This window comes from Xyrauchen texanus, chromosome 17 (assembly GCF_025860055.1).
Source record: "Xyrauchen texanus isolate HMW12.3.18 chromosome 17, RBS_HiC_50CHRs, whole genome shotgun sequence".
NCBI classification, from domain to species: domain Eukaryota; kingdom Metazoa; phylum Chordata; class Actinopteri; order Cypriniformes; family Catostomidae; genus Xyrauchen; species Xyrauchen texanus.
In genome coordinates this window covers 33373381-33512041 of record NC_068292.1, presented here as the reverse complement: position 1 = coordinate 33512041, position 138661 = coordinate 33373381, and the positions used below count along the sequence as shown (strand labels likewise).

Below are 138661 nucleotides of genomic sequence, written 5' to 3'. Positions count from 1 at the left end.
AGAATTCCCCGACAACCACAAAAATGTCAGACTTCCCAGAGTTCCATGATTTAATTTCATTTCGTTGATGCAAATGTAAAACCAACATGTAATCAATGTCATTGCTGTTAAAAACATTAAATCATTCCTTTGTTCTCTGCAGTGATGAGGGTAAAACTTTAAATATGCATAATTTTACTTTTTCAAAAAGTAATGAGCATTACTTTTTTTTTTTCTGTCTTTCCTCAATCGCTTTGGCTCAATTCTCAAATAAGAATATATATATATATATATATATATATATATATATATATAATTTTATTTTTTATTTTTTTAAACAATAAGTTCAAATCACTGAACAATTAATTTTTTGTTCACACCAGATTTGAATTTCTCATTAATTTAAGCAAATTGCACGTGTTTTGGCATGTGTTCAAAAGAGTAAATACAATTGTCTACAATTTGCACAATAAATAAATGCACATGGCTTGCTGATCAAAACTGATGAGTTGATTCTCAGTGAAATTGTTATACCCTTTACAACTTCTAAGTATTATTATTATTAACACTAAATCCCAATTTGGAATGCCCAATTTCCAATACACTCTAAGTCCTTATGGAGGTGTTGTGACTCAATCTGGGTGGCGGAGAACGAATCTCAGTTGCCTTTGCGTCTGTAAGACCGTCAGTCTGCGCGTCTTATCACATGGCTTGCTGAGCACATTACCACGGAGACGTAGCATGTGTGGAGGCTTCATTCTATTCTCTGCGGCATCCACGTACAACTAACCATATAATAAACCACTCATTATAGCAACCATGAGGAGGTTAACCCAACGTGACTCTACCCACCCTAGCAACCAGGCCAATTCGGTTGCTTGAGAGACCTGGCTGGAGTCAATCAGCACACCCTGGATTCAAACTTGCGACTCCATACGTGGTAGTCAGCATCAGTACTCGCTGAGCTACCCAGGCCCCACTTCTAAACATTCTTTCATTATGTGAGCCATCATATGCAAAATGATCCTTTCAGTTGTCAAAATCTGTCAGACATACATATATATTCCATAACAATCTATGACATGGAATGTTTGTGATGTCTGCTAAATCTCTGGCCAGAACAACAAGAGTGACAGGATGTCCACCAAGAAGATGGGAACTTGTAGTGTTACTGTGGCAGGGCGGAGGGCGGGGCCAGGTTGTGATTATACACCCGGTCCCTTATCAGGCTAATTAAGCCTCCGAGAGGGATAAAGGCCGATGGCAGATAGTGGTGCGACGAGAAAAAGATTGTTTACGGACATGTCTGTCATGTGTGTGTTTTGTCTTTTGTTTCAGTTTACCAATTAAACTATTTATATTATCAAGCCGGTTCTCGACTCCTCCTTTCCATCTAAATTACGTTACAGTTACGTACTGTTATGAATCAGACGAGGGCAGACGAGGAGTGAGGATAGAAATGCAGTTCTTTTTAATGAAGGAACAAACGGTGAACAGGACAACTAAAAATAAACAACACAGGGAACAAACAAAACATCCACGAGGGGAAAACAAAGTATAACATGAAAAACATCCACGGAGGGCATGGGCAGGAACACAATCAAGTACAACCAAACATTCAACGAATGAACAAAAAACAGGGCTTGTTTTTTGCTAAAATACACAGGGATGATGATTAAATTACAAACAGGTCAGAACAATGACACTGGCAGTGATGAGGGCAGAGGATTATGGGAAGTGTAGTTCAGGACAGGTGACAGGGGAGAATCACTGAGCAGACAACGGGGAATCGTGACATAACCCCCCTCAAAGGAGCGGATTCCAGACGCTCCTAAAAAAAATGAAAAAACCCACAAAAACAAAAAACAAAATCGTCCAAGGAGTGAAAGGGGGGCAGGCAGACCAAGGAGGGCACAAGGGGCAAACAGACAGTCCAAGGGGGGCACAAGGGGCAAACAGACAGTCCAAGGGGGGCACAAGGGGCAAACAGGCAGTCCAAGTGGGCCACAAGATGGGGACTGGGTCAGGAGGCCTGGGAGGCGGCCACAGGACAGGGACTGGGTCAGGAGGCCTGGGAGGCGGCCACAGGACAGGGACTGGGTCAGGAGGCCTGGGAGGCGGCCACAGGACAGGGACTGGGTCAGGAGGCCTGGGAGGCGGCCACAGGACAGGGACTGGGTCAGGAGGCCTGGGAGGCGCCACAGGACAGGGACTGGGTCAGGAGGCCTGGGCGGCGGCCACAGGACAGGGACTGGGTCAGGAGGCCTGGGCGGCGGCCACAGGACAGGGACTGGGTCAGGAGGCCTGGGCGGTGGCCACAGGACAGGGACTGGGTCAGGAGGCCTGGGAGGCGGCCACAGGACAGGGACTGGGTCAGGAGGCCTGGGAGGCGGCCACAGGACAGGGACTGAGTCAGGAGGCCCGGGAGGTGGCCACAGGGCCACAGCCATGGAGAACTCCGAGGGTGGAGCCGTAGAAGGCGGAGCCATGGAAGATTCAGGTGGTGGAGCCATGGAGGGCGGAGCCGTGGGAGGTTCTGAAGGCGGAGACTTGGAAGGCTCGGGAGTTGGAGCCGTGGAAGGCGGAGTCATGGAAGGCTCAGAAGGCGGAACTGTAGAAGGCTCTGTAGACGGAGTCGTGGAAGGCAGAGCCGTGGGAGGTTCTGAAGGCGGAGCCTTGGAAGGATCAGGAGGCAGAGCCGTGGAAGGCTCAGGAGGCAGAGCTGTGGGAGGTTCTGAAGGCGGAGCCTTGGAAGGTTCCGGAGACAGGGCCGTGGTAGGCGGAGTCATGGAGAACTCTGGGGGCAGAGCCCTGGAAGGCGGAGTCAAGGAAGGCTCAGGAGGTGGAACCGTAGAAGGCTCTGAAGGCGGAGCCCGGGAGGCTCGAGAGGTGGAGCTCTGGGACGGTCGAGGCTACAGGCGCTGGCTCTGGGACGGTCGAGGCTACAGGCGTGGCAGGCAGAGACTGGCTCTGGCTCGCTGACCGTGGCAGGCAGAGACTGGGGAGCAGAAGCCTTTCCTCTTCTCCTCCTCCTCCTCCGGGCGGACGAAGCTGGCAATGCTGGCTCTGGGACGGACGAGGCTGGCAACGCTGGCTCTGGAATGGATGAGACTTCCAGTGCGTCGGCCGTGGCAGGCGTGGGCGTTGGCTCGTTGGCCGTGGCAGGCGTGAAGGGACGAGCCATGGAAGGCTGGGGGGGTGACCACTGTGGGAGGTGAGGTAAAGCCTTCTTCCACAACACCCACAGTGAACAACGAGCCGCTAACTCGCAGGGTCTCCACCACGAAGTCGAGGAGCGTCCAGCGACGAGTCGCGGGGGCAACAGCTCCCTTAGCGACTTATTGAGGTTTCCCCTGAAGAACACCACCAAGTAATACTCAGGGAAGTCCACCACATTTGCCAGCTCCAGAAACTCACGAATGTGATCCTCCACTGGGCGGTCCTCCTGCTTGAGGCAGAGAAGCCTGTAGTTTGCCTGGTGAACTGCTAGATCCATAACGTGGGTCGGTCGTTCTGTTTCGAAGGCAGGCGAGGGCAGACGAGGAGTGAGGATCAAAATGCAGTTCTTTTTAATGAAGGAACAAACGGAACAGGACAACTAAAAATAAAACACAGGGAACAAACAAAACATCCACGAGGGGAAAGCAAAGTATAAACATGAAAAACATCCACAGAGAGCATGGGCAGGAACACAATCAAGGACAACCATAATATTCAACGACCGACAACGAATGGACAAAAAACAGGGCTTAAATACACAGGGATGATGATTAAATTACAAACAGGTGAGAACAATGACACTGGCAGTGATGAGGGCAGAGGATTATGGGAAGTGTAGTTCGGGACAGGTGACAGAAGAGAAACACTGAGCAGACAACTGGGAATCGTAACACGTACTGTGAGGAGGTACAATTTATTTTATTACTATTTTATTTTACAGAACAACCACAGGTTTTTTCATTGTTATGGGTTTTAAATTTTTTTGCATGGATGTCATTTTGTGGCAATTTTCTATAAAGGACTTTACATGTAAGAAACGTGTATAAAAATGGACACGCAAATGTGAATTTTCTGTTTACATGTAACACATTGCTACAGAAATACATTTACTGTATAAATACAAATGTGCATATCCTTTTTCTGTGTTCTACATTATTGTACAGTATTGACTTTTCCCAGTGAACTTTTACCTACTGTTGCAATTGGCAAAGGCGGAAATCGCGGTTGGGGGGTCAGGACCCCCCCTATCTGAGGGTTGTCCCCCCCTAAAATATCATTAAAATATGTGTATTGTAAATAATATAATGATATATTCTTAAAATAATTGTTTAAGAAATAAAATAATACAAATGCAAATGGGGCAACAACAAAAAAAACCTTGGTGTCCCCTTCAAAAATTGCTCTTGAGAATTGTTATGTTTATTGTCCACCCCCCAACATTTTGATGAAATTTTCGCCCCTGGCAATTGGTATCTAAAAAGCTCAGTGTTAAACACAATAGCACTCAGCTAGATGAAACTGACATTCTTGTATTGTACCGTAAGCAGTCAGTGTCAACTAAAATGAAATTTGTATATAACAAACATTTCCAGGGTTGACTGCCATGGAGAAAAAAAATATCTCAACATTTTGACTAGTAGGGCTCACACGATGACAAAATAAAAATTTTGGTGGCATTGGCCAATTTACAGACACATTAACTAGGTTTTGAACCATGAATGACATGTTTTGGGTGAGTTACTACACTTTACAGACATGCAATAGAGTTATGATGTCCGATAAAATAGTTGTGACAATTGCACTTACAGTTTACTATAGAGAATGTTAAGACTGTTTAAAAAAATGAGCCAAAGCGATTGAGAAAAACTGCAATTTGTCAAACAGTCAAATACAATTGAAAACATCTGACACCATATGTTGGAAGAAGGTGCATGTGCATTGTGGGATATATACGTAGTATGTGTCAGCATGATGGGTGTTGTAGTTTTGGATTATACACCCTGAGTTTTATGATTTACTGTAAAATACTGCTGGTAAATGAAATAAATAAACTACAGAATAGCAGAACTTGGGTGTTGAATTGGAGGGTAGATTTGCTCAAAGGTGGATCTGATAAAGCTTGAACAAGCCTCAGTTCTGCACTTCTTATCATTAAGAAAATTGGCATAAAAGTACACTATTTTATCAGTATCCTCCCTCTAATAATGCATTACATTTAAAAATACAATTGCTCAACACTGGCCCTTAGCTCAAGTCTCAGCTACACTGTCTGACAAATATGTTGGTTTTAGAGCTCAAACAGCTGCTAACTTTCAGCAACACAGAGAATTGGGACAGAAATGTGGAGGATAATGACATCAAAATTATTATTGCCAAAGTCAATAAGGAAATTATAACTTAAGTAGAAGCGAGAGATAATGGTCAGAAACTTTGGCAAGCATTTTTAAACAAACTCGAGAGGCTGTTTCTGCACACACTTAACAAATGAAAAGTTACTTTTCTCAACTTTTACACATAATAGGCTTTGTTTGGAGTCTATTTTCAAGAATCAAGTTAGGTCAAGTTTCCATTCTGTATAAGACATGACAATGGACACATCTTTGACTACTTGCTAAGTAATTCTGTCCATCCTACTCAATGTTGATTTTGATTCCCTACGCAGAACAAGTAGGAAAAAGCGGGACCTCAAAGGAAATTGCATCTAATCTGTATTCTGCTCCTCTTTTCTGAGGCTTAATAAATGGATTTTTCAAATAAAACCACAGAGGACAGAGATATATGGAACCCATCTCCATTTCAGCTGTTCTACAAGAAAAATAAATATATTTTCAACACAACTCTGTCATTGAGGTGATACTCAACTCCAGGATGTCCAAATATGTTTTCTTTACAGGCTTTTGTGCATTAGGAACAACAACTTTTCAAACCTTTGGATGAAAGAAACAACTCAGCTGAGCACCACTGAGTGAATATCTCATTTTTGTGGGGCCCATGTTTAAGCGTAAGAGGAAAAGGGGATCTAAGACATTATGTGCATAAGGAAGTAATTAAACCGCGAAGAGAGAGCTGACAGATTGAAAGATGCCAGAGGCTGTGACACATTTCACTGAGGCAAATCTTTGTGCTTTCATTTGTTACTCATGTTTCCTGCCTTATAACCTTGTATTTCTTCAAACGAAAATTTCTGTCATCATTTACTCACCCTCATGTCGTTCCAAACTCCTTTGCTGTTCTCTCTTCCTTGGACACAAAAGGAGATGTAATGAAGGAAGTTTAGTAAAGTTCCTGCTTTTTTTCCATAACGTGAATGTAAATGGAGACCAAGGTCTGCCAATCTCCAAAAAATTGTAGTTTTATTTTAGTAATTGTGAGAGGAACAAACCAAAATTGGAAAAGTTGGAAAATCTTCCCCTTCGCTGTAGCTTGGAGTAAGTACTGCACAAGTCATATGGACACATTTTCACTTTTAATGTTCACTTTCATTGAATGGTAAAGAGCACTGTCAACATTCTGCTAAACTTCTCCTTTTGTGTTTCTTGAAACAAAGGTTTGGAATAAGGGTAAGTAAGTGATAACAGAATTTTCATTTTTGGGTGAAATACTCTGATAATACTTTGATATATTTGGACAATATTAATATTATGAAAAAACTAAATGGTTTTAACACTTTACATTGCTAGTGTTTGGTGGCATGTGTCTTCTTTACCAGGGTTACTTTTCTCAATATTCAAATTCAGAACACATCCCAAGAAAAACACAGAGCTTGGATGTTCTCTTCTCATCACAATTTTTATGTATTAGGCCTACATGTTGACTATGTGCATAACACACCTGCAAATGTTTATTATACAGTAATGTAAACAATCTTCCATAGTATGATCAAGCACAGAGCACATGATCGTGAGCACCTGGTCTAACTGGAACTTTAGATGTGCAATGGCTAATATTTCGCTGTAGTGCGAATTCACATCTGCTTTTGCAGGTGGTATTTCAACTCAAAAACCACCCACAATCTAGTTTTAAGCAGGTGCAATCAGCTATAAAATAGCTTTGCATCTTGAGTATTTAAATCAAGTCATTACCATTCCTTTCCACACAAACGTATTATTTCCATTCCAGTTTAATTAACATTTCATTAGCATTCCTAAATTCATATGAGGGTCAATCTCATACCCAGTTAACATCCTAAAATCTTAAGAAAATGTAATATTTTATTATAAAATTTAGAATCACATTGTACTGTGTAAAGGGGTGCATTTAGGTAACGTACGTTCCTAGGGCTGACCGTTCTGCTGGGCCCCTGCAGCCGTCCAACAGAAGCAGAATTGCACAAATAGTAAGAGTAGTATGGTAGCATGCGATTCCAAACACGGCCGATGATGAATGACTATGTTCAGAATGGAACACTAACTTAACACTACTTAATGAGTACTGCTACTTACTTGCTACAGATCAAATAATGAGTCAAGAAAGGGAAATTGTGTTACAAATATACATTATTCTGCAGAGTAAGCTATGTTAAAAGCAGATCATTTTAGTAAATGTAGTAGGTCATATTCTATACAGAAAATTGCAATACTGTGCACAGTGTTCATACTGCACGTACTGCAGCAAAAGCAAGTGTAGTATGGTAGGCTATAGTATGCTATTGAGAGCCCTTGTCCACCTCTTCTTTCTTGGCACCGCTCTGCTTGTATCCATGTGTCTCTGTTCGAACATTAGTTCATTGTGGATTTATAGCCCTCCTGTTCCCCATGTATTGGATTTGTATTGTTTGATGTACTTGAGTTCTAAACTTGAACTCGCCAGAGCATCTGTTAAAGGGAATTACTGAACCACTTATTTTATGAAACGGAAATGATGTTATGAGTCTCTTTATTCTGTCTGTGTGGGGCGATCTTTCGTACATAGCAAAAGCGTTTTTCACGCTTCTCATTCGGCGATGCTTCTTTGTTTGAGAAATTCCACTGTGTAGGTTATGGGTGAATGTGACCAAGCCCTATTATCACATTATTAATCATAAGTAGGCCTAGCTATGCTTTCTGATAAATAATTTATTGATTGTTGGTATGCAAGTATGATCCCATTGTATAAGTTCTACAAACGTCTACGCTTTCTTTAATTAGACAGTTACATCAAACATCTGTGTAACACACACACACGCACGCACACACACACACACACGCACGCACGCGCGTGCGCACACACACAGGGCTTTATCCACATTTTAATCATTTATTTTTAAACATTGAAAACGTTTTTTTTCCTACCGCAACCCAAGCCAGCATGCAGTGCACATCTGTAGCGATCACTACAGTTTCATTATAGTCTACTATTTGCATGAAAACCTAATCAGAGATTGCCTTCATGAAAATAACATGCATTAATGCACACTGAAAATGCGGAGGACAATGTATATAGAATTTCTAATCCATTTCCCACTTTTTTATCTTTAAGATATCACAAATAGCAAAACTAAATCTTATAAAAGTTAATTTGTGATAAGCGACCCTTCACAAAAACAAGAGATTTGCGTATTTCCATAATAATCTAGTTTCATGCATCTGCATGCGAGAATAACTGATCTGTTGTTAAAATAAAGAAGCGCGTGTACTTACATCTGCTGGAGCGAGAGACAAGAAGAATCCCACTGCACGAGCGCCTTTTGATCAGAGCCCTCCTCTGTGCCCGCCTCAATCTTGACTCTCTCTTCGCGCATTTACATCCAACAAATTCCTGAATGTATTTTCAAGCATCAACACTGCTTTTTGACGTCCACTGTTATAAAGTCTACCAAGTGATATGCAACTTCTGTAAAACTATGATGTCTATTTAGTTTTACAGCTATTTAGTTGTTATTAACTATACTGTAAAAAAAAAAAAAAAAGTAAGAAAAATATTAAAATGTAAACAACTTTACAGAACAACCTGTGCATTTTACGGTTTAAAACTGTTGTAATTTACATGACCACATTGGCGCTGTAAAAATAAATAAAAATAAAAAACATCAGGATAACACATTTGAAGTTTAAATAATGAAGTAAACATTAACTTAACTACATTAAATATAAAACAGAACACACCAGTGTATGTAATTGATATAAAACATAAGAAGAAACATAACTATTCCCATGAAATATAATGACATTTGATGGGTCATGCATTGTGGGAACGCCCAATGATTTTTTTTACAGTGTTTTTAACAAGCATTTACTGTATAAAGTGCATGAACTCTCTTGTTAAACATAATTTAAACTTTTACCATTAACTATACAGACCAATCATACTTTTACATCTAAAAATTTGAATTTTTAAACATTTTATTTTTAAAAACTACTGTGTTGTCTTAAAATATATAAATACATGTACTTTATATTTTACAGTTAATACTCGTTAATCATTTAACATTTTATTTCTGTAGCATTGTTATAGTCCTTTAAAAAAACAGACACTTCTTACAGTGTATTTTCACAGCACACTTTTAGTAGAAGAAACCATTTTAATATATTATGATTTTTATGATTTATTTAAATTTTTATAAAAGTTAAAGAGGCGTAGAAAACAAGGTATTTTCCTGTTATGAGAATGTAAATGTGGGGAGTATCAAAGCTATCTAGGGTACGTGTTGTACTGTTTGCTCAGATCCAGCTGCAGTTTAGTGCACAATTAGAGAGCAAAATACTTGAATTTTATTGCAGTGAAAAACAATAAGAGTGTGATCTCTTAACAATACTTAACCCTTAAATGCTTCGACAAATATGATTACATTCCTTTAGACTTTAGTGACCCAACACATGTATATCTATCACAAATGGTTCTATAAAATGCCTAGATTTTCAAAAGAAATTCAAGACAATAAGAAAATAATAGAGCAGAATATATTCATATATTTTTATGTTTTATCTATCATTTATCAAAGAGACGATACAACAAATAATAGAACAGGATGCATTACTGTCATTCTGAAATATTATGAGATGCAACTGGCTGTCAAACACAAATTGAGCTACACATAAAGTACACATATGTATTTTCTCAGGCATTTATTATCCTAATCCAAACTTACAGAATTTCAATTATACACATAACTGTCAATAGCCATGTTATACTGTTTGTGTGTTTTACTAGTTATAGTTTTCTCCCATGTTGTCTCTTCATCAAATTGCAATGTCAAATGTAAACCAAGTCAATGACTGAAACATCAGCATCACCTTGAGTAACAAATGTCATGTATGATAAGTATACATACACATGTGTGGGATTCTGATAATTCGCCATCGTTTCACAGAAAATAAATATGATATGGTTAGTCATCTAATAGATATCCTGTAAAAGCTAACTTGTATTGATATAAAACAATCATAAAAATATGATATATGTAAGTGTAAATGTATATTGTACACAATTTATTTTCTTTCTTTTTTCTCTTTTTTTGCATTTTCATCTTGTTACACTATTCAAAAGAAAAAGGTTGAGGGATACTAAAGGGTGTGGGGAGGTAAAGGGGGTAGAATAATGCCCCAGGGTCACTAAAGACACGAGGTATGCATATAAAGGTTAAACACATTTCATTATATTCCTTCTACTTTTTTCCTCTGCATATTTTAGAAGTTAATTAGATGTTGTTGTTAACTGATAAACTTTATCTAGTATAGTTTTACAGAAAATTGAGAAAATAGAAATGTTTGCCATAATATAATGGCATTTATGCATAAATAACACATTCACAGGTTGTATTGCTTCTTTCAGACAAAAATTAACATGGCAGTGTATTATGGAAAGGGCAAAAAAGGTGCTCAGTGCTCACTTTCTGACTGACAACAGTGAGGATGAGCTGGGCATTAGTGACAGTAAAAATGCTGTAATCAATATTATTGAACAAATATTGCACCATTTTTCCATTCTGGTACAGAGTTGCCGTATGGCAACATTTCTTACATTTATAACAATAATAATAATAATTATTATTATGTTCTTCAATATTTTATGTCAGAGAATTGAACGGGAAAGAATTAGATCATTATAATGTGTAAAGGGAAGGATAACTGTAAAGATAATGCTCTTGACATGTGGTTTTCTTGTATGTTACATGTTACCATCCTAAACTGTTTGTTAGAAGATGTAAATAATGAACACAATATCACGATGACACAATAATGAATGGATGGGTTTGCCACCAGGGAGTACATTTTAGTAAAATGAGAACATTCAGTCTTTGTCTATCACTTTCACACCCGCTAAATTTGAGGCGTATAACTTTTGGCAACAATCCCAAACATCCACTTTTCACCTCAAGCTAGGCTGAATTCACTCAACTGCCCAACCCGTCCATGGATGTTATCTTTGAGCAAAGTAGAGTCAGTCTAGAACACTTATGTACAATTGGCCTGGAACCATAAAGATGTTTAATGAAGTAAAGATAAATATGCATGCAACTGACCTTTACAGTAACTGACACGTATGACATACATGTTCAAGGATTTAAACAAAAGTTTTATACATGGGTTTCCATTGAATCTGTACTTATCTGTAAGAGTGTGCAAAGTGAAATTCACATGTTCCAGCTCATGAGTCTCACTGGACACGTCGCACAAGCAAAGTGTGCTTGCATATTCAAACAAACTGTATAAACTTTATCCAGAAAAGAAAAAGTACAGCATAATTACACCAACTTCAGTGCTCTGTTTAATTGCCCAAAAGGTCCTCCTTCATTGTAGTTTGCACTTTTGTTTAATTTAAGTGTCAAGAGATACATATCATAATAAAAGTATAGACCAAGTGAGACAAGTGTTGACATTCAATATGAGTGTAGAGCTATTAAATGAATGTGGAAACATCACCCAGATCATAAACGTATCAGACAAATACTCTCTGCATCTGCATGCATGTTTGAATCAAACAGATTTGAGACAGCCTGCGCTGGTCCAGTCTTACATGTTATACTGTACTGATCAGATATGTAAGAATCATGTCACATAAAACCTGTGTTACGTCCAAGGACGTATTCATTTATTTATTTATTCATTTACTTATAGTAATATAAGTATCTTCTTCTGAACCTTTGATTTACTTTATTTCTGAAAGTGGGGGCTCGTCTCTTCGTTTAAACTAATTTGGAAAGAAACTCATCTATGTGGGGTAAGTCTTCTTTTTTGTGCTGTTTGGCAGTTTTTTGGTGGGTAAGGAAACTGTGGTAGATGGAGTTTGATTTGATTGCATTTACTCTCCAGCCTACCACAGAGGCTTTTGAACGTTGTAGAAAAGTCGATTTATTGTTGATAGCTGACTTTTTTAACATTAGTGTCCCTAGGGAGGCAGCGAAAAGAATTATTAAGCAAGAGTTGCGTGATAGGCTTATGGAAACTGGGATTTTACCAGAAGACGCTGCTATGGAGGAGGTTTCGCCTGACGTAGCATTGGGAGCTTTGTCGGACGAGGGCCCTCCTGCAGTAGCTTCTTTCGATCCGGTAGTGGCAATTAAAATGAAAGAGTTAGATCTCCGTATCAAGCAAGAGGAGCGCGAAACGTTACTCATTAAACTGCGTGTCATAGAAGCAGAGACTGATCGCGATTTAAAACTACGTCAGTTAGAAGTAGAAGGTCCGGAACTGAAGGATAGACCTATTCCTTTGCCTCGGTCGCGAACTTCTTCTAGTAGCTCGTCATCTGCTGGCCCTCAGAGTTTGCATGCAGCTGAAGCTAATGCGAACTTTGATGTCAGTAGGTATCTCAAGCTTGTTCCACCGTTTAGAGAGAGCGAAGCGGACGCATACTTTGTCACGTTTGAACGGATAGCCACAAAATTGAGTTGGCCAAAAGATATCTGGGCCCTGTTTTTGCAGTGCAGTCTCTCTGGGAAAGCCCAGGAAGTCTCCTCTGCTTTACCACTTGAACAGTCTCTTGACTATGACACCGTCAAAGCCGCTGTTTTGAGGGCTTATGAGTTAGTGCCAGAGGCGTACAGACAGAAATTCCGCTCCCATGCTAAAAGACACTTTTTGAATAGTGGTGTTTTTCTAGTCGAATTGCTACTCTTGAACATCTTCAGGAGTTAATTTTACTTGAGGAGTTCAAGAATTGTGTACCTGAAAGTGTAGAGGTACATTTAAATGACCAAAAAGTGACGTCTCTTATTGATGCGGCCGTGTTAGCTGACGAATTTGCACTAACGCATAGGAATGTGTTCACCACGGTGAGACGTAATCTAGTGCCTTTACCTGATGACAGTTTAGCTCGAGAGAAGAGTCGTGTCTTTTCTCGTGCTAAGCCTGAGACTCCATCTAACTCACTTCGTAAGAAAGGTATTGATAAACGAGTCTGTTTTTTTTGCCTTGACCCAAATCACCTAATTTCCGATTGTAGGGCTTGGAAACAAAAAGTTGCTGCGTCACGTCCAAAAAGTGCAGCTTTGGTGCACACGTTAGGTGACGGCGATAATTCCACCACTGTTACTTGTGGGTATCAACCATTTCTACTGGATGGCACAGTGTCTCAGTCATTTCACTCTGAAGGGAAGTCAGTAAAGATTTTGAGAGACACTGGGTCAGCCCAGTCTCTTATTCGTGAAGGACTATTGCCTTCGCTGTCTAATTATCGCGGTGCCGACGTTTTGATATGAGGGATCGGAATGCAATGTCTCAGCCTCCCCCTACATGACCTGTACTTAAAGTCAGATTTGGTTACAGGTCCTGTAAGACTTGGGGTTTGTTCACGGTTACCCGTCGACGGAGTGGATCTTATCTTGGGAAACGATCTTGCTGGTGGAGATGTTTTCCCGCGGCCGGTGGTAATTAGTGAACCGAATCCAAGTAATTGTTCAAAAGTAGCACAATGCTATTCCGTTGTATTTCCTGCATGCGCAGTGATGCGTGCCCAGGCACGAAAATTCAGAGACATACTTGACCTCTCTGAAACCTTTTTGAACAGTTCTAATGATCATGACTTAACATCAGAAAAGGTTGATGTGGACTGAAAACCGTAAGGTAGACACTGAGCCAGAAATTAATCCTGTCTTAGGGGTAGGCAGAGATCGGTTAGCGGCTGCTCAGAAAACAGACCCCTCGTTAACCAGGTGCATTGAGTCTATCGTAGATCTCAAAAAGAAATCCAATGGTAAGGTAGTGTATTTCTGGGACAATCAAGTTTTAATGCGGAGATGGAGGCCAAAAGCCCATACTGCCCTTAACGAGGTTTTCCAGATTATTCTGCCTCAACCGTATAGGGAGCAGGTTTTGAAAATTGCTCATGAGCATGTGCTCTCTGGCCATTTGGGTGTCACAAAGACATTTCGACGTGTGTCTCGCTACTTTTGCTGGCCTGGGTTAAAATCGGCCGTGTGTAATTTCTGCCGCTCGTGCGTTGCTTGCCAGTTAGCTGGTAAGCCAAACCAGAAGCTTCCCATTGCTCCTTTACACCCCATACCTGTTATGCGAGAACCATTTGAACGTTTGTTGATCGACTGTGTAGGTCCGCTACCCAAGTCAAAATCGGGACATGAGTACATTCTAACCATTATGTGTACAGCCACAAGATTCCCGAAGCTATCCCCTGCGCTCTATCAAGGCTCCTGTAATTATCCGCGAACTGATCAAGTTCTGTACCACCTTTGGTTTGCCTAGAGTCTTGCAAACTGATCAGGGCACAAATTTTACATCAAGACTATTCACTCAGACTTCAGCTCAGCTGGGAATTAAGCATGTACTCTCAAACGCATATCACCCACAATCACAAGGCGCTGTGGAAAGATTCCATCAGACGCTCAAAACAATGTTGCGTACCTACTGTCTCTCAAGTGGGAAAGACTGGGCTGAGGCTTTGCCATTTTTAATGTTTGCTATTAGAGAAGCGGAGCAGGAGTCACTTGGTTTTAGTCCGGCAGATCTTGTATTCGGACACACGGTGCGTGGGCCTCTAAAAGTGTTAAATGAACAATTACTAGCAAAGGATGCTGTGCCAGTGACGATCCTTGAGTATGTTAGTTCATTTCGGGAGCGGTTGCACCAGGCACGCAATCTTGCTCTGGAACATTTGATGGTAACTCAGTCAAAGATGAAGAAACGCTATGATAAGAGAAGTGTCTCTCGTAGTTTCCAACCAAATGCTGAAGTTCTTGTACTTCTGCCTGAACCTGGTTCAGCTTTACAAGCCAAATTTGCATGCCCATATCAGGTGAAAGAGAAACTCAGTGATACAGACTATGTGATCAGTACCCCTGACAGGAGAAGGAAGACTAGAGTATGTCACATTAATATGTTGAAAAGATTTGTGTGTAACTCAAAGCCTGTTTCTCCACCTAGCCCTGCGCTACCTGTGACAGTGACGGGTAATATGTCAGATGTAGAAGAGACCATGCAAGCCAGAGTACAAACTGGTGGAAGATTGCAAAACTCTGATGTGTTGAAAGATTTGCCTTCTTTTCTTGCCCATCTAAACCCTGAGCAGATCACGCAAGTTATTAGGTTGATGCATCATTACCCATCCCTGTTCTCCGATGTCCCAGGCAGAACTTCAGTTCTGGAACATGACATTGATGTTGGGCAAGCTAAACCCATTAAACAGCATCCTTACCGGGTTAATCCAACCAAGCGTAACTTAATGAAAACAGAAGTTGAATACATGCTACGGCATGACCTGGCCCAACATAGCCAAAGTCCGTGGAGTTCTCCCTGTTTACTGGTCCCAAAGGCCGATGGCACTTTTCGTTTCTGCACAGATTTCCGCAAAGTCAACGCAGTAACAAAACCGGACTCTTTTCCACTCCCCCGTATGGAGGATTGCGTGGATAGAGTGGGGTCAGCTACATTTGTTTCAAAGCTGGACCTGCTGAAAGGCTACTGGCAAGTGCCCCTGACCGCCCGTGCCTCAGAAATCTCTGCTTTTGCCACAACAGACTATTTCCTACAATATTCCGTCCTCGCTTTTGGGATGCGAAATGCCCCAGCCACATTTCAGAGGCTGATGCAAATTGTGCTTGGAGATGTTCCTAACTGTGATGTATATATTGATGACATTGTGGTCTATAACAAAACATGGGAAGACCACGTTGGAACATTGAAGATGGTCTTTGACAGACTAGCACGTGCTTCACTAACCTTGAACCTTGTAAAATGTGAGGTAGGAAAAGCCACGGTGACCTACCTGGGGAAGAAGGTGGGCCATGGTTTTGTCAAACCAGTGGAAGCTAAGGTCGAAGCCATTCTAAGCTTTTCTAAACCCTGCAACAAACGTGAACTTCGACGATTCTTGGGGATGTCAGGATACTACCGGGGCTTCTGCAAGAACTTTTCATCAGTAGTTGCTCCCCTCACAGACTTGCTAAGTACCTCAAGAGTTTTTAAATGGAATTGTGAATGTGACAGAGCTTTTGAAGCAGCAAAAGATCTCCTATGTAATGCTCCTGTACTGACGGCACCTAACTTTGAACTACCTTTTAAGCTGCAAGTGGATGCCAGCGCTTCTGGTGCTGGAGCTGTGCTGATCCAGGAGGATGCTCACTGTGTTGAACACCCTGTGTCCTACTTCTCCCGAAAGTTCTTGAAACATCAGAAATCATACAGCACCATTGAGAAGGAAGCCTTGGCCTTATTGTGGGCCCTGCAGCATTTCGAAGTGTATCTTGGGAGCAGTGCATTTCCAATAACGGTGTATACAGACCATAACCCTTTGACCTTTCTCTCTAACATGTCCTCTTCTAACCAGCGTTTGCTGCGCTGGGCCCTCAAGTTACAGGACTATAATTTCCATATTCAGCATATCAAGGGCACTGATAACATTGTGGCTGATGCCCTTTCCAGAACTGGGGAGATGGAGATTTAGGGGGTGTGTGGTTTTAAGTCTAAAAGCTTGAAAGTATATGTAAGTAGATACTACTGTGGTTCCTGGTCTGTATTCTTAATGGTGGGGGTGTTACGTCCAAGGACGTATTCATTTATTCATTTACTTATAGTAATATAAGTATCTTCTTCTGAACCTTTGATTTACTTTATTTCTGAAAGTGTGGGCGTGGTTGTGTGCCCTGTGTTTGTTTTGCTTGCTGTCTCTCCTTCTCTCTCTACTCGCTCTCAGGCCTAATCATCAGCACCTGTCACTCGTTTGTGAGTGTGCCTGAGACGGTGAGTATTAGGTTGCCGTCCAGTGTTTGCAGAGGGAGACGCACTTCTCCGCTGCTCTAGATTGAACACTGGTGTTAAATTGGGCTAGTTTCTGATTTAGACACTGTAGTTGAGAGTTAGCTGTGGCTAACTGAGAGTCACTGACTTGTGTTAATGAGATCCTGAGCTCATTTCAGCTAAATACTAGGCAGAAGTTAAAGTTATTGTGTGATTGCTAACCTGTTTAGTAGTTATTGTTGTGAGGGGAGCTGTAGGGGTGAGTGCCTTTTCTTTGAACTCTGTTTGTCCTTGTTTCTGCATAGCAAGGGAGTTGAGGGAAGTTTTGTGTTGTTTATTTCTTTTTGGTTAACCTTTCTTAGGTTAGTTAGGACTCCTCCCAAACTTAGTCAGTGGGTTGTTTTCTTTGTTATGTTAGGCCTTGCTCACCCCTGAGCCATTGCTCCCTGACAATGTATGTTCTGTCCTTATTTTCTTTTTTTTTTTGTAAATAAAATCCTTTCGTTGATATCCTCTGGTGTTGTCTTCACTCTGGGACAGAGGTTTGAAGTGTGTTCTCGCCTTTCTTTTTTCTGTCTCTTCGTTACCTCTCCTTTCGACCCCTAGACGGATAGGGGAACGTAACACCTGTTATAATTATCACATTATTATACAGTATGTGAATGTCTGTTTGTTTGCATGAGTTCTTCTGAAGTCAAAAAGCATTTATACACTACAAGTCAAAAGTTTTGAAACACTTGACTGAAATGTTTCTTGTGATATTAAAAATCATTTGATCTGAAGGTATATGCTTAAATGTTTGAAATTAGTTGTGTAGACAAAAATATAATTGTGCCACCATATTACGTTATTTCATTATAAAACTAAAATTTAATTTAAAAGTTTTTGAAATTGATGACTTGGCCAAATAATAAAGAAATGTAGCCAATAAGTGCCCAATATAGATGGGAACTCCTTCAATACTGTTTAAAAAGAAGTGATACCTCAAGAAGTTGGTTGAGAAAAGTAAAATACTTCAAATACTAGGCAAAAGGTCACTACTTTGAAGATGCTCAAATATAAAATTATTTTGAATTGTTTGTCACAACATTATTCCCAAAGTTCCATTTATGCTATTTCATAGTTTTGATGACTTTACTATTATTCTAAAATGTGAGAACAAAATTATAATAAAGAATAAGTGTTTCAAATCTTTTGACCTGTAGTGTAGAGCATAGAATTTTACCATGATCTTGTTTATTCTCTGTGCATGTCTTTACTCAGCATGTGTCTGTTGCCATCTTGCAGAAAGAGCACATCCCACACACACATCATCCACATACAAATACATGTGGTTTCAGGCAAACCAATTACTATTTTTTGGCAATAAGAATGAGGTTTCTTGCTCAATATTCAAGAGAAATTCTTATGCAATTTTAAGTTCCTCAGAAATTCTGTAAAACTAGCAGGGTCCCTGGCTGACGGAGTGTTTGGCTGATATTATGTTTCCACAGCAAGACATAGGCCTAAACAATATGGGGCTGATTCACTAAACAGTTGCGCCACTTTTGTGCGTGGTATTTCAGCGCAAAAACTTTTGTCATCTTACTATTGACTTGCGCTGCGTCTTGAGTATTTAAATGAAGCCATCGTCTTTCTATGCATATAGGCTCATTGTAGATTGCGCTCCATTCACTAAAGCTATCAGGCGCAATTTAGATCGTGCTATTAATGCCAAATGAAAGTAGGCGGTAAAATGAATGTTATTTAAAAGAGACGTTTATGAACATTTTCAACCGAACATTTCAGCAGTAAATAATCAAATAATTATCAAATGATGCAGAACAGCAATATAACCTGGCATATAACCTGTCCAGAAGCGCTGTGCCATCAAGCGCACGTTCACGTTCTGCATGTTTAAGAGAAGATTCAGGTGTCTGGGTCAAAGCGATGCTGTTGAGTCGGGGCAGGGTGTGTTAAATACGGTGGTCTGCAGCATCCTCCGCTATACTGCGCTCAGAATTAGACCGCAAGATCAGAATTGCGCCTGTAAATATCGCTCGGCAGCGATTTTGATGGAACGTTTTCGCTGCTGGCTGATCTGCATAAGATCTGCTCAACTGGTATTGAACCCGGGAAATTATTAAAAAAAAAAAAATGATTACAAATTATTTAAAAAAAAAAAAATCGTTCACTCGAATATAAAAATTCTGGAGATGTTTGGCAGAATGTAATCCTCAGTTATTCACTATTGCATGTAAAAAAAAAAAAAGATGCAATGAAAGAAAATTAGTATTATTTATATTATTTGGTGGAGGAAAATGCTACTAGTGTGGATGAGGGATGTAAACATAGCTAAATTAATATGTTATCAAATAAAAATGTATTTGTGTTGACACGGCCTCAGATAACAGTGCTTTTAGGAAACTTGCCATGGAAATATAGCACTTCTTATGTAAAGCTATCATTATACTTAGCATTCTGGGTAACCCAGCTTAGGTCTACAACAGAATATTATGAAATATATGAAATTTTACAAATATTATATGTTAAAAAAATAACATTTTGCCTATACATTTTAAAATGTGAGATATTTGGATCTTTAAACTGGGCAAGTTTATGAAAGTCATCAACAGTATCTCACTCTACAGTAAAGACAAATAGATTTAGTTCCAAGTCTCTTACAAATATCGTGTGATTTACTAGACATTCATGCCCCATGATTTTTCCCCCTCCACACAAACTCTAAAACTCCACCCCTTTCCTCAGAAGTGTTTGGAGTAAACAATTTCCTGGGGTTACTGGTTAAGGCCATCCAGGGTCAACATTGATGCTTTTATGTCTGTAGTGCTGACTGTAGAATAAGTGCATGTACTTCACTGCCCTCTGAAATGTGTGAGGCAGTCCTTTGCAATTTTTGGCAGTCCTGTAACATGCGGACCCAAACATTGGTCATGTGTGAGTGGTATAGCTGGCCCTGAAGGATTTGTTTATGTCAAGTTGATTGCATGATGTCTCTGGATGGGCACCTGGCTCTTGTCTCACCACAAAGTACATTTACTGCAATACTGTAGTGTAAACAATTTGATTAGAAGAAAATGTGACAGCCAGACCACCAGCTGAGAATGTCCGTATGCTTATGTGCATAAACCTTAACTTTGATGCAGAATGAAGTTGGGAAGACCTCGCTAATGAGTTTATGATCAGTCTAAGTTCTATTTCAGTTCTCTTCAGTGTTATGGCTGAGCCATTAAACTCAGCAGTAATTGCTCAGTTTTTATTTAGCACTTGTGAACCGAAAACTGTACAGTACTTCCAGTTGTCACTTGCACGAGAGTGCTGTATATCTGCAAGCTGCTGAGTGATTTGGCCAAATACCTAATGCTGGACAGATGTTTGGATGGATGGATGTATGGATGGATGGACAGACAGCAGACACACAGACATACATTTACATTTATGCATTTGGCAGACGCTTTTATCCAAAGCGACTTTCAGTGCTCTTATTACAGGGACAATCCCCCCGGAGCAACCTGGAGTTAAGTGCCTTGCTCAAGGACACAATGGTGGTGGCTGTGGTGATCGAACCAGCAACCTTCTGATTAACAGCTATGTGCTTTATACCACATAGCTGACCACTACACCACCACCACATACAGATAGGTTCCTATCGTTGGCATAACTGTGGGCTGTTTAAAGGGAATATTTCACAAAATAAAATATAGCTTATCATTTACAAACCCTCATGCCATCCCAGATGTGTATGATATTCTTCTGAACACAAATTATGATTTTTAGAAGAATATCCCAGCTCTGTAGGTCCATACAATACAAGTGAATGGTGACCAGAACTTTGAATTTCCAAAAAGCACATAAAGACAACATAAAAGTAATCCATACGACTCCAGTAGTGAAATCCATATCTTCAGAAGAGATAGGATAAGTGTGAGTGAGAAAAAAAAATTTAAGTCCTTTTTTTTACTATAAATCTTCACCTTTGGCCAGCCCCGACCAGTAGGTGGCGATATGCACAAAGAATGCAATTAGCCAAAAAACAAAAGAAGAAGAAAGTGGACGTTAAAGTGGAGATTAATGGTAAAAATTGGTTCAAATATATCTGTTTCAGATCCACACCTATCATGTCACTTCAGAAGATATGGATTTACAATTACCACTGATTATCATGGATAACTTTTCTGCTGGCTTTTTGTGATTTTGGCCAAGCAACATAACACAACTTCAACTTATGTGTGGCGACAGGTGTTTGTGTGTGAGTGCGTGCGTGTGTGTGTGTGTGTGTGTGTGTTTATTTGTGTGTGTGTGTGTGTGTGTGTGTGTGTGTGTGTGTTGGCTATTTTACAGTGACTTTGAACATGGCTTCTCCAATCAGAATTTAGAGTCAAAAATTTAAATACAAAAGGTTGTATTTAAATCTTGAGACATGACATCATAGACAAAAAATACAGAGGTTGTGTCTGGCAGCATTTTTTTTATTTGTCATGTTTAAAAACTTCACACTTAAAAGTGTGAAGTGAAGCATATTTGTTGGCCTCCTTAAAATCATTGTTTCCTTGATTTATAGTTTTTTTTTTATTTGTTTTTGGTTTTTATTATAGTGTGGGGAAAACCCTCTGGACATCCTTGTTTACAATTTTGTTAAACTGTGTTTACTGGACAGTTTTTCCACCAATATATGTTTCAAGCTCAGTTGATCATGGTTTACATGGTTTAAATATGTTTTTGATGTAATTTTATATTGTAAAAAATCACATCAAACAAGGCTGGTGTAAATATATGTACACCAATTGGCTTAAAGCTCATTTACTCAACCTCAAGCTGTTCCAAGCCCATATGATTTTCTCAGTCACCATTCACTTTCTTTGTATGGATACTTTATGGAAGGCTGTAAATCAGTTTTAGTCTCTGACTGAGTTCTGGGAAATGTTTCTTCTTTAGCTCTAAATGTTAATTAAATTACTGCAGTCTCAATGATTATGTCTAATGGCAACTGTTTTACAGCCTTCTGCTATGAAACTCATAAACACATCACTCATTTGTGTCTTCATAGATTTGTAGTATGTGTTTTTGTCAATGTGCCGCATATCATTTTTCTCTTCTAGCAAGTCTGGCTGAAGCTGTAAAGAGTCAGAACGGATAAGATCTTATAATAATGACAACCATTTCTATGAGGTTTAATTACAGAACTGTGCTCAGTATTCTTTTTGCTTTACTCCTCTTCCATTGTTTCTGTTTCCTGTCATTAGTTTTGTCCTCCTCTTAAGCAGTGCTTGCTGTGTAAACTCACTTATCAAACTACAAAGTCCTGAATCCAGGCAAGGCGAAAATTTGGCTCACTATCTCGTCTAACTTCTTGTTTTTCTTCTTTGCTCCAGCCCTTAATCTATAGATTATCGTTAGCACAACTTAATGACTTCATTCTATAGTTTTAGTGTCTGCAGAACTAGACTGCTTATTGCTTAAATTTTGGCATTGAGAAGTTCCCTTTAATGTTGCCAAAATATACTGTACTTGCAACATTTGGATGACTCCTTTCTAAAACCTTTAGATAGAATGTGCTTTTATTTACTCTACTTGTCCAACACAGAGCAAAAATCCTTTTCACACTGTTCTTTGGCTTAAAGTGAGATACTGTTAAAGGGATAGTTCACATAAACTATAGTTAGTTCATGAAAACTGTGATAATTTCTCACTCTCATGTTGTTCCAAACCCATATGACTTCCTTCCTTCTGTGAAACACAATAGGAGTTGTTCCAAGAAACCAATTTGAATTTCTATGCTGTTTCAGGCTGTTTAGGCTTATTAGTGCTGGCCTGGTGCTAGTTTAGCTGGTGGACCAGTAAGTCTATCAGGTAAAGATAGATAAGAAGCCTAATTGAGACACCATAATATAAACTTGCTGGGTGATTCCATTTGTATTGGTTATTGAAGATAAATGTTATGTTACTGTAAGCTAATTCAAATCTATGTCTGTTTTTATACAAAAGGGGCAGACAGGAGCCTCTGTCCAGAGAGAAAATTCAGGGTCTGGAAGTTTTGAAGAGAAAGCAGACAGTTTCAAGGTCTTGATTTGAGATTGTACAGTTTCTATTTTTAGTTTAGCTGTTATTTAGCTGTCCTTTTATTTCTAAAATCAGCTTTTATTGTTTCCCTTGTAACATATTGTGCCATTGAGGAATAATTTTTTGACCTTTAAAGGCATAGCTCTAACCCAAAAATTATATCATTATTTACTCACCCTCATGTTGTTCCAAACTCATATGACTTTCCTTTTCCATGAAACACAAAAGGGGATGTTAGGCAGAATGTTAGGGACAGACAACCTCAGCCACAAGGGATGTGCAGCAAAGCCATTATCTGTATCTGTTACTATGACAAAATTGTATCTGTATTTGTATTCAGATGCAACTGGATGTGGCTGTGGCATAAAGAGGAAGTGCATCAAACTAATTTTAAAATATAACTATCTTAAATTAAGGATATAGCTTCTGTATATAAAGTATACCTCAGATAAGCCTATTTAAGTCAAGTCATCAAGTCATTTTTATTTGTATAGCGCTTTTCACAACACACATAGTTTCAAGGCAGCTTTACAGAAAATAATGCATTAAAAGAAAATGAAACTGTAATATCTATAAAGTTTTAGAGTCATAATTTTTATATTGTAAATTGAGTATAAAAATAAATAATGAAATAATTTTTGAGTAGTCTATGGGCAATATAAACATTATATATTATTGAAAAACATTGTTTTTGGAAATAGTAAATTATTAGTTTGTGGTATGCCTCTTTTGAAAAAAATGCATCCACCAAAATTTTTAAATTGGCTCCTTTGTGAAAAAAGTTTTAAAACTGTTGCATAATAATACATAACATAAATTATGTATTTTACCAATCATTTTATTTATTTTACATGAAAACAATAGTTAACTATTAGCTAAGAAATTGAGAAATCAAATAGATCTGCATGATAGTAATTATTATAATAATATGTACTGTATATTTATAAATATTATAATAATAATTCACTTGCTGCTCCCAGTAATGCACAGATGATGAGAAGTGAAATAAACATATTTAGAACAGAAACAAAATCCCTCGAAAGGCAATAATAACTTTTTGAATTATTTTATTTAAAATAGTAAAGGTAAATATGCTGTTGTGTGATCAATTAAGAACCATGTGTCATAAACATTCTTTGTTACATAGAAGAATAAAATGGTGTTCTTTCATAATTTTCCGTTTACCTGCCACTGTACATCTTGTAAAAGTGAACAAACTGTGGTTGCTCGCTTTACATAACCATCAGACAATCTCTTATCCAAGTGAGCTGTATTAAGCTCTCAGTAGATAACAGTAATTCACTATTTTAGTTTGTGATCTCCCATTACAAAAGAAGAATACAACGCTGCCTGATTCTTATCAGCAGACAGAAATATGCTGCCATATCGTCAGATGTTTTGGCGGTAAAAGTTTGGCTTCTACGCAATGAGGAAGGCTATTAGTTATAATCTGACCAACATGATGTAGATTGGTCATGCTACATCACTACTTGCTGGAAAAAGTAGTTTGCTAAAAAACAAATAATAGGTCTCATGGTGTCTGCGTCCATGGTGATCCCTTTGGGCCTGCTCCATATGAGACCGTTTCAGCTGTGGCTGAAAGCCAGGGGATTTCATCCAAGGGCCAGTCCCCTAGGGCTAATAAGGGTTAAGCGCCGCGTGCTACGTTCCCTTGCTATGTGGTTCAGACCCCGGTTTCTTACCTTGGGTCCCACTCCCTGACGGACTGGGTAGCGGTCTTAAGTGGTTGTCCAGCTCAAGGGGATGGGAGGGTTGTCAGCTCGGTTGTCACAGTAACTGTCTCGAGTTGATGGCGGTATTTCTGGCCCTTAAATACTTCCTCCAGAGGCTACCATGTCTTGGTGCGGGTGGGCAATAAAGTGGTAGTCTCTTACATAAACCATCAAGGAGGTCCACGTTCACGTCAGCTAAATTTCTGGCACGTCGGATTCTCCTTGGGGCCCAGGGCAAGCCCCTGTCACTCAGGGCAGTTTATATCCCTGGATGCCCATATGTGGTAGATTTACTGTCCAGACAGAAAATACCGACGGGTGAGTGGAAACTCCACCCCTAGGTAGTGGAACAAATCTGGGTGAGATTTTACAGGGTAGAAGAAGACCTCTTCGCCTCTATGAACAGCGCAATGTCTCCTCTACTTGTCCCTGAGTCACCCAGCCCCCCCGTGTCTAGACGTGATGGCGCATATATGGCCCTGAATGCGTCTGTATGCGTTTTTCCCCGGTTTCTCTGCTCCCGGGAGTCTTGGCCAGGGTTTGCCAGCGAGGGTCTTGCCTCTTACTGATAGCGCCGACTGGCCGAACAGGGTATGGTTCTCGGAGCTAATATCTCTCCTCGACGGCTCACCTTGGGCGATTCCGGACAGGAGGGACATTCTGTCTCCCCTCGGCCCGAATTGTGGAAACTTCATGTTTGGCCCCTGAAGGGTACCAACTGAGGGACACAGGGCTGTCACCTGAGGTTATCGAGAACATTCTTAGTGCTAGTGCTCCCTCTACTGGAAGAATCTACTCCAATAAATGGGGTGTCTTCGAAAAGTGGTGCAGTTCACATGGTGCAGATCCAGTTAACTGACAAATTGTTTCAGAACTGGACTTTCTGCAGGAAAAACTGTCAGCAGGCATATGCCCCGCTACTCCATTTCGGCTTGCCTTGATGGACGGGGTGCCTTTGGGAGGCATCCTCTACTCGCTCGCTTCATTCATGGAGCCATGTGACTGAGGCCTCATGTTAGGACCAGAACTCCTTCATGGGACTTAGCAATAGTCCTGGAGGGTCTGGTTGAGACCCCCTTTGAACCTCTAGAGTCAGCGTCTGACAGACTTCTGACTCTCAAGATGGTCTTTCTTATGGCGATTACCTCTCTTAAGAGGATTGGGGATCTACAGGCTCTGTCTGTTTTGCCGGCCTGTTTAGAATTTGCCCCAGGTATGGCCAAAGCTATTCTGCATCCTCATCCTGACTACCTTCCTAAGGTGCCTTTTTCGACACTACATCCTGTCACTCTGGAAGCCTTCTGCTCCCTGCCATTTTTAACGCCGGAGCAGGAAAGACTTCATGGACTCTGCCCAGTCTGTGCCCTTCAGACTTATGTCCACCACACTAGCCAGTGGTGTAAGTCAGGGCAATTATTTGTCTGCTATGGGGGCCGCAACAGGGGGGCGGCCGCTACCAAGCAGACTATGTCACATTGGGTGAGGGATGCTATTGCCCTGGCCTATGAGGCGCGCGAACATCAAGCTTCGCCAGTAGGTGACAGGGCTCACTCCACCAGAGGGGTCCCTCTGCAGTAGGTTTGTGATGCTGGTCCTCTCCGCACACATTCATAAGATTTTATAGTTTGGATTTTCATGCTACTCCGAGCTCTTACGTCCTTGTGTCAACATCTCAAGCTCATGCCTTAACAAGTTCGTGATGCGGTAGGCTGGTCCTCTCCGCACACGTTCATCGATCTTAATGGGTTAGATGTTTTTGCTACTCCGGACTCTTACGTCCTTGAGTCGACATCTCAAGCTCACGTCTGAACAAGTTTGTGATGTGGCAGGCTGGTCCTCTCCGCACACATTCGTCAAATTTTATGGTTTAGATGTGTATGCTACTCCGGGCTCTTACGTCCTTGAGTCGACATCTCAAGCTCATGTCTGAGACCTCTCGCTTTCTTGTGAGCGCACTTCACAACCATAGGGGTCCGGACAGCCCCAGTGCGGCAGCGTGGGTATTGCGTTCCCAAAAGCGCTTAGCAAAGCTTTTTGTAAAGGGAATGTCTTGGGTTACATGTGTAACCCTTGTTCCCTGAAAAAAGTGGAACGAGATGCTGTGCTTCTTTGCCGCTAGCCTTTTATTTATAGCCTGGCCACAGGTGGCTCTAATGAGCTCACCAGCCGAGGCTATTAATACCGGTCATTGTTCATTGACGTGTTACACACATATTCACAGCTGGTCACAATGCAGGATTGTTCCCAAAAGCACTTAGCAAAGGGCAGCATTTCGTTCCGCTTTTTTCAGGGAACAAGGGTTACACATGTAACACGAGACGTTTCTTTTGGTATTTTGGACATTAATATCTGCTGAAACAAATTCTTTTTTTTTTATCTCTGTGTAGTGTTTAAGAAAATGTTATTCTGGAGGCATGAGGTGTCAAGCAAGTGTAAAATGTCAAGCACACATTTTGCAGCAAATATTAAATTAAATACAAATATTAAAATAAATGAGAATACATTAATATAGCCTACAAACTGAAAGCACTGTAAATCTCTATCAGAAAATTTGATGATACACAAGTCAAGAATACAGCCATCCAATGTGAACTTGAAATCACCATGCACATTTTCATTCATAAGGTTTACAATGTAGTAATATTGGCTTCACAGACACATCATTGCTTTATAATTTTATATATGTTAATTTAAATATCACTTAAATATCACTTCGCCCAGCATGTGGCGTCCGCCATCCCATTTTCCCCTATCCATGTTCAGAGGAGGAGAGTGTATAAAAGCTTCCCAAGCAGCTGTATTAGAAACCTCATCACAGTGGAAGTAACTCAAATAAATTTTTTTTTTAGAAATCTCTACTTAATAATGAAAAAAAATCAAATATAAAAAAGTTTGTTAGATTTACACTGCGAAATAAGGAGCGAAAGCATCTTCAGCCTGTGAAAAGTGTCCATTAAAATGTGCAGTCAAAAATGTGCTGTACGTCCTGTACACTCACTGAGCACTTTATTAAGAACACTATATGAACACTGGGTTGTGGCTCCCTTTGCTCTCAAAACAGCCTCAATTCTTCATAGTATGGATTACACAAGATGTTGGAAACATTGCTTTGAGATTGTGGTCCATGTTGACATGATTGCATTACACAATTTCTGCAGATTTGTCAGCTGCACATTCATGCTACAAATCTCCCATTCTCCCACATCCCAAATGTGTTCTATTGGATTCAGATCCAGTGACTGGGAAGGCCAATGAAGAACAGTGAACAAATTGTCATGTTCATGGAACCAGTTTGAAATGCCTTTTGTTTTGTGACATGGTGCATTATCGATGATTGATTGGTATTAACTAGGCCCAAAGTGTGCCAAGAAAACTTTCCCTACATCATTACACCACAGCCCCCAGCCTGGACAGTTGACATAAGGCAGGGGTGTGGTCCATGGATTTCTGCCCATGGAATAATTCTTAACTAACCATTAGCAATAATCCCAAGATTTAATCCAATATAAGGTACAACAAAAATCTAAAAGTATGGTTCCAATTACAACCAGTAATGTTTCTACAGCCTGTTTCTGCCTACAGAAGACATTTTAAGGTTCATTATTGGTGCTTTAAAGAACCCAGAAACGAAAATGCACATTTTAAGAACATTAAGATTGTGCATAGTACAGGTACAGAGCCAATGAAATGCAGTTGCTTTCACATATCACAACTAATCTTGGGTCAGAGCACAAGGTCAGCCATGAAACAGCATCCCTGGAGCAGATAGGGTCAAGGGCCTTGCTCAAGGGCCCAACGGTGGTATCTTGGCGTGCTGGGGCTTGAACCCCCGACCTTTCGGTCAGTAACCCAGAGCTTTAACCGCTGAGGTGCCTGAGGTGTTGCAACTAAGCATTAAACAACTTTTATTTTGAAAGAGTGTAAGTCTGGTGAGAAAAGGTTGTGGTAATTTTAGGACTAGGAACAGTTTAAGTTCTTTGATTAAGATTGCTTAATCACAGTAATCATCCACTGCTGAAATTGGTTTCCTTTGTTTACCCCCAAACTCAAGGAATAAACACTGTAAAGAGGAAACGTCCCCTTATTTATATTTCAGGTTTGCAACAGAATGTTGATGAAGATGTTTTCTGTCTAACGTTCAAAGACGATTTCAAATCCATTGGGTTTCAGAGCTTGAATAAAAGTGGTGTTAATAAAAAAAGAAATCATAATCTTGAAACCTGACTCTCTTTCTGAAATTAACCAAGTCTTAAAACTTAATATAAGCATTTAATCCTTTTCAAAGTCACAACAAAATCTCTATTTAAAAGCCATTATTTTACTGTTGCATATTCTCTGATTACAGCGGCTGTTTAGCTTGGCTTTGGTTTTTGGAAAAAACTTTTTCAGTTTTAAAATGAGATGACTGATGCATGTGTTGAAATTAAACCCAAGTGAACTTGGTGTTACCTGAACTTTAGATTATAAAATGTACTGGCTATCACTTTGATCGGTCCTTTTTGTATTTCAAATAGTTTTCATCTCAGGGGTTGGGTGATAGGCATTGATGTATCTCAGTATTTACTGTGTTCTCCATTCTTGACACTGACCTCTGAACTTGTCAAAAAGGAGAATGAAGAACAGGCTTAAAACAATAACAAATTATTTCAGCATGGGAGTATTTTCTGTTACACACAATAACTTGGACATGGAAAACCTATGCAAACCTATTGGGCAAGCTCTGTGAATATGGAACAACCTTTTTATTACTACATTTTATATTCATGATATAGTGAAATACTTTAACTCTTTTTGTAACATCTATCTTGGCAAATAGTTTAGAAGCTTTAGCTGCCAGAAAAACTCTTGATATATTAATGATGTTAAAGAAAACAACAAACAAATGCAGCATTACCATTAATCAACCTTTAAGTGAACTTTTTTATGTGGAGGGGGGCCCTTGGAGATACCTGCCCCAGGGCCTTTGCAAGTCAAAATCCGTCCCTGCCTTTAAGGACATATTCACTTGATGCAATTGCAGCAATCCCACTGGAATTTAGATAATGGAATCATAAAGGTCTTGCAGAGAGAACAATGTTTCTATGTAATTACTTTTCAAAAGAAAGTAAAATATGGCAAATAATACTGTCTATAACAGAATTCCTCTCAAGTAAATGTCTATACATCTGAGTGAGCTAAAAGACATATTTGTATAATTATTTATTATAAATGTAAAATAAATGTAAACAAAATGAACAAATAAAAAACAAATATATTTATTTATTTGATTGTATCTTTGTTGACATTTGTTTGTGTATTATTGTATAACAGTCGCTGCATGTCTGGCAGACATCTCGGCCTGGATGAAGGAACACCACCTGCAACTCAACCCAGCCAAGACCGAACTCCTTGTCTTTCCAGCCAACCCTGCTGTTGAACACAACATCACTGTGCAGCTGGGTTCAGCTACAGTATCGCCTTCCAAAACGGTCAGAAATCTAGGGGTAACCATCGATAACAAGCTAAATTTCACAGACCACATCTCAAGATGCAAGATCATGTAGATTTACACTCAATATCAGGAAAATAAGACATTTCCTCTCTGAACATGCCACACAACTGCTCGTTCAGTCACTTGTCATAACTAGACTGGACTACTGTAACGCTCTCATTGCAGGCCTTCCTGCATGTGCAATTAGACATCTGCAAATGATCCAGAATGCAGCAGCACGTCTGGTCTTTAATGAATCTAAGAGAGCACATGTTACACCACTCTTTGTCTCTCTCCACTGGCTGCCGGTTGATGCACATATTAAATTCAAGGCTCTGATGCTGGCATACAAAACAGTCACTGGGTCTGCTCCAGCATACCTAAAATCAATTATGCAGATCTACACTCCCGCCAGAAGCCTGTGGTCGGCTAAGGAACGTCGCCTTGTTGTGCCAACACAAAAAGGCCCAAAACACTTTTCCGGACTCTCAGTTTCATCATACCACGTTGGTGGAATGACCTTCCCTACTCCATCCGTGAAGCTGACTCACTCTCTGTCTTCAAAAAACGGCTAAAATCTTTTCCAAGAGCACTTAACCAGTCACTAAAAAAAAAAAACATTGTTGCACTTAAATCTGTTTTGAATGCTATTCTGATGCTAGCAGAACTTTGTAGTATGACACTTTTCGTACAAATGTCTCCTTAAGATGATACACTTATGTTTTCCTTTTTTGTAAGTCCCTTTGGATAAAAGTGTCTGCCAAATGAATAAATGTAAATGTATAATAAATCCTATGACTCTGTATGGGCATTTTAAAGGAATATTCAGGTTTCAATTCAAGATAAGCTCAAGCAACAGCATTTGTGGCATAATGTTGATTACCATAGAAAGTTTAGACTCGTGCCTCCTTTTCTTTAAAAAAAAAAAAAGCACAAATCTGGGTTACAGTGTGGCACTTATACTGGAAGTGAATGGGGCCAATCTGTAAATGTTAAAATACTCACTGTTTCAAAATTAAAGCCAATAGATATAAACAACATGCGTGTTAACAGGATTTTGGTGTGATAAAATCCTTTGCTAACCTTTTCTGTGCAAAGTTACAGCCAATTTTACAACTTCATGCCATGAGGATGTAATGTCAACAAACCCTAAAACCATGATGTTAGCCAGAGGGGAACTTGCCCCTGTCTGGTTTCTCCCAAGGTTATGTTTCTCCATTAATCAACATCTTATGGAGTTTTGTGTTCCTTGCCGCAGTCGCCTTCAGCTTGCTCACTGGGGTTATTAATACAATTATTATTTAGTTACTTATTTTTAAACACGATTAACAATCGTATTTTATCTAATTACACAATGATGATTCATCGACATTATAGACATTACAGTTTTATCGTCTGTTAATGCAGATCTTCTGTAAAGCTACTTTGAAATGATATGTGTTGTGAAAGGCGCTATTGACTTGACTTAAAACCCCAAACAACTATAAAAATTATGATTGAAATAACTTTACAGCTCAAATAATACATGAGTTTTAATTAAAGAATTAATGTAAGTGTTTTTATAAAATTATAAGCTTCTATCTGTTCTAAGTGGCTCACTATAACCTCAATTTCTAAAAAGGAAGGACGAATTGATATACGTTTATGTGGTAATCGACATTATGCCACAAATGCTGTCGATTGAGCTTAACTTGTATTGAACCCAGAATATTCTGTTAAGGTTTAGGAGAACTTGGACTATTTTCCCCCTTTTTATATTCATCCTTGTGACCATGGTGAAATGTATGATATTATCTGTAATTTGAGACTTTCAAGTACTTTATTAAGGCCACCCAGAGAGTGAATGTATACTGGATTGGACCAGGCTGTCAACCATATGGTCTTTAAACTGTTCTAGATTAGGGGAGGCACTGACAGGAGATTTCCTTCTTTCTGAGGCTTTCTAGTCACACTCAATAACCTTTTCCATCTCTTTTATTTATGAGAGAAAAAAAATACTTTATATTACAATTATATTACATAATATATATTTATATTACAAAAGTAACCCAGGTCACACATGCATTTTCATGCCTCTCTAGCACAGCTAGGTTTATGTGGAGTACATTAATTCAATTATTCAGATTATATCACCACCTTAAATTAGTGTAGAGCAGATAACATAGCATGAAGGCAGCTAAAAGATTTTATGTACAGTATGCTGAGTGCCAATAGCAATCCTTGTAGACTGGACTGGCTAAATTGTATCTTCAGCAAAACTAAATGGTTACTCCATATCCTTTCCATTATTGCTGTTTTTGTGTATATAGCTCATCACAAATTTGCTTTGTACAAAAAATGGAGAGAACTCAATGTTTTGACATATTTAAAACATGTCAGATAATTGTCTATTAAGTCAGAGGAAAAATGTATACACATTTCTTCCCAGTGATGTGTTTAAAGTCTTAAGACTCTATTTACAGCATGTCTGCATTCAGTGCCTTTATAGACTTTGATGTCAGCCCTAAGAGTCTTCTAATGTCCCATCTGAAACAGGACATCGGGAAATTAAAGGCTATGTGGGTCTGTACTATGAGGGCATGTATTACAAGAAAATCAGACACTTAACCATTTATTTCACTTAATTGAATTGTTATTACTAAATTTAAGTGTTGTTCTCTGTGATGTCTATTGCTAAGCATAGAAAATACTTATTTTAATGTAACATATGTTGCACTGAAATATTTATTTGTTGTAGCGATTGAAGTTGAGACAGTCACAATGTCGGGGAAAAACTGCTTTATTAAATAAAAGCAGGCAACAGTACAAAACAAGGGCAAATCCAGTGAAGAGTAGTCAAGGGGAGCGTGAGGTCGAAGCCGGGGAATCGGAGAATATAAAAGGGGCAAATCCAAAGAGAGAGGTCGTGGAAAGCGTAGGGTCAAAGCCGGGGTAATCAGAAACAGCGAGACGGGACTAGAGGGAGCAAAAGACAGGGGAACAAGGGGAGCTGGCAAGCTAAAAGGTAAACGAGAGGAGTTTCAGAACTAGACGAGACTAGCGGGGGGCAAAGACACGGGAAACTAAATACAATAACCAACACCCGTGAAACGGATGTGCTGTGGTATTTATAGGGGAAGGTGCAGGTGTAAACAATTAAAGGTGATGAGACGAGTGCAGGTGAAACGATTAAAGGGGTGATTGAGACGAGTGCAGGTGGTCATAATGTTCTGGCCATAGGAGCGTGCATGTGAGCCCGAGGAGAGAGACCTGCTAACGAGCTGGAGATCTCGAAGGAGCAAAACGAGCGTGAGCTCGAGGGGGGCGGAACGAGCGTGTGAGCTCGAGGGGGCGGAATGAGCGTGCGAGCTTGAGGAGTGAGTGTGTGTGCGACGAAGCGGGGATGGGACAGAGGAGCGGGGTTTGTGACATTTGTGCGACCTATGTCATGGCCAGTAAGCAGTACTTCAATCTCAAGAGATAAGTGTTAAGGTTATATGGAAACTGGTATCTTTTGGCTCTTTACTGTCTATAATAATCAAAGTAAGAAATAAAGAAGAGAAAAAAATCTCAACCTTCTGTAGTTCTTCTTTCTTACAAACAAGCTTATCAGATGAAACCATCTGGATCGTGATGAAATATCTTCAAAAGAAAGAAAAAACAAGTCCAGACAGACTTGATGAACATTTTTCCTAACACTAGGTGTCAGTCAGGCTGCCTTTAAAATGTAATTTTATGGCCTTGAAAGTACACTGCCTGGCCAAAAAACAAAAAAGGTCACTGTTTGGATTAAATAAGCAGATACTTAAGAGCCTATGACTGGATCGTTAATGCAGTGATTAATATGTTTCAGCTGGCAATAATTATTTTAACCATAACAGTTGGAGTGTGTAGCTTTTCATTTCGGATGATGTATCCCATGTCGGAAGACGTATCCCATGGTCATGGAAAAGATGTTACTGTGTTTCAGAAGGGGCAAACTATTGGGCTGTATCAAGCATAGAAAACAGCTAAGGAGGTTGCTGAACTCACTGGAATTGTGTTAAGAACTGTCCAACACATTATTAAAACCTGGAAGGATAGTGGTGAACTATCGTAGAAGAAATGTGGTCAGAAACATATCCTGAATGATTGGAATCAGTGTTTTTGTAGGCTATAGAATATTTGGTCCATTTAAATCCATTAATCTCCAAGACTGTTTTATCTAAAAACGACAAGCCAACTGCCAAGTACTCTAAATATTATTCCCTCTATTGCTCAGGGCTTATTTTTGGGAGTTTTTCTTTGACCAGTAGTTTTTAAATAAAATATTTAATCCATGTTTTTAATTTGAATATTTGGTCACTTTAAAGAAACCAAATAGCCTATTTAAAAACTCCCAAATAAAGGTTCCCCCCAAAAATAAACCTTGTGCAATATGGAATAATAAAATGGGTAATTTGCAGTTTGTTTAACATCTTTAGGTAAAACAGTCTTGGGAGTTTAATGGTTAAAGGGGCCAAATATTCTATTTATAAACAGGGATTAAATATTATTTTTAAAAACTCTCAAATAAAAATTCCCCCCAAAATAAGCCTTGTGCAACAGGGAATAATAAACTGAGTAATTTGCAGTTGATTTGACATCGTTAGGTCAAGTGGTCTTGAAGTTTAATGTGTATGAACCCGAATATCTAACGAATGTCAAACATAAAACTAACTTTACAACAGTGTTGGTACTGCAGAAACACTGGTATCGTTACATCTATTTGATTTTAGTACTGACTTCGTACCAAAGTATCGGTACTTTTGACAGCAATAATTCAAGTATATAGGCCATGTTCAGTCAAAGAGTGTTTTGTTAAGTGTTGAAAGTATCATCTGGGAAAAGAATGTTATCAGATTTCAGTTTTATTCACTTTAATTTGGCTATTAATTAAACTGAATTTTAGGAACTGCAACAGCAGCTGAACATAAGTAGGCCTGTAATATTTCCACATGACCAACATTTATGACTGCAGTGCTCGGCTTATTACTAGTTAATTACTGGAAGAGGACAGCATCACATCCCATCTCTGTAAATTCTGCTTTGCATAATGCTCAAGGGGGAAGTTTTCAGAATTTCTATAATTATTTGAACGCATTGCACATTCATAGGTGAAAGCGGTGGATTTTCCCAAATGAAGTTCTGCTACGCGCCATTGGCTCCGTAAATGACGCGTCATGACGACATGGGGCACGCCCACCTGATCCGGAAGTACAGCGGGCTCGCGGGTTTGTTTTGATGTCATTAAAACGCGCTATGGCGTGTCGGGCTCGCGCCTTATTTATTTAAACCAAGTTGTCAGCCCCCTATTAATTAGTCTTTTTCGGTCATGCTTCATTTTATTTCGGCGATAGACCCCGAGAAGTACACGTAACAATAATAACTCAAGAAAGAAGCGCACATTTTCGAAGCAGAAGAAGCCTATAATGAAGAATAGACCAACATTTTTAGCCATACACCCGACAAGCTGAATTCAATGATCAGTCGTTAAACATCAATTATGGATTTTACAGCTCTTGAACTCGATGCTGTTAAATTTGCCAAATCAGCTGTACTGCACGACCAGCAGGGAAAATACAATGAAGCCGTTTTTTTCTACAAGGTAAGATGTATCAAAGTTTATGGCATGAGAGCTAAAGATAATCTTGTTTTGTTAACCTTCCTAAAAAAATGCTCTCTGATGTAACTACAGTACACGAGTTTTTTTTAATTCGGCTACCATAAAAATAAATCATTATCCACTTTCATATTGTACATACATTTATATTTTGTCATACTCTGTGTCTTTTGGTTCTTTTTAGGAGGCTGCCCAAGCTCTCATCTATGCAGGTATGGCTGGATCCAAACTAGAGAACATTCAAGACAAGGTGAACGAGTACCTGGACAGAGTACAGACTCTACTCAGCGCTGGTCAGTATGACATCAACGTCAGAAAGCTGTTTTCATCTGTTGTTACTCTGTATCAGATTCACACCCTTTTGAGATTCAACCAGTTGTCATTAATTTGATTCACAAGGTTTGAAATTTTGTCCACCACTCTTCTTCTCTGTGGTCAGAGAAGGTGAAACCTCCTCCTCCTCCCTGTTGTAGAAGGAAAGAGGGAGAAATTACACTCATATTTTCCACAGCCCAAACTTTAGAAATGCTTAGGCCTACATAGATCAGATCATATTTGAAAGTGGTATAACTACTTCAGTATTAGTTAATTGCAAATAAAAGGAATAGTTCAACCAAAAATGAAATTTCTCTCATCATTTACCCTCATGCCATCGCAGATGTGTTTGACTTTTTTTCTTCTGCAGAACACAAACGACTATTATTAGAAGAACATTTCAGCTCTGTAGGTCCTCACAATGCAAGTGACTGGGTACTAAAAATGTTCAGCTCCAAAAGTATTTAAAGGCAGTATAAAAGTAATCCATAAGACTCCAGTGGTTAAATCAATATCTTCTGAAGCGATATGATAGGTGTGGGTGAGAATCAGATCAATATTTAAGTCCTTTTTTATTATCAATCTCCAATTTCACATTGTTCTTTTGTTTTTGGCAACTCATATTCTTTGTGCATATCCCCACCTACTGGGCGTGGAGGAGAATTTATAGTAAAAAAGGAATTAAATATTGATGTTTCTCTCACAAACACCTATAATATTACTTCTGAAGACCTGGATTAAACCACTGGAGTTTTATGGATGACTTTTATGCTGCCTTTATGTGCTTTTGGAGCTTCAAAAATGTGGTACCCTTTCATTTGCATTATGTGTATTTTACAGTGCTGTAAATATTCTTCTAAAAATCTTTGTGTTCAGCAAAAGTAAGAAAGCATACACATATGGGATGGCATGATGGGTAGTAAATGATGAGAGAATTTTCATTTTTGGGTGAACTATTCCTTTAATGCGGTTAGACAACAGATTTAAAAAAAATTATAATTTTGCCCTTCACCTGCCATTCCCTACTAAATGTAGACTAATCTTCTTCCTCCTACCTCATTCTATTGTATACTGCAATTTGACAGCCATGACAACAAAAGCCATTTTTCTTCTGTGGCCCTAAAAGATTCAAGTTCATGGTCATCATTTACTCACCCACTTGTTTGCAAATTGGTATGACTTTCTTCTGTGGAACACAAAAAAGATGTCAGGCAGAATGTTAGACTCAGTCACCATTCACTTTGATTGCATCTTTTCTTTTTCATGCAATTAAAGTGAATGGTGACTGAGGCTAACATTCTGCCTAACATCTCCTTTTGTGTTCCACTGAAGAAAGTTATATAGATTTGGAACATGAGGGTGAGTACATATTGACAGAATTTTCATTTTTGGGTGAGCTATCCCTTTAAGGTTCTGTTGATCACTGTATATCACTGATCTATAAATTTATTAATCAGTGCTGGATACACATACTGTAAGCCAAAACCATCAGCCCACTGATTGACTTCTCTCTTATCAGTTCAAGCACAGAGCAGTGACCCTCTGAAGAGCAAGCATCAGTTGGATCTCGAGAGGTCATACTTCCTGGTGACACAGGCTTTTGAAGAGGATGAGAAGGAAAACACTGATGAAGCTATTGAGCTCTACACTCAGGCTGTGGAGTTGTGTATTCAAGCAGTGAGTCTTTACATAAAGGGCAAAGTCGGACATTAGAACTTTATATAACTACATGATTATATAACTAACTATATAATTGCATTGAATTGACTATACTGTATTAACTCGAACAGTAATGTAATTACTGTAATTAATGTAATAGTTGCCAGTCTTTGCCACATGTGGTGGTGTTTATCTGGTTGTTTGGTCTGGTTTTAGATCTCTGACTGACAGTTATATGGGCTCCTCTGGTAATCAGAAACGGAGCCACAACTGAAAACTAGTAACTCTTACTCTCTTCCACACAGACCAATGAGACGTCAGATCAAGCACTACAGGGCAAACTGAAGCAGCTTGCTCGGCAGGCACTGGACAGGTGCTTCTCTGTTTATTATACTAAGTTGTAAAAAGCAGGCATAAATGAAACCACTTAAGGGGAAGTGTTTTATTTTATGTTTAATGTCAAAAATACTTTTATCCCAAATAATGCATTGAAAGGGATATTTTGCTTAAAATAAATCTTGTCATCATGTACTCACCCTAATTTTATTCCATACTTCTATGACTTTCTTTCTTCTGTGGAATACAAAATGAGATGTTAGGCAGAATGATATTCTCAATCACCATTCACTTTCATTGTATGGAAAAATGATTCAATGTAAGTGAAAGGAAACACTGTGAAGAAATTCCACACTTCATCTTTCAGTTACTTCTCTAACATATACTAATATCTTCTACATTTTATCCTGTTATTCAGTCTTCTCTGCACTCTCATCATCAATATGATGCACATTTTACCCATTATCCTTTGTAATTAATTTACTTTTCCTCATTCAGGGCAGAGGGATTGAAAGATTCTCTTAGTAAACCTGCAAACCAGGACAAGCCCATTTCATCCGCACCCAAAGTCCCTGATCAAGTGAGGCAGTTCCTGCCACTAGGCCCAGACTTCTCCCTGCATGACAAAGCTCAGTCGATTCGAGCAGTGCAGTCCTGTGAACCGCAGGGGCAACGCTACACAACGGAGGAGATAGAGGTGCTCAGGTAGGCTCAGAGGAGTGAAACTTTCAGCAGGTGCAAAAGAGGCATAAAGCACCAAAAAATGTAAATTCTGTCATTTACTCCCCCTCATGTTTTTCCAAACCTGTATAATTTTCTTTCTTCCATGGAACACAGGAGATGTTAGATACATTGTTATGGACAGACAGTCTCAGCCACCATTCACTTTCTCCATGTTAAAAAAGTGAATGGTAACTGAGACTGTCTGTCCATCTCAATGGTAACTGAGAATACAAAGTCTGCCTTACATCTCCTTTTGAGTTCCACAGAAGAAAATATGTCACAATATGAGAGTGAGTAAATGATGACAGAATGTAAATTTTTGTGTGAACTATCCCTTTAAAGGAAATGGGATTATGTCTACAAAGAAAACAGTGCAAGACAGGGAAAAGATCAGTAAAATCAACATGATATATTTGCTAAAGGCAATTTGGTTGATTTACTGAAATGTAATATGTTTCCCCCCATGGTTAATTAATTATAACATTTTTGTGTTTATAAGGAAAACCTCCAAGATAAATGGAATTGAATATGTTCCATTCATGAGTGTTGACCTGAGGGAACGTTTCGCTTTTCCTGTTCCGTTCTCGTGAGTTTTTATTACATTTTTTTCTATTTTCTATTTATACTGCACATATGCAGCTGTTGATTTGTAAATTCCCTCAGCTGTATTTTGTTTTCACTCATCTGAAAACTGTAGTCCTGTAACACTCTTTGAAATGTTGCAATGCATCATGGAAAGGTCTGTGACATAGTGATGTTTATACATAGCGACAAATGTGGAAAACTGGCTCTGTCGCCGAAGCAGAAAGCCATATTCTCACGCTGGGTTCGGCCAAATGACATCTGCAATAACCCCACCATGATCTTCACTGTGTCCAGCTTCAGCATCAAGCAGGTCACATTTCATGCATCTCTATACTAAGTGCACCGCTCAAAAACTTTAAGCTATGGAAATCAGTTAAAGCTGAAGTGTAGCTTCTCTGCCAAGAAATACAAAAATAATAATTGTTTTATTACTAGTTTCTCAAACCTCCCCCAATCTCCCACTGGTTGGACAAACAGAGAGTCTCACCCCAAACTCAGGCTATTCGTTTAGCCATTGTTGCTGTGTTGAGCAATGTTTTGAAAGTGACAAAGAGCCACAGTGTTTATATTTTAGGGGGAATCAACCTACAAATGGCTCAGTTGTCTCTGCATATTAAGCTGGGATAAGATAAATTATTTGAACATCGAAAAAATAACACTCAGCTTTAGCAGAGAAAGGTCAGACTTTACTAGTAAATATTGCTTATTGTTCAGAGCAGTTTTGACTGCGGTTTTTCCATACATTAAGCTCAGTGTTACTCTGTCAGCTTACGTAAATGTTCTTTTGTATATTTGTTTTTGCAGACGGTTGTGTCAGACTGTTCCTTCGTTGCCTCATTGGCCATTAGCGCAGCATATGAGAGACGCTACAACAAAAAGTTAATCACAAGGTACGGCGGGTGTGCCAGACCCCCATGTTTACTCAGCCAGTTTGACTCATGTTTTAAACTAACCCTTGGGTCATCTATCCACCTGCTGGGTTCCTCATCAGTGAATCAGTTTACGATTGTTTAATATCTTGTGTCATTTGTACTGGGGCAAAAATGTTCTAAAAAATGTTATAAATTCCTGAAGCAGTGGGTTACAGATGAGTTGAAGATGCAGTATTGTTTGTAAACCTCAACACTTATGAGTCATTAATGTGGAAAAAAAAACATGTATTCAAAACTGCTAATAAGTAATAGTTGTAACAAGAACAATAGAAGTCAATGGGATATCCCCACCATTATATAATAACAAACATGTGTATGGGTTTTTGTCTAGTATCATCTACCCACAGAACAGGAAAGGAGAGCCAGAATATAACCCCTGTGGGAAGTACATGGTGAAGCTACACATTAATGGCGTCCAAAGGAAGGTAATCAACGTTTTATCTGTTGCTTTCATCATAGTTTGCAGATAAATTGGTTTTCCAGACTGTATTGTTATAGTTAAGGTGTTTGTGTCCCTTGTCAGGTGATCATTGATGATTTCCTCCCGGTGGATCGTAACGGCGAGCTGCTGTGCTCTTACTCCAGTAATCGCAATGAACTTTGGGTATCACTTATCGAGAAGGCATACATGAAGGTCATGGGAGGATATGACTTTCCTGGCTCCAACTCTGTAAGTGGCTCCTCAAGCCAGATGTGCGTGGTACTTTTATGTATTTACAGAGTCATAGTGTATATTGACCACCATTTGTTGTTAATTTGCAGAATATTGATTTGCACGCACTCACAGGCTGGATCCCAGAACGTATCGCCATGCACTCAGACAATCAGTCCTTTAACAAAGACGACACTTTCCGCATGCTTTTCCAGAGGTAAGCATGCAGAATATTTCAGCTCTCTGGGTCCAAGCAATGCAAGTGAATGGTGCCGAAATTTTGATGACCTAAAATGCACATAAACACAGCATAAATGTAGTCCATACTACTCCAGTAGTTAAATCTATGTCTTCAGAAGCGATATGATAAGTATGGGTGAGAAACAGATCAAAAGGATCAAGTAATTTTTTACTAAAACTCTCCACTTTCACTTTCTTTTACATACTTCTTTGTTTTTGTTGATTTGTATTCTTGCATATCACCGTCTACTGTCAGGGAGGAGAATTTATGGTAAAAATGGTGAATTAAATATTGATCTGAATTAACCTCACCTGTCATATAACTTCAGAATGACATGGATTTAACCACTGGAGTATTATGGATTACTTTTAGGCTGACTTTATGTCATTGGAGCTTAAAAATATTGGCACCCATTTACTTGCATAATAAGGAACCCTCAGAGATGAGATATTCTTCTCAAAATCTTTTTGTGTTCAGCAGAAGAAAGAAAGTCAGACACACCTGGGATGGTATGGGGGTTAATGAGTTAATGATGAGAGAGTTTTCATTTTTGGGTGAACTATCCCTTTAATATGGCTTTTGACAGTTTGCCTGCCTTACTTTTGGGCATTGATAGTCTGTATGTTTGTTTTGTTATGCATTGTCACAGGTTTCACAGAGGAGATGTTCTCATCACCACAGCAACAGGGGTCATGACTGAGGAGGAGGGGGAGAGGTGGGGCTTAGTGCCCACACATGCATATGCTGTCCTAGACATCAGAGAACACAAGGTAAAATTTGTAACCCACTTCCATGATGCACAGTATTGTTCAGTTACACATTTTCACAATAAATTAAGCTCACACATGTACTGCATTCTGATTGTACCTCATTTTTATACACCGCAGTAAAGTCTACCTTCAAAAGTGGGCCAGTTTCTAAAGCCACTACAGTCTTATTAGGATTATTTAGGATTTATTATTTCTTACATTTGCAAGGTATTATGGCTACCAAATTTACAATGCAAATTCCTGCTATTCACATTAGAGGTCAACCGATAGTGGATTTTGCCGATACCAATAATTAAGGTGGTGGAAAGGTCGATTACCGATTAATCGGGCGGTAGTTTTTAAAATGTATTTATAGAATGTAAAAAAAAAAATCGTATTCTCTCTTTACTATGCCTGGCTCAGACAAAGATTACTATATAAATATAAAATCCAATATGCAGTTTATTGTTTAAACAAAATTCCCAAAATAACCAGGGAAAAAAAAAGATTTGGTGCATTACGCAGGACTTTTAAATATAAACAAGAGTATTCTTATTTTGAAATCACAAACTTATGAAAAGAATATCGGCAACTATTGCCATAGATTTTTGCAGATAACGATGGTTCCTAAAAGCAACTATCGCCACCGATTAATTGGTAAAACCGATATATCGGTCTACCTCTAATTCACATTGCTTAATTCATTAATTTCATATCCATACAAAATATTGGCTCCTGAAACTGTAATGATTGTTGGGACATTTGCTGGAATATAAATTTAGAGGCTTCTTGGAACTTTAATTGTATAATGGTATCTTGATTGTTCTTGCAACGTCATCTGCTCCTCGTTCTCTCAGGGTAAACGCTTCCTCCAACTGAAGAACCCGTGGAGTCATCTCAGATGGAAAGGTCGCTATAGTGAACGTGACGAAAAGAACTGGACACCAGATCTTCTGAAATACCTCAATTTTGACCCTAAAACAGCACAGAAGTTTGACAACGGTAAGCAAACGCTAAACTACATTGAACACGACAAACCGGCAAACAAGAAGAAAAGTGCTTATTCACCTTGTGTTTTTCTTTAAGGGGTATTTTGGATCATCTGGGAAGACCTGTGCCAGTATTATGATGTCATCTACCTGAGCTGGAATCCAACTCTGTTCAAAGAATCCTCATGTATCCACAGGTCCGTCTCATAGTTATTACATCATCTTGTATATAGTGTCTATTTTTATCTCTCTGTCATGCCTGATGGTCTTCTCATCAGATAATAAGAAATTGGTCATGTGCTACGGTTTGTTATTGCAGTAGCTGGGATGGGAAACAAGGACCAGTGAAGGATGTCTACAGCTTAGCCAATAATCCTCAGTACAAACTGGAGGTGAACTGTCCTCAAGGGGGCACTGCTGTATGGGTGCTACTCACAAGACATATCACTGACAAGGTATGGCAGCAAATTAGTGTGGTGTAATTCTCGCAGTGCACTACAATCAGATTGAGGGTACTTATTTACTAGTTTGTAATAAGCAATTTAGATATAAAAAAAAACAATGAAAATTGAATCTATTAATTAATTAGTTTTCTCATTCACTCTCAAGGATGACTTTGCTCAAAACCGGGAGTTTATCACTTTAGTCGTTTACAAGACTGATGGAAAGAAAGTGTATTATCCAGGTAAATAACCACAAATTCTGGTGTGTCTTTGAGGCATTAAAGTTGTCAAATATATTACATCAATTTTATTTGACTTCTTATAATTCATTATTATTATTTTTGCTTTTGGTTTGTTTGTAGCTGAGCCTCCACCCTACATTGATGGCATCAGGATCAACAGCCCTCACTACCTGACCAAAATCAAACTGGCAAGTCCTGGAACTCACACTTTTACACTGGTTGTCTCTCAGTATGAAAAACAAAACACCATCAACTACACACTAAGGGTAAGATTACAATCAATGTTTGTGTCCATACAAGTGAGTGCTTGTGTTTAGGTCTCATTCTGGTATATTTTAGATTTTTTATCTTTATTATGATGCTAATATTTACATGTGAATGAATAGTCCTTATTCATATTATTTGTTGTCCTGTGACTATATCCTTTCCAGGTCTACTCAGTGTGCAAGTTAAATTTCTCCAAAATTCCAACGCCCTTCATCCACACCAAAAGAGTGAGTCCACATCTTTACACTTACATTGTTATTGGTGGTTATTATTATTATTACAGCTATTTCCAGAGGGATAAACATCTCCCTCTTTGCTATTTGCCTGTGTGTAGATAAATGGCCAGTGGAAGGGTGCCAGTGCCGGGGGTTGTGGAAATTATAGAGATACCTACAAGAACAACCCCATATACCAGTTTAACCTGGAGAAATCAGGCCCTCTGCTCATTGAACTTCGTGGCTCAAGGTCAGACTGATAGTTATTTTACTCCACACAACCAGAGGGCACATTTCACTCATGTTCCATCAATGTTGAAACGTTTCAAAGGTTGCTTCTTGTTTTGCAAAAAGTCTTCATATGCAACATAATACTCCCTACCCCAAACTCTAGCCTTGAGGTGTATCATATAGTTAAGAAAATGTGGTGTAATATTTTCAAACCTTTGTAAGATGTCAATTTTATTTTCATTAATAACACATTGTCATGGAATAACAGTTTAAGATGATTTATTATTTTTTTTAGTGCAGCAGAAACCATTATTCTACTAAACAAAGTTCACAAAGTCAGCCAGTGTCAAGGGAACTTAACTTCTCTTTTTCTAAATATAGTCTAGGGGTTTTCAAATTGGGGTTCTGGGACACCCAGGGGGCCGCAAGAGGTTGCAATAAATTTAAGAGAAAGAAAAAAAAAAGTGTACAAATTTTGACATTAACATTTAATTCTGAATTTATTAGATTCATTACAAATATTTTATTGTATTGACAGCCAAAGCAAGAAATAAAACCAGAAATAAAAATAATGTATTATATTATTCGTTAAGAGTTGTAATTCATTATTCTCTGTAAAGCTGTTTTTAATCGGTATTTTCGTTTTTGGTATACTTTTAAAAATGTATTTATATAGGGCTTTTCACAATTAATATAATTATTTTAAATGTATTATTTTCTATTATTTGGATTAAATTCATTTAAATATTTCTCTTCAGGTTTATACATCTAACATTACTCAAACATAAGAAAGATACACTTTCAATTTAAGGAGTAACTATTTAAATTTATTTTGGCTTTATTACAGTAACGATATAAAAGCTAATTATTTAACTTTGCAAACAAGTCTTTATAATATCATATTTACTAATTTTATCACACAGGGGGTCCCTGGCAAGGGGATCATCAAATTTGGGGATCCTTAACATGAAAATGTTTTAAGACCCCTGAAACAGTCATTATTATACACTATTCCAATGCCAGCAATTTCTTATAATATATTTGTTATAGTTTGTCTGGATATTGCATTGCCTATGACATTTTCTTTATGGTTTTGTGCCTAAAATAATAAATGCATACCCTTTCAAAAATTGATATTAATATATGATTTGAAGGTTTTTAAGAGAATAGGGTTTTATGATATCAACACTGAGAGCATGAAATTCTACAAAGATTAGCTAAGCTTCGGTGTAGTATCTAGTATAGAGTATGCTTGACTAGGTAATTGGTTAGCTTGCCAACCCTGTGAAAGACATACAGTATGTTTAATTTGACCTTTTGTTGCTTCAGTAATATAATGTGATGTGTTTGCTTTTCAGACATTTATTGATGTAGTTTGCTGGTTAAGACTTCAGAACACCCTCACATAGGTTCTTTCTTTGGGCAAACTGAATCGTTTAGGTGTCACAAGTTTTGAAAAGGCTTAGAATTTCATTTCACACCAGGAATAACATGGACAGGGCAATCCTGTGTAACCATTCCACCTCGGAAGAAACACCTCCACACTCTTTCTGCTGAAGTGTGTGGGAGTGTATACTCTGTGATGAAAGGATGTCTGATGCAGCGTGTTTTCTGCGAATATGAATGAGTTTGTCTTTCTCTCTGCAGGCAGTACAGTGTGGGCTTTGAGGTGGTGACCGTATCTACAGCGGGGGATCCTGGATCCTCAGGTTCTCAAAAGAGAGGCAGCGGAGATTACAGGTAAAGCAAATATGATCTATGTGATCAAGAAAACCAGAGATAACAGAAGCTGACCTTTAAAGCAGAGCTCAACACAAATATAGTTGCATAAATTGTTCATCACAGTGTGTGTCTGTTATTTAAAGATGAAAGTGTTTTTACAAAATACTCCATTCAAAAGATTGAGGTATTGTACTGTCACATAACTACATTTTCTCTGCACTTAGATGTGGTTTCTGTTATATGGAGGTGGAGTTCCTCCCTGCTGGCATTTACAATGTCATCCCCACCACCTTCCTGCCCAAACAGGAAGGCCCGTTTTTCCTGGACATCAGCAGTGTAACTCCACTGCGGGTATCTCAGCTACAATAAGGACACGATCCTACTGAAAAATTGCCTGTATCAGCAGCCAACAAGTTTAAGAGCCGCCCTCCTGAGGATGCTTTAGCACTCATCTCTCCCTAAGGCATGGACATGCTTGTTTACAAAAACAAATGTGCACGACCCACAGATGGTACCTGACAGTGCCATATGCCATATTTTTCATGACTGCTCTGACTCCTGTGCTGTTGCAGTGCCATGCTTGGAGGAAGTGTGTTCAATCAGCCAAAAGCACACTCCTCTAAGACCTGCGGTCCAAAGTTACAATCAGAGAGGATGGTGAGAGTACACTAAACCTTTTACTCAGGAGACTGCAATACAAAAGGGACTTCACATCATTGTATGTTAATGATGTCTACTGGAAGAGTAGCAAAAGATCAGAGGAGTCTGTGTTGTGCACAGATTTCTCTGTCACCATACTAAGGGCTCTTCTTCTGGTCTGTCAAGTGATGTCAAGGTAGAATGAATTTTAGAGGGCTTCTCTCTTCTGTGGGCACCGAATCAGTGTGCTTTTATCGAAGAATGTATACACATCCATCTGGTGCACCCATAAGCATGTTGGTCAAATTATATTCTGCTATAGAAATGTTATTGGGTTTTTTTTTTTTTTTTCATTATGTGTAACAAAATAAAAGCCCAAATTGTTTGTCACTATCTACCAGCACAGTACTGTATGTCTTCAGATGATGGTGATGAACTGGAAGTTTGCACATTGTAAATGGACACGTGATTGTTGAGGATGTTCCTTTTTGGGGCTTGTGCAAATGATTGTTGAAGTTCTTCCTCTTCACATGCTTTTTGGTTGTCATTCATATGCTAAAATATATTTATTGAGATTAAAATATAGGTGTATGTGTTATCAGGCATTTTCCCACCACAATTACCTCATTAGGAGTCATAGGGCTGAGCAGCATTATACTGAAAATTCACACGTTACATGTAACACGTTATACTGAAATTCCTGATGTCATAACTAAAATTTGTAAACATGACAATGTGGCAAGCTGATTCGCTCTTATGCATTGTTTAGTGACATCATGGCTGGAGAGTCACTATTAATCGGCACTCATAAAGTGTTCATTTTAAATCAAATTCAGAACCCAAAGAGACTCATTTATTGTATTTCATACATCATATAACCATGTAATTAAAAGAGAGAAGCGAGGAGAGAAGGGTGATCTGAGATCTTAAAGAAATAGTCCAGGTTAAATACAAGTTTAGCTAAAACAAAACATGTGTACACAAAAAAAGTAGTGTGTGTACACTGAAATGCACTTACAATAGAAGTCTATGGAACCCATTATGGAACAAATTATTTTCTGTGGTAATCGACAGCATGCCACAGATGTTATTGATAGAGCTTTATTATTTAAAAAAATTGATAGAGCTTTATTATTTAAAAAAATATTCCGGGTTCAATACATCTCAAGATCAGTCAAACAATGCTTGTGGCATAATGTTAATTACCATGAAAAATAATGTTGATTTGGGCCTTCTAGGTTACAGTGAGGCACTTAAAATTGAAGTGAATGGGGACAATGTTTGGAGAGTTTAAATGCAGAAATGTGAAACTTATAATTTTATATAAGCAACTACATTAATTCTTCTGTCAAATCTCATGCATCATTTGAGCATTAAAGTAATTTTTACAATCGTTTTAGGGTTTGTTGACATTACATTGTCATGACAACGAAGTTGTAAAATTGTTTATATCTTTACACCGAAAAGGTTAACAAGTGATTTTATCACACTAAAATCATATTTACACACATTGTTTACATCTTGTGTCTATACTTTTAAAACAGCCAGTATTTTAACCATTATGGATTGGCCCCATTCACTTCCATTGTAAGTGCTTCACTGCAATCCAGATTATATTATTTTTATTTCTTTTAAGAAAAGGAGGGATGTCAAACTTAATTTTTGTGGTAATCAATATTATGCCACAAATGCTGTCAAATGAGCTTAACTAGTACTTAACCCTGGATATTCTTTAAACCAAAAATATACATTTTAATTTGTAAGTCTTTTTTTAATAAAATTGTCTGCTAAATGTAAATGTAAGATAGTCACTGCTAAAAGTGATTATTACACTTGACAATCAATAATGCAGAAGATATCATTTTATTGAAGTCTGAAAACAATTACACAAGCTCTGTAAAACAACAAAAGACTAAATGCCATAAATCACTTAAAATACTGGTATAGGATTTATTTTCTTATCCTCAGCTCTCAAAATAGCAACAGACCAAAGACAGAACAATCTGGAAAAGGAGGTGAAGAACATTTGAGAAGGCAAGAAAAAAGATAAGACACAAGGTCATATACAAACACCATATTGTCTATCTACTGACTAGAACTAAGGCTGTGCTGTTCATCTCTAAATCCAGCAGCAACTACTGTACATAGAAGCTTGATGGAACTTTCAATAAGTGTCCTTCTCATCAGTGCACCAGTCCACCACTTAGACCAGCCAAATCTGTGGTTCCCCATAAAACTGAATCCAACGAGCTAATTATGCTCCTTTCCGAACCACTCCATGTTCCATTTTATTTAAAGTGCACAGACGGTGTGAATCTGCATCTATTGCTCTTTTTCAATGCATATATTAAAAACAATTGAAGATGGTCTTAACATGGAGATAAAAATGGGGTGGCATGCACACTGTCCAGCCATGTAGGAAAGCTCACGCATTTGGCTTGCGGAGGGACAAAAATAAAAAGCTGAAAACAGCCGGTATGGATGGGGCAGCCCCTCGCTAAATCTGCAGCGGTCACAGTTGAGGATGTAACCTGTTATGCAGGTGGTTGGCTTCACTTCCCCATAACTCACTGTTGCAGCAAATAAAAGCTGAAGTTTTAAGTTCCTTAAAAAATCCTTTTTGAAGGTGGATACTTCTTTTTGTCTGTAATGGGCATGCCGACGTGTCTGAGCTCCAGGCTAAAGCGAGAGCATGCACAGGTGTCCTAGCTATACAGTAACTCAAACTGTTGTAACATTATACCGCCACACAAATGTCTCTGTACACAGTATATTTACCGGTCTATGACACTGTTACAACAGACTCTGATGACAACGAGTGGCATAAATCTATAGTATTTCTGATCTGTTGTTTTTATGTGTTTCATAAAGCTCTCACAAACAAAGACAAGTGCCTCTTGCTCAAGTGCTTAAAACTTTTGTGACCTCCAAACTCCTTTCACACCTCCAACATATTGTCTCTTCACACTATATCACATCGGGAATGTGTGGGGATGTTATGATGGTCTTGAAACTCACGATACGTAGTGATTTTTGTCTCTGCAGCACATCGTGTCACAGTGCTTTTCAAACACCCATCAGATCAGGTGACAGATCAATCCAAAAGTTGGCAGAACATTCTAGACAGTGAGAGGAATGGACTGAGATGATTCTGGTGAAGGAGAGTATGGGTGGTGGCCAAGGCCTCTCGCTAACGCACATGGCATGTGGATGAATGCATCAATGTCATGTAGCAGCTACTTTTGTCACATCCCGTCGAGCACCAGTGTGCTTGGGAGGGGTGCTGAGCCAGACTGAGAGGGTCTCAGTCAGCGTTTTTTCTGCTTTCCGTCCGGCTGAGTTTTAGAGCTAGTAGACGGAAACGGCTATCCAGCCTAAAGGTTGTTTTGGTGCTGCTGATGCTGTTATTATTGAGAACGTTGTCTAGTTCAGACTCTGCTCCTTCTGCTCGGTCACCTGTGTGAGAAAACAAGTATAAAACAGCTAAGTAGAATTTTTTTTTTCATATTATTTATTTATTTATTTTTTATATTAGATGGACTGTGATAAAAGCTTTAAAGGAACAGTTCACTCAAAAGACAGAAATTCTGTCATTATTTAACCCTCATGTTGTTCCAAACCTGTATGCTGCTATTTTTCAATTAAATACAAAAGGAGAACTCTTTTGTATTCAACAACAGTTCATTGTGACCATGTCTATCAAGCTCCAGAAAGGACAAAAAAACATTAAAATTATCATAAAATCGTACCTTGTACAACTAATGTGCTATATTCCAAGTCTTCTGAATTCATATGATAGTTTGTTATGAGAAACAGATGAAAATTAAAGTTGTTATTCTCTGTTGTGTCCGGTTTGACATGATGCTTGGTCATCAATATTATGGAATCAACAGTAATAGTTTAAAAAAAAATACAATGCAATTAATGTATAAAGTTTTGGAGCAAAATTGGAATTTTCATTTATTGGTGAACTATTTCTTTAAGATGGAATGTATAAGGCATACTTCAGTACAAAACAAACCACAGAACCGAAAAAAAGAGAAAAAATCAAACCAAACCATTAAAACAAATCAAACCAAAACACAACAACAAATATACAGTATGCCTTAATTTCTGTAATCAAATGTACACCGTGAAAAGTCTTAAATACAATGAATTCCACCAAAGAATCATTTGTCTTGTTTTTATTTTTGTTCTGGCAGAGCCACCCAGCTATCCATCACTGAGATTAATGCACCCACCCAGAGGGCACAGGTGCAAGCAGGAAGGAAACTAAGAAAAATGACATTGTCTCACAGCAGAAACGAGAGCAAGAGCCTGAATGCAATCTCTCACCCGCACATGCAGCCTTATTTGGGTTCCATCCATCAACACAAATGCATCCAAGAATATCTCACCTCTCTCTAGATCGCACTCTGGGGAGGAGGCCCCGCTGCATTCACTACGGGGGCCCAGGATGGGAGACATCAGGCTGAAGTCAGACAATGAGACAGTGCTGGGCAGATCCAGACTGCAGGGACGAGAGGAAGGGGTGGGGGAATAGGAGGATGGAGAGGAAGAGGAAGATGAAGAGAAGGGGCAGGCAAAGTCCAGAGGACTGTTTTGTCCAGAACTGAAGCTACTGGTAGAATGAGTCTCAGAGTCTTCCTCAGACATGGCACTGGTGCTGCAGTTTTCATCCTCATATGAGCCAGACACCACTACAGGAAGACAAAGAGAAAAAAAATCAGCTTAGAAAATAAGTTCTGTGCCACCGCTGTCACCACAAGAAATTGCAAAAATAATGTTTTTTGTACTGAATTAAACATGCTAATATTAAGTCACATCACATGACAAACTTAGTCATGTGTAAGCAGTTTGCTAGTATTCCAGTCCAAACATATTTCATGAACTATGAAACATGCAGTTTACCAAGTTCGCATGATTCTGGTCAACTGCCATAGTACCATCACAATGGCCAGAACAGCAAGCTTGTTTACGCCATAATGATTTGGACAAAAACAGGTGCCATTTAGAACATATATACAGTATATCTGATCTATTCTATATGATGAGTGAGCTTTTGTGACATTTTAAGTTAATGTTCAGCTCTAACAAGTCTGCATTTAAAAGCATCCCATTGGCTGCCCTTTAATTGACGCTGGGCTCATAAATGCTGATCAGATACAGAACAGGCTCTTATCGGTTTCTGCTCTTTACTGCTCAATCCACCCTTTACAAATCACACGCATCTGCCCACCCATCTGCGGGGGGCAATTAGCATTGCAGTGAAAAACATCAAAATATCCAGTGTCTCAAACAAAACAAAAAAGTAATCATTTAATCACCCTCATGCTGTTCCAAACTCGTATTACTGTCTTATACAGAACACTAACGATACATTTATGTTCCTGCCACAGCTGTATTGAAAAGTTGCACCAGTATTTTCATTTCAAATTCTCCTTATTCCAAGAAAGAAATTCATTTCAAATTCTCCATGCTCTCAGTGTTTTTTTTAAGTGTGATTTGTTTTCCTAATAAAAAAGAATGTTGGTGTTTAGTTGTGTCAACGTGCTTTCAACAACCAACCGCCTTCAAAAACGTAAAATGTTAAGTTGTCATTGTTTCAACTTGTTTTTCAGTAATATCAGTTGAATCAACTACATTCAGTGTCACGTAACTACGCCTCATTTACAGTGAGATCTTTCACAAATGTTGTCCTAACAAGCTTAACAAAGTTGTCTAAACAAACAGGTTATTGTTTTGCTGTTTGCTGACTATATCTACAGTATGTTGTTGTTTTTGTCATCATTGTTAGTTGTTGTTTGTGTGGTGATGTTATGAGCTTAGCTTTTTACTTGAGGTTTGATAATGAGCTAGTAGCTAGCAGCTAGCGGTCGTGTTATTGTTTCTGGTCAGTAATGTTTGTGTTTAAGATGATGTCATGGCAGTAGAGGTGGTGCAACTATGACGATCAGCCTATAATCCCACCCATGCTGATGAGGCACTAAACTGCAGTGGAAAAGCAAGCTCAGAAAAGTAAAGCGAGTAGAGTTGAGGCGTGTCGAACTGTAACGTGCAGTGGAAAAGTGCCATATTGCACATTCTGGCTTTGCATATCAAGACAGTCTCCTCTACAATATATAACTCACTGGGATTTCTAGACGTATAACTCAAGTTCACAAAATATTAATAGTGATAGTATAAAAGGTTTACATTTATAATGCTTGAAAAAAATCAAACAGAAGTGATCTTTTTGTAACTTCATTTACTTTAAAGGTGCTGTAAGCAGTTTTTTCATGGAAAAGTATTCAAAATTGTTCCTACTCCCTTAAAGATAAATAAGATGAAATAAGTGTCCTGAGATATCTCACCGGTCTCTGTGACAGCTGTAGACTTTGTAAACAGCAAACAAAAATGTGTTTGTGGACCGCGGACATTGATGCTCTTCACCTGTCAATCATTTTGCTCGTTCTCATAGTGTTGTATTTGAAGCAGATCATTGAGGCTATTATTCATAATGCTTGTCAGTTGAGGGTGCTATTGTGCCACTGTTGAATTTGACAGCCACAGGAACAAATAATGCTGCTCTTTTGCTCGGTTTTGGTCTCAAAATTATATTTGGAGAGTGGGGTTTTGGAATGAGGGGGCGTGGCTATTCAATTGCTCGGTCACGTGAAAGCTTTAGAATGCTTAAATCGCTTACAACACCTTTTAAGTTGACTCAATTATTTATATATATATATATATATATATATTTTTAAACAGTGTGTTTTGATCAAAAATCACTTAAAAAATAAAAATAAAAAAAAATCTATGGAAGAACATCTAACTAGGGTGCCGTTTTAAGAAACAGCCAAAGGAGTGACAGTCAGTATTAACTGCTGTGCAGAATCCTCCACATCACTCAGCTTAAGAGATCTATGAAAACCACTTTTCACACTCAGTGTCTCTGCAGTACGCTGAGAGAGAAAAGATAAAGCGGTTCTCTCTTCATACAACACTGCCATGCATTTGCGGTACTAGAAGTGTCTGGATAGCATCCAAACTTGATTGTTCCATTTAATGGATCTATTCTGTTCCACTATTTAATCCAATTCTAGTGAGGTCAAGAGTCTTAAGGCTGATTTAATGACAAAAACATCCTTTTATCTCTACTGAAACACCAGCTTGATGCTAATCAAATTGCCTCTTTGTGTTAAATCTTATTTAGAGTCACCAAAGGCGGATTCATAATATAGCTAATACAGCTTAAAAGCTGTTCAAGTGATGACTACATGCAATTCATTAGAAAGGGGGCCTAGAACACTTAGAACACTTGTTTTTACTTGAATGAACAATAGCAACATGGCCCACACACTAAAAATGTTTACTGCACATTGGACAATTTTGAACACTTGCTTAATCGCAATCAATTAATTCAATGTTTTTCATTCACAGAGACATGCTACAGATTACCGCTTGGTTAAGAGAACTCTGACTCAGCAAAACAATGAACCAACATAATGATAATGTCCCTATCATAGCATCCTAAACTCGGAAACTCACAAGTGACAGATTCAATCTACATAAGCAAGAATTCGATTAACAGAGTGGGACTCCACAACAGCGCTCCTAACATGAAGCACACAACAGACTCGACAATCAGATGATTCCAATCGAGTCTGACAGTTTGTTGCTAAGTGTACCAGACCATTTAATTAAATGGAACTGGTTTTATCAATGCTGTCCAGTACTTTTTCGAACAAACTTTGGACGGATGTATGAGGCTGACACTGATAACCTGAACTCACTCTCATCACAACCCATCTTGAATCCAGTGAGGTCTTCACCAACGATGCCATCACCCTCAGAACCCACACCTCTCTCCCGCCGACCTATGCCTAAGGAACGTCTGCGCTCATGGATCTCATCGGAGATCATCTCCAGGTTCCTCAGTGCTGCTTTGTATTCCCCTTTAGCCCGTGTAAGCTTGGTCTGAAGGTCATCCACGTTCTTCTTGAGTTGCTTAAGAGAAACAGACAGAGAACCTTAAGCTGACATGAAACGAAAAGAAAAACATAGACATGTCTAAAAATAGACAGCAAGAAAAGGACAAACAAGCACAGAAAATGGTCATTAATTTATTAATATAAAAAAGCAAAAATCTGGGTTACAATAAGGCACACAATGGAAGTGAATGGGCTAATCTGTAAGCATTAAAATACTCACTGTTTCAAAAGTATAACCACAAGACATAAGAATTATGCATGTTAAAATGTTTTAAGGGTCATAAAATTGCTTACTATCCTTTTCTGTGTAAAGTTATCCAATATTAAACTTCGTTACCATAAAGATGTTATTCTGTAATCCCTAAAATGACCATAAAACAAAGATTTTACAGTTTAAATAATACATAAGCTTTAAAAGAAGAAGTTATGTAAGTCCTTTTGTATATGTGTGTATATATATATGAATAAGCTTCAAATTTCTGCTTTTAAACCCTCAAAAAATTGTACATTGTAAGTGCCTCACTGTAACCCAAATTTTTGCTTTTTATAAAGAAAAGGAGGGAACAGTAAAAATTATGCTACAAATGCTGTCAATTGAGCTTAACTTGTGTTAAACCCACAATATTAATATAAGGTCCAAATAAAGCCAAAATGTTGCACTGCAACAGTTTTTGCATTTCCTAAATCAGTATTTAAAAAAAAATTACAAATTTTTTAAGTAAAATATTTAAACATCCTTAAAACAAGATCAATTTGCTTGAGAAACAAAATTGCATAAGATATAAAGACTGGAGAATATATCTTGAATTAATTTATTTTTCTTACCCTATTTGCAAATTAGTTTCTTGATTTAAGCACATACCTCAATATTTAGCTGAATTTATGCATTAAATTTTTTTTTTTACAAATACCAGTAGGTTAATACAAATTAACTACATTCTTTTTTTTCTCAGAAAAGTCTCAATATCTTTCACAATTTTACTACAAACGATTATGTCTTGTTTTAAGTATGTTTTTTTTTTTACTGGAAAACATAAAATAATGATTAGGTTCCATTAACATCCAGTAGAAAACTTGTAAGACATTTTAAAAATACAGCAGCACTACATATGTTTACATAATCTATTTGCAAAAGTACCTCAAGCTGGAAGTAATACTTTGCCTTCATTTCAAAGTAGGGCCTGGAAAAGAGAGAGTGAGAAAAACGGATTAAATCCACTGTAAAAGCCTATAAATAGCATTGTACATATTGCTATGGCAACCGTTCTCCATATGCTGACACACGAGGCAAATGCTGAGTGAGAGGATTAGAGGGGTTCGATGACAGAGAGCTGAGCCCCCAGTGAGCGTGTTAAGTCACAATCATTCAGAGCCCCAGTGTGAGAAACCCATCCTCAGCTAAAGCTCGCCTCTGATATTAGAGCAGCATCCCTCAAATGGGAAAGATGTAAAGAAGAACCTGTGTGAACACTGTGACAGAAATCATGCGTCACATTTTTTCTAAATTTAGAATAACATTTACAACCGACTCCAACCACACGTACAAAAATCACAGGCACGTACACACTCAGATATTTTTGGTTGGAAAAATAGCTTTCAATTTCCTAACATCATTGTTCTCAATATGTTGTCCTAGAGTGTTTTCGAAAGTCTCCATTTTTGATGGAGGAAAATGCGTTTCAATGTGAATAAGAAGGCGTAAACATAGAAAAATCAATGAGTTTTAGTGTGAATGTGGCAAAAGACTACTGCTGGCCTTAGTATATACTGATATGGAATGTATAAGCGTAATTTTTCTGTCTAAACATTGGCATTATATCAATGTCAGGTCGCATGTCGATTTCTTACCGGCAAAGGCATACAACTGTTCATATTCAAAAATCAAAGCTATGCACTAAGGAATAAGGTAACTGAAATGCTTAATTTGTTTCTAATGGATTATTCGGTGCATACTTAGACTTGTTGATGTTGCGTTTGAGCTTTTTCTCTAGCTGTTTCATACGGCCCATGGCTTCATTGTACTTGGCTGCTGTGTCCTTATGCAGTAGCTCACTGCGTGTTTTTATCTGCTCTGCCTCCATCACCTACAAACCAAAACAAGCATTTCTGAGTATTTCCAAAGCCATGTCATTAGTTCAACTGGATAGTTCAACCAAAAATGTAAATTCTGTCACTATTTCTTTATTTAACCTCATGTCGTACCATGTGGTACCAAATCTGTATGATTTTTTCTTCTTCTGTGAAACAAAAGGTGAATTAAAAAATATATATATCTTTGCCCAGTGGATAAGGACTAACATCCTGCATACACTGGGTGCATCCGTTGACACGCCACTATGCTCCGCAATGGCTTGAGGCTGTCTGCACTGGACGTGTCGACACGAACGTTCTAAACCAATTAATTCGCGTAGCATCACCAGCACGTGGAGGGCAAAATGGAATGGGACACCTGTTTATTGTTGGCATGACAGATGCCCCACAACGGACACTTCCAGTGTAGACCGCATCATTGATTATAATGGTATAATGGGGTTCTGTTACTTTTAAACGCAATGCGCCACTCATGTCCAGTGTAGACAGGGTGTAAAGCTGTCACGCTCCAAAACAAAAAAATAAACCACCATAAAGGATATATAAGTGGTCCATCTGACTTATTATATGTGTTATATTCCTTTTGAAGCCACATTCGTTTTTTGTATTTTTTTTTAGTGTAGCTTTCTGTGAGGAAAAGACCAAATTTCAATTAATAGTATCTCCTTGGCACACTTTAGAGAAGTAGAGATGTCCGACTCATGAACAAATCATTATTTTGAATCCAATCTTTTCAATGAATTGGCTGATCCAGTTCCCAATGAATGATTCATAAATCGGACTGATTTGGTCCTCGAGTTCAACTCTGACTGAATGATACGGATGGATCTCATCGGAGATCATCTCCAGATTCCTCAGCACTGATTTATATTCACCTTTAGCCTTCAGTTGCTTAAGAGCAATCAATCTGCGACAAGGCTAACTTTTGGCTTCTGAAGCATTAGAAAATAGCACACAAGTCATATGTATCACTTTAATTATACTTTTATGGTGCTTTTTGTCATTGCAGAGCCTGTGTTTTATGTTTTGTGTTCTACGGGAGAACAAAAGTGGTTTGGAACTACATACTGTAAGAGTGAGTAAATGTTAGAATTTTCTTTTTTGGGTGAATTATTGCCTTCAAATCCAATCAGAGCAGATCTCTGCTTCACTCACTCGCTGTGTAGCATGGTTAAGCATCTCCTGCCAGGCTGAGTCAAACTGCCGTTTGTCGTCTTCCAGCAGCCTCTCTTCAGCCAAGGCAATGGTCTCTTTGGCCGCCCGTAGAACCTCTGTGGCCCTCTGGAAGTCCTGCGTGGATCTCTGTGCTTCCAGCTGAGCCTGAGGAGCAAGTAGAGGGTAGGAGCGTCAGCCATGCGTACCTGATGCCTGGGCTGTCAGCCAGCACACTGTCACGATTAAACATTCAGCGCAACAATTCTGGCAGATTCTAAACCCCCTGCTCAGAGGTCCAGCTGGCTGGAGACAATGAATCTCAGCTCACTGCCTGACCCCGTCCATCAAACACAATGTCATCACGGGGGAGTATAATAAGAAAACCTTTGTAGTAAATCATTGTTAAAGGTAGGGATGGGCAATATTGTGCAATGGAAGAAATGTGTCAACCAGTAAAGTTTATTTTGCAGCATATTCACGGTTCGATAAAACAAATTATAATCAAACACCAACCACATAACTATAGCCTATCTCAGATAAGTTACACAGCCAATGATATTTCAGTTTGAAATATACATTAGCTCACACAAACTCACTGAATCAAATCAAGAGAGGTAACGGAATTAACTGATTCACTTAATGAAATTCTTTTAGTCACGTCTCATTCTAAACGAAGCTAGAGTTATTTTGTGAAACTTGAATCATTATAGTTCTGACTGGTTGCTCACATTATATGACAATGTGTAGTTAAACGATAAAACATTTGCAACACTGCTTTTATGTTATATTTAAATGTAATAAAAAAACTACGCATATACCAACACAAGCAATTTCACGACGGCTCCAAACATGGCTCATCCAATCATATGATGTATTAATGTTTTGAGTTTGTTGTTTTTAACTGTAAATGTCATATAATATAAAGCTGATTTTTTTAACTGCCACCAGACTTATCCATTTTTTGTTATGAAAAATCTTGTCTTTTGCTTCAAGTCTATCAAGTTCCACAACAAATAGTCAAATAAGATGGTCCCTTTTCAACAGTGCTGGGTATTGATGCAGATTTTCCCTCAGATTTTGATTCCAATTCACACGCTCACAAAGCGATACAGATTTCGATTCACTATTGATTCATATGGGTATATTTAAGTTATGATTTCTCTATTTTTCACCCAGCTAAAGCTGTTAACAATACAGGGGACCTTCTAACAAGGTACATTAGGAAAATATTAATTTTACTATATATATTTTATTAATATTTCATAATTTTGATCACATTTTGGCTATTTAAAAATGGACAAACACATGTATTCAATCAATAAATAAGATATTATATTTCATGAATATTTTTGTTACATTTGTATTGTTTAATTGCCTAATTTGTACTATTTACAAGTATTTACATTAATTTGTTAAAAACAAGCTTAAACCGGTACCGTCTCTTTAACAAAACTGGCATTTCTATAAAGAGCGTCTGCAAATGAGCGCATGTTAATGAGACTCGAACGACTTTAGAATGTGTGATTAGAATTAAAAGTTTATTTTTTGCTGTTTTTGATCAACAACTGAGAGTAGAGAACAGAACGGGTTTTTAAAAGGGGGGTTATTCACTGACAAATGGGTTGCTTGGATCTCGTCTTTGGACACGCTCTACATGGAACAACTTTTACTCTCAACACGCAATGAAAAGATTTTGAGGCTGAATACTCCAACAATATACTACACAAATACAGGTGAATGAAATGTAAACGTTTACCAGCCAGTTGACAAATATATACGTAGTTGCATAGCTCAAAATTTGGTTGCAAATACAAGTGATTTTCTCTCATTTTAGTACAGGGCTCCACATTGAGTAAAAACATTGATCTTGGGATTTAAGATTCGATATTGAGATCATTTAAATGAAGATTGTGATGCATCGAGAAATCTATATTTTTACCCACCCGTACTTTTCAAGTATTTAAGTCACTAAGAGCATAAAAAATATACATTTCTAAATGGTTAAGTAACATTTTGTAAACAATTTGGTGTTGAATTTCCAACAACAATTATTATATACTATACATACCATTAACATGATATGAAATTATTCATACGGTTTCATGTCAACCCACCCAGGGTATATTAATGTCATAATAATAGCCTACCAATTTGATCAAAATTATATGTAAACAATTCCCATTTGTTCAGAACCACAGTACAATGCAAGGGTAAGCAACATATTGGAAAATCTATCTGAAGCAACTAGAAACTTAACCAGAAAGATGCTTGTTGAGCACTTCCTGTGTGGTGACATATTAAGCCAAACTTGCTAAAGCCATGCAAACATAATACTTTCCGATTCCTTCAATTTTGAACTCTAATCTCCATGTCATTCCTACTGACAGACAGCCTGCAGAAACCTATTACCAACTCGACCTATTTATCCCCCAAAAAAGACAAGTTTTTACACTCTGAAGTGATATAAATTGCTGTTTTATAAAGAGAACATAATGCATTATTTAAGAAATTCATACAAGGCAGATGTTTTGCATCAATCAGGCAGGGAATATTACACTATTTAGCTTCTCTGAATTAACAAATGGTGCCTTTTGAAACAGCAATACAAAATAAAATCATTGTTCATCTCTCCAATTTGCAAAAGCATTACTTAATCTTCCATCTAAGACATTAAAACTCAGGCAATTTCCCCTACTGTATTTTTAAATCCACTCAAATTTTATAGCAGCTGAAGTAGCTTTTTAGTGCATCTTAAACCATCCACACAGCTCTAATAGAAACTGACATTTTAATGTGCATGGATTTCATTATGCCAAACTGAATCAGTTCATTTACTTTCAAGGATTGGAAGAGTTCGAAGTTTGGCCCGGAGATATATCACAATATATTACTTATATTCTGTTGGCCAGTCAAAAGCACAAATGTCTTAAATGGATAGTTTACGCAAAAATGTAGTCATGTTGTTCCAAACCTGGTGTCTTTCTTCTGTGAAACAGAAAAGGATCCCAAGCCACCGTTCTCTTTCATTGCATCTTTTTCATCCTTATAGTCAAAGTGAATGGGGACTGAGGTTACCATTAACTAATATTCTCCCTGACATATTTTGAGTTCCATAGAAGAAAGTCAGTTAGGTTTATCCAAATGTGACTGTCAATAAACGATGACAGAACTTTCTTTTCTTTTTTGGATCTGTCTATCAGTAAATGTATCTTCATCCACACTCCTCATACAGGTCACAAAACCTGAATACTAAATATCTACATTATCAAAATGACAGATGCATGATATCTAATTATGCCAAAGAAAATCGTCTTATCCATTTTACTCCCCTACATTCCTGACAGATCAATCCATTTCCTTCTTCATTCCATCCTACATCCAATCCTCACTCTCACACAGGCTATTTTTAGCTCAGGCACATTTGATGTGATGCTGCCGCATTGGCACAGATAGCTGACAGCAGGGGATCACTGCAGCGAGATGCCAGGACAAACCTCCCGTCCACCCAGGAAAGGACACAGGATGATGAAAGAGCTGGCATACTAAGGAGCTAAATGCATTTTGGTGTCCGCACTGCTATTCCGTTGTTTTTCTAACATGTGCTAGATGGATGTCTTTGACCATTATGCCACATATCGCGTTTTTTTAACATCTCGTGCAGGGGCGTCCCGTTTTGACAGCACATCAAGTTAAAAAACTTTTAAACTTTAATATTTTTTAAACCGTGTTGATTCTACTCTGAGGGTGAAACTCATTTTCTGAGGGGTTACATGATAAAATAAACAACTTCAAAAAAGACGTTGCAAAGTGAGATAAAATAATGTCTAATCTTTAACAAGCAGCACAATGAGGACTTTATTGTGTCAGGTTTTGGTGTGACTTCAGTTTATGTACAAAATGTACACATTTTTACAAATTTACCTCAAATCAAATTCTGACAAACATATCGCAGAATAGGCATTTTATGTAAACTTATAATGAGGTGTTCTGGTCAATGACCTAGTTGACATTCTGTTTTGATCTTATTTGTCCATTGTCCTGGCTCTGAGATTTCATTTCATTTATGGTGCTTTTTGGACATCTGTCTTGACTTGAGATAGAAATAATGTCAGTTGTGATGCTTTTGAGAACGCATCCCGATTCCTGACCACAGGGACTGAAATGTGAGATTTCTATGATGACTCTCTGATCAAATGTTTCTGTAGCAGAAGATAAATCCACTGCTTTTGTCCAGATATAATGATTGGCCAAAAATTGCCTTCTATTTGGTGGGGTTCAAAAGTCCACTTGAGAAAGAGTTTCTATTTAGCATTTGTCAAATTTCTTAATTTTTTTCCCATTACAAATTAAACAGTCAGCATGGCAATTGATTGAGAAGTTTGACTGAATTGACAAACAAAGGAGTTACATTTTACATTTATGCATTTGGCAGACGCTTTTATCCAAAGTGACTTACAGTGCACTTATTACAGGGACAATCCCCCCAGAGCAACCTGGAGTTAAGTGCCTTGCTCAAGGACACAATGGTGGTGGCTGTGGGGATCAAACCAGTGACCTTCTGATTAACAGTTATTTGGTTTAGCCCACTTCCCACAGTTAAGAGTTAACTTGGTCAATGTCACAAATTTGGAGTGCATACTCCAGGTAGGGAATGAGGTTTTGCCCCAAGTGAAGGAGTTCAAGTACCTCGGGGTCTTGTTCACGAGTGAGGGGAAAATGGAGCGGGAGGTTGGCCGGAGAATCGGGGCAGCAGGGGCGGTATTGCACTCGCTCTATCGCACCGTTGTCACGAAAAGAGAGCTGAGCCGAAAGGCAAAGCTCTCGATCTACCGGTCAATTTTTGTTCCTACCCTCACCTATGGTCATGAAGGTTGGGTCATGACCGAAAGAACTAGGTCGCGAGTACAAGCGGCCGAAATGGGCTTCCTCAGAAGGGTGGCGGGCTTCTCCCTTAGAGATAGGGTGAGGAGCTCAGTCATCCGTGAGGAGCTCAGAGTAGAGCCGCTGCTCCTTTGCGTTGAAAGGAGTCAGTTGAGGTGGTTTGGGCATCTGGTAAGGATGCCCCCTTGCCGCCTCCCTAGGGAGGTGTTTCAGGCACGTCCAGCTGGGAGGAGGCCTCGGAGAAGACCCAGGACTAGGTGGAGAGACTACATCTCCACACTGGCCTGGGAACGCCTCGGGGTCGCCCAGTCAGAGCTGGTTAATGTGGCTCGGGATAGGGAAGTTTGGGGCCCCCTGCTGGAGCAGCTGCCCCCGCGACCTGACTTCGGATAAGCGGTTGAAGATGGATGGATGGATGTCACAAATTTGATTGTTGACCTAGAAATAGTGCAGAATTTGAGATATTTCTTAATCAGTTTACACCATACATTTTCTTCATTGTAAGTCAATTAAAAAGATCCATTTCAATTAAATGAAACATTAAAATTTGAATTCTAGATTTTTAGACTCAGACTTTTGAGCTCCACTATTTTTTTAAATATGTTTTCCTACTAACAAAGGGTTGTTTAGGGCTGGGTATTGATACACATTTCACGATTCGATTCGGATTCACAAGCTCTCGATTCAATTCAATTCCGATTCGATATCAATTCAATAGGTATATTTCAGTTATGATGTCCTTTTTGTTTACATATGAAAGAACTTTTCTGCCAGCTAATGTTGTTAATCATACAGGTGACCTTCTTACTAGGTACTTTAGGATAATATACATTTTACTAATATTATTTTATTAGTTTTTCATTATTTTGATCACATTTTGGCATTTTAAAAATGAACAAATCCATGTATTCAATCAATAAGATATTTTATTTCATATATTATTTTTGTTAAATTTTTATTGTTTAACTCTGTAAAAAAAAAAAATCACATTACACTGTTTAAATACCACAAGACAAACTATACTCTTTTTTTTTTAAGTATCATATTTATTATATTAGGTTTTAAAGGTCATTATCCTCCAGAAGACCAGCAATTAATTTTTGTTTAGGGCATTTGTTATTTAAGTTTTTCTTAGCCCCTTTTGGCGAGGTAATTAAGGCCTTGTCTACAGGTTAATGTACACAGGGCACCACTTCGAGTCAAGTCCCAGCAAGGTGGAGGAGGGATACTGATATGGGCTGCTATCATTAAGGATGAGGTAGTTGGACCTTTTCAAGCTGAAGATGGACTGAAACTCAACTACAGCCAGTTTCTGGAAAGTACTTTATTCAAGCAGTGGTACAGGAAGAAGTCCTCAGCATTCAAGATCTTTATGCAAGACAATGCTCCATCACATGCATCAAAGTACTCCACTGCATGGCTAGCCAGCAAGGGCCTCAAAGATGCCCAAATAATGACTTGGGCCCCTTCCTCACCTGACTTGACTCACACTGAGAACTTGTGGGCCCTTCTCAAGCATGAGATTTACAGTGAGGGAAGACAATACACCTCTTTGAACAGCATTTGGGAGGCTGTGGTTGCTGCTTCAGCAAAAGTTGATTGTGAACAGACCAAGAAACTAACAGACTTCATAGATAGAAGGCTCATAGCAGTTATTGAAAAGAAGGGTGGCTATATTGGTCACTGAATATTTTTGAAAGGCCAAAAAGTGTAATTGTCGTTTTGTGTTACTTATTTGTACCTTTGCACCTACTCTAAAATTGAGAATAAACAATTGAGTTGGGTGCACTTCTTTTTGTAATTTAGTTATAATTAGCCTAATAATTGTGCACAATAATTTTAATAATTATAAAAATTAAATTATAAATTTTGCACACTTATATATTCGCCTGAGAAAGACAAAACTCACTTTTTCTTTGTTAAAGAGCATTGTGTTTGTTCAACAATAAAAAGAATCCTAAAGAATACAACTTGCCTAATAATTTGGGCACACAGTGTGGATCAGGTGGGGTTTATTCTGGGCCATAGCTCTTTTGATAACATTAGGCATTTCATCAATATCATGTGGTCAGTGGCGAATGATCAGACTCCAATCGCTGCCGTCTCACTTGTTGCAGAAAAGTGTTTGATATGGTAGAATGGGATTAACTTTTTTTTAAGATTTTGGAAATGTATGGATTTGGGAATACTTATAATGGATGTATCAGGGTGGGGGTAATAGTGGGGGTTAAATGTTGATTCTATGAATATATATTTTGCTTTTCTTTGTCAATTTTGTGAATCAATAAAAAGTGTTAATCAGAAAAAGAGAATGCTTGAGTGCCAAAATCATGTAATCAAGATGACGAATACACTTTCCTTCGCTTCGCACAAGCCAAAAAACTTAAAGCCATAAATGGGACACAGAATCAGAGTAGGTTTCAGTTTCTGCCAGCTTATACCCAAGCTACATATATTTTATGAGAAAGGAAAAATGCTGCACTGGCACACTGTTCCTATCCTATGATCAAGTATGTTTTTAGTTTTATCACATTAACAGGTGTAAAATAAAATAAAAAGAAAGAAAAGCCACATGGTTGTGCATTACAGCGATTTTACCATGGGTAAGGAGCATTCTTGATTTATAATGTGAAGTGGATCTCCTTACATGTGTTAAAATGACTAACAAACTGCATATCAAGTGGCCTATGGTGCGTTTAGTCATTTTACCACAGCTTTATCAAGTGTCAGAATATCCATTCTATACATCATGTTTCAAGGCTTTAGAACAATAACTGTGTTGAAGGCATCATGAATTCATCATGGTAGAAGTATTCTATACAAGCATACTATAAGAGCAGTTAAGTGCCTTAGCATTTTAGACGGTTTAAGGCTCTCATTCGCGGATACATCGCCACAAATCACACTGTGGTCATAGATCCCCATATTCCAAGAACTTTTCATCATATTTCCTACTTTTGGCTTTCTTTCCTTTTGACTCTGTTTCTGTTAGACGCTTTTTAATGTCAGCGCCAGTTAGAAATCGTTCCATGACTAATCTGCTGACCAACTAAGATGACTACAAATAAACTCAGCAAAAAAAGAAATGTCTTCTCACTTTCAACTGCTTTAATTTTCAACCAAAATAACATGTGTAAATATATGTATGAACATAAAAAGATTCAACAACTAAGACATAAACTGAACAAGTTTCACAGACATATGACTAATAGAAATTGAACAATGTGTCCCTGAACAAGGAGGGGGCCAAAAAGTAACAGTCAGTATCTGGTGTGGCTTCCAGCTGCATTAAGTACTTCAGTGCATGTCCTCCTAATGGACTCACCAGATTTGCCAGTTCTTGCTGTGAGACGTGTGAGACAAAACCGCAACTCGTCAGTGAAGAGCACTTTTTGCCAGTCCTGTCTGGTCCAGCGAAGGTGGGTTTGTGCCCATATGCGACATTGTTGCCAGGGATGTCTGGTAAGGACCTGCCTTGCAACAGGCCTACAAGCCCTCAGTCCAGCCTCTCTCAGCCTATTCCATACAGTCTGTGCACTGATGGAGGGATTGTGCGTTCCTTGTGTAACTCGGGCAGTTATTGTTGACACCCTGTACCTGTCCCACAGGTGTGATATTTGGATGTACCAATCCTGTGCAGGTGTTGTTACACGTGGTCTGCCACTGCAAGGATGATCAGTTGTCCTTCCAGTCTCCCTGTAGTGCTGTCTTAGGTGTCTCACAGTAGGAGCATTGCAATTTATTGCCCTGGCCACATCTGCAGTCCTCATGCCTCCATGCAGCATGCCTAAGACGTGTTCACACAGATGAGCAGGAACCCTGGGCATCTTTCTTTTGGTGTTTTTCAGTGTCAGTAGAAAGGTATCTTTAGAGTCAGAAGTTTTTATAACTGTGATCTTAATTGCCAACCATCTGTAAGCTGTTAATATCTTAACGACCGTTCCACAGGTGCATGTTCATTAATTGTTTATTGTTCATTGAACAAGCATGGAAAACATTGTTTAAACCCTTAAAGTTATTTGGATTTTTACAAAATTATCTTTCAAATACAGTGTCCTGAAAAGTGATGTTTATATGAATGACTACATATTTACTAATAAGCAGTAATTCGTTTATATCACGTCATTGGTAGGTGGTACCATGATGCTTTTTATAGGCATGTCATGTTTGTGCATCTATGTATGTGTCCATTTATTGTTCAGAATAATTCTTGATGAGAAATGTGTACTGCATTATTCATATCAGAAATCCCTAAAGTCATCACACTTCTAATACATACATCTAAATGTTCCATCGTTCATTCATTATGCATATCATTCACTTAAATGAGTCTTCAACTGCATCTTAAACTGAAATCTACACAGAACCATGACAGGATCCTTGTGAACTGTTAATTATTTTCAAAAGCATTGTGATGGACTAATGATTGTATGAGAGTGACTGTAAAGCCGGCTTTTATAGTGTGTCATTCTAAACGAATTAAAATGTTGATAAGAGATTTGGTATCTTCACTCTCCGGCTCTCCACTCTCCTGCTGCAGAATAATTTAAGGTCCTGGCATACATAACAGACAGCTAGGTTACTTATAATGTTAGTCAATGTTTTTTTTGCACCAGATACAGTTTTTGTGTGTAATACGAGCCAGTTGGTGACGTAAAGTGAATCCGTTAGTCATTGTTTACATAGAACAGCGCTCTGTGAGTTTCTACATTGGATACATAGTGTTTATAATGGCAGAGGACATTGCGGTTTCTATAGTGAATGACATTTGCGCACCGGCTACCCCGAAATAGAGAGGAATACCCTGCTTGGACGTCTATATTCCACTGAGAAATCTGACCCTCAGAAAGCTGTAAGCATCTCTGATTGGGTGTGGCAACAGGTGATCGCACAGCCCCCCCCCCCCCTCACTCTTGCTTGGGTGATATTGCTTAAATATATATATAGCTGGGCTATTTGTGGCTGCTGTCCCATTAGGAATCTTATAAATGCCCTTTTTGCATGTAATATAACCAGCAGCACTAAGCTACATTAACTAATAGGCTGCAGGTTTACTGTAAGGCTCAACATATGACTAATAAATAAATGTCTGCTCTGTACCATTTTTCAACAACAATCTCTTTGAAAGCCTGAATTACACTGTGACAGATTCATAAAATAATCCAAACTCTAATGTGTCACACAAAAGGCTAAGATTAGACTGACATGATCAGGGAACTTGTTAAAAATATACTTCAGCCAGTCTCTCTTAATGTTACAATCTTAGAAAGGATACACTTATTGTAAGTTACAGTATACACTATCTGAAATAATAGTATTTTTAAATCCTGAATTTTAAGCATGTCATGTTTTAACATGTGTTAACCTGGGCGATTATGCATTAATGTCTGATATCAGAACGTTGCGATAGTTTGTAGTGAGCCATTTTTCTAGCTTAGTTTCAAATCATGTTTTTTTTTTAACATGGGAGGAAGATTTGAGATTTGAAAAGTTTCAGTTTTTAAAGTACATCAAACTGTTACTTTCATAAGATCAAAGCAAATTTGAAATTTCATGATATGATCCCTTTAATACAGATCCAAGGCTTTTGTTTTTAAAGTCTTTGGAATATGTCTATGAGTCTAAAACGGCCACCTACATCTCTGAATACAGCACAGAGCAAAGTCTGAGACTGAAAGAGAACACTGTTTATTACAGAAGTGAAATCAAAGAGTGCATGGCCAACAAGAAGCACAGGAGGAAAATGAGCTCCAATTAAGTTTACATTTTCACTGATGTTTGTTGCAAAAACTGACATCAGACGTCATTAGTGGTTGTGTGAAATGTTGCTCCTTATATAGAGAAATCAGGGGTAGAAAGTCACATAGAGTCTGTGTAGGAGTGGAAAGAGAGACACAAAAAACTGTAGAGATGGGCAACAAATAAAGCTCCACTTATTGCAGTCAAATGCTCACTGCAGAGAGACAGCACAGAGAAAAGAGAGGCAGAATGGAAAGTCAGTGAATAGATATACCTTATATGTATAAAACATATTTATACATTCTTAAACCAATTTTAATAAATAATCAAATTGAACATAAGCGCACAACTTGTCCTGCATTGTTTGTGAATCATACCTCAAAGTGTGGGGCTTGCTGAGGAAACATGTGCTATTACATTTCGAAGTGAATTACGTTTTCCACCCAGCTGACAAAAAAGACAAATTACATTTCTTGGGACCAGGATATCACAGAGACTTTGAGGGTGCGCTCCATTGACTTGGGCCAGTAAGCCACCACCTAGCAACACCCGAGCTATCACATAATGCCCTGGCAACCACCAACAATATTCTATGATGACACAGTTCTGACGACAAATCCAGTATCCTTTACATACAAGTTACATCATATATAGATATATGACAAATCGTTTTCTACTTCATTGTGATGTAACACTGTGGTAGACATTTGCATCTGACCGCCTCCACAAAAACACATCAATGCTTACTTTACCTTATCAATTCCATAACCTGCACAGTAGTGATGAGCAGTGAGATGGCAAGGAGAGAGCAGGTCAGTCAAGAGCAGAGAGCCAATCATAACAGTGGGCATTTACTGTCAAGTTTTATAGAAGCAGAACCAAAACCGAAAGTATCTGACAGATGGTCAGAATGAGAGTGGAAAATGTTTTAGAAATGTATGAAATATACAGTATGTATAAAAAATGTTTTTATTGTAAGTGAACTTCAAAGAACATATTAAAATACTAAAATAAAATGCACGTCAAGACCCTTGTTTGTGGTGTTTTGAGTTAATTTATTCCCCAACGGCAGCAGTAGAGCAATTCTGAGAACAATGGTTTGGATTGGGTTTGGCTGGCGTGAAAGTGATAAGAGTTTGGTTTTCTAATCTGATTCAGGAATTGAGCCTGTCACAGCACTTTTCATCAAACAATACCAGAACGTGGTCCGTCATTAGCTTCCTGTTTGCCAATTTGGCTCTTCTGCTTGGCTATTACATAATACAACAAGCCTTTTGAGCATCACAGCACAAATGAGAGCATCCATTTATCTGAGCTGAGTGGCACTAACTCCATCATTCTGTGATACAACGTAAATGTAAAAAATCTTCCTGACCCACTAGACTACAACTATACCAATGAAGAGTAACATATGGCAAAACATTTGCTAAGAAACTCATGCTCCTTGGTCTTTCAATTTGGAAAAAATATTTGTCAGTATAACATTTGCCAAAAGACAGACACATTCTTGAGAGAATATATACAGTCTGGAACTAATAATCATGTCTGCCATGATTTTCTTTATGTTTTTTTCCCAAATAAGGACTATGTCTGTTTGTCCCTGAGAAAATAAATATCACAATCTCTTTTCTCCACCATGGATAGAAAAATCAGTGCTTTGTCAGAGAAATTAAATAGGACACTTACAGTTCTTCCTCAATAGAGCGAAAAACAATGAACACTCGAAGTACCTTGCCCCAGTTTCAGAGCAGGTCAACACTCCTACTGTAACTGATTCAGTCCACTAAGTTTACTATGTGTTGTATAAAATCCAAGGAACTTTGCTCTTAAAAGAAGTCAAAGCAATCACTGCAAAAATTTATTTTTAATCAGTTTTATGCCTTTCCAGTAAAAATAGCTAAACATCCTTAAAACAAGATTAATTTACTTACAAAAACAAGACAACTTTATTTACTACAAAACTGGCGTACTATGAATTCAATTTTCCTTACCCTTATCTTGTTTTAAGGATATTAAGAGGCCTTCACTGCAAAATGACAAAAATACTAAGAGGAAAAATCTTATATATATATATTTTTTGTTTTTTTGTTTTTTGCAGTGATGGAGACATTTCTACACCTGTTTCTCACTACCTTTAGCACCAGACCCACCACAAACAGCTGTGATATACTAACAGAGGTAAACAGATAATCTGTTCTATGATAGTACAGGCTCTTGAGAAAAGGGATCTGAGATTTGTGCATTTAAACGTTCTCTCTCTCTCAGCAGTCTTTTATGCCCCGCTGAATTAAGCCAACCACCTGTCACAGAAATTGAGTGAATGCTACTGTGCAATCTGGCTCATAGCAGATAACAAGCTGATAGCAAGGTAACCTCCAGAGAGAGACAAAAGAAAACACATTGTACAGAAAATGGTGACATGCCAACTGGAAACAGACATTGTATGGGTAAACTAGGCTTTGGGAAGATGAGATTGGGTTTTTCCAATTTGTTTTGATTTGTTTGGCTCACACAAAAGGCCTCACCTGTCGTGCAATCCGCCGAGCCTCCCAGTAAGGTTTTGATTCCTCCACAGCTTTTCCAATCTTCTTCACTAGCTCATCCAGCTTTAGAGTGGCTTCCACCAGCACTGAACGAAACTTCTGCCTGGCATCCTGGAACCAAACACGAACAATCAGTATGGCTTTGTAACAATATTAGCATACTACTTGGGTGTATACGGCACATTATGCACTGTATACTGCATACATTTCTAAATAGCATGTGAAACAGTACATATTATGCAACAATGATAATTTCACACATGTGACGAGGAGGCCGGGCCGTAAGGATGGACGCCCGGTGATGAATCATCCCAATCAGCTGGGAAAGTGATAAGAGGAGCAGGATGAGTAATCAGGCTGGTTGGTACCCCAGCCTGAATCGGGCATTGAGGGTATTTGACGAGGAGGGTGTTTCCAGGTCGTAAGGAGATAGAGCGGGATAAAGAGCGTGTGAGTGTTTGCGTCAGTTTTAAGTTGTGTTTAATTAGTCTTTATGTTTGTTCATCTGGCTCCTGCCTCCTCCTTTCCATTAAACAAGAGACCTTTATTTTACAGTAGTATGCTATACATTCAGTGCTGGGTGTTACATTCAGTGCTGGATGTTATCTGGATTACATATTCAGATTACAAAAATCAAGTGCTTGTAATTACATTACATTTTAAAATACTCATAATCAGATTACAGTTACTTTTTATGGATTACATGATCACATAATCAGGCAACAACAGAAAACTGTTCTGCATTTAGAGTTGAGCTTGCATGTTTTCTCAACTTTACACTGCGAATTTGACCAACTCCTGACGAACACATATTAATAATTATTTGAATTATCACTCTATGTCATAAAACTACATGTCACTATGTCTTTGGAAGGGTTTTGTCCATCAAACGCATTAAAATTACAAGTGCGGTAATGTACGTTTTAGTTTCGAAAAATTGCTTTTGTTCTCTGCTTCAAAAATAAGGATATTTCATACCATATTTTTCAACTAACTTGGACAAAACATACAGTAGGCCTACATAACAGTTAAAATGTGTTTTTGTGTTTCGTGACCAAATAAGTGTCTTTTATATTTCATTTAGTAACAGACAAAGAGCATGTAAAACACAGACAATCATATCAATTCATATATTTTGATTCATTTAATTTTCTAACATTTAATCAACAATGTAAAAATGGTACAAGATTATCTTACTCGAATGCATGTGACATTAAATAAGCTTGATGAGGTCAATTGATCCAAAGGTAATCACATTAGATTACTTGAAAAATATAATCCAAGAGATTATAGTCATGTAGTTTGTAATCAGTATTGGATCCACCCAGCAATTGCTACATTGTTGCAGACTGCACATTTTAGCAAATGTAGGAGGTCAATAGAGCACAACAGTTTGATTCCGGAAGTAAAAATCCCATTTATTTTGTATAGTCGAATTGATTTTTACCGATAACTTTAAAGACAGACCTACTGTGAGCTCTGAGGTTGTTTATCGATGGTATATGCTTCTGTTGTAGGCATTAGTCCAGTAATAACTTAATTGTTTAAAAAGTGTTTCATAGCGGAGTTCCTGGTGAACAACTACACTATCCATGGTCCAGCAGAGAACAATCCAAGAGCCAAAAAAGCCCAGAAGCCACCAAACGTTCCAATGACACACTGTGAAAGACGCAAACGAGTCAGTCTCTCTTCAACGTGTGAAATTTAAAGTGTTAATTTATGTGAGTAATAAACTTAACACAGTGTCCGTTATTTTTTACTTCCTAAAACATCACGCAATAGGAGGTGTCCTGAGTTGTTCCTGGTAAGCTACTCGGCCTTATTAGGGTGCATGGGGGCGGGGTTAGGGCATCTGCTACTAACCAATTTCTTGCAAGTTCTTTGACACAAAGTATAAAGTAAATATATTGATGATGATTTGTACTAATGTATCATGTACCATAATTGAATCATGATTAATCACAATCACAGAAAACTGTGCAATTTCTTTAAGTGGTTAATCGATTCACAGCCCTAATTTGCATATATCATATTTTTTCTGAATAAACAAAGTATATTGTTTCTATACTTACAATGAAAAACCTAAAATCACTAGTTTTATATATTTCCATCATTTATACTCGATTATGTCAATCGCAATGCTTCATGGAATTGTAGTTCATGCCCTGGTAAAAAAAAAAAAAATTACATTCAATTTTAAAATAGTTTTTTTCTTCAAAACAAAGTTTGTAATGTTGTGATTCACCTCGGAGCTGATTGGCTCGTTTCATGGTTTAAAACTCTTTTATAAATGATTTAATGAAAAGTTTTTGGAAGAACTGAATGGGAAAAATACTTCCGGAACCAAGATGGCTGAAAAAGTGGGTGGACACTGTTATGCTTTATTGAACACTCCATGCATTCAGATAACTGGCATGCTGCACAGTATTCTTCCTACAGAAATAGTATGAATACTAATATCATGCTATTCTCAACATATCCATTGATCAAAAGTGGTACAGTACATACTAACAAACACATCTTGCCTACCAAAGACAACTTAATAAGACGGCACAAACATCCATTTGAAGGTAATACCACATTTATTCATTGTATATTGAAATCATGTATGTTGATGGTGAGTTATATGGAAGTAACGGTAGTTGAAGGATAAAAACAAACACCAAGCGAGGTAATGTGTAAATAAATAATCTTCCTAAATATAGGACACTCTTCTAAGAATTATACATGGAAAATAAGATCCCTCTGATTCTTTAAAAGACTATTCAGCTTCTTAAGTTTAATGTCCTTTCTTGGAAATATAGATGGTCTTTAAATCATTTAAATTGGCATTGCATGTGGGTCAAATTCTTGGAAAGTCTGTGCTACAGTACACATTAAAAGGAATTCAAATCTGTTTATCTGTAATAAGATTTGCAAGAAGTATAAATAGCTCTACAACACGTAATGAAAATACTCTTCTCGCTTGTGTTGTAAACATGCTTTTCAAAAATGTAATTCAATTTTTATTTTCTCTTAATAAAATCAGACCTTGTACGTCAAAACACAACATACACTGATTATTTGGATTAGAAACACATTCCAGGAAAAATAAATCAACATGCGAGATAAGTCCATCTTGAGGTGCAACCTGCCTTTGACATTAAAGCAACATGGCTCAGTAATGAATTCTCAAAACAAACGTCAGAGTTAATCAAGACAGCGTCAAGAAGGTCTGTGCATGGACTACTGTAATATCTTAACCCAAAAGCATTCCCTCAAACAACATGTCCTGTTGCTGTGAAAAAACAAACTAAGAAGCTTGACATTAGCATTTATGTTTTTGGCTGACGCTTTTACCTAAATTGTAATATAGCTGCATTTTTATTAGCAAGCACATTACAAGGGATTCATACCTTTGTCATTTGTGTTGCTAGTGCTAAGCTCTACCAATTGAGCTACAGGAGCACAAGATATCTGAATGTAACATTTAAAGATAACTTATGTTAAAACACATTGGTGCAGAATTCTGCCATGTTCTGTATGGGCGATAAGGACGTATGAGGTCTATAAAACTCTCCAGGTGTAAGAGTGAGATGAGCACATCACTCACCAATATAGTTCTAGTGTCCCACTTTATGTTTACTATAAATCAAATTCATGTTTATGTGGTCTTGAGAGGCCAAGAGACAACAACCAAAAGATCAAGACTCAAATTCTTGGAGTTTGCCTTAAGATACTAAAAGATCTGATTGTATTCTCTCCATACTGTAAATATAAGGGACACCATAAAGAGTAATGTTTAAGCCCTATTAATAATAAAGTGTCAGGACGAGGAAACATATCCAATTATTTAATTACTGCTATTGCCCAAAGAATCTGCAAATTAGACAAATCAGCCTCTGTCTTTTACCCACAGACTGACGATAGTCTAGCAAAGTCATCTTATTAAATTATTGCATTTGGACATGCCCAAACAATGAACCAAGCAGAATCTGCGACAGTGGGACCAAAATAGCCACATGACTGAGTGTGTCTGTCTTAACATGTTGTTTGTTTACAGTGTCATTGCTCTCTTCCTGACTCAAACAAGAATTCTCTTCCTAAAAAACAATATTTGTGTATCACGAAGCTCCACATTTTAATGTAATTTTAATGAAACCTATCCAAACTAGACAGTTTTACATGATGGGCTAAAAGTCAAAACCCTTCAAGTTTTCAGTTTTCAAGAAACGTATTATTTACAAAATTATTTTACTATTTTTGAACATTGATATATAAAACCCAGTCAACCGGCAGATTATGGTGCTCAAGAAACACTCTATTGCATATCCCATACACCATAACACATTCTGTTCATTGGTGTGCAAGGGTACAAAATCCAAACATGGGAAATGTACCTATGATAAAAAAAATATATATATAGAAGTGCAGATATGGCACTGCAAATCAGATCACTTAGTAAGTCAACAGAAAACATATGTATAAACGTACATTTTAGTAGGATATAAATGTATTTAGATGTATTTTTTTTAATAAAAAAAGTTATCCCCTTTACTCCCCAATTTGGAATGCTCAATTCCAACTACTTAGCAGGTTCTCATGGTGGCACGGTTATTCAGCTCAATCCTGGTGGCGGAGGACAAGTCTCAGTTGCCTCCTCATCTGAGACAGCCAATCTGTGCATCTTATTGTGTGGCACGCTGTGCATGACACCGCAGAGACTCCCAGCATGTGGAGGATCATGTTACTCTCCGTGATCCATGCACAAATCATCATGCGTCCCATTGAGAGCGAGAACCAATAATCGCGACCTCGAGGAGGTTACCCCAAGTGACTCTACCCTCCCTAGCAACTGGGCCAATTTGGTTGCTTAGGAGACCTTGCTGGAGTCATTCAGCGCCCTGGTTTCCAACTTGGGACTCCAGCACTGGTAGACAGCGTCAATACTCTCTGAGCTACCCAGATGGTACTCTATTAGAATATGGAGCGTTTTTTCTATTTTTGCTATGCATATTAATTTAGTGTGTGCTTTTTTTGTTTGTTATTTTAAGTAATTATAATTTGGTTATAAAAAAATTATAATAATAATAAAAAAAATTGTATTTGACATTTAAAATATATTTAAAAGAAAGTCAAATAAATTTGAAAAATCTAAGCATACTTGTGGCATTTAGCTAACATTCTCTTCTCAACATGTCTAAGCTTTACATTCATTCATTCAGTCATTTAATAATTGACTTATTCAATCACACATTCATGCATGCAGTGCAAGCTTGTGGATATTATATTGTGCAGCCATACCTCAAGCTCAGTTTCACATCTATTGATGTCATCTGTTGACTGATTCAACTTCTCAAGCTCTCCCTATAAAGAAAAATGAGAAAAGTGAAATAAAGACAACCAATTATTTTTGTCAATTCTGTAACATATACACTTCAGCAGCGCAGATATGAGATACAAATTGGTATCTGACCTGTGGATGCTTCATTTAACAATGTCGTTTGGTTATTATCTAAAGCAGCGGCACACTAAAGGGCGACATCAGAGCGCATTCAGTGCCCCGCAATCAATAGAAGGCAAGTTGCGGCGAAGGAATCAATACTAATTTACCCGTCAGTACAGAGATAAACATGCAATGCCGAGTCGCGACCCAAAATATGATGATGAAACAGATTTCAATTAGTCGTCTTCATAAATGACAAATCATATCATGTCATTTGCGCTTATTAACATGGCTAAACACATATATGCAACACGAGCACAAATATCAATGGCACAGTGTACCTGAATTCTCGGATCTACCTCCTCCTCCTCGGGTGATTCAACATTTTCGTCCGATCTGTTGTCCTTGTCTGTGCAGTCCATTTTATTTTAAGCTGAACAAAGAGACTGCCTCCTGCGCTACAACGAAAACGGCTGTTGATTTCTGTAAATATATGAGCATACAGAGGCGTCCTGTATAGAGGATATTACACATTAATCACCGAGATCATTCCCACACACTGGACGGATTCTTTATATTAAAAGAGAAATGAGGAGACGTGTGTCTGCGCTGTGTATGGTGCGTGAATCCCCCACACACAAACAAACAACCGTGCCGTATACAAGACATGAAGACAAGGTGAAGTGTGTCCCCGCCCCCTTCTCTCTCTCTCTCTCTTCTTTCAATGAATTGTTGAAAATGACATGAGCGATAGTGATTGTTCTGTTGTTTACATATAGGCAATATCTTTCCAATTACTTTCATTACATATTCAACTTTTCCAATATATTTTACATTAATACGTAATACCTGTCTGTCTATCTACAATCTCAGCCCACTGGGGTTTTGACTATAGAACACACACACGCACACACGCACACACACACACGTTGTGTTTCCATGCTTTATGGGGACTTTCCATAGACATGATGGTTTTTATACTGTACAAACTATATATTATATCCCCTAACCCTACCCCTAAACCTAACCCTCACAGAAAACTTTTGGCATTTTTACCTTTTCAAAAAACATAATTTAGAATGATTTATAAGCTGTTTTCCTCATGGGGACTGACAAAATGTCCCCACAAGGTCAAGGTTCGGGTTTTACTATCCTTATGGGGACATTTGATCCCCACAAAGTGATAAATACACACTCTCTCTCACACACACACACAAACACAGTGAAAAAATTAAGAGACCACTGCAAAATTATCAGTTTCTCTGGATTTACTATTTATAGGCTAGGTATGTATGTGAGTAAAATGAAAATGTTTGTTTTATTCTATATAGTACTGTCAACATTCGGTCAAATTTGGTCAGTACTTTATATAATACAACAAAAATGCTCATTCTACACACACATACCTATAAATAGTAAATCCAGAGAAACTGGTAATTTTTTCCAGAGCTGTATATATATATATATATATATATATATATATATATATATATATATATATATATATATATATATATATATTTCAGTACAATTAAATAATATGCATAAACCTATTATTTAAGTGTGATAGAAGGCCAGATAATAGTTATAATAATTAGATTATTAGATAGTGAAGAACAGTGCAGTCATTGCCTTCCAGATCCTAAGGCAACAAAAACAAAATGCATCTAGATTAACACAAATTCTCACCTTGTACTCTTGTCAACGCATACGCAGGCTTGATCGATGCTATCTCGACTCGATTGCTTGATCTTGCGTAGAATTTTGCGTAGAGTAGTTACTAATGTCTGTTTAAAGATGGCCACTCACGTTAGCTAAAGGGGCAATATTGTTTTGCAAGAGCAAATACAAATGAAAGGAAATTAATATATATATATATATATATATATATATATATTCAGAATGATATATAACCTTTCTTCAATCTATGGCGTTGGGTTTACGGACATGCAGCGTATTTTCAAGCGTGAAGCAGGGCAATATAATTTTACTGGGATTCCAACAGGCTCAATGCTGCTCATATATGAACTGGACGTTAGCAAGTAAATATAAAGGTAAGAATATACCTTTTCGACACAGCAGCTATAATTGTACGACTAATGCTCGATTTAAAAACGATTTCCCTATTATTTACATTATATTATTAGCATACATTTGAGAGGAGGAGACTGCAGTCTGAGTGCTAGTGATGGGTAAACCCATTTAGAGACAAAATGAATAGCTTAATCTGAAGTTTTCTTCATATTAGCCCATAGTTACCTACATATTTGTCTTTAGGATGATGAGATTTACCGACGTTTCTCTAGTAAATGTGTGTGGATACCGTAATAACCATGAGAGGGCTCCAAAATCCCATTTACTGCGAGCAAGTCCTACCGTCCCTTTCACTTGTATTTCCTAATGCATTTACATCGTTACAACGTACGAGACTGAAGAGCTTAAAATATTCATAATCAAACCATTTATATTTAGTGATAACCTTTTAGTGGTTTCTATTGTTGGTGGCGTAGTGGGCTAATGCACATAACTGTTAATCAGAAGGTCGTTGGTTCGATCCCCACAGCCACCACCATTGTGTCCTTGAGCAAGGCACTTAACTCCAGGTTGCTCGGGGGGATTGTCCCTGTAATAAGTGCACTGTAAGATGTTTTGGATAAAAGCGTCTGCCAAATGCGTAAATGTAAATATATCAGTGTTATGTGAAATAAATATGCTGTTATTATGAATCAAAGTATTTGAGTAGAACATACATTTTAATATCATATTCAGAAAACTCGTTTTCATGTGTGGAACCAATGTCCACAATTGACACAAATAAAAAAATATTTGTAAATTGTAGTTCGTACTGATTTATGGAAAGTGTTTAAGAAAAGAACATCAGCACATTCTAAAAGTTTACAATGGGTTCCCAAATAAAACATATATATTTAAGTTATACATGTTAAAATACTTTCTCCTAAACCAGCTTAATATGCAGAGACAACTGTAAGTAAGCCATTCATAGGTTAATTTTCTCTAAAACTTTAAGCACTGTGTCTGGCACTTTAAAAATGTATCTGTTTGTCTTGAGCTACCCGCTTAGACACGTCTGTTTTCAATTTCCGGTCTCTAGTGTTGCGGTATCTCACATCGGCGTATATTCTTAGCGGGTAATGATGGTAAATGGTTTTAACCTTGACGGTATTCAAAGCGCTTTACACTGTGACACATTCACCCATTCATACACCAATGGCGGCAGAGCTGCCATACTACCATGCAAGGCGTTAGCCTGCCATTGGTTCAGTGTCTTGCCCAAGAACACTTCGGCATTGGGAGTCGTGTGGGCCGGGATTCGAACCACCAATCCTGCGATTAGTGGCGGACCCGCTCTACCAACTATGGAACGCCAGGCAGTTCAAATATACGCAAATTTTAACACGTAGACAACGTGTAGACAACACGTCAACAACCAACTGAACATGTGACAAAAACATGTGGCTTTAAAGTGCCGATACTTAACAGAGTAGAGATGACCATTTTTGACAGTGCCTCACCTTAGTGTGTAGATGTCATGAAGCCATGGTCTGAGGTTTGTTTTCTTGATATCATTAACTACTTTGAGTTGTTATGACAGCTAACAACTGCACAAGTGCCCAGTGGTTGCTCAGGAAAACTACAGGTAAAAAGCCAGTCACCTTTTAGATACAGACATTGCCTGTCAATCAACTCAAGAACACACATACATGCATTAGCTAAACAAGCTGGGACATATTATTTTTTTTTTTCAGAAAGCTGTTTTGAAAACGGTTTATATTGCAGTTCTGTTGTGCGGTGCTAGAATCGCAGAAATTACATTCTTTAACAGCTTTAAAGTTTGATATATTTGATATATATATATATATATATATATATATATATATATATATATATATATATATATATATATATATATATGAATATATTTATTTCTGTTTAGTCCATCTCTGAAGATGTTTCATTATTTACATATAGGCAAACTTAATGAAAAGGATTATGTGTTTTGTTGACAGTGCACAAATAAATATGTCAAACCAATCTGAATTAATGTTTACCTCTGATGCTATTTTTAAATTATATCAAAGAATACATTTTAGAAAGAAAGTCTTAAAATACTATAACAGATAACATGTGTCAGAGACAAAGAGAGAGCGTGTTGAGAAAAAGAGCAAAAGATGGTTTGCACCTCTGTGTGAGCAAGTAGTGATATGACAAAGTGTGAGTTTTCATGTACCAGCAATGTGAGAAAAGCAACAAATGTGGGTCTAATTTTGTGTTGCTAATAAAATGAGTTATATGAGTAAAGGATAGAATCTGCTCACATTAATATAAGAATATTGCCATAATCTGCTCATAATTTTGCTGCTATTCTTCTAAAAACAATTACATTTCAAGTGCTGCAATTTTTAATTGTACTCATGCTTTATTCATATTTCTTGACTCATTGACTCCATTGTCAGTTACCCACTAGTTTTATAAGTATGATTTTTGGACTGTGAGATACTTTTGTTCTTTGCTGCCTGCAAGGTAGGTAATAGTGGTAATAGCACTTTACAGTATGTCCTTTGCTAAGACAGCAAATAGTGTGTAGGATGCCATACAGATTTTAAATTAACCATGATCTTAATAGACCTTGATCTTTATTTCCTCTGTGGGTAGGATTTGTCATTTAGCAGATGCTTTCTTATGCTATGTGATTCACAGTGCACTTACAAGAAATGCCCCAGATATTTCAAACGAGGTGGTAAAAAAAAAAAAAAAAATCCCTATATATAATTTCCAGGAGGCAAATATTGTCCTTAATAAAAAAGTTAATTTCTGACATGGCTAAAGGGGTAGTCCCACTGGAGTAACCTGGGTTTGACAGTACATGGGGTTTTCAACTTACAAACTTTTGAGTTATTGGTCTTGACATAAAAAGCAACACGACCCACATACCATTTAAAAAAAAAAAAAAAAAGTAACTGAGAAATTAGTCTTAATTAGTGGCAATTCATCAGATGGTTTATTTCAAAGTGATTTATGCTGCAAGTCAGATGCCTTACTGGAATGAATATGTAATTCAGAACCACTTACATTCGCAGAATCGTACAACAGTGGATATCTTTAGCATCAATTTGTAAGTCTTTACAAATGTTTCTTTCAAGTGTCTGAAAGTCTTTTTCTTTGTAATCTAACTAACTAGGTCACTGGTTAACCTTCTTTGACGCATAACTGATTTCCTTCAGAATGTAGTGCGTACAATACTTAAAATTCAAATGTAACTATACGCATATTACTGCAAGGCTGTATGTGACCATTTTGGTCACATATGCTCCTGAAATTTAATCTGTGTGACCACAAAATATATTTGGGGGCATTTGTGCGAGTGCAAATAATTGTTGTGGTGTGACCAGTTTTCATTTTTCTACAAAACGTTCGCTAGTTACTGCACTATGTGCCTGCTGATACAGTGAGCAGTCCACCATTCTATTCAATGTTACAAAACCAATTAAACTTCATCTTAACATTCTTAACTTTAATGCAGATTAGTGCTGCAGGATAAATCATATCGCAATCGCAATGTCAGCCTGTGTGATTATATTAAATAAATAAGTGCATGTGTGGATGTGACAGCCCATTCTCTCTGAGAGCTGTTTGCCCATTTTCTACTCCGCTAATAAAAAGATGACCAGTCAGTCTCAGTTTAGGGCGTGGCATGTGTGGGCATGTCATGTGAGTTTCCGGTGTGCAGTGTGGACATCAGGTGAAGATGGACACCGAGCAGACCGACACTGAACTGGTGGCCAGAAAAAATAACACAGATCATAGCTTGGCGATATGTCTTTATTTCATTCTTAATTAAAGTTCATATAATACGGGAGCATGCCATGTAAATATACACAAACTCCAAAACTGTCATTCTTGGTGCGGCCACAGCTGCTTCAACCAGTCGCGGAAGAGACACAATCTGAGCGGGAGTCGGGACCGGGAGAGATATAAAGTTCTGCCGGGTGATGCGAACTCTAACACGGGAGACGCTCTTCTCTCACGGTCACCCCCGCTGTCTGCAGCTTGCAACGTGTAGCATCATTGATGAGATAATCATAAGATCAGTCTTATGTGAAACATAACACTAAAATGACAACAACAATAAAATGTGTATGTATATGTATATATCTATATATATATTATTTCAATATTTTTTGGTTTTGGTAGACAAGATTGACAAATGCTTATCAATAATAGCCTACTCTTATGGCTAAAATGTCAAAAGTTTTCATTGACTAAAACTACATTAAAAAGCCCAGTTAGCCAAACAACACAAAGCACAATTACAGATGTGTTTGCGTGTGTCACGCCATATGACACGTCTTCACAGAGATATAAAGAGACATGATGCATCGTTAGCAAAGTGGGATTTCAGAAAATGATCCACACACTGAACAAGAGATACCAGCGATAAGTAGAACTTTTTAGAAAGAGGATTTGGAAATACCAGTTGGTCATTTAAAAAATCAAAAACAACAACAATTTTAGTGGTTTGAGTGAACCACACACAAAGTACATGTTACATCCTGCTTAAATGTCCCTGTTTGTTTGGACAATCTTATTTTCATGAAAATGTGTATGTTCTTATTTATTGTTCCATTTTATTTAGGTGTAATATTGAGAAAATAACACGTTTGCAGTAATGCAAAGATGTTATTATTTAATTTTGTAAAAATATTTTAATTTGAAAACACTGCATTTATAGTTGTTGTTGTTACTAGTTTGTATGTTTGAGTTGAGAAATACACATTTCAGCATTATCCGTAATCTATATGTACATTTGATAACAAGCAAGTTGACTCATGTTACCATGTGTTTATTATATCGCAATCGCATATCGTAATATTAGCCTCAATATTCGCAATATGACATTTTCCCCAAATCGTGCAGCCCTAATGCAGATTTTAGATTGGTTAATATTAGCCGTCAATCACTCCCTTTCACCACGTCCCATTGTCACGTGACAGGGAGATAACTAGCGCGCGAAATGTAAAGAGCTGAAGAGAGAATCAGAATCAGTTTTATTGCCAAGTATGCTTATATATACAAGGAATTTGACTTGGTGACTGGAGCTTCCGGTGCACAACAATACAAAAACAGCAGCAAGACATAGATAATAATAATTATACGCACATACATACACACACACACACATGCATACATACAAATAACTAGTGCAAATCTTATACAAATCTGTTATGTAGTTTCTTCTTTTTTCCCCTCAGAGGAATGAAATGGCAGTAGAGGTTGGATGGTTGTATAAATATAAAAAAGACTGAACTGTATATTGCACATAATTATTGCTCAGTGGGGCAGTTTTAACTGTTCATGAGATAGCCTGAGGGAAAAAACTGTTCCTGTGCCTGACGATGCTGGTGCTCAGGGCTCTGAAGCGTCGCCCAGAAGGCAACAGTTCAAAAAGGTAATGGGCAGGGTGAGAGGGGTCCTGAGGGATTTTTCCAGCCTTTTCCTCATTCTGGAAGTGTACAGTTCTTGAAGGGAGGGCAGAGGGCAACCAATAATCCTCTCAGCAGTCCAAACTTCCTCAGGTTGAACTTCCTCAGCTAGCGAAGGAAGTACAACCTCTGCTGGGCCTTTTTCACAATGGAGTAAATGTGTGTCACCCACTTCAGGTCCTGTGAGATGGTAGTGCTCAGGAACCTGAATGACTCCACTGCTGCCACAGTGATGTTTAGAATGGTGAGGGGAATTTCCACAATCATCTCTACTGTTTTGAGCATGTTCAGCTCAAGGTTGTTTTGACTGCACCAGACAGCCAGCTGTTCAAACTCCCTTCTGTATGCAGACTCATTGTCATCTCGGATGAGGCTGATGACAGTGGTGTCCTCTGCAAACTTCAGGAGCTTGACAGAGGGGTCCTTAGTGATTCAGTCATTGGTGCAGAGGGAGAAGAGTAGTGAGGAGAGCACACATCCCTAGGGGGCAACAATGCAGTGTACAGGTGCTGGAAGTGAGTTTCCCCTGTCTTACAAGCTGCTGCCTGTCTGTCAGAAAGCTGGTAATCCACTGACAGATAAACATGGGAACAGAGAGTTGGTGAAATTTATTCTGGAGTATAGCTGGGATAATGGTGTTGAAAGCCGAACTGAAGTCCACAAAAAGGATCCTTGCATATGTCTCCGGTCTGTCCAGATGTTGCAGGATATGATGCAATCCCATGTTGACTGCATCATCCATAGACCTGTTTGCTCGATAAGCAAATTGAAATGGATCTAGAAAGAGTCCAGTGATGTTCTTCAGGTGGGCCAATACCAGTCTCTCAAATGATTTGTGACCACAGATGTCAGGATAACAGGTCTGTAGTCAAAGTCTTGTGATTTTTATTTTTATTTTTTGGGACAGAAATAATGTTTGAGTGTTTGAAGCAGCATGGTGAGATGCCATCTGGGCCTGAAGTTTTCTTCATCTTTTGTTTCCAAAAGACTCTGTTCACATCATCTTCACATATATTAAGTGCAGGTTGAGGGGGGTTGCAGGAGGTGTTGGTGTTTGTGTGAAGTGAAGGTGAGAGTTGGTGTGGGGTGTGAGATTGGGCCTTTCAAATCTGCAGTAGAACATATTCAGGTCGTCAGCCAGTTGTTGGTACACCACAGGGTTGGGGGTAGGAGTCCTATAATTTGTGAGTTGTTTCATGCCACTCCACACTGATGCCGGGTCATTAGCTGAAAACTTGTTTTCTAGCTTCTCAGAGTACCTTCTTTAGCCACTCTGATTTCCTTATTTAGTGTGTTCCTGGCATGATTGTACAAGACTTTATCCCCACCCCTGTAAGCATCCTCTTTTGCCTGACAAAGCTGCCTTAGCTCTGCTGTAAACCACTGTTTGTCATTGTTGAACATTAATTAAGTGGAATGCACATATCCTCACAGAAACTGATTTATGATGTAACAGTATCTGTGAGCTTGTCCAGTTCGATGTCTGCAGCATCAAAAACACTCCAATCCTTGCAATCAAAGCAGGCTTGTAGTTCACGCTCTGCTTCATTGGTCCAACTCTTTACAGTCCTTACTACTGGCTTGGTTGATTTTAATTTCTGCCTGTAGGTTGGAAGAAGATGAACCAGACAGTGATCAGAGAGTCCCAAAGCTGCTCTAGGCACAGAGTGATATGCATCCTTAATTGTCGTGTAGCAAAGATCCAGTATGTTCCTGTCTCTGTGGGGCATGTAATGTGCTGTTTGTATTTGGGCAGTTCACGTTTGAGATTTGCGTTGTTAAAATCCCCAAGAATAATAATGACTGAGTCCAGGTATTGTTGATCTGTGTCTGTGATTTGATCAGTCAGCTGTTGCAGCATTGTGTTCACACACGCATTACGTCTTACATACGGCTTACATTTAATAAAGAGCGCTTACAAATTACGACAGCACATCCTCTTTAACAAGAAGATGAAATGAACACTTGAGAGATTTCTGAAGACTTCGAGTGTCTCCACTATGCAAGTGGCTCAATGCACTGCATTTACTAAATCCTGTGGGACAGCGGTTGCAGGTTTGCTTTGTTTTTTACACTCAGGTTTCCATACCACATGGTCTTATTGAAAGACAATGCTTTCCATGAGATTCTTGTAAACCATTTCTAAAATGTCTTTACTTACACCAAAGTGGTTTAACCTCCTAATAAGATGCAGTCTCTGCATTGCTTTTTTAAAAAACATAATCTGTATTCTCAGTAAAATTAAGATAACTATCTATAAATGTTCCCAAATATTTAAATCTACAAACTATTTCTACAGGGTGCGCACCAAGTATTAAAGTTTCTACTTGTTCAGAAATTTCCTGCTTCTTGCTTGTAACAACTAATTCTTTGGTTTTAGTCACATTAATCTCAAGTGCACTCAACCGACACCGGTTCTGGAGGGAATTTACGTTATTATAATGAAGTTGATTCATTTCTGTTCCTCCTCCATGCAAAAGGCAGACAAGTGCCATGTCATCTGCATATTTAAACTAAAATGTGCACCCTGAATTTTAATTAGTATACAGTGAGAATGGTAAATGTGACAATATGGTTACCTGTGGTGAACTTGTGTTCAAAATAGTTGTCTATCAATTTACCATTAACAAACACTCTTTGTGTATGATTGGAAAGAAAACCTCTGATCCACCAGATGAGGCCTCCATTAACCCGTAACTCAAATAATCTCTGTAAGAGAATGCCTATCTTTGTATTAAAAGCTGAACATAATGACATCTCCTTTTTTGCTCCATGGAAGAAAGTCATATGTGGTTGGAACAAGATTAAGTTGAGTAAATGACAGAATTTTCATTTTGAGTGAACTGGAAGAACCTTTAATAAACTTACTGGTGGTTTGTCTTTAAGAGGTTAAATGATGAAGTCTAAAAACACTTTTAAAAACTCCTCTAATGTTACCTGGCTGTGATGATAGCTGATGTTTTGGACAGGAGGTTTTGTGACAGTCTATCAGACATGTCTTTGCCTTAATGGTGTGCGTGGGAAGGATGTGGTCAACAAGATCACCCTCACCCAGTTTGAAACTTTAGCCTCAGTGACGTGTGAAGAGAGTGAAAATACAACCTTATTACTGCCAAATCAAAATTTCATAAGTCTACTTATTTAAAGTGTTTTGTGCCATTAGTTTTTAAAGGGATAGTAGTCATCATTTACTCATCCTCTTGTTCCAACCCCATATGATTTTTTTGCTTCTGTGGAACACAAAATACTGTGTAATTCTCAGTCGCCATTTACATTCATCGCACATGTTTTCCATACAATGAAATCGAATAAAAACAGCAAGACCTTTAACAAACCAAAAACGGTAAGCTCCTACTTGGTTCATTAGTTTTCATGATGGTATTCGATTCCTGGGGCTCAAGCAGTGCTCTTTGTGCAATTATAGATTGTGTTTTTAAGCATATCCAAGTCACTTTATGAATATCTATGACTATGATGTTTGTTTCAGGTGATGAAAACCTTCCAGGCCAACCAGTGAGACGGTATGCTCGGGCAGTTAGAAAGAAACATGGTAAGGAAAAACAGTCTGTGTAAATGCATCTAAATGCCAGTTTAAATGCAGATTCTGTGCCACCCTGGCAGTGTAAATATGGCTAAGGAAAAGAATTGGAAAGTTCTATAGTAAATTTAAATTTTTCTACTTTTGTTCTAAAGAATTTAGTCTGAATTTAATTGATTTTTAAAAATCATTATCCACTATTGCAAAAAACTGGAAATTCCTTCAAAAATGCTGGGAACTGTGTGTGTACCTAATAGAAATTTGCCAATGCCTACTGCTGCAGGGACTTAATTAGGCCTAATTAAAGACCCAATTAAATAATTAATGTTGGTTATAGTCCTTTGCTCTAATTTTCACAATTTCTTCACAGAATTCCAAAGTCAGCTTCAGGACTTCCCTCCATCCTTGCTAAATATGCATCCGTCCCACTTGTGCAAAGGTATGCTTTTCTTTCTGTCCTCTCCATTTTTGACCTACTCATCCCAATTTGTTGCCTTAGTCATTCTGAGACTGGCTTTATTTTTTTGGTACAAGTGGGATTAAGAAGTGGAAGATTTCTTCAGACTTCCTTACTTTTAATGCTCAAATGCAGAACACTAACTGTATGATGTCATGTCATATTGCAGGGTTGACGATGTGGTGAAGAAACTGCTTACACTGGAGTTTGAAAATCATGTATGGGTTTTCATTTCCTTTTTGCATGTTAATCAATGAATAATCTCAGCAATGGTTCATTTTTATCCTGTGTAGTTGCCTCTAATGTCATGTAGGAACTGTTATGTTTAAAATATATCTTTTGTGCCAAAACATCTGTCCTCAGAGCGAAAAATTGCGATTAAAAGAGGAACAGCTTATTGCAAAGGTGAGGAGAGATGAGAATGACCGCAGCTCAACAGAAGTCAAAGGTAAGTTCCCATATTTAGCACTGCTTTTACATCCTGGAATCTCAGAAGATGACTCATGAAACATGTGGAATGTCTTTGGTTGCTTTACAGTGGCGATATTGACAGCAAGGATACGTAACTTCCAGGAGCACTTGCACGATCACCCCAAGGTATAAACACTTGAGCACTTGTCTTTTTTTTTCCCCCTTCAGTAAAGGGGTCAAAATTTTGCTCCTCAATTTTATTTAGACCCCCAGAGAAACATGATAATCTGCGCTTGCTCTGATGTGTTCAATAGTAAATAAAGCATATACAGTAGCCCCAAAAAGTATTTGGATACTTAAGGCACACTTGATAAAAATGTGCATTATATAACAACATACCAAATCAAATGGAACTTATTGTAAATAAATATAGCACAAAAACACTTTTCAAGCAAAACACTTAATAAAAAGAACTTTGTTAGGTTCAAAATATATATATAAAAATATTGTTCGAAATGAAGTCTGAAAGTATGAGGAAAATTTCTGGTTGTCAAATTTTGTGGAACATATTTAATGTGATGAACTACATTTGTGTGAAATTGAGGGGAACGGACGTCATACATCCACTAAATATGACGTTGACACCAGTTGAATAAAAATAATGGAAAATAGCTCAGAAAAGTGAAGTTAATAGTAAGTGTGACTTAAAGCAATAGTACACCCAAAAATTTAAATCTCTCATAATTTACTCGCCCGCATTCCATTACTGATGTATATAACTTTCTTTCTTCTGCAGAACACAAAGATTTCTCGAAGAATATCTCAGCTCCGTAGGTCAATACAATGCAAGTAAATGGTGGCCAAAACACACAAAGGAAGCATAAAGTTAATCCTTATGACTCAACAGTGGTTTAATCCATGTCTTCTGAAGCAATCCAATTAGTTTTGGTTGAGTTTCCAAAGCTACAATATGGCCAGATGTGCATTCCCCAATAACTTTAAAGCGACAGCACTAGGAACGCTCACCAGCGACAGCCCAACAAAAATAGAGAGCGGTGGATTAAGTCACCGCTCAATGTACTGTCACTCAGCAGCTGTAATAGAAAACCCTCGCAGCTGTGGTAATTAGTGTTTTAGAACTAATTACAGGGTAATATAAATCAAATCATTATGTAATTTATTTACACTCAATATAAAAAAATTATCATCTTAAAACAATTGTGAGATTTACGCTGCTAAATAAGGAGGAAACGAGTCATCACAGTCTGTGGAAAAAGTCTAGCAACATCAAGTGACAATGTTGTTTGTGGGGTTTAAGGCACGATCACGATTTCAAGCTCGATTACATTTTCTAGTGCTTAAAACATGCACCGAGCATTAGATAGCAATATAGGAAGTGTAATCCATCTTGAATTTTTGATTGCCAAGAAGAGTGCTGATGTCAAGGTTAATAGCTAAAAAAGGAGTTCTGTTCCCACCCAAAACCGGATGGATCGCTTAATAAGAAATGGATTAAACCACTGGATCCATATTAATTACTTTCATGCTGCTTTTATGTGCTTTTTGGAGCTCATAACTTTTTGGTCACCATTTACTAAGATAATCTAAAAATCTTTGTGATCTTCAGAAGACAATGTCATACACATTTCAGATGACATGAGAGTAAGTGATGAGAAAGTTTACATTTTGGGGTGAACTATTCCTTTAAGTGTCCAAATACAATTTAATGAATTATTATTTAAAGAAATGTGTGTAATAAAGCATATTCTGCATAAATGTGACATTGTTATTAAACTCATAATTCTTTTAATCTATTTAAAAAATATATATTTTTAGAAAGATCATGCTGTATTCCAACTGTATTCATATTCATTCTGTATTTATATGCTGTACCCCTTTTGATCAGGATAAAGCTAACAAAAGATGGATGCTCATGAGCATTGACATTAGGAAGAAAAAGCTCAAGTTTCTGAGAAGAACTTGATATCATGGATTTGAGAAGGTGTGCCAAGAGCTTGGCATCACTTACTCGTTTCCTCCTGAATACTATCGACGGGTCACCTGACGCTGGCTGGCCAAAAAGGCCTTCTGCAATAAGGTAACATTCACAGCTAGCAGTGCTTCTTTTCAGCATTTTCAAAGTATTTTACATTTATGCCTTTTGACAGACACTTTACAGTACATTTAGGGTATACAGTTTCATCAGTTTGTGTTTCCTGGCAATCAAACCCTTAATCCTGGTACTGCTTGCTAGCCATACTCTTCCAAATGAGATACAAATGATGCTCTATAGAGCGCAGAATGAAACTCATTTCTGTAATCATTTTGGTTCATCTTTTCCTTATACTGTGTGTTTCTCTTCCAGGTCTTTAAAGAAGTCCAGAAACAAAGAGCAGAGCAGAAATCAGCTCTGGCTAAGGAAGAGGAGACAGAATCAGGGTCCACACAACAACAAGGAACTGCTGTGTAGACAAGATCGTCATTCTGAGAACTCCGTACTAACTGTGATCTGATAAATCCAGAAGAGTATCTGGGTGGCAATCTGATATGTTCTCTCAATGTTTGATTCATACGTGAAATACCAAGAAAATCTAAGTGAGAGTACAAAAACATCTAGGTCAGTGTCACATGATGTCACTGCTAGAAAATATTTTGATGTTGTCATTTATTTGCTTATCCAAATGGCAAAACAAGTGTTCGAAGTGAGATCTGTCTTTTATAGATGCAACAAATAAAAGACCTCTTAATTCATATGGCTCATTTTTTTTATCATTACCCCAAATACTGTTAATTATATCAGAATAGTTTCATAGATGTCCTTCGATTAAATATTCGGTTAGGAGTTTCACATACTCAGGAGTTTTGGATCAACAATGAATGAGGACCATGCACAAATGATGTGTTGTGGTTGTGCAGCTTGAGCAAATGGTTGCTCTCGGTTCCTATAACTCTTATTTTACAAGAAATGCATGACAATCGGGTGAATGATCTAAGGTCAAAGTGTCAGTTCTTTTACACGTGAGATTTTATATCGATTGCTGAAAATTCTGTTTGGTCACATTTCCTATTACAATGAACAATCCCCCCCCCCTCCCGTGATGTGTTTGGTTTGAAGCTTATATCGGTGTGAATCGGAAACCTTGCATACTAGAGTAGCAAACACGGTGCGTTGGCGTGTGTCACAACTTCCTTTTCAGCTGAAAAACCTCAGATCAAGAGGCTCTGAAGAACACGAGGTACCTTTTGTAGGTTCTAATTTGTTTTACATTACTAACATTATAGAGAAATCTGTTCTTTATTTACATTTTCATTTTATCATGTCAAGTTTTAGTTTTAATTCACTCATAGTTATCGTTTTTCTCATATATCATTTGCCAAATTGTGTTGTTGCATGTTAGTGGTACAGTGTTTTATATATACCGGTATATATATATACGCATATAAGGAAATTGTTTGTAAATAATACAACCTGTAAAAATGTCAGGTAACCTAAAAATGCGGTAAAATCTAAATGAACTGGTATTATTTAAGTCAAACATCATTAACTGAATAATTCAGCCTGAATACTTTAGGTTACACCAACAAAAGTAAATTGTAAGGGTCAGATTATGCAGATATAGCACCTCAAGGTAACATTTTGCCATTTTTTTTACAGTGTATGTGTGAATAAGAAGTTTAAAAGTAACTGGTTCATGTATTCTTTTTGCATGTGTCTACAGTATAAGCAATTCTTGAAATAAGTATTTATGCTGGAGAATTTAAAAACAGAAATACTGTAACTAGTTAACAGAACCAACATCATAACAAGTGGAATAGAAAATAATGTCAAAAAATACTCTCTCTTTTTCTAAAATACTAAATCAGCAAATCATGTTCCATCAAATATATAGGATGTGTTTTGTCTAGAACTTCAATCAAGACAACTGTTGAACATACATTTGTCAATCTTCTTCCAATTCACTAGGAAGAGAACGTCTGGAGTCATTTTCTCAGCGTCCTTGCTGGACCACTCTTGATTGACATGTCAAACCCCGTCATCACTCAACCTGGTGCAGGCTCTTATGGTACAAATGTGCAGACAGGAGAGTGGAGCACTGGTCTTTGTTCTTGCTGCAGTGACCTATTTGTCTGTAAGTTCTGACAGCTTTGGAAAAAAATCCAAAGTTTTTGCACCTCAAAACATACTATTTTATTGGTCTATTTTTGCTAAAGTTTAACATTTACAGAAGCACCTGGAGCAGTCATAAGTTTAGTCAATGAACAAACCGAGACAGTTTTTACTGTTCAATGTTAAAGGTAACATTTTATAATAAGGTTCCTTTTGTTAACATTACTTAATGCATTAGGACTCATGAACAAACAATCAACAATATAATTTTACAGCATTTATTAGTCTTTGTTAATTTTAAAGGGATATTTCACCCAAAATTAAAGTTCTCTCAGTTACTCACCCTCATGCCATCCCAGATGTTTGACTTTCTGTCTTTAGCAGAACACAAATGAAGATTTTTAGAAGAATATTTCAGCTTTGTAGTTCCATACAATGCAAGTGAATGGGTGCCAAAATTTTGAATAAATCTGCATAAGGGCATTATAAAAGTAATCCATAAGACTCCAGTGGTTAAATCAATATCTTCAGAAGTTACATGATAGGTGTGGGCGAGAAAAGGATCAATATTTAAACCCCTTTTCCTTCACTTTTCCTTTCTCCTTCTGGCAATTCATGTTCTTTGTGCATATTGCCCCCTACTGGGCAGGGAGGAGAATTTATGATGAAAACAGACTTAAATATTGATCTGTTTCTCACCTATCACATTGTATCTGATCACATGGATTACTTTAATGCTCCCTTTATGTGGGTTTTGGAGCTTTAAAATGTTAGTACCCAGTCACCTGCATTGTATTGACCTACAGAGCTGAGCTGAAATATTCTTCTAAATATCTTTATTTGTGTTCTGCAGAAGAAAGATAGTCATACACATCTGGGATGCCATGAGGGTGAGTAAATTATGAGACAATTTTCATTTTTGGGTGAACTTTTCCTTTAATAGAAAATGCTGTAAAATGATTGTTCATTATTAGTTCATGTTAACTAAAGTTTTTAATTAATGCTATTGTAAAGTGTTACCGTGTTCAATTTATGTCTAAAGCTTACTATAGTAACAATTTGCATCTAATCAATTTTCTGTATTTGTATTTGGTTGTTTAGGTGCCCTTGGCTGTATCTGTCCAATAGCTCTCAGCTGTTACACGGCAAACAAGTATGGAGAGAATGTATGTCTCTCTTGTATACCTGGAGGAATGACTGCTTTGAGGACACATATGCGACTGACCTATGGAATACAGGTATAGTACACATATCTTTTTTGGGGGATCAGATTACCCTTATTGTGTATTTATGGAATCTTTTCCAGAAATGTATTGATTTGTTATTGTGTATTGCACAATTTATTTATTAATTTCTCTCTGCAGGGCACAATATGCAATGATGCTTTGATGGCTTGTTGCTGTGGAATATTTGAAACATGTCGAATGGCCAGAGAAATTCGTATCAGGAATGGAGAGACCTAATTCCTGTCTTTACTATGAACAGTTTTCTTTTTTTTTTTTTAAAGCATTCATGTTTAAGTAAAATAAACAGTGTCATGCATTAAATTATAATCTTTATTTTCAAAATTATTATTTAACAAACTATTATAAATATAACAGATTTACAATACAAGGGTTCAATGCCATTTAAAAAAATTTAATTTGTGGAAATCTAAGGCTGTAATTAATGCAATATTCATTCATGTACATGCCAAAATGCATAATTAGTGTTTTACAGTACTGGAGTTTGGTGTCATTTTAAGTACTACCACACACACACACAATGGAATCATGTAAAAAAACTATGAAATGTAATTCATGTCTAAATAAAGCTTTTTGAATTGGATTAAATAAACATATATATTTTGTTATTTTATTTTCCAAGTATTTATAAAAGAACATTGAAAAAATATGTTTATATCAATAATATAATAAATGTATTTAAATGCATTGCATTTCCTTTATGACGTTACATGTTTTCGTTTTTTTTCTAAACGATTAAAAATAAATAAATTAGAGAGAGAGAGATGATGTTTGCCCAGTAAAATTAATAACCGTACAATTAATTCATTTGAATTATTATTTTATTTTAATATACATGCATATCAACATAACACACTACATGCGTACAATCGCTGTTTATTGATGATTGAAATAATACGTCATCTTCGTCCAGCAGTATGAACGTTTCTGATTGGCTGTTGTTAGCGGTGACCTGGCAACCGTGAGAAAGCTTACAGACGCTGATTTATGCTGTAGGATCTTCATTTGACGCACAGATCCCGTACTCATATCGACAACCTGTGATTCCTTGACGACACTAGTTGCTCTTCCTCCATCGACAGAGAGGATGTCGACGAGAACGCTGCCTCTGCTCTTCATTAATCTGGGTGGAGAAATGTTGTACATTCTGGATCAGCGCCTACGGGCTCAGAATATCCCAGCAGATAAAGCCAAGAAAGGTAGATAGCAGCTAATATGCCAGGTAGATCACAATGGAGATAAAGCCAGTCTGGTATAGAGATCTAGATTATGATCTGTTAAAACGACCAGCCATTGTTATTGCATCATATCTGGGTGATCTTTCTACGGATGCAATTGGATCTTCTGCAGTACATAATTAGCCAGTTAGCCTTTGTGTTTGAATACAGTGGTGGTGCTGTGGCCCAGTTCAGTTGCAAGCCAGGAGACGGTCAGTTAAGTAGGCATGTCATTTTTGTGTTTTTAAGCCTTGCCATTTGAAGAACATTATTAAAATGGTAAGACACATTTTTAATATGCAACAATGGCCAAATTAGCCTTAATCTGTCATGTTTAATCATCCATGGAGACCTACAGTTGCCACAAAAAGGGTTTGGGCACTTAAGTCAACTTTTAAAATGTACGAATATCAGTGCATTACACAGGAAAATATCAAACCAAGTGGCACTTATTTAAAAGAAAGATAGCACAATTTTCAAGCAGAACATTTCACACACGTAAAAAAAGTTTGTTTGGCCTTAGATAATAAAACAATAATCATAGGCTACTGTTCAAATTTTGGACACTTTTTGTTGGTCAACCTTAGGGGAACATGTCCACATATAATGTAATATGAACTACATATATCCACTATATGAAAGTTGGTAACAAGTAACCGTAGGGGGGAAACACTTAAAGAATAATTGAAGTTTGTCTAGAGGAATGGTCTAGCAAAATTAGTTTACTAATGCCACTTGGTTTGATATCTTGTTATCTAATGCAATATAATTCATGCTACAATTTATAAATATCTAAAGAACCTGATACACTAGAAGCATTTTTCTAAAGCAAACAAGAAATTTTGGCCATTAAAGGGAAAGTTTTCCCCAAAATGAAAATTTGCTCTCATCATTTACCCTTATGCCATCCTAGATGTGTATGACTGATTAAGAATATCTCAGGTCTGTTTGTCTGTTCAATTCACCATCAGAAAACTTTGAAGCTCCAAAAAAAGCACATGAAGGCAGCATAAATCTAATCCATAAGACTCCAGTGGTTTATTTCAAGTCTTCAGAAGCAATATGATAGGTGTGGGTGAGAAACAGTTAAATATTTAATATTTTTTACCATAAATTCTCCTCCTTGCCCAGTAAGTCGGCATGAAACCGCATTGTGACCTATTTCCGAATTAAACGACATATCGAACTTGATTTTATCCATCATTATTGATTGGATTGTGAAAAGTATTGTAAAGTTTGCAGTGGACACAAACACACACCTCTTCTGCCGTGCTACTCGAGCCAGAACTGGTGAAATTGAGCAGCGATCTTAACACATTGATGGTCAAACTGACAACATAAACGCACAAGCATATTGAGGTTGAAAAACGAGTGAATAAAAGATAACAATATTTTTACGTTTTGAATCAAAATACACTAAATATAAAGGGAAAAAACACTTACTTGTGCTGTTCATCCCAAGATACCAGCATTAAAAAAGCATTGTACAGAGGCATCTGAAGCATTGTATTCAGTAGTGATCACCTCAGCAATTCAGGCGTGAAATATCTCGAACACATTTGCGAATTCGCTATTATTACTCCACATTCCAAATGTAAATTCAAGCCAGCTGGCCTGTAACCAAGGAAGTTTGGGGTAAGAAATGGGAGTTTTGTAGGAAAACAGTAGAAATTACGCATGGATGTATGGATGCGTGGATGAATTGTTCATGATAAGACAAGTAACATGCATTAATAAAATAAATAGGGTCAACTCTGATTTAACGTGTAGATTTACAGTGAAAAGAAATACATATTGATTTGTTGCTCACCCACTCCTATCATAATGCTTCTGAAGACATGGATTCAACCACCGAAGTATTATGCATTACTTTTATGCTGCCTTAATATGCTTTTTGGACCTTCAAAGTTCTGGCCACCATTCACTTGCATTGTTGACCTACAGAGCTGAAACATTCTTCTAAATATCTTTATTTGTGTTCTGCACAAGAAAGAAAGTCATACACATCTGGGATGGCATGAGGGTGAGTAAAAAATGTGAGAATTATAATTTTTTGTGTGAACTATCTCTTTAATATTTTCAGAGGGATTGTATTCATCGTTCATACATTGTAGTTAAACGGACTTTACATTTGCTCAATGCTCACCCTTATTTTTGCTGCAGACAGCACTGTGACTACCGGTAAATTACATTTCCTCCAAAGCTTTGCAGTATCATGGTTTCCTGTCTAATATGTGCCTGTTTCACGGTTTCCACTTTTTGATTTGCAATATTTGTAGGACCTTTAGTTGATTAGACAAAGAAAGACATTTTTTTTATTATCATGAAATCAACTTTGTAGTTATGCAGGCATCACACATTGGCATCAAATACTACAGTGGTCACAATATGTTACTCTCTTGCAGATGACTACTGTGATGTATATAGCCGATGCTGTATAAATACATCACTATCCTTCTAGGATCACTTTCAATATCATCTTTGTGATTTGAAATCTTTGTAGCCCCTGTAACAGATTGGCTAGAGGAGGACAGGAAAAGAGGTATTGTTAATATACTGCTTGCTTCGCTGCTGGCCATAGATTGAAGTAGCGTGAGTGTGTACGTGTCAGCTCTCATAGGCTCACTTGCTCTGTGTAGATGGAGATGGGATTTCTGCACTCTTGTAACCGTTATTTTACATTTTGAATGGTTTTGTGTAAGAAGCACACTATCATAGAATAAGAACCCCCACATTCATGCAGCTTTACCATCTGCCAAGACAAAATAAAAAAAACTTAAGTTTGATCACTATTCTTTTTTTCTCTCTCTCTCTCTCTCTCTGCAGTACAGCTTACGACAGATTGCATTCTGCTTGCTTGGTTTTTGCTTTTGTATTTGCACAGAATTGCTTTTGACTTACTGCAACTGTTTCTGTATTTTGTGTTGTGATAGTCATGAATGATATCATTACCACCATGTTCAATAAGAAGTTCCTGGAGGAGCTGTTCAAGCCACAAGAGCTCTATTCTAAGAAAGCCTTGAGGACGGTGTTTGATCGACTGGCTCACGCTTCAATCATGAGACTCAATCAAGCTAGTATGGACAAGGTAGAGACAACGGCCAAGAACATGTTGCCATTTTTTCAAATTCAAATAACATTTACACATTTTTTTTATTAAATTTTTGCACATTTTATCAATGTAAACAACTTACGATTTTACTTACGCCGTTCTACAAAACTCTGTACAAATGAGTGAGTTCTTGTGAATTAGTTATTATCTCTGTGTTTTGAAACACTCAGACATCATGAGACAGGCAGACTACTTGTATCTTATTTTGATCTTTCATTTGAAATTCTCTTCATATGTCATAACGGTTTAATAAACTCACTTACCACATAAACTTTGCCAAATGGCTCCCTCTGGTGTTTAATGTCACAAGTTATTTAATGGCTTCTTTATCAACATCTTTGCATTTTGTTTTCTCATGCATAGCTCTATGACCTGATGACCATGGCATTTAAGTATCAAGTTCTGCTGTGTCCTCGTCCTAAAGACATCCTCCTTGTGTCCTTCAACCACATGGATGCCATCAGGGACTTTGTGAAGGACACTCCCAGTATCTTAAGCCAAGTGGATGAAACAAACAGACAACTCCTAGAGGTAGCTTTACTTAACATTACTGAAGTATTGTAGACTTGTAGAGCTTAATATAACATATTTACAGGTCATTTGCAGTTACTCAAATGTTTATCTATAATTGAAGATAATATCTGGTTGTGACTTAAAAGGTGTCTCTTTTCTTGTTATTCCAAGATATATACCCCTTTATCTGGTGGAGAGTTGCAACTAATTAGACAAACACTTCTTGTCTTCTTTCAAGATATGCATATAAGAGTAAGTCTTGCTATACTTACATACGGAATGCTCAGAAAACCTAAATGAACAGTTCACCCCCCAAAAATCATTTACTCACCTTCATGGTCCCAGATGTGTATGATATTTCATTCTTCTGCTGAACACAAAAGATTTTTCCTTCACAAATGCTTTTGGAATGCTCCAAAAAGCATAAAGACAGCATAAAAATAATCCATATGACTCCAGTGGTTCAATCCATGTCTTCTGAAGGGATCCAGTTGGTTTTGGGTGAGAACAGATCAAAACGTAACTATGTTTTCACTGTACATTTTTCCATTGCAGTCTCTAGGCACAATCATGATTTCAAGCTCGATTACACTTTCTAACACTTGACACATGCGCAGAGCGCTAAATTGCACTAGGAAGCGTAATTGAGCTTGAAATCATGATCGCCAAGGAGACTGCAGATTTATAGTGAAAAAAGGGTTACATTTTGGTCTGTTCTCACCCAAAACCAATTGGATAGCTTCAGAAGACATAGATTAGACCACTAGAGTCATATGGATTACCTTTATGCTGTTTTCATGTGCTTTTTTGAGCTTCAAAGATTTGGAGTGCATTCATGTGCATTATATGGACCTATAGAGCTGATATATTTTTCTAAAAATCTTCATTGTGTTCTGCAGAAGAAAGAAATTCATACAAACCAGGGAAGGCATGAGGGTGAGTAAATGATGACAGAAATTTCATTTTTACGTTATGTATTCCTGTAATTTTTGGCTATTTTTTTAATATGCAAGTAATCATATACTACTGTATTAAGGAGTATTAAGTTAAACAAAGCTAAGTAAATGTGATATGAAACTTTCATTGTTTTTTTAGGTATCAATATTCCTAAAAGACAAAGTGCAGAACTCCAATGGACGCTTTGTCCTCCCCACTTCTGGGCCTGTACCTTATGGGGGACACACCCCGGGACTCATCAGGTACTCATTGCTTTTCAATCTGTTCACAGGCTTTTTTAGCTGGAGAGGTTGCTGCTACTATTCCTAGAGTTTATTCAGCATCCCTTGTAATAAACACATATTATTCCAGTATTTATGCAACCAAAGCACACTATGTGTCAAAGCAAGGAAATAACAATATTTAAGTTGAATATTAATAATAAATAGTCTCTGAAATAATGGATAAAGTTTGCTCTGAAACCACCTGTGTCAGTCTCTGACGGAGTCTGACAATGAGGGTTTATGGTTAATTGCATTAGCAAAAGTCTTTGACATATGAGACCTTTTCTAATTATAGCTGAGTCTGTGTTTAGGAGTTGACATAAAGCATGTCCTTGAACTTTATCAGCAACAAGATATTTAACTTAAAATGTACTGTATATAAATGTTTAATAACCCCGTTTTGAGACTGGTCACCATCTTTTGTTCTTTTAAGTAGTTTAAAAGGACAGGACCTCTCAGTTTCCCAAAAGTATTTCATGTCAATATCCCTTGATATTGTGTCATGTGGTGCAAAATGTTAATTGATCCTTATTTCAACAATAATATATTTTCTTTGTGATGCAGGTTTGATTGTTGCATTGAGTTTCTATTTTGCTATGTCATGTATATCCTCATTAGTTTTTTTCTGAATGTGTTTAATTCCCAGGATGTTTAGCTGTACTGGCGAGGAGGTGAAAAGATCGCAGTTCCGTGATGGTGGCAATTACAACTCCGCTCTCCGTGAAGGTTCTTTCGAAATGTATGGGGATCGAGTCATCAAACTGGGCACAAACATGTGAGCATCAATCATATTACAGCCATTCTTATGGGCTTCCTAAGAATACCATCATTCCAACTGATATTCAATAGTGGAATCCCATCAGTAATACCCTCCCTGGATCTTCAGCAACCCTTGATGTAATGGGATGTAATTAATCACGTGCCGTGTTTTAGTTTTATCATTGGCAAAGCGACGTCTCAAATTGATTTGTGAATACTTTAGCTATAAACCTTTCACTGGAGCATTAGCTCTGAAACTGTCCTGTTTGATCTTTCAGGTACAGTGTGAGTCGCCCTGTTGAGACACACATGTCTGGAACCTCCAAAAACTCCTCACAACACACTAAGGTAAAGGGAATTATACTTTGATTTTACTTTGTTTATATTTTTGTGTTGCTTTTACATCACTTGGCTGATTTGCCGTAATTGCTTCCTCTTTGTAAATTTGTGAAACTATTAATTATGAAATTAAATTAATGAAAATATTTAATGCGTTGGCATATTTGAGCTTAATCATACACGTCTGAAGGTCAACACAACTCCAAATCCTCTGGCAAAAGAAGAATTGAACCTCCTTGCTAGACTGATGGGAGGTTTGGAAGTGCAGAAATCAGCTAGTACGGACTCCGGCTTCCGTGTTAACCTTTTCGCCACTGATGAGGAGGAAGAGTACGTTTTTTTGTTTTTAGACTAAACTAAAGTCAAAGTTTAATTGATCAGACTATGACTAACAGAGTAACATGACTGAATGTAGAAAATACATTAAGCTTGAAATATATTTATTTTTTGCAATTAAATAAATATTGTTCAATTTAAATGTGATTTTATTGACATATTGAATTATAGATTATTTTCTCCCACAGGGAAGCTTTGATATCAAGACCGGATGAGCTTTCTTATGAAGTTATTAATATCCAAGCAACAAAGGTACAGTGTTGGTTCACCCATCACTATATTACTAGTCAAAAGTTTGGAGACACACACCTAGTCATGCTTTATTATTTCTATTTTACACATTTTTAAATAATACACCCCAAAAATATTTGAGCCTGTTTTTAAGATTTATGCATTTTAATTTCATAACAAAATTCCATTAAAATCCATTGACAAAATTAAATGAATAAAATGTTATATACTGCATTAAATTTTTTACATTTTATAAAAAATTACTCAAATCAATTTGATGGAATTTTGTTGTGAAATTTAAATGTGTAAATCTTAATTTTTTTTTTTGTGTGTGTGTAGTAGAGTCATCAAACGTATGAAATAAAACAAATTTAAGTATGGGAATGTGACTGAAAATGTAAGCTACGTTGCATTAAACAACTTCACCTGGGAGGTCATTTAAACAGTATTGAAGGATTGCATAGAATAGGATAGAATAATATAAAATAACACTTGTTGTTAAGAAAGTAATATGTAACCATAATTTATGTTGTCGAAACTAATTTCAAGCATATAAAAGGATAGTTCACCAGAAATAAAAATGTTTCTCATTATTTACTCACCCTACTTTACTCACACATCCCAGATGTGTATGACTTTCTTCTGCAGAACACAAATTAAGTTTTTATATGTAGCTCAATCAACTCTGTAAATCCATACCATGCAAATGAATGGTGGCCAACTTTGAAGCTCATTATGGCAGCATAAAAGTAACCCATATGTCTCTAGTTGTTAAATCCATGTCTTCATAAGCGATATGATGGGTGAGAAAAGAATGAATATTTAAGTACTTTTTTTACTGTAAATTCTTCATTGACTAGCCCCGACCACTAGGTGGCTTGCACGAAGAATGTGGACCGCCAAAAAACAAAAGAAGAAGAATGTGGAAGTGAAAGTGGAGATTTACAGTAGAAAAGGATTTAAATGTTAATCTGTTACTATTTTATATATATATATATATATATATATATATATATATATATATATATAACTACATACCTTTAAGTATAAGCCTTTATATCAAAAGGTTTTTAAGTTCATGAGAAACATATACTCAGTCAAGTGTGTCCAAACTTTTGACTGTATTAATAAACTTAGGTTGTTTCAGTGCAGCATTGCTTGTTCCTAGGCCTCAAAAAACTTTGTAATCCCTTTTTACCAATGATCCACCCTCACAAAGCTCTCAGATTGTCTAATTGGTCTTTGACAAGCTAAAGATTATGTGACTTGGGTAAACTGGCTGAGCTAACAAGAGGACAATGGGAATAACATTACACATCTGTAGGATATTACATATATAATTTAGAGATGTGGAATTAATCAGTTAAAATGGGTATTTTGCACGCATACTACAATCATTATATGTAGGGTAACTTGCATGCATGCTAATTTTAGGAGGGAATTTAGGGTCTCGAAATATGTGAGCTATGAACTAAATTAAACTGTCCTGATTAGTTAAGGAAATGTATAATGGAATTAGTCATGTTCGACAACCATTATACAATAAATTAGATAAATGACAAATAACTAGATTATGTGTCTTAATAGATTCTCCACCATTGAAAACATAATACTAAGTCTAATTCTATCAGCTCACAATTTCTATTGTAAGAAATTAGCTTTAAAAAGTGAATTATGATTAATTCACTTATTGGAGCGATATTATTCTCATGGCTTATTGAAAATAATGTCACATGTATTTAGGTACAGCTTTGAAGCTAAAGCTTTCAGAAACAGGGATGAGATTATTTATTAAAATATATCACAGTCAAATCGTCTTTGAATACAGACAAACTTTATTACTATTCTAAACATAAATCTAATCTAACACATATATACATGAGACAGGTTGGTGAGTAGTGACAGAATGTGAAATAACTGATCAGTACTGTGAGGATGAACTTTATGGAGTCTATCGACAATGCCTTAAGAACCATTTATCCTTCTTTGAGTCTACATTTATTTGCTATCGGATTATCCAAAATATTTAACCAATTCACCAGCACTTTGAGCAATGTATTGGAGGTGTTACTTGCGTGTCCTGGTGTCCTTTATGTTGCTCGGTTCTTGGTCGAAAGTTCGTTCCATCGATGTTTTGATCTCTTTGTATGATCAAATTTATTGTCAGTATGAATGATGTTAGCTGTGAAGCGAGGCCTTCTCACTCCTTGTCTCACATGGGAGGACCTGGCCGACAGTGGAGCGACCAGACGAAGCATGTGCAGGCCGAAGAGCCTCAAGAGGATGAAGAGAGCAATCAGCTGAAGAGCAAGAGGACGAAGAGTCAAGAGAGAGACTTCTTCCTGTTTGGAACTATTTGAACTGAGATTGGCCGCATCCCCCATGAAAGGCTCTGGTTACAATATCATATTGGTTTTACACATCATTGCATTTTATCAAGTTAAACATTATAGTTACCATTCTTTGAGATAAATCATACAAAATTAAAGATTATATTTATCAATTATAGGTGATTGCACATCGCTACACACCTTTTAAAGAGTTCTATCAGTCTATAATCCTTAATTTGTCAGGTACAAACGTTACCACAGTTCAAAGTGATTTTCAGCATTATCTAGCAAGGCTAGATTAAGATGAAATGTCTTAGAGTTCTTAGTGGTCCTTTTAACCTTACAAAAGAGAAGTCTGCTTTAACTGTGTGTGGAAGATCAGGTTGCAGAGGGGCCTTTCTGACCAATCAGGGTGCCTGGGCCATTTGATTTGTGTTTTGATTCGGTGAAACATTCCAAACTGAAAGGCTGTTTTTTTTTTCCTAGATCCAGATATATGTTGTTTAAATTCTTCTGCATATGTAATGTTACACCTCTCACTGGGTCACGTACCTTGTCTTTCAGGACAAACAGACCAATGCTGAGCTGGCAAAGATCATGGGGGAGTTTGGGGAGGTGGGTGAGCCAGCCCCCAGTTCCAGCAGCAAGGGTGATGACCTCCTGGCCATGATGGATGGTCTGTGACTTAGACTTGATGTTGATTTGATGTTCCCTTTGGCTGAGGAGAGTGACTTCGTGTTTAAGAAGGATAAAGTGCTACTCAGCAAAGAGGCCTTTTGTCTCTACAGTGACAACAGGTACCTTATCCATGAAAGAAGGACAGCTAAGCTCCAAGAGATTTTCTTTGTGAATTTCATGCCAGTTTTCCTCTCTTGCTACCGAATGCAATAAATGCAAAAAGCAGGTAACAGCAATGTTCCAAAATCAGTTGTGGACTGTTTGTATACCTACTGAGGCTCTGGTTTGATTTCAATCTTCACAGTAGTGTCGGCTGGCAATGTGAGAGTTCTGTGACATTTAGATCAGTGGACAGAATGATACATCTTTCCTGAACTGTCTTAGTTGTCGGTCTTAGAGGACAATCTGTGCACATGGAATTCAATTAAATCTTTTGTTTGATGTGCAACTAAGAGGTCCAGGATATGATGTTCAAGTACTCTATATTTGTGTTGTATCCAAACAACAACCTCTGCTTTAAGGGATAGCCCATCCAAATCTTACAATCCTGTCATTATTTACTCAACCTCATGTTGTTTCAATCCTGTATGATGTGGAACACAAAAGGAAATGTTTGGTAGAATGTCACCATTCACTTTCATTGTCTGTAAAAAAAGATGCAATGAAAGCAAATTAGTTGTTCTTCTGTTTTGCTCCACGGAAGAAAGAAAATCATATAGGGTTGGAACAACATGAGGGTGAGTACATAATAATAGAAGTTATAGACTAGAGTAATACTATCTTTTTAAAATATTGGAGGGTATTGGAAGAAAACCGAAGTGCACTTGCAGTAATTATTAAGCACACATCCCAGGAATCCCCTGGTTAACAGGAAGCCCCAGGTCATTTTGTTTGATAAAAATGCAACAGTCAGGTATTTCAATGTTAAGAAATTGTCACAATTCAAATAAATGTTGATGTCTTAGAATGTGCATTTACTGCATAATTTAAAGGGAAAATGTATATATGAATGCCACCTTCCATGGAAAGAAAGCAATGCAAAATGTGTGGTGGATGAAATATTAAATTTTTTCCCCATAAGTATAAGAGTTTATTTATTGAAGTGAATGTACTGTAAATCAAAGTTAATTTGTATGTTTACTTATGGAGAGCCAAATTACTCAAAATGAAATAGTTAAATTATTAACAAATTATTAAATACATAATTAAATAAAAACCCTACAAAATCATTCATCAATGAATCACTACATAAATCAGTAAATGTCGCTTGAATTCTGTTTTAGCTCTAGTTGCATCCATTTTCATTTAAAGGGATAGTTCACCCAAAAATGAAAATTTTCTCTACTCACCCTCATCCCATCCCAGATGTGTATGACTTTCTTCTGCAGAACACAAACAAAGATTTTTTGAATAATATCTCAGCTCTCTTTGTCCATTCAATGCAATGTCAAAAAAGCACATAAAGGCAGCATAAAAGTAATCAATAAGACTCCAGTGGTTAAATCAATATCTTCAGAAGCGATATGGGGTGGGTGAGAAATAGACCAATATTTAAGAGGGTTTTTTTATTTCATTATTCTCTTCCCTGCCCATTAGGTGCAGAATGCAAATGTGAAATTGTAGATTTACAGTAGAAAATGACTGAAATATTTATCTGTTTCTCACTCACATTTATCATATCGCTTCTGAAGACATGGTTACTTTCATTGTGTGGACCTAAAGAGCTGAGATACTCTTCTAAAAGTCTTTGTTAGTGTTCAGCAGAATAAAGAAAGGTATACACATCTGGGGTGGCATGAGGGTGAGTAAATGTTGAGAGAATTTTCCTTATTGTGTGATCTATCGCTTTATGGGTTGTCTTTTGGTGGAAATTTCACTTAAGCAAGAGCTAAACTTGGTACTTAATTTTTAACAGCTATATTTAATGATTAATTTAATGATTATAAAGTTTTATAACTATTTCATTATGTATTTAATGATTGTTTAAATATTTTGAGTTATTTTGAGTCATTATATTGAATATGAAATAAAGTAGATCTTTTTGCAATTATTGATACTCTGTCAATGTGTCTGCTTTTTGTTGAATGTACATAATTATTTGACATCTCTGTGCAGTGTCAAATCTTAGTTTCAGCAAAGTGCAAATCCTGCTTAGAAATATAGTTTCTTTAATACTTTCTTGTTGAATCATGCATAATAATTAAATGTAAGAAATAAAATCTAAAATCATTCAAAGCTAAAACCTCAAAATCAAATATAGCTTCAAACAGTGATGACAGGCCCAAGCACCATGAGTCCATTTCCACCCAGTGGCTTTCAGAAAACAATGCAAGGTGGACACATGCATTTGGCATTATTCTAAACAATTTTTAAGTAATTTGGGTAACTATAAGAGCAGTATTTTAAAGTCTGATGTAAGAGCCACACTTCCTGCTGCCAGGTTGTGAACAATGACCTTGACCCAAAATAGTCTCATCCAAGTGAGTAGCCCCCAAGACTAAACATACATCTAAATTTTGATCTAAATCACACATTGCACACAGAATATATGTGACATTTCCAGTTTCCCATTTTTGCCATTAATTGAATGCCTCACCATGGCAACACCATTCGATATATGAAAAATCTGTTTACAATTTAGCATCTTCACTGTCTTGACATAATGTTGTTGAAATGTGGTGACAGTCTCATGAATCCCCTAGGAGTATTTAAAAGTTCAGAGACTGCAATATTAAAAAAATCCAAAATGGCCTTTTGCCCAGACTTAATGGCCAATGACTGATGTGTGTGCAAAATTTCATGAAATTGTAAGCATTTCAAGGGCTTCAAAAGCACCCAAATATAGAAAGGGATAATAACAATTAAGGTGTTGCCATGGCAACAGTATTTAAGCTATATAATATTCCTTTACAATTTTACATCAGCACTGTCTTGACAATATTCAAAATAATTTTGAAGCAATTCATTTAAACACAAGAGGGCTATTTTAAAGTCTGTTAAAAATGACATACTTCCTGCTGCCAGTTGGTGGCACTATGACTGTGAACCATAATAGCTGCATCAATGTGATCAGCTCTCATTACCAAACATACAGCTGAATTTTCATAATCATGCAATGCACACAGAAGATAAGACACTTCCTGTTTTCCATTTTCACCATAAATGTATTGCTTCGCCATGGCGACGTATCAGTACCATTAAAAATACCAAAAATCTGTTCTCAATTTAGCATCTACAATGTCTTGGCATGATGTTGCACAAATTTGGTGCCAGTCACATGAATCCCCCAGGAGGAGTCAAAAGTTCAGGGTCTGCAATTTTCAGAAAATCCCAAATGGCCGACTTCCTGCTGGGCAGGGCTAATGACTGTGAGTATGAAAGTTGTTCTGCTTTATGACAAAAATATGTACCAATTTTGTTGACTGTAGGTGAAAATGGGGGTGCTACAGAGACTACACTAGATGGCGCAATAGATCAACTCTGCACTTTGTGTTTTGTGTTTAGAAAAGGTCACCTTGGTTACTACAAATGTCATATTTTTTTTTCTTTCATCAATACATAAAGAAAGAATTAAAGAGTTAGTGCGAGCTAGCTGTCAACACTCATAACTCATAATTGTATGCTTGTGCTGTATAGCTCCTGTTTTAGTGCATGCACATTGAGTCCTTGAATTTTGAACAACACCCAGCACAGTATTTTAGCAAGGCTGGTTGTGGTTTTATGTCAAGTGAAGATCAAGTTTAATAAAAGAAGACCATTTTATTGTATTTTCCCTCTAAGCCTCTCACCAGCACATGCTTTTAAAGTACTTGGTCTTTTATGGCTTTTCCAAACAACCAATACTGAAAACCCCTGTGTTAATTTGAATAGTTGTGGGAGACTCACCCACAAAGTTATGAATGAACTGCTGTCACAATTGTTTCTCAGTGGGAAAGAGCTTGTGATTTTCATTATCTGGGCTTTTTTTTTTTAAACTCCCACAGCACAACATATTTTGACATTATGTATTTTAAACACTGGAATCATATGGATTACTTATATGCTAGCTTTATTATGTCCTTTTTGGAGCTTCAATGTTTTGGACCCTGATGACCTGATGATTAAAATGACCTACAGAGCTGAGATATACTTTGAAAAATCTTCAGTTGTGTTCCACAGAAGAAAGGCATACACACCTGGGTTTGCATGAGAGTAAATGAATGATATGATTCTAAATACACATATATTGATTTTCCATACAGTATACATTAATTTAGTTTCTGGCAATAAAGAAAAGAAATGTGAAGCTGATATGTTCATTCAGTTTTCAAGCATATAACATAGATCTATTGAGACAAAAATAAGAATCACTTGGGCACAGCTCAGTATTGCCTACTATAGTGGGTGACTCAATAATTCTATTAAATATCATCAAAATATAAGACATAAGAATCTACCTATTGTCTATAATCAGATTTTGAGGAACTGCATTTTGAAACAGCATGAAAAAGAACTTTGCAAAGTGATGCTAAAGCAGTATTGGAATTATGCCACAAGTGAACAAACAACATTTTAAATGTGTTTCATATCTATTGTTATTCCAGTATGACACGTATTGCAAGACCAAAGGTTATTTGAAGTAATGTAAAGAAACAGAGGTATGCATTCAGAAAGTAGACTATGCATGCTCTGTCCAGACATTGGTGTGTGTGCTCATGAAATTGTCCATGCAGGCTTTACAATTTCACTGCTTCTCTATGTCTTTATCAGGCATGGGCACTAGCAAAGTATGATTCACAGTTTCCACCCCACACACTGTGGGTTGGCCAGTGTTTAGCCACAGGCTTATAAAAGTGTTTCATGTGGTTTAAGGCAAAGGCCATGCTGAGTCAAGGCAGGAAGACAACACAGCCTTAAATCAGTTACTGCCCTTTAAAAACACTCTGTTTGACATGCTGCCCTGTACCAGCCCACTGAATAGAAACTTGCCAGCGTGGGTGAGGTTGTTTAGTTTGGGGGGATCTAAAATTGGATCTGATCTCCAGTGTCTTCTGCATGCAAGAAACCCATGAGGTTTGCTGCACTCACATAAATAAAGAGAACACTTTGAAATATTCAAGATAACTGTCAATCATTTATGTAGTGTACTCTTGGTGTATGTGTCATGTGCCATTTAGTTAATCTGTGTGCTGTTTAGTTCAGTATGCATGTTTACAAGGTCTATAGTTACCAATATCTGTCTGTATTGTTTCAAGAGTGAAATAGTCAAGGAGAAAGAGCAAAAAACAAAACAAACCAACATCAGGGGTAGCCAATATCAATAATATCAAGTACTGTACACAGTACATAGAATGAGAGAAATCTGATTCTGATTGCATTGGTCAATATTTTTTATTTAATTCAAAGGAAGACGATTGATCTCCATAGCAATACGTCAAATTTGTGTTTTCTACAAAAGTATACAATACTTAATTCATATTTGGCAGTGTGCTAGTGTGCTAATTTACATAGTGCGTAAATTCTTAGACCACGCGCAAAGAATGCCAATCTCAAGTATGCACGGTAAGGGAGGTGGAGACTCAAAAGAGGCTTTCCTATTGGCCGATCCGCTCCGTCACTCACAGCACGTGCGTCATTTCCGTTGTCAGGTGGTGCGGCTATGGAAAGATGTGATCAGTTGTCCTGAAGAAGGCTTTTCCCTCAAAACCCCTGTTGTTAATCGTGAAATTTATAGAGTTCGCTTGAAACAGACCGCGGCTTGTGGAGTGTAAAATGTTAATGCACCCCTGCTGAACATATAATCGTCCAGAAATGAGTGGGAATTAGTGTACGACAGAGGATTCCCTCGGCGGTTTCGGTAAGTTGTTAAATGGCCCTTCGGTCGGCAGAGGAGATTTTCACAGCCCGTTAAAGGGACACGGTAAACTCACTCGATTTAAAGTCCACCGCTTTCTGTTGAAAGTCAGATAAACATGCTTTTGCAACGTTTAAAACATCATCGTCAAAGCTGTTTCATTACAGACGATAGACGCACTCAGATATGAAATTAAACTAATTGAAATAAAACATTGTGTTCCTGGTTGAGTACAAGTTAATGGCATTGGCGACAAAGTGTGGGTTACAACAAAACATATTTCGGCATGTTTTAAACAACAGCAAAATTCGCGTTTGCAGCAAGGCGCATACAATGAAAGTTAATGGGGCCAGTGTATGAACGCTCAAATACACACTGGATTACAAGTATACGTGATTTTAGTGCATTGAAATCGCTTACTTCCATTATCCATGTGAAGTTAAATCCAATACAATTTAGTTGTCATGACAACAGAACCATGTTATTCTAGTTTTGGTGATAACTTTACCCAGGCAATGTTAGTAAACTTATTTTATCACGCTAAAATCATTTTATCGCGCATACTGTATACTTTACAGTAATCACGATGTTTTTATTCTTTAGTTGAAATTATTTTTGTGGTCTACATAATCAACATTATGCGACACTCTGTTTGTATTGAACTTGGGAGATTCCTTTTAGTTTCGCTTGAAAATGTTACGATTAGTCAACCAGGGTAATAATTGCATGTGGGAACGAACTTGGTTTCCCAAGATACACTGATATAAGTCTTTATATTTATTAGTAACAATATCAGACGGACTATTCTTGCCTCTGACTGACAACGTTGACGCATGCTTTCTTGTTTCTCCTGTGGTCATGTTGCAGCAGCAGTCATCTCTATTTTCCCTCTGCAGTCGTTTAACTTTAAATGGAAGCATTTGTCACTTGTTTTTACAAACGACAAATCTATACATCTAAATATCAAACAAGTGAGACGGGTTTCATCCAGCTCTTAAATTGTTGGTGTCAAGTTCTGCCCTTCGTGAAGTGAAAGCTAGTATATTTAGATCTCATAAAATATTACAATCCTTTGCTACACTGGGAAGAGGAGAGTTTAAATCATGCAGGGTTGATATTTCACTTCCCTGATGTGTGCCGTTGTACTACTCTCATCCTTGCAGCCCTCAAAAACAAATCTGATAAACACTCCGAGTGAGGAATCTTTTATTTAACCTTGTTTATTCATTGGGAAGAGAGATTGCATTGGTTGCAAAGTTCCAATTTTCAGTGTAAAGCACTGATCACTGCCACTGAGCTAATTTGTTGTGACTTGGGCTCTCATGGTAACTATTGTTGTTAATGATGTCATACTTCCTAAGAAGTCAATTTACCAGACTTGCTCTGAAATTAATTGAGCATTGAGCTCTTGGTATGCATATGTGCATTAGTGTCAGTGAGAGAAATGCATGCTTGTTTGGCATGACCTCAAATGATTACAGATGGTTTGATGCCATTCATTAATTATTTCTGTTCCATTCAGATCCCAAGTTCTCAATCTTTGCAGCAAGCAAATGCACTCACACGGTCTCGCTTTGCAGTGTGCCATTATGCTTTTGAAGATATCAGATCTCAAATAGTCCAATAATGCATGTCAAATGGGTTGATGAGAAAGCAATCACGTCTCTCACCTCCGTCTGTCATGTTGTCAACAGTCTGGTTCCAGAAAGACAAAAGGCTGCAAATGTGTGAATTGGTCTACGATAACTGTCAGCTGTACGCCCTCGACACAAGCTGTGTGGTCGGTTGCAAAATTATAGCAAATATTTGGAGGCATATTCTTTCATTCCAAATCGCACAAGAATGAAGCTTCCAGCTAAGATGTGAATCGTGACTTCATTTAAACGGATAGTTCACCCTAAAATGAAAATGGTCACTTACTGACCCTCATGTTGTTCTAAACTCGTATGACTTTGTTGTCCTTGGAACATGGAAAGTCATACTTTTTTGAACAATATAATAACATTTTGGGTTTACTGTCCCTTTAATACCAGTTCAACTCAGAATTCCAAACACAGTGCAAAATTTGTCCTATTCGATAGTCCATTAGAGCAGATTGATTGCTGTTGTATTATTAGGATTTCATTTGAATGTCCCTTCATTTGTTTGGAGTTGATCCGCCCAGCGGATGCTGAACTGGCTGTAATGCTAAATGCACTCCCCCACCCCCATCTCATGGTGATATGATGTCTGGAGGCTGCGTGTGTCACGCTACCGTCTGTGTCAAACAGCAGCCTTTCATATTTTTGACAAATTGTTACCAGTGCAAACCCCAGTTCTTGTGTGCATCACACTGTATCTGTCCTTAGCACCACTTGCTTTTCACTGCAATGCAAGCAACGTTTATCAGATTATTTCAAGGGCCCTTTTCCCAACAAACAAGCAGACATCCTCTGTGATTAACAGCCCATAGATATTTAATATAGGTAAGTTGTTAAATGGCCCTTCGGTCGGCAGAGGAGATTTTCACAGCCCGTTAAAGGGACACGGTAAACTCACTCGATTTAAAGGCCACCGCTTTCTGTTGAAAGTCAGATAAACATGCTTTTGCAACGTTTAAAACATCATCGTCAAAGCTGTTGCATTAGAGACGATAGACGCACTCAGATATGAAATTAAACTAATTGAAATAAAATATTGTGTTCCTGGTTGAGTACAAGTTAATGGCATTGGCGACAAAGTGTGGGTTACAACAAAACATATTTCGGCATGTTTTAAACAACAGCAAAATTCGCGTTTGCAGCAAGGCGCATACGTTTATCAGATTATTTCAAGGGCCCTTTTCCCAACAAACAAGCAGACATCCTCTGTGATTAACAGCCCATAGATATTTAATATAGGCATTATCTTGAATGTCTGATTTTATGAATCGTTGCACCATTGTTGATGCACTGCATGTGATATTCCAATTTTTTTGACTTTTGCAAATGTTCAGTGGTTTGACATTCCTGGTTACAACGTCAGCCAAAAACTGAATCTTGTAATATGCAGATTACGCATAAAAGATTTGCAGATAAACCAATGCCGATTAAGGAATGGAAGGATTAAAAAAATCTGAAATTGCAGAATTAGGTTTCAAGATTGAGAGAGGTTATTTTAGTGGACTTGATCTTTTATTAAAGGGGGACTCACTCAACACAAAAAAGGTGATGCAAGCTGTTGTCAATGTTTGCCATTCTCAACCAAGTTGTGGCCAATGGCACCATTTTTGAATGGGTTCCTATTGTCCATCAGGGAAGTCATATCAACAGTATTCATACATGCTGCTAGTCTTTACTTGTGGAAATGGACCTGATGGGTTGTCATTCACACAGGGGCAGAGCTGTTAATGATGGCTGACTGTTTTGAGGTGTCGGCAAGGGAATTACTTTTGCTAAATCACCCTTCTCCCATCTGTTATTTCACCCCTTTTTCTTTTATAACTCTCACTTTTTGGAAGTACTCAGTTGAGGTTGGCTATTATTCTTCAAGTCAGTGTCTTAGGACTACATTGTTTTGGTGCACGGAGGATCATTGTTATTGTTTTAATGCATAAATGTTTTAGTTAAGATGTCCCACATTTTTCTGTTGGCATATTATTTATATTATGTTGGTCAGCAATTAAGTTCAGCAATTGTGAATTGATGCCCTCTCATTGTCTTTTGCAGATCTGTGAAATGTCCAAACGCCGTGCTTCGGAACGAGGTGCTGGAGAGTCATCTGGCAGACCCAGCAAGCTCCTCTGTCCTGGGATATCAGGCAGCAATGCTAAAAGAGCTGGGCCCTTTGTTTTAGGTAAGGCTCCTTGGCAATGCAAGGTAACAACACTTCAGTACTAGCTTTGTGTTTGTGTGTGAGAAGAGATGATCTCCATTTAGAAGCCTTGGATCGAAAAGTATTCCTGGAATGTGTTGGATTGACTGTTTCACTTTTACATCTACATACAACTCTTCACTCCATCTCTTTTTACTTCCTTTTCTCTGCAGGCCCACGGCTGGGAAACTCTCCTGTGCAGAGTATAGCGCAGTGCCTTGCCAGAAAGGATGGGACGGATGATTTCTACCAGCTTAAGGTGAATATCTTCAAAGTCCACACAATGGCCAACTTGGTAATGGCCCTGGGCAGTTATTTTCTTTTTTCCTCCCCAATTTGGAATTCCAATTGTGCTCTATGTCCTCTTGGTGGTGTAGTGACTTGTGTCAATCTGGGTGGTGGAGGACGAATCTCTGTTGCCTCCGTGTCGGAGACGTCAATCCGCGCATCTTATCATGTGGCTTGTTGAGCGCATTACAGTGGAGGTGTAGCGTGTGTGGTGGCCCACACTTTTCTCCGTGGCATCCACACATAACTCACCACACGCCCTACAGAGAGCAAGAACCACACATTACAACGACCATGAGGAGGTTGCCTCATGTGTCTCTACCCTCCCTATCATCCGTGCCAATTTGTTTGCTTGGAAGACCTTGCTGGAGTCACTTTATATATATATATATATATATATATATATAATGGGGCAGTCACTGCCAGGCTGTCTTACTGTGATTTGTATGCAGTGATTCTCCAATTGGTGGCTTTTCTCTCCTCAGGAACATGGGTAGTGTATTTTTTTTACCAGGAATTTTGGTCAATAAACATGATTTTTAAAAAACAACGTTGAAATAATGCAGACTGCCTGTTCCTTATACATCTCTGGTATCTTTCACTGTATCTCCATAAAAAAATAACTCTCATGTGATTCAAACATGTCCTGGTCAGGGTGGTGAGACCCTGTCTGAAAACAAAAGCCCCTGTGTCTCTCACTGTTTGCATGAACCTTTGACCTGCCTCTACAAATCTCTACAATACTGTGCAGTTCATGACCGAATCTGGTTCAGAGCAAAACATCAAACCCTTGGGCTCTTTACTTGTAGATCAGTCTGTTATTGGATGGGCTTCATTGAAAGATGCTAGTCAACCTGGAGTCAGACCTATTGACCCCACTCTTATGCCCCAGAGTCTAGTGTCCCTAAGCTGTCCAGATGTCTTGTATGGACTTGTTGAATGACATGCGATGGACTTATCTTTGTTCCTATCTGTAGATAAAGCCTTTAATGGATCCTCTGTATTGCCTCAAGATCGTTGATGGCTTAGTATGGCATCACAGTGGAGATAAGAAACTCCCAGAAAGGTTTAGGATAGGATCTTGGGGTGTATGGTATGGCATTGTTGAGGTCGTGGCCTCTTACCATTGGCCTTTTATTTTATTTTTTTGTAGATACTGACCCTGGAAGAGCGTGGGGACACTGCAGGAGAGACGCAGGAAGAAAGGCAGGGCAAAATGTTGCTGCATACAGAGTACTCTTTACTGTCACTGCTCTCCAACCAAGAGGGAGTGGTGCACCACCATGGCCTATTCCAGGTAAGATCAATTACATTTTGGCGGTAGATCATGTATTCACAGGATTCATGCATATAAAATACATCTTATGAAATTACCTTGTTAGGGGCCTCTCACAGTGAACATGTCTTTGCATTTAAAAAAAAAAAGCTAGAAGGATTAAAACGAATAGAATGAAACAATGCAGATATCTCAAGATGCATGTATGAAAGTTGACTAGACACAGTGTCTAAAAATGTCGCACTGCTACTCTCAACACTGGGGAAGCCTGACGCTGTACAATGGTCAAAGATGTCCATCTAGTGTTCGCATAGAAGTTCAATTAAAACGGTCATGACATGAAGAATACAATTTTCCTTGATTTTATTTTTGACATTCAAGAGGTCATTGTGCTATAAAACATACTGTAAGTTTCAGAACTGAAAACGTATTAATAGAAAAAGAGCATTTATTTAAACCATGCTCCAGAAACTGCTCATTTAGAATTTGTGGAACTTGTGAGGCCAAAAGGATGTGCATATGTCCGCCTCTTTAGTAAGACATCAACGCCTATTTTTTGTCATTGCACCCTTGGCCCCAGCCCACTGGTGCTCAGTCAGTCACACAGGTGAAGATGAGAAAGGGCCTGTCGTGGGAGATTCATCTACACTTTTAATGAGACTTGCACAGGACACCTTCATATGCCTATCTAGATTTAAATGTTTTTCTACATAAACATGCAGCAGACGAAAGGCTTTGACATTATCATGCATCTTGTGCAGCTTTTGCAAGGTGTCATGTCAAGTTACAAGAGCTGTGCTGTTGTGAACAAAAACTTGTCTCATTCTGCTGCTGCCACTGACTGGGAGAAACATATGCCATTCTGTGTGTAAAAAAACAAACAAACAAGGAAGATGTGAGATGTGAAGACCAGTGTCTCTGCTTTGGCCTGTTGAAGCTTATTGAAGCATCCAACATTTGCATATTCAGAACATTTCAGCATCTGATATCTACATAGATTTCTTGTTAACCAGTCAATATATTCAAGCTTTGCAAAGGAACTGTTATTAAATGAGCATTATTAAAGATTGGGCAGTTAAAAACTATTGAACCTGATGCAAAACCTTAAGTAAACCGTTTCATTCAAATGTCATGACTTTTATAGCTAAGGTACTTGAGTGAACAGTTTAATGTATTTGGATGAAATGTGTTGTATGTACATTGTGTAAACCATGAAATTTAGCTTTATATTGTTGTGGAGCTTGTTGTTCACTTTCTTCCGATTGAGTTTCAAATATAGTTGTATTTGAGGGGCTGCATGATATTTTCCAATCAGAACAGTGGGCATTTACATTTAAGTCCTAAAGGGTGAGAGAGCTAAAACCGAGCATTTCAGACAGAGGGCCAGAGACAGGGTGGAAAATGACTGTTTTGGTACAAACAAAAAAATAAATAATTATTATTCATTTACATGAATACATTTGGCAGATGCTTTTATCCAAAGTGACTTACAGAGCCCTTATTACAGGGACAATCCCCCCGGAGCAACCTGGAGTTAAGTGCCTTGCTCAACGACACAATAGTTGTGGCTGTGGGGATCGAACCAGCGTCCTTCTGATTAACAGTTATGTGCTTTAGCCCACTACACCACCACCACTCTTGTTATTATTCCTTGTGCTTGGAGTGACTCACCACTTATTTTCTCTCAGTGAGACACTTTTTTTTTTTCTCCCCCTCCCTTTCGTCTACTTTTCCACAATATCTACCCCTCTCCTTACTTCTCCGGTAGAAATCAGCCTCAGAACAAGCTGTACTAAGCTGTCGGGGCCATTCATCGAAGCTTGCTCTATTGATTGGTTTATTATAGCTCCTCTCTAGAGTGGGCCAGTTAATTATGGATCGCCTCTTGTGTTCGGAAGCACAGTCATTACAAACACAAACCACACTGCTGATCAATTCATGGCCTTCATTTGACCCCAGTCTCAGGTGACCGTGAAAGGGCTTTCAACATTTATACCACATGACGAGTTATTTGGGGAAGAGCAGAACGGCGGATGTCTTGTGTGTTCCACTAGTCCATTAATGTCAGCTTATTCTTTAAATGCTGTATTTGCATCTTAGCTTCTTTCAGAGGCACAATGATGTGGTTGTGTACATATGTGCTTTTTTTAAATGCACACATGCAAATTGGGTTGTTTGAGGTCAAAGTGGAAATGGTATCTCTTCTATGCTGTGCTTGCAAGTTTTCTAATGCAAATTGGCATTGCTTATTCTGTTTTAGGACCGCTCCTGTGAGGTTGTGGAGGACATGGAGGCCAACAAAGTACGAAAGATGAAGAGGCGAATATGTCTGGTGCTTGACTGCCTCTGCGCCCATGACTTCAGTGACAAGACAGCCGACCTAATCAACCTGCAGCATTATGTTATTAAAGAGAAGCGGCTGAGCGAGCGTGAGGCCATCGTCATTTTCTACGATGTAGTGAGAGTGGTGGAGGCATTACATAAGGTGAGTCGCCATATTGGGCCAGTTATTGGATTAGTAAGTCAACGTGAAATTGACCATTGGCTGTTTACTTTCTTAATTCACATTCATCGGTCTTTAACGAGTATAATCCAGTGTTGCACATTATTCAAAAGAAAAAGTACTGTCTTCATAATTAAAATAAGGTGCTCCGCCTCAAACAACTTTCCTTTTTGACTGATTTCACCAAGTTATTTTTTTACTTCCAATTCCTCCCTTCCAACCACCTGTCATGTACTATAAAAAGATGTGTTGGGCCATTTTGTTGTGGAATGCCCACTTTTTTACTGTTCAATTAATTCCTGTTTGGTAAAGAAGTTCCGAACAGGAAGTTGCTCTGAAACTAAATTTCCACACTACATTTGCATTTTCATTGAAGTAAAATGGATTAAGAATGATTTATATTGACTTTAAAGGTGCTCATCTTAAAGGAATATTCCAGGTTCAATACAAGTTAAGCTCAATTGACAGCATTTGTGGCATAATATTGATTACCATAAAAATGTGTCTGGACTTGCCCCTTGACTTTTTACAATGAGCCACTTTCAGTGGAAAAGAATGGGGCAATCCGTAAACGTTAAAATATTCAGTATTTTAAAATTATTGCAACAAGACGAACAATATGTGTGTCAACATGATTTAGTATGAGTAAATCACTTGCTAACCTTTTCGGTGTAAAGTTATAGCCAATGTTTCTACTTTGTTGCCACGATGATGTCAATACACCCTAAAACGACTGTAAAAATCATGATTTCAACAACTTTACAGCTCAAATAATACATGAGTTTTAATTGAAGAATTAATATAAGTGCTTTTATAAAATTAGATGCTTCACATTTCTGCATTTAAACCCTCTAAAAAATTGTCCCCATTCACTTCCATTGTAAGTGTCTTACTGTAACCTAGATTTAGCTTTTTGTAAAGAAAAGGAGGGACGAGTCAAAATAATGTTTTGTGGTAATCATTATGCCACAAATGCTGTCAGTTGTGCTTAACTTGTACAGAACATGGAATATTCCTTTTTATATTCGATAATGTTTCACAATTTATACAAATATTATGCTAATTGTCAGGTTGGATGTTCTCCAAAGTGTTGCCTATAGAAAGTGTAATGGAACACTGCTATTGCCTTTGCAGAAGAACATCGTCCATCGTGACTTGAAGCTTGGAAACATGGTGCTTAATAAAAGGTAAGACACCACTCCTCTTGTCCTCAACCTGCAGTGCTGGTGGAGTTCTCTGTGCCTCTGGGCCCACCTGCACTGAGCCCTTTGTCAGCACCATCTGGCCCCATTGACCTCCCTCCTCCTGGGGTCTGAGTGAGCGCATGATTCATCCCCACAGGCAGGGAAGGGAGGGGTATTGAGCAGTGTGAAACTGTCTCAGTTAAAACGAGTCGGCATGAAACGTGCCCCAGTTTGTTCCTTGGAAAAAAGGAGAGGAGATGGTTGGCAGGCACACAGTGAGGGGGTGAAACCGCACATGCCTGGCAAGAAGGCATCCGAGGGCAGCAAGCAGTATCGATCGGATAGGCCCAGTGGAATTCCCAATTCCTCATCTGTAAAGCACTCTCCAAACATCATATGCAATGCGTGCATTTGTCATGCTTTCAAGCCATGAGTGTGTGGAACGAGAGGCTGCTGAAGTACTTCTGACTATGGTTCCGTTGTCTCTGTCATTTAAAATGTCCCGAAGGAACGAGAGACTCACTGACTAAATGAAAATCCTCAGTTCTGCCTGTCACATTTGCCAGCATGTGTTGCTCGCTGTTGACTTCTCGCATAGTGCAGTTTGGTCACATAAGTGCACAGCTTGTCTAATTACGACACACCATATAAGCTCAGTGGCATGTGTAAAGACAGGAGTCTGGCTCTTGGCTTTCATCTTCTCCCCTCCCTTCCATGTTTCTTCACAGGCAACTGTATTTCTTAAGTCCTGGCTTGTTGCATCAAAAGTATGCCTGATGCAACATGCATTTTGCCCTCATGTTGTTCAAAACACAAAAGCTGTTTGGCAGAATGTTAGGGACTGACAGCCACAATCACCTTACACTTTCATTTAATCTTTTTTTCCATACAATAAAAGTGATTGGTGCCTGAGGCTATCAGTCCCTAACATTCTGCAAAACACTTTCTTTTGTGTTCTACAGAAGAAGAAAAACATCAAACCGGTTTGGAACAACATACGGGTGGGTAAATTATGAAATAATTTTCATTTTTGGGTGAAGTATCCCTTTAATGGTCGTGTCAGATCCATGGCCTAGCAGTTGGCACATGTGTTCCAGCAGATCGAGCCTTGGTGCTCATGCAAGAAATGTTCGAATACAGCTTGCTACAATTCCATCACCCCTATTCTACCCATCATTTATAGTCTTCTCTAATCTCCTGTCCTGTCAATAAAAACCAACAAAATGCCAACAAATTATTAGTTTGTCTGGTGTGTTTGTAAAAAACATATGCAAATACACCAGCAGGCACGGTATAGCCTGCTAAATTCGGTGAGTTGACAAGTTCAGAGCTGTTTCTGAAATATGAAAACAGCAACACGTGATCTTTCAGGGTGATTTGAATACAGCTCCATGTTTTGGGAAAAGGTTGTCAGTTTAGGGGAATTTTTCATCTTTGATATGTTGCATGTGTCGTTGTTGAGTCAGAATTTGTTCACCTGCTCTGCAGTAGTCAATTACGAGGACAGGCACAGACCAGTATTGGATGGCTGAATGTCATAGAAAACATCCACACACACATATATATATTATACACACACACACGCTGGTCACTGGACTCTATGGTGATGAAACCGAGCAATCTGGTCTGTCTGCTTCGGTTTGACAGGAGACCAGAACATTGTGTCCCAGCTGGAGATAATACAGCCCTGTGCCAAAGGATCCATAGCTCAGAGCTGAGTCACTCGCACACGTAACACTGGCAGGGCTCTCTCATTTTTCCCTCTGCTCATAACGACTGTCTGTGTGACCTTGCTCAGCCGGCAGACTGTTGGCTTTGGGTGGAATAGAAAGTACTAGGCATTAGTCATAAGTAGTGTGTGACATGTACACTCTTTTACATAAACAAGGAGCCTGGGTCTTTAAAAGTGATCGCTTTATCTGTTGGCGTTCTAAGCTAAGATTCCAACACATTATATTGATGCTTTGTCTCTTTATTGCCTCAAATCAAGAGCTTTTTTCAGTGCAGGTTTAGGAGGTTTATGCATAATATGAAATAAAATTAAACTGGCTGATGTAGATTGAAAGTAGCATGGCTGATAAGATTGCTGCAGGTGAATTGTGCAGCTAAGCAAGGTTAGAGATATTAGGCTATAGGGGACTGACCGCTCATCAAAAAAAAAAAAAGAATAAAAGTAATGCTCAATATGCAGCTGTAGGAAAGAATGTCCAGCTTTTCAATGAAAAGAGAATATTGTCGCTTTACTACAAAACTTGTATGTGCATTAGCTGGATCAGCCTGAAAATACTTAAAATACAATTATTTAAGCGTGATCTGAACTATATTGAAATGTAATCTTGCCAAAAAGTCTGAGATTTTGGTCTTTCCCCATTCAAGAAGGTTGAAGCTTTACTTGCATGCCTTGAAAATGGCTTGCCCAAGGCAAAATAGAATTCCGGAAAGGGTTATTAACCCACGAAAAGAGACCCCCTCTCAGAATCCTTAAAGGAATTGTTCACCCAAAATAAAAAATTCTCTCATCATTTCTCACCCTCATGCCATCCCAGATGTGTATGAATTTCTTCTGCATTATTCTTCTAAAACAAAGATTTTTAGAAGAATATCTCAGCTCTGTAGATCTATACAATGCAAGTGAATTGTGGGCAGAACTTTGAAGCACCAAAAAACACAAAGGCAGCATAAAAGTAATCAATATGACTCCCAGGGTTAAATTCCTGTCTTCAAAAGTGATATGATAGGTGTGGATGAGAAACGGGTCAATATTTTAGTCCTTTTTTACCATCAATCTTCACCTATGACCAGCCCGACCAGTATGTGGTGACATCCACGATGAATGTGAATTGCCAAAAAATAAAAGGAAGTGAAAGTGGAGATTTATAGTAAAAAATAAATAAAAGGACATAAACATTGATCTGTTTCTCACCCACACCTATTACATTGCTTCTGAAGACATGGATTCAACTACTGGAGTCTGAAAGATTACTTTTATGCTGTCTTTATATGCTTGTTCAAGCTTCAAATTTCAGGCCACCATTCACCATTGTATTGACCTACAGAGCTGAGATATTTTTAAAATCTATGTTTGTGTTCTGCAGTAGAATGTCACACATCTTAGATGGCCTGAGGGTAAGCAAATTATGAGATATTTTTCCTTTTTTGTGAACCGTTCCTTTAATTGTATAATAACTACAACATAATACAGATAGCTGCATGCATGACCATCTGTTTTGCACTAAATATAAAATGTTTATACAAAAATGTTTCAGACATTGTTTATCATCTGAATTTTGTCAATAATGGGATGACTAAGTGGTGCAAAAGCTCCTCTTATGTCACAAATATTTGCCATCTTCATAACTCTCTTCCCTCCTTCCATGCTTACACAATCTGCTCTTCAGTGTGCACCATATGTTTGCTACTATCAAGACACTATAAACATGTACAAATACAACAATGTGAGTAGGAGCTCACGATTGCACATTTGCTTTCACTAGTAGCTTTGTTCCTCTTAATGCACAAATTGCTTAAGCAGAGGAACTCTAATACCAAAAGCATTGCATCAAAATCCCACATTAACCTCACCCAGCCGAGGCAGTTCTAACCAGATCTCAGCGTTGAGACTTCCTCTTGCATTCAAACCATTTAACTTTTCCCATCAACAACGGCTAATTTTAGCTGCAGATAGAGACCAGGAGGCTTCTGGTCCCTTCACATGAGCAAGAAGTGAAGGCTGAGCAATGTGATGGTCCTGATGAGAAAAGATAGCTGACTCTTTTTTTAGCGTGGGAACCAGAGCAAGAACAGGCCCTGAAGTCATGATGCAGCCAGACAAAGCAAGCTTTCCAGTTAGACCCTCTTTTTCTTTCAGATTTGTTTCTGCTTGCCCGTTTGGGCTAATAGTTTAGATTTTTACTTGCCCAGCCAACATTTCCACTTGGTCCACCACAAATATATTAAATGGGAGTAAAAAAAAATATTTACACACAAATACAGCCATGACCACTATAAAGTCATAACACTAAATTCATAATCAGACTTTTTCTGAAAAAAGATATGCCATGTGGTGTGAAACATTAATGATTTTGGTTTATTATTTTCATCCCACTCTAAATATTCTCAGACTGCAGTGTAGGATGGTAAGACTCAAGTTTATCCAAATCGCCCGTCATGGCTAATCTAGTCTCTCTTTTCTAATGTAGTCTAGTCATGGCTCTGCTCTTTAAAATAAAGGCAGTAATCAGCCTTAAATCACTAAGATCCTATGCTGGGAAAAATTACGGGCCTGTTTGTAGCTGTAAGGCATGAGTGTTATTGTCACTCTCAGGGTGTGAAAGCGAGACAGCAACTGGGGAAGCATGGGAAAAGAGGATGTGACCGAGAATAATATGAGTTTTTTTTAGTGAAGGGAGATTACAGCTGTGACTTTGTGAAATCTTTGCACAATGCATGTCCCGCCAGTTCAGCTCCATCAGCCGGCACATTCGTTTCACTCATTTTAAATGAATGCATTTTTTACGTACGAGCGACTACATTTGTGTTTGAATGCACAGGTGTAGCTGAGCTTGTTTTCATTGCATATCTCTTGATGAAATGAGCGCCATCCTTTCCTTTTTGAGGTGCAAAGATTACTCATCCTTGAGCTTGTGAGAAGCCACAGGTGACTCACTTGTTTGTCAAAAGTGCAGCCACGGTGTGTTCTGTCATGTTAGGTTCTGTTTTCTGGAAAGGCAGAATGGCTCCCTGCCACAGACTAGATTTAATGAAATAGACAAAAATATCTGAGGCATGTTTGCACAGATACAAACACAGCTCACCTAACAATGGTTGGTTTAATTTTTATATGCTTCTCTTATAAAAAATAATAAAACTGCAAAAAGTTCTGCACTCTAAAAATACATTTATTAAGCTCAAACAGGAGATAAAAATAGTACAAACCTTTCATCTGTCTGCCTTCGTCAGTGTAACAATTAACTTGTTCTTAATCGTTAAATAGCTCTACAAATCTTCAGGTGATAATCAAACAATCTATCCACAGACTCCAGTTCAACTCCATATGGAACAACAAATAATAACTGAAAATAATGATGGGAACAATAACGCATCAGGCAATAATACCGTTCATAAACATCGTGCCCAGAAAAAAATAAATATAAATTACAAAAAACATGCCAGTTCAAAATCTTCATTAGTTTCAGATGTATTGATTTCAAAGTTTAACAACACAGTCTCCACCACGGTGTTTCAAAAACCAACAGACAAGAATACATTACTTTCACCCGCTTCCTCTGGAAAAAAGGTTTACCCATAAGCTAACTTTATAGACTGATTCAGAAGAGGAATTTGATATATAGACATTTTCAGCAACCGCTTCAGTTCAAGAGGATATCCACGGATTTGGTTTCAATCAGCATTTGATAAAAAAATTCTCATATAGGTAGGAACATAGTTTACTGAAAATAGATTTTTTTTGTCTTTGATCGTTATTTAGATATTTTTTACTTTATCAGATCTATTGTTAACAAATATTGGTTTATTTTAGCTTCAGAATCTTCATTAAAAGACATTTTCAAATATCCTCCAATGTTTACTTACAAAAGATCTCATAACTTGGCGAATATGCTAGTCAGATCAGATCAAAAAGCATACATACTAGGTTGTTTTCAATGTTGGAATTGTACAGCATGTTCTTCAATATTACAATGTAAAAATGTCATGTGATCTTCCACAAAAAATATACCATATTATGTCCTGTATAACATGCTCGAGTAAGAACGTGATTTACCTACTCCAATGTCCATGTCTATTGATATACGTTGAGACCTTTTAAATTAGAGGGAGTGAACACATATCAGTCATCCGCAGACATGATGTTACCTCTCCGATTGCTAGACACTTTTGAGTCTAATCACAGTATCGAATTAAATGAGAAAGTAATGAATTTATAAAGTATGTGTTTATAAACATAGACATATAAGGCACTGTTTCCACAGCTTTATCGATTTCAGGGTGGTTCTCTGAGGGTGAATCTTACAAAACGTGTCAAGAACATCAAGATTTTTTCAATGTGACATCATTTTCATGAAAATTAAGTAATAAAGCAAATATTTACCATATTACAGTAACGAGATCTACTAAAAATGACCATTGCAAATAGTTGGAATTACTAAACTCAAAAGTAAAATATCCGGACGCATGAAATTTGGGGGGAAATTTGATTGTAATGAAAATGTCCCTTTGTAAGAAATTTGAATAGTCCCTTAAATGTCCCTTGGCTTCATTTTCTTTATGCAAAGTATTTCTTTTTTTTATTTATTCTGGGGTGAAATTCACCCATATATACAGACAGACATGGATTTCCACAGCTTTATAATTGTAATCCAAACATCAGGACCTAATGCGGGAAGTAGGGTGTTATTTGACGTCATCCATGTGTTGTTTGTGTTGCAGGACTCATCGGACCACCATCACAAACTTTTGCCTTGGCAAGCATTTGGTTAGTGAGGAAGATCTGTTAAAGGACCAGAGAGGCAGTCCAGCCTACATCAGCCCAGATGTCTTGAGCGGTGAGAATCCTGCCTGTGTGTGTGTTTGTGTGTGTCCATGACTCACCCTCCATGTCACCACTGTAATCAAAGCTCATAAAGCCAGCCACCTACACAGCCCTAATCAGGACAGCAGTCACAAACCGTCAGTAGGGGTGAGGGATGGTTACTTTTATTGAAGTCATTGTGCGTGTGCGTGCGTGTGTGTGTGTGTGTCTGAGCATGTTAGCTCATCAACATCTCCGATACCAAAACTTCCCTTAAGCTTGTTGTCATGTCCACAGGGAGACCTCAGCAGTGCGTTGTATCAAATTAACAGCAGTTATGTCACACACACACACTAAATCTTTACAGGCAATCTCACTTTTGCCACGGAACTGAAATTGGCTCCAGTGATGTAATCTGAGTATGTGGGCTCGCTGTTTGTGTAACATATCTAGTGTGAATGTATTGTAAGATAACATGTATTGTTTTGTTAGAGGAGCATTCCATGTTCAATACAAGTTAGGCTTGCAAGAGTCTCAAAGGCTTTCTTTCGATTACCACAGAAAATATTTGTCTAAGTTTGTAAAAACATGTTCAGCAATTGTACGTTTTAGAGCCTTTCACACTACACTTAATCCCGGGTTATTGTTTTTTTTTTTACCCAGGTAAAGCAACATTGTAATTTTGAGAGTGTTAACAGTGCTTTTATCAAACCCTGCTTCGGAGCAGGGGTAGCACTGCATTTGCGGGGCCAAAGGTAATAGTTTGAAACCATGCTTTGTTAGAAAGTTTCAGAAAGTTGTTTTAGCAAAAGACAACCAATCATATAATGCCTCAGCACTTGCCTAATTTAATATTTATGCACTTTGTAAAGTCATGCGCTGTTTACATTCTCCATCTGTGGGGAAACCGGTAAAATGTCCAACAGTGATGGCAAACACGATAACTGCCGTGATCAAAAGACATTTTTGCGTGTGTTTGTGATATGTTTTGGAAGGTGAAAAACAAACTGTGCTGATTTGCTTGGCAACATATCTACAGAAGAGCAGTTCCATTGAAAAGCCAAACTGTATTCATCCAGTCTTTGTTTACACATCAAATATGCAAATTATAAAGCATGATAAACCAGGATTAAGGATTACCCTGGATTAAACAATGCATTTACAGTTAAACAACATTTGAGCAATATTCCTTGTTCAATGATCGTTAAGGTCAATTGACAGCATTTGTGGCATAATGTTGATTACCACAAAAGCTAATTTGACTTGCCCCTCCTTTTCTATAAAATGCCATAATCTGGTTTAAAGTGAGGCACTTACAAAAGAAATGAATGGGGGCCAATTTTTTTATGTTAAAACGTAGACACCAGACATAAACAGTATATGTTTGTAAACATGGTTTTAGTGTGATAAAAGTGTGAAAATAACCTTAACCTAAGCCAATTTTAAAACTTAAAAAAAAAAAAAAAACATAAACCCTAAACTGACTATAAAAATGACAATTTAAACAACTTTATAACTCACATTAATTCTTCTGATTAATCTCATCTATTATTTAAGTGCTTTTATAAAATTAGAAGCTTCATATTTCTGTCTTTTTAACCTTACAAAAATTGGCCCCATTCATTCCATTGTAATTGCCTCACTGTAACCTCAATGTATGTTTTTTTTTAAAGAAAAGGATGGACAAGTTGAAACACATTTTTGTGGTAATCAACATTATGCCATAGATACTGTTGATTTAGCTTAACTTGTATTAAACCTGGAATATTCTGCTATATTAAAGGCAAGCTATGCGGTGTTTGCACTTACAATGGAAGTCTATGGGGGAAGTTGAATAATGGTTGGCCCGTAGACTTCCATTGTAAGTGCACGCACAGTGTAAATGTTGCAATATCAAACAAAGTTTTTTTACAAACAAGTTCAAATTATTTTCTGTGATAATGGAGCTTAACTTGTATTAATCCCGAAATGTTACACAACATTTTCTTTATATGTTCAAACTTTTACGAAGTCATTTGTATGTTTTGCGGGGTTTTCCGAGATATTTATGGAGTATGTTGTGGTGAGATGCTGCATTCCGAGCATGTGAATTAAAGACGGGCAGTTAAATGAACGAAAGAAGCCAGGAGTAAATCAGACAAATATGACAGCAGAACAAAGGAGTGCTGCTTCAGTGAGTCATCACAATGAGTCATGCGGCAAGAAACTACTCTTCCTGCTCTGTCATAACTCTCTCCCTCTCGCTCTTCCTCTCACTGTTTTTCCATTGCACGCTCTCTCGCTCTCTTTCTTGTACCGTCTCGCTTTCTCATTTGAGGGTCAACGAGGAAGCAGAGGCTGTGTACTGTACAGAAATATATATACCATACAAATCAAGCTGTTTACCAAACAGAAACCCATCCAATTAACATCAGTGTTTCTTTTAAAACAATCTCCTATGACTCATTTGTACTCTTCTGGCACTGTGTGTTCAATTGCCCATTTATGGTGGTAAACAAAGCAGTTTGGTGAGTGTGAACAGGTTTTGGGGGACCGTAAAGTATGGTGTGACACTACTGGTGCATGTGTTTCTTTTATATAATGCATTGCTTATGTTTTTTGAGGCTTTCAAAGGGGTGATATTTACCCATTATTGGTCTTAAACAAGTTAGCAAATTTCTGAGCAAGTTCCCTTCAGTATAATCTTACCACACTAGCGCTATCTTTATGGGCATTAAGTCAGGGTTACTTGTTTCATAACAAAAACCTAATGTCTATTTGTACTGTAATACAGTATCTAAGTATATGTCATGCTTTTAAGGTGATTTCCAATTGTGCATATAACCAATCTTTTGCCATTGTTTGCATTGTTGATGCATTTTGTGTGCATTTAATAACAAGCAGTGCTGGTTGCTGAAAGTGCACTCTGTGTTTCCATGCAGGTCGGCCATACAGGGGTAAGCCCAGTGATATGTGGGCACTCGGTGTGGTGCTGTTTACCATGCTCTATGGCCAGTTTCCATTCTACGACAGTATACCTCAAGAACTCTTCCGCAAGATCAAAGCTGCAGAGTACTCCATCCCTGAGTGAGTGTCCCCATTCTCTCTCTGTGTTCCTTAAAATCCCAAAATAGAGTTTTGTAAGGGTGTATATTTAATTTTTTGTCCTAAATGTGTCTAGAAATGATGAATAGCAAGTATTGTAGTGGCCCTTATTTTAAGCCATCTCATGTTGCAACTTCCAAACCTGTATGACTTTCTTCTTTCGTGGAACACAAGGAATGTTAGCCTCTGTTATCTTTCACTTTCTTTGTATCGGAATAAGATGCAATGAAAGTGAATGGTGACCTTTTGTGTTCCATGGAAGAAAGTCATATAGGTTTGGAACAACAAGAGATTGATTAAATTACGACAGAATTAGAAGTCGACCGATTGTGAATTTTGTTGATACCGATAACTAAGATGGGGGAAAAGGCAGATAACCGATTATTGGCCGATAGTTTTTAGAATGAGTGTATAGTAAGTTAAAAGATATATCGGTCTACCTCTAGACAGAATCTTAATTTTTGTGTGACCCTATCCTTTTAAATGAAGGTTGCAAAATCTTTATTTTGGAAATGCATATGTTTAAATAATCTGGTTGCATTTGTTTTGTGCAGGGATGGGCGGGTATCTGAAAGTACGGTATGTTTGATCAGGAAGCTTTTGGTTCTTGACCCACAGCAGAGACTTAGTGCCACCGATGTGCTGGAGTCACTAAGCGCCATCATCGCCTCCTGGTGCGTCCCATCTTTAGTCTTCAATGAACTGAGATCACTCAAATGTTAATCCTTGAGGTCTTGCAACAGTGCTGCAAGTACCTTTATAGGAATTCTGGGCTGATTTCATCTAGGGTCAGCGATGTTGTCTTGCCACATTTTTACAATACAGAACATCTAGTGCTGCTTTCAGTCATTCATTTGAAGGTTGCAGTCTGGCTGTAGATATGAAGGTTTCTAATTGTCATTTACTTTTTTTTTTTCTTATCTCCACAGGCAATCTGTGTCCTCCCTGAATGGCCCTCTACAAGTTGTGCCAGACATAGATGATCAGCTTAACCACCCCGAACATCTTCAGGAGGTCCGTTCCATTCATAGCTGTTATACTTTATAGGCTTTATACATTATACAAATAAGATTTTTATCCAGTCAATTGCTCTCCAGAATGAGAATGTCACTCCCCCTAATACCACCTGCAATTCTCTTGTGAGTAGCAAATCATGGTTCTATGAAAATATATAAAGCATTTGGCTATGCTGTATATGTAAAGAAAAAAAAAAGAGCCTTTTCATATGTCTCACAGACACTTCTTATTTCTTAGGAAATTTGTCAACACAGTTGCAAAAACGGCATTTGATATGAATGTTAAAATGGCATTATTCAAAATATTGAAAAAATGATCAATGTTATAGTTCAGCGATTCAGACATGGAAATAAACTATGTTATTTGGGACTACCCTAACCCCACCCCTGACTGTTCATTTCCCAGCTAGATTGCTAAGTGGCTTCCACCTAGACTCCCTCTAAAAGTTCTTGCTAATTTTGGACATTTCATTCTCCAAGAGTTTTTGCTTACTTCAATTGATGTAAGTCTCTTATTTTTCCCCCAGGCTAAAGTAACCGAAGAGTCGTCTCAGTATGAATTTGAGAACTACATGAGGCAGCAGCTGTTGTTGGCGGAAGAGAAGAACACTATCCATGAGACCAAGAACTTCCTCAGCAAGAGACATTTCGGTAATGTGCCTCCAGTGAGGCGCCTCGGCCACGATGCTCAACCCATCAGCCCTCTGGATGCCGCATTACTGGCCCAACGCTTCCTCCGGAAGTAGTCACTGGGAGCGGAGCAAGCCACGGAACTGGGCACACACTTGTATGTTTGCGTGCGAGAGAGAGAGAGTGTGTGTGTGTGTGTGTGCGTGCGTGCGTGCGTGTGTTTGCGAATGCACAGTGTGAGACAGGCAGACACACGTGGACCAAGGAATAGCTCACCGCTCTGTTGCTCCATTCATCCACCCAGGAAACAAACTCTGCCTTTGGGTGGCACACGGGACTCTGATGAGACACTGACCCCCGCCACCACCTCCATGCCAATCCTTGCCCAAATCTGACATACACACACTCACACACACATTTTCAGCAATACCCAAACAGAATCATGTAGCAAATGACACAACCCTCCCTTCCTCATCTCTCCTTTACTCAGCCTCTCCCTCAGCACTTTCAATTGGAAAGGTGCGGATCCACGATCAAACCTCTCTTCTCTCTCTGTCACTTTCTGTTGGCCTCAACCAGTCTGTATTGCTCATCTGTGTCTATGACTGCAAATCTACCTCTTACCATTTCTCTCTCCCTTTCCTCCTTTTTCAGTCCGTTTTTAACTATGCTCTTGGTTGTTTTGAAAGCAGGACTCTGTGTGTTAGGGGAGACAAGCACAGGCTCAAGAGCATTAGCATTGAGGTTGTGTAACTATTCTGTGTCAGAACCATTGATTGTTTTTTTCCTCATAATCCGAATAAGCTTTTGTGGTAGCATTTACATAAGATTATTTTTGTTTCCATTGAAGATTTTCAGTATCACAATTTAGCAAGCTATAACCTCATATTATTGAAATCATAGCAGAACATGTTTCCTGTCCTCTATTTGAATGGGTTTCTCTTGGCAGCTATTGTCACAAATTATTCCGCTTTGATGCTTACAACAAAAAGCATAACTTTGCATCCAAGCCAGCCAGTATGGTACGTTATTCCCCCTCCAGCTTTGATCCTATCAAAAGGTAGCAAGGCCACAATTGACTTTTGTATTCATCCAATCACAAATGGAAATATAGTTTAAGGATGTGATATGCCACTACAGTGGACTCTAAAGAACTGAGCTGAGTGGTATTATTTTTAGATTAAATTTGTGTCACACTAGGGTTGTGCTTGGAAAACGGGAAGGGATGGGACATCTTGTTATGGGATGAAACTGTCAGGAAGCAGGGTGGCTGAGCTGGCATTCATGCGGAAGTCTAAGCCAAGATAAGCCCCGCAGGCACAGCCCTTAAGCCGTCCTTTCCCTTTGCGTCCCTCTGTCTAGAACGCCCGCCCTCTGATAGCATGCCAAACCATCAAAGTGCATCTTCTGTCATGTCCTGTATTTCCGGTGCTTTCGTTCCCCACACAGAATTTAGCTGCAGCTCAGGGATCAAGATTTGGCCACATGGGAACGTTTTTGGCCTCAGTGATTCAAAGAAAACCCATTGTATAGAGGACTCTTTTGTATAGTGTTATTTTCCCACCTGCTCCTCATTTGCGTGTATGGTTATTAAAGGGGTAGGTTGCCAAAAGTAAAGATTCTCTCATTTATTCACGCTTAAGTTGTGTCAAAATCATATTACCACATAAGGGTGAGTAAATAATTTGATTTTATTTTTGGGGTGAACTATACCTTTTAAATGCTTCATGATCATCAGGAATGAAATGCCATCAAATTCACTCCGTCTGTTGCTTGCATAATATTACTTTGTTTGAGAATATCGCATAGGACACAGATTCTCATAATCTAGTTTGACTGTTTTCCAATCCCGTATCTAAGATACCCATGTGTATAAAAGCATAATTTTGGGATATCTTGCCTTAGATTATTGACAGAGTCCCAATTCAACAGTTAGCAGTGAATATGTACTTTGATGCTAGAATATATCATAGTGTAATAGGCGGTTGGCTTGCATCGACCTGTGGACCTGTGGCTTTAGTTTGCGATGCCTTTATGTCTGGCTCCACTCATGTCATTAAATGAAAAGGTCATTCAGTACTGTAGGTCTCATGACTGGCAGCTTGGCTTGTCATTTTAATCTCTTTCATTTCCTCTCTCAAAGTAAAGTCTGATAGTACTTCCTTACCTTTCTGTGACTTCATTTTAATTTATTTGCTGTTTATAATTCACCCGCCTCTTGTCTTTTTTCCAAGCGCTGTTGCCGTGGTAAATGTAGAGATCATATGTCACTCAAAAGTATTGATGTGATCTCTCGTTTATTTTTCTCCTATCTTCAGTGAAGGTTTTTGTTTTCTTGGCTCTCTGTTCCTATTAGTTTTTTTGTTGTTTTTTAATTCTTGAATAATTGTCACAACAATCCTGTTGGTATATTAAGCTACACTAATGAGACTGACTTTGCATAGCTTTATTTTTAAGTCAACTAAATTATCATGCTCATTCGCATGACATGTAGAATCGATGTAGAGTTTATCTTGTAATGCAAGGATGATACCGCTCTCTGGCCAGTGTGAATAACACCACGGCGAATGGTGTCAGTAGTGCAAAGCCCAGTGCAGGGTATTATCATTATTTTGGAGAATCACACGAAGGTTTCCACATTAGTACTTTTTCAAAGTGATGTTGCCTGCCACCATTGAAAGCATTAGTCTTTTTCCACCTTAATGTGAATATATTTGGTTGTAAAGCAGTATTGTAGTGGAAGATATATGTGAAATTGCCAGACTTTTGCAAGCAAATCAAATTCTAAAAGGAATTTTAACAAAAGCCACTATCTCATAGCAAATCTGTATGGTTGCGATATGACTGCTGTTGACGTGGTTGTGTAGTTTGCACCTGAAACCTAGTTGAAAGAAATTAGTTAGGATGTCTATGTTTAAGATGCCCCCCTACGCAAGTAATTGAAACCAGTAGCCCCTTTGCATAGACAGTTTTGTGATGTCAACATTCTGTCAGCAGCATGAGAAGTGTACGTTGTTGAGCTCTGTATACATTTTAAAAGTAATTAGTGCATGATTCTAATTAGTGCCACAAGGTGCAGCGGAAATCGCAATGGTTGTGGGTGTTTTGCAAATGACTTGCAGTACAAAAAAAATAAAATAATATATATATAAACAAATACAGAAAGACACTGCAAACTAACATTTAATTTTGACTTCAATTTTCTTTTCTCTTTTGGCCACTTTGTGCAGATATTTGATAATTTGGGAGATTTCTCTTTAGAATTGCTACTTTTTTTTTCATCTTTAAATAAAACTGGAAAATGTAAAAGCTCTGGTGTACAATGAAACATGATGAAGCTACTCAAAAGCCTGAACATTTGTGTTGTAAGCTGCTTGGTTAGAAAGGTGTCAAAGAAAAAAAAACTGGGTAATTGTACAAATGAAAACAAATTTGTATAAAAGACATATTTTTGTACTTCATCAAATCTCTACTTGCATGTCAGCAATAAATTTGATATGGAAAAACCTTAATCTCCTTGTGTAATTTAATTGACGATTGTGTGTCAATAATAGTGACCTAAATGAAACTTATGATCTTGATTCATTTAACGTTTAATGTCCAGTATTTGTAACAATTTATGTCTTTTACCTTAGTAATATCAGTATTACACTTTGATCCACTCAAAGAATCCCATTTATATGTATTGTGTATATAATTTTATTACAAATATTATTTTCAGTGTTTTTTAGGGGGTGGTTTCAATGTATATTGTGTTAGCACATTACAAACAAAAAAGATAAGGAAAAAATAATCACAGTGTGTATCTGCATTTCTGGTGCAGTTCTGCCCTCTTGTGCTAGACATGTGGAAGAGCAAAGACAGGCAAAAGTTAAGGTTAAACGAGAAATAGGACTCTAAAGAGACCTCTGCCTTACAGAGTGCAGTTTTTATTAGACTTTTTTTTCTTTTTTAGGTGAAATCCAAATAAATGTAATCTGTCATATCTCAGATGGACTGATTCTAAAGTGTTTCATGCTGTTGTCATTCCAGATTTCCCAACCAGGATTCTGCCATTTAAAAAAAAAAAAGACACTTCTCATTGCTTCTTGATTCCAAACTTTTGTGAGCGAGTTTGTGGCCTTTAATCATTTGGATGTGTTAATATGTTTCAGTTCATCTCCAGCTTTTAGCTGTACTACACTTTTATATAACTCTTTCAACAAATCAAAAGTTCATCCTACCTACAAAAAGAGCATTTGTTGAATTGCTAGTGGAGGTCAGTGAGAAAGAGAAGCCGGTAGATACTGTTTTGAATGTGGGTAGACTGGTGAGCAACTCACACACTTTGGTTCCGGATGAAGAGCCCTTACAGCAGGGCATTTTTGTGACGTCTCAACAGCATACTTTCTCAGCAAAGTGACACCACTCTCCCGTTCATGTAAGGGTTTCCAATCGATTCTCCCCACTCAGTGATGCACCCACTGAGAATCATTTTGAAAGAGCCTTGGACATAGTTGATTCTATTGTAACGAATGTGGAAATAGAAACTCCTGCCACCATAGTAAATGCATTTACAGGGCTTGAGCATCTGATATCAGATCAAATTTAGAAGTGCTGGCTTATTGCTTAATGTAGATTTTCTAAAATTGTTATTCATGTTGGCAATAATGATGTGTGTGAACTTGTAAAAACGCTGTCAGACACTGTAATATGCTCTGACCCCTTCTCTGCTCATCGTGGTGATGAGGTTTATAATAGATTAGTGTCACTGAACAGCTGGATGTCTGAGTGGTGGCCAGAGAATAGCATAGGATTTATAGACAATTGGAAGAGTTTTTGGGGTAGACCTGATCTGATAAAGACAGACTATATTCCTCCAGGGATGGTTCCACTCCTCTTTAGTAATTTGGCTCATAGTCTTAATAGTGATATTATTTGACTAACTGGGACCAAGGTCAGGAAGCAGACAAACTCGTTAAACTGAACGCCTGCTAGCTGCCTTGAGACATCACACAGGTCACATAAACTTCAACGTATAGAGACCAGTATCTTGTGAGGCCAAACAAAAACCTCTCACAAACTACCAAACACAAATCCCTCACTAAGTAATTTATAAAAAAAAAACTTGAAAATAAATAAAAATTTGAAGATAAACATTATATAACGGCAGGGCTACTAAACATTAGATCTCTTTCAACCAAAGCAGTAATTGTAAATTAAATTATTACTGATCATTGTTTGGATGAGCTCTGCTTGATGATTTAACTGGATGTATTTATTAGTTTAAATGAATCTCTCCCAGGTTATTGTTATTATAAACATGAGTCTTGTATGAAGGGTCGAGGAGGAGATGGTGCTACAATTTGGATGCCGCTGAGAATAGAGTGAAGCCTCCACACACGCTATGTCTCCACGGTAACGCACTCAACAAGCCACGCGATAAAATGCACAGATTGACTGTCTCGGATACGGAGGCAACTGAGTTTCGCCCTCAGCCACCTGGGTTGAGGCGAGTCACTACGCCAACATGAGGACTTAGAGCGCATTGGGAATTGGGCATTCCAAATTGGGGAGAAAAAAATAATAATATTATTTAGAACCCCTATGACCAAGTTTAAGGCAACTGTGGCAAGGAACACAAAACTCCATAAATGTTGGTAAATGGAGAAAAATAACCTTGGGAAAAACCAGTCTCACTGTGGGAGCCAGTTAACCTCTGGCTAACCAACATGAATATAATGCCAGTAAAAGTAATTTATGTGCAGTGCTGGTTTAAGGTATGCAAACTAAGTGTTATGGATTTTTTAAGATTTTTAAGATTTTTTTTTATGAACTAAGATTTATGACTAATGTCTTTAAAGTCCATCCTGGATTAACTGCAGAAGTTCACATAGATGCATTGTCCTTTGTTGGTTGGTTGATGAAGGTATTTGTTGGAAATTAATTGATAGTCTAGTGGACAATACATCTAAGTGAACTTCTGCAGTTAATCCAGGATGGACTTCAAAGACATTAGCCATTAATCTTACAGTTCATACAAAATCTTTGTTTAAACACTGACCCTTAACATGTAGTTTACACATTTTAAATCATGACTTGCACTGCACACAATGCTGTTTGGCCAGAGAGAAACTGGCCCCCACAGTGTGCCTGGTTTCTCCCAAGGCTATTTTTCTCCATAAACCAACATCTTATGGAGTTTTCTGTTCCTTGCCACAGTTGTCTTCTTCTTGCTTACTGGGGTTCTAAATACAATTATTATTTAATTATTTAATTTTATACACAATTTACAATCATATTACAATAATATTTAAAGGCATGATTTTCTGTAAAGCTGCTTTGAAACTATGTATGTATGTTGTGAAAAGAGCTATACAAATAAAAATGACGACTTGAAACCAAGCTGTCAAAATGACTTGTTCTCTACTTCCTCCTCATTGTGATGTCACACTGTGGTAGATATTTGCTATCTGACCATCTCCGCAACAACATAACATCATCAACGCCAACATCAATGCATAATTTACCTTATTACTTCCGTAGCCCCGCCAGTAGCAGTGAGCAGAGAGATGGAATGGAAACAGCAGGTCAGTCAAGAGCAGAGAGCCAATCATAACAGTGGGCATTTACTTCAAGTCTTAAAGAAGAAGCAGCACCAGAACCAAGCGTTTCTGGCAGAGGGTCAGAATGAAGGTGTAATTATCATGTTTTACAAATATATTAAATAAAATATATTATTAAAAACCTTTACTAATACTAAAAGCGAACCTCAAAGAACATATTTAATTAATAAAAAATTATGTCATGATCCCTTTGAGGCTCAGCCAAAAGTATCAGGGCTCTAAAGGGGGTTCCACATGACTTGTGACAATGCTGCCAAATACATAGAAGTCTATTGAGTGAAGCGTCGAAGTTCAAAGAAATGTGGCATTCAAAGTTCAAATAATTTTAACTCTGACCCCGTTGCCACTGACTGACCTTTCAAAGCATAGGCCAATGGTTACCAGAAAATTTGCTTATATGCAGTAAGTCTGTCTTTAAGTGACAGGTCCAACTTTACACCAAACTACTTTCAAACATGTTTTTGCCTCATTATGCCTTTTAGAGTGCAAAGCAACACAAAACATTTAAAAACTGTCAAAATTCATGGAGATATTTAATGTCTTTATAATAAATCACACATTATAATAAAATAGCAACACATTACTCTTTTTTTCTTTTAAAGTTATTTGCACAATGCCCATTCAACCTTGTAACATTTAAAATGTTTTGGGGTCAAAAATCAATGCAAAAATGGCTTATAACAGCCTTAACTCTTGAGGTATTGCACCCCACCACAATTTTTGCAGTCATTAAGCGCGTTTAAAAGATCTTACACTGATTATGCTCAATAACCTGATAATGTGGGAGGTTGTGTAAATGCATTAATGGTTTTCCTATATCTGGGTAAGGCCATAAACGGTGTAAGCATAAACCGATTGGCACACAACATTTTTTGCACACTTCCCCAATTTCGCTGTGCATGTAAACACCTTTTATTGACCTATCAATAAAATGTGCATACTGCATACCTGTTTACATTTTGACATCAAAAGCAGAGAAAAATCTGATAATTTCAATTCTCATGTAAATGTGGTTTTCTTGCATTTTCAAATTTTGAAAAAAGCGTATTTGTTTTTGGCTAATATAACTATAAACAATGAAATACTTATAATGCCTGTCAAATGTTCTTCTGTTTGCACCATGTGGTCAAAAAAGACTTTGATAAAGTCACTCTCCAAAATATGATGTAATAA

At 37.8% G+C, this 138661-nt stretch overlaps 5 protein-coding genes and 1 pseudogene across 10 annotated transcripts; 5 read left to right on the top strand and 1 right to left on the bottom strand.

Moving 5' to 3' along the window:
• Nucleotides 1–35557: 35557 nt before the first annotated feature.
• On the top strand, nt 35558–48352 carry LOC127657996 (calpain-7-like). Its single transcript, XM_052147046.1, has 21 exons — nt 35558–35955; nt 36155–36263; nt 37805–37962; nt 38250–38317; nt 38779–38985; nt 39503–39589; nt 39772–39898; nt 40393–40478; nt 40852–40945; nt 41044–41190; nt 41283–41389; nt 42063–42183; nt 43020–43164; nt 43249–43348; nt 43471–43606; nt 43761–43836; nt 43957–44102; nt 44268–44330; nt 44438–44568; nt 46197–46289; nt 46496–48352. The coding sequence occupies exons 1-21, from the start codon at nt 35854–35856 to the stop codon at nt 46638–46640; spliced, it is 2448 nt and encodes an 815-aa protein (XP_052003006.1). The 5' UTR covers nt 35558–35853; the 3' UTR covers nt 46641–48352.
• Nucleotides 48353–48762: 410 nt separating this feature from the next.
• Nucleotides 48763–77400, bottom strand: LOC127658022 (SH3 domain-binding protein 5-like). 2 transcript variants are annotated; one of them, XM_052147089.1, is made up of 9 exons: nt 77056–77400; nt 76573–76635; nt 71272–71400; nt 58127–58291; nt 56834–56964; nt 56019–56061; nt 54683–54896; nt 51308–51610; nt 48763–50366 (listed from the first exon to the last, which is right to left on the bottom strand). In XM_052147089.1, exons 1-9 carry the CDS (start codon nt 77134–77136, stop codon nt 50215–50217), a joined length of 1281 nt encoding a protein of 426 aa, XP_052003049.1. In that variant the 5' UTR covers nt 77137–77400; the 3' UTR covers nt 48763–50214. The 2 variants fall into 2 exon arrangements, with proteins under 2 accessions (XP_052003049.1, XP_052003050.1); XM_052147090.1 differs by lacking the exon at nt 77056–77400 and adding an exon at nt 76745–76990.
• Nucleotides 77401–78522: 1122 nt separating this feature from the next.
• On the top strand, nt 78523–91238 carry LOC127658089 (28S ribosomal protein S15, mitochondrial-like; annotated as a pseudogene).
• Nucleotides 91239–91757: 519 nt separating this feature from the next.
• Nucleotides 91758–94553, top strand: LOC127658090 (cornifelin-like). 2 transcript variants are annotated; one of them, XM_052147188.1, is made up of 4 exons: nt 91758–91858; nt 92587–92752; nt 93832–93968; nt 94095–94553. In XM_052147188.1, the coding sequence occupies exons 2-4, from the start codon at nt 92644–92646 to the stop codon at nt 94191–94193; spliced, it is 345 nt and encodes a 114-aa protein (XP_052003148.1). In that variant the 5' UTR covers nt 91758–91858; nt 92587–92643; the 3' UTR covers nt 94194–94553. The 2 variants fall into 2 exon arrangements, with proteins under 2 accessions (XP_052003148.1, XP_052003149.1); XM_052147189.1 differs by having other exon boundaries at nt 91760–91867.
• A 392-nt stretch (nt 94554–94945) lies between these two features.
• LOC127657998 (protein OSCP1-like) lies at nt 94946–106735 on the top strand. Of its 4 annotated transcripts, none has more exons than XM_052147052.1 (12): nt 94946–95173; nt 95700–95702; nt 97695–97733; nt 98125–98279; nt 98667–98834; nt 98988–99068; nt 99912–100015; nt 100683–100811; nt 101074–101143; nt 101325–101464; nt 101659–101722; nt 104596–106735. In XM_052147052.1, the coding sequence occupies exons 1-12, from the start codon at nt 95062–95064 to the stop codon at nt 104713–104715; spliced, it is 1185 nt and encodes a 394-aa protein (XP_052003012.1). In that variant the 5' UTR covers nt 94946–95061; the 3' UTR covers nt 104716–106735. The 4 variants fall into 4 exon arrangements, with proteins under 4 accessions (XP_052003012.1, XP_052003008.1, XP_052003009.1 ...); XM_052147049.1 differs by lacking the exon at nt 95700–95702 and adding an exon at nt 97355–97372 and having other exon boundaries at nt 95104–95173; nt 97597–97733; XM_052147050.1 differs by lacking the exon at nt 95700–95702 and having other exon boundaries at nt 95107–95173; nt 97597–97733.
• A 3604-nt stretch (nt 106736–110339) lies between these two features.
• On the top strand, nt 110340–134389 carry LOC127658087 (serine/threonine-protein kinase 40-like). Its single transcript, XM_052147185.1, has 11 exons — nt 110340–110545; nt 114229–114355; nt 114547–114632; nt 115815–115958; nt 118198–118422; nt 119575–119627; nt 126072–126187; nt 129075–129219; nt 129792–129911; nt 130167–130251; nt 130781–134389. Exons 2-11 carry the CDS (start codon nt 114238–114240, stop codon nt 130997–130999), a joined length of 1311 nt encoding a protein of 436 aa, XP_052003145.1. The 5' UTR covers nt 110340–110545; nt 114229–114237; the 3' UTR covers nt 131000–134389.
• The last annotated feature ends 4272 nt before the right edge of the window (nt 134390–138661 follow it).

Bases quoted from the DNA above. Each gene is read 5' to 3' on its own strand.
- LOC127657996 (XM_052147046.1), top strand. From the start codon at position 35,854: ATGGATTTTACAGCTCTTGAACTCGATGCTGTTAAATTTGCCAAATCA. The intron at 38,318-38,778 runs GTGCTTCTCTGT...TTCCTCATTCAG, and splicing joins GCTCGGCAGGCACTGGACAG to GGCAGAGGGATTGAAAGATT. The intron at 44,569-46,196 runs GTCAGACTGATA...TTCTCTCTGCAG, and splicing joins ATTGAACTTCGTGGCTCAAG to GCAGTACAGTGTGGGCTTTG.
- LOC127658022 (XM_052147089.1), bottom strand. From the start codon at position 77,136: ATGGACTGCACAGACAAGGACAACAGATCGGACGAAAATGTTGAATCA. The intron at 56,965-58,126 runs GTGAGTGAAGCA...TTTGGTTTGTAG, and splicing joins TTAACCATGCTACACAGCGA to GTGATGGAGGCAGAGCAGAT. The intron at 54,897-56,018 runs GTACTTTTGCAA...GTTTCTCTTAAG, and splicing joins AGTATTACTTCCAGCTTGAG to CAACTCAAGAAGAACGTGGA.
- LOC127658090 (XM_052147188.1), top strand. From the start codon at position 92,644: ATGTCAAACCCCGTCATCACTCAACCTGGTGCAGGCTCTTATGGTACA. The intron at 92,753-93,831 runs GTAAGTTCTGAC...TTGGTTGTTTAG, and splicing joins CTGCAGTGACCTATTTGTCT to GTGCCCTTGGCTGTATCTGT. The intron at 93,969-94,094 runs GTATAGTACACA...TTCTCTCTGCAG, and splicing joins GACTGACCTATGGAATACAG to GGCACAATATGCAATGATGC.
- LOC127657998 (XM_052147052.1), top strand. From the start codon at position 95,062: ATGTCGACGAGAACGCTGCCTCTGCTCTTCATTAATCTGGGTGGAGAA. The intron at 97,734-98,124 runs GTATTGTTAATA...GTGTTGTGATAG, and splicing joins AGAGGAGGACAGGAAAAGAG to TCATGAATGATATCATTACC. The intron at 98,835-98,987 runs GTAGCTTTACTT...TGTTATTCCAAG, and splicing joins CAAACAGACAACTCCTAGAG to ATATATACCCCTTTATCTGG.
- LOC127658087 (XM_052147185.1), top strand. From the start codon at position 114,238: ATGTCCAAACGCCGTGCTTCGGAACGAGGTGCTGGAGAGTCATCTGGC. The intron at 115,959-118,197 runs GTAAGATCAATT...ATTCTGTTTTAG, and splicing joins ACCACCATGGCCTATTCCAG to GACCGCTCCTGTGAGGTTGT. The intron at 130,252-130,780 runs GTCCGTTCCATT...TTTTTCCCCCAG, and splicing joins ACCCCGAACATCTTCAGGAG to GCTAAAGTAACCGAAGAGTC.